At 47.6% G+C, this 113,528-nt stretch overlaps 1 protein-coding gene, 1 long non-coding RNA gene and 1 other non-coding gene across 4 annotated transcripts; 1 reads left to right on the top strand and 2 right to left on the bottom strand.

Annotated features, from left to right (window-relative positions):
* Positions 1-35,969: 35,969 nt before the first annotated feature.
* On the bottom strand, positions 35,970-87,700 carry TEKT5 (tektin 5). Of its 2 annotated transcripts, XM_077141823.1 has the most exons (8): positions 87,024-87,700; positions 85,840-85,962; positions 80,115-80,198; positions 79,431-79,501; positions 70,915-71,058; positions 66,517-66,739; positions 38,240-38,394; positions 35,970-36,354 (listed from the first exon to the last, which is right to left on the bottom strand). In XM_077141823.1, the coding sequence occupies exons 1-8, from the start codon at positions 87,597-87,599 to the stop codon at positions 36,138-36,140; spliced, it is 1,593 nt and encodes a 530-aa protein (XP_076997938.1). In that variant the 5' UTR covers positions 87,600-87,700; the 3' UTR covers positions 35,970-36,137. The 2 variants fall into 2 exon arrangements, with proteins under 2 accessions (XP_076997938.1, XP_076997939.1); XM_077141824.1 differs by lacking the exon at positions 85,840-85,962.
* Positions 46,443-62,398, top strand: LOC143666800 (uncharacterized). The gene is made up of 3 exons (XR_013167733.1): positions 46,443-46,546; positions 52,156-52,330; positions 61,999-62,398. It is a non-coding gene; the product is annotated as an uncharacterized LOC143666800 (long non-coding RNA).
* A 19,316-nt stretch (positions 87,701-107,016) lies between the features above and the next one.
* On the bottom strand, positions 107,017-107,119 carry LOC143667884 (U6 spliceosomal RNA). Its single transcript, XR_013168191.1, has one exon. It is a non-coding gene; the product is annotated as a U6 spliceosomal RNA (small nuclear RNA).
* Between the last annotated feature and the right edge of the window lie 6,409 nt (positions 107,120-113,528).

The raw sequence follows: 113,528 nt of genomic DNA, 5'->3' as shown, positions 1-113,528 counted from the left end.
TTTTAGGATAATAAGCACAATGGCTCCAGATGACATAATTAGCAGTGGTCTAATTATTGGGCAGGCTCTGATTGGTTACATGCTTAGTCACCGACCGTGTGTAAGAAAATGGCAGCCTTAATATGATGTGTGTGTGATTTTAGTATTATAACGAGATATAGGTGACTTATGAGTCAAATTCTAAACTACAGCACATGTCAGGCAGGCCCACTTTGGTTAGATCCAGCTTCGGTTATCAAGATAACTTTGGACTTGGGGTGGGTTAGGTCTGGGCTGATCCAAGGCCCTTCATTAATAAACATTAGGGGCTATCCTTAGTGATCATCAGACTCTAAAGTCGAAAAACCGGATCAATGGGTCCAAGTGAAGGTTGGTCACAAAGTTTTTATAATAACAAGGGCACAAGATAAAGGCTATACAATCATTATCAGAGATCGAGGCAGCTGGATTACAGCTCAGAGATTTTTGTTTCCTCAGTCTAACGATTTTAGTGGAGTAAAGTTGGGGGATAGAATCTAATATACTGAAAGTAAAAAGGAACATCTATATAATGATTCGGTAGCCATAAGCATCCCTTAAATTCTAACTTCTCAGTTACATGGTGATGGTAGCACAACATTACGAATGCATTAGCAGCACTGAAATATATAACTGAATATGATTAAAAGGGAAAATGTTAGCTTGTATATCTAGTAACCGAATAAAATAAAACAGAAAAAAAATCCATGGAATTACATTACACGAGAATGCTCAGATAAATCATAGACTGTAGTTACTAGTACAATTATAAAAATGTGCTATCATCTGTTGTAACAAATGTTCCACATCAATGCAAGTGTTGGTGGAGGGGTGGTGTATGGGAATCCGGTATTTTCCGCACGATTGTTTGTAAACCCACAACTTCTCTAATAAAGGGGAAAAGCTTATGACACCCACTGCATAGGGCAATGTGTGGGTTTAACAAGCTAACACACGTGAAGGGCTTAGACCAACAATTTGACACCAGGTAAGCAACAGCAGTTATCATCTACTGGGTGCCTGTGCCATGAAAACAGGGTTTTTTGCTCATCTGTCCGCAGTATACCCTGCTGTATGGCATATAGTAAGTAGTCAACAAATATTTGTCAAATGAATGAATGGAACATATCCCCTCTAAAGCAGGAGCACTCAGGCCTCACCGCAAATTTTTGGTTTGGTAAATCGCATCTAGCCAGATTTGAAACCCATTGTGTTGGGTTCATTGTATATATATTTTCCAGTTACCTTCCATTCATAGCTAGGAATTCTGCTTTGCTCTTTGTAGCGTTGATAAAAAGTCTCATTTTTAAATAAATCGATTTAAGTAAAAAAATGTGAGTTTTTTTTTTTTTTTAGTGAAGTAAAATCAGGGGTCAACAAACTTTTTCCGTAAAGGGACAGATAGTAAATAGTTTTGGCTTTGCTGGTCATGTGATCTCTGCCACAGCCACTCAAGTCTGGCAGCTGCAGGTGGTATGTAAATGAGTAGGCGTGGCTTGTGCCAACAAAACTTTGTTTACAAAAACAGACAGGGGATCGAATTTGGCTCATGGGCTGTAGTTTGCATGAAATAGAAATATAGGCAGGAGGTGCTGAAATAGCACGTAAGTGTAACACCAAATTCAGGAAATATAAGTCTGATGATCAAGAACAATGAAACAGCACAGAGGAGAGGGTAAATCTCCTGGCCTCTTCCTGATGCAGCCCCAAGACTGTTTCTGGGCCCCTCCGTTGACCCTGCCCCTTTGCAAGCCCCAAACAGGAAGTCAAAGGATCCCCAGGGAAAAGTTTGAGGCGGCTTTAAGGCTTGCCTTTCCTCTCCCCAGCTGTGTGTCCAGTGGCTGTCCATCAAATACCCCCACGATAGATATAAATGTCAGCAAGAGGCTGTAATATAACTCAGGAAGCCCCTTTGTGCCCCAAATTTCTGCATCCCTCACCCCTGCTCTGCACAGACCTTTTCTTTAGAGCATCTCAAGTCGCATCCATTTGAAATGTAAATATTCCTGGAGGGGAACATCCTGGAGCCATTATTGGTCATTATCCTGTTAGCTATAATCAGCCATTAACACCTAGCTGGGAAAGGGGAAAAAGCAAGTGTTAATGGATGTTGGTTATAGGAGGTCAGGACCTCCCCCCAAACTCGGGTTCCTTATGCTAATTTCATTAAGTACCTACTAAGTGCTGAGTCCTTTGCCTGGCCCAGCTCATTAATCCTCACCAGACTGAAGAAGGCTCCAGGAGCCCCTTTACAGATGAGCAAGGAGGGCTCAGACAGGCCCATTAAGTAGGTGGCAGAGCCAAGACTCAAGGGTCTACTGGGCTCCAACTTCTCACTGACCAGGCTCTGCTCCCTCCACCCACGCCCTATGCCCTGCCCCATCGGAGCTCCTCTCCTCACTGGCCTCAGGGCCATTTATTTTGACCCAGTCCCGGTGGTCCCTACCACCCCATTGCCAACCCCAGAAGGTTCCCCTCTGACCATGCACCCTGGGGCGAGACTCCCTCAGGACAGCCTCCGCAGGTGACCTGGCCCCTCCCTGGCTCCTGGAAGGAAGCCATTTCCTCTCTGGGTCTCATGAGTTGACTGTCCCGAACGCAGAGCCAATGTGGACGGGAGCAGGAGAGAGGGTGGGGGACCAGGTGTCTCCCGTGAGTGTCGGGGCGGGTGTCACAGTTCACTGGCCGGCACACTTGCCAGCCCCCACCCTTTACCTGGCCCAACCGGTCAGACCACGACACCCACACGCCAGCTGGGTCCGCTGGGACAGGCACACGGCATGACCCAGCTCGCCCGGCCTTGGCCGCAGGAGCCTCCCGTTCGCCCCCTCCTGGGTGTGCTGGCCCCAGGTGCTCAAAGGCAACTCTGTCCCCATGGGAGAGGGCTTTGGTCGCCTCCCAGGAGAAGGGTCCTGCCCGGACGCTGGGGCAGGGAGGAAGGGAGGGTCCCCGGGACCCCTGCCCTGGGGTGCCTTGGCTCACAGTCATGGGAAGTGGCTCCAAAGCCCCAAGTCAGCCGGAGCGGTGGGGGTGGGAGAGGTCCTGCCCCCCCCAGGAAGGAAGAGCAGGTGGAGTGAGCCCTGATGTGGCCTCTTCTCTCGCTGAGCCTCAGTTTCCCCACTTGAAGATGGACAAAGAACTCCCCCACTGTCTAACTCTTTACGAACCCCCTATATGCATTACCTGGGGTTAGATATAATCCACCATCCCATTCATTTATGCATGTATTCATCTATTCAAACATTATTTATTGAGCCCCAGCCGGGTGCCAGGGGCTCTGCCAGGCCCGGGGGTGGGGGTCAGTGGGAAGCAAGATGTTCAGAGTTCTGAGCTGGAGGAACCGACCTCTAGTGAGGAGAAGCAGACAAAAAAATAAAGTCAGCCAAGACCTCTCATTCACCCCTCCAGGGGATTCTGCCTTTTCATTTTAGGATTCCTGGGGGTGCATTTCCACCTCTTTACATCTCCGTGGGTGTGGCTACTACAGAATGAAATGGAATTTCTCTGCCTTGTGAAACCCAGTGAATCAATTTTCACCCGTCTCATGTTTGCCCATCATTAGACAACACAGCATAAGACCAGAAGCTCTGGGGCCAGATTGTGCCTGGGTTTGACCAGCTGTGTGGCCTTAGGTAGGTCGCTTAACCTCTCTGTGCCTTAGTGTTCTCATCTGTGAAATGGGAAGAATAATAACAGCACCTAGAAATAAGCGAGACACAGAGACATGTATTGTCATGATCTCATATACGAAAATAATTAGAATATGCAAATCCATAAAGTTGAAACCAGAACGCAGGTTACCTGGAGCTGGGGTGGGGGTGGGGAGTGGGAGTTAATGCTTAATCGGTACAGAGCTTTGGCATGGGCTGATGGAAGAGTTGTGGTGATGGATGGCGGTGATGATAGGACAATATTGGAATGTAATTAACACCACAGAATTGTATACTTGAAAGAGGCTAAAATGGGGATTTTTGTTTTTTGTATGCAGTATCCCGGGGCTCACATTTCATTCTTTTTTCATGTGAGTATTCCATTATTGCAATACCATTTGTTGAATTTTTGTTTGTTTTTTCTTTCTTTCTTTGTTTTTCAGGAAGTGCATGGGCCGGGAATCAAGCCTGGGTTTCCCACATGGCAGGCAAGAATTGTACCCCTGAACTAGCCTCACACTCCCTAAAATGGGAAGTTTTAAATTGCATATTTGTTACCAAAATAAAAATTTTAAAAACCATAGAATTGAACAACACAAAGAATGAACTTTACTGTAAACTATGGGCTATAGTTAATAATATAATAATATCGTTTCATCAGTTATAACAAAAGTATTACACTGTGTGAAATTTTAATAATAGGGAAAACTGTGTATGTGGGGGAGGTATATGGGCACTTTTTGCATGATTTTTCTGTAACCTACAACTGCTCTAATAAAAATAGAGAAATTATAATTTTTTTAAAAAAGACTGAAAGGAAAAGTAATAGCACCTATTATAATAATAGCACTATAACTCATAGGGTTATTGAGGATTAAGTGAGTTCATTTATACACAGCATTAAAAGAACCCTTGGCATGTGAGGGCTACACTAGGGATGGTGGTGGATGTATTTCCAAACCCCTACAGTGCCTGGCACACAACATGCTGTCAAACTGTGGGTTTCTTTTGTTTATTCATTCAACAAACACCTACTGGATATTTTCCAGGCCAGCTGCTCACAGTGAACAGGACAGACAAATTCTTGCCCTCGGGAGTTTACTTCCTAGGGGTGAAGACAGATCAGGAAGGGAAAAACATAAATCAGTAAATGGTCCACTTTTAATAGTGGTAAGTGTTGGGAAGAAATAAAACGGGGTGACAGGGAGAGTGGTGAGGAGGTGAGTCTTTCAGGCAGATCGTCCGGGAAGGTCTCTCTGAAGGGCGACATGGAGCTTAGACCAGACAAGTGACAGGCCTTGGGAAGACTAGTTCACATAGAGGAATAAACTGCAAGTGCAAAGGCCCTGGGGTGGGGAGTAGCAGGTGTATTTGAGGAAAAGGAGGAGGCTGTTGGGACTGGAATGAGCATGGAGAAGGGGAAGGAAGAGGGGCTGGAGAGCAAGAGGGAAGGAGGCGAGGTGGGGGAGGGAAGCGGAGTGGGGGAAAGGGGGTAGGGTTTGGGGGAGGGGAGGCCAAACCAAGCAGCCCTCAAGGGCCCATGTTAGGAGTTTGAATTTGATCCTAAGGACGCGAGGAAGCCCAGGAACAGTGGAAACAGGGGAATAACCAATCCAATCCATGCTTTCCAAAGGTAACATGAAGTAGATGGAGGGGACAAGATAAGGAGACACCAGTTAGGAGCTTCTCCTCTTAGGTTCCCGCTGCACCCAGGCCAGGAGGCTGGGCTGACACCGGACAAAAGTGGTGGGTTCTCTGTCCAGTGCGCATAACAGCCAACCCATGACACCCGGGTTTCAAAGACAGAAAGAGTTTATTGCTAGGAGGGAAGCAGGAGGCCAGATGGCCTTTGGCCGCCACATCTGTCTCTCTGCCACCCCGCCAGCTAGGCTAAGGGGTTCAAGGTTTTTATGAATTCAAACAGGGCGAGATGGCGTCATCCCCACTTCAATAAGAAGTATGAGCAGAAATGAGAGAAGACAGAGTTATCACATCTCAATAGCTCCATAGCGAGTATAGGCAGAAACAGTTTACACATGTGAGGAGTGGAACGGTGCCAGGACAAGTCAAAGGTTCGTTCTGAGCTGGTTCCCCCATTAGCATTGGGGGGCTGCCTTTGATTATAAGACTCTAAAGTTAGAAGAAAAAAAGAGGATAAAGAGGGTACAAGTGACAGATTTTCACAATCACAAAGGCACAAGATAAAAGCCACACAAACATTATCAGGGATCAAGGCAGCCGGATTTCAGTCCAGAGATTCCAGGTATTTCCCACTATCTACTCCAGTATACCAGAAAGTAAAAAGCAATGTCTATATAATGATTCAGGAGTCACAGTCATCTCCGAACTCCCACCTTCTCGGTGACAGGCCTTGTTTGCAAGGCTGCGTCAGCCCGAGAGGGAAAGGGGGGCTCCGGCGGTCCCCGGCGCCCTGGCAGGCAGAGGGCGGCCTCCCGCTGGGGTTGGGGTTGTGCTTGGGCGGCAGCTCGCGCTCGGCCAGCCCCGCCGGGCCCCCGCGTCTGCCCGTCTGCAGCTCCGGGGAGGACCGGGGCAGAAATCCGGCCCTGCCCACGCTGGGCTGTGCCCCATCACCTCTCCGAAGGGGAAGCCGATTGTTTAGAAGGAAATGGTGCAGAAAGAGGCAGCGGCCGCGCTGAAAATAGAGCCGGGGCCTGGTTTCCAGGCCAAGCCGGGGGGGCGCGAGGGCCGAGACCCTCCTGTGCGCGAGGAATCTTGAGGCCGCCCCCAGGCCCTGAAAGTCGAATTCAAGTGGGCAACTGCCCCGGCCTCAGAGGCCCGGATTGAATTGTCCGAGGTGAGGCCACTGGGGCCGCTGAGTTTTTAAAATTTCCCCAGGAGTCTCCAATGTGTGGCCCCACACATCGGGAATTGCAATTCCCAGTTCCTGCTTCTCTTCCATCCAGAGGGTGGGGGTGGGGTGCGGTGGGGGTTGGGGTGGGGTGGGGGTGGGGTGCAGTGGTGGTGGGGTGGGGGTGGGGTGGGGTGGGGTGCGGTGGGGGTTGGGGTGGGGTGGGGGTGGGGTGCGGTGGGAGTTGGGGTGGGGTGGGGGTTGGGGTGCGGTGGGGGTGGGGTGCGGTGTGAGTCGGGGTGGGGTGGGGATGGGGTGTGGTGTGAGTTGGGGTGGGGTGGGGGTGGGAGTAGGGGTGCAGTGGTGGGGGGGTGGGGGGCGGGGGGGGCGGCTTTAAGGTGCAGCCGGGGTTGCCGGCCACAGCTTTAGAAAGCTTCCCCTCCTGGTTCTCAGCCCCAGGAGATGCACCTTAATCACCTGGGCAGATTCTTCTGCCTAGCCATTCCCAGGCCCCAGCCATCTCTGAGGGACGGCAGCAGGGAGAGCTGCTGACCTCCTGTGTCCCAGGCCTATGTGTAGGGAGCGAGAGACCCAGGGAAAGCTGCTGGTTTAATTGAACGGTGACGACTTCTCCGAGGTCACGTGTCAAATCCAAGTCTCCAAGCCCCCAGGTGGGCGCAGTGGGCCCGGCGGGCAGCCCCCAGGTGAGGCCTGTGAGGCCAGCTGGGGTCCAGCCACTTTCCTTGATGGGCAGGATTGTAAGAATGGCCCCCAAGGCCCCGCACCCTTGGATAATCCTCTCTCCTTTTAGTGTGGGTGGGCCCTGAGTATCACTCCCACCTTACCTTATAAGGCAAAAGGGATTTTTCAGTTCATTTTGAGTTCATCAAAAGGGAGGTTATCCAGGTGGGCCCTAATTAAATCACATGAGCCCTTTAAAAGCAGTTTCCTCCACCCAGTGGCAGAAGGGGTCAGAGGGCTTCAGGGCAAGGGAAGGATGGGGTGACGATGTGAGTGCTGGCCTTGAAGGTGGGGGGCCACGTGGGAAGGAGAGCAGGCCTCAGCTGACAGCCGGCAAGGAAACGGAGACCTCACACCAACAGCTCCAATGAGCTGGATCCTGCCAGCAGCCTGGGCGAGCCTGGAAACAGATTCTCCTCCAGGTGAATGCTCAGCTGGCTGGCACCTTGCTGTCAGCCTTGTGAGACCCTGGGCGGGGCTGCCAGTCAGGCGGTGCCAAGACTTCTGACCTACAGAATGGTGAGCTGACAAACGCAGTGTTGTTCTGAGCCGGTTAAGCTTGGGCCGATTTGTTACGCGGCACTAGAAAACCAACATGTTTGCTGGAGCAGAAGCGGGAGCTGCAGCAGCGTCTCAAACCTCAGACCTCAAAACTGGGCTTTCCCCAAAGTACCTGGAGAAGAGAGAAGTTCCGAGAAGACACAATGAGAATGAAACTGGAGCCCTGTTGCCAAAGGGGCCAGGCAGACAGATCAGCCAGGTGGCAGGGAACCTGGCCAGGGCCTGCCGCCAAGACACGCCAGCCTTCCTGCAGCCTTGGCCCGTCTCAGAACTCACTTGGGCACATGGCGTGGAGCAAGAGTGTTTGAGTGACACGACCTGCAGGGAGGAGAAGATGGAGGAGGCAGGGGGCTGGGACCTGTGAGACAAACCACAACCATTCCTTAGTCCCACCCCACACGTGAGCCTCCTCCTTCTGCCTGGGTCTGGCACCCAGGACTGCACCTGGGCAGGGGCGTGAGGTCACGGGAGAAGCTGCCCCTGCCTGCTGGGTCCCTCAAAGCATACAGGCAGGTACGCAGGCCCCAGGGGCATTTGAATGAGCAGAGGGCCAGGCCGGCCTTCAATCAGGGCCAAGCAGAGCACCAGCTCCCCATGGCTTTGTCTCCTGCCTTTCCTCCTCTCTTTTTCCTTGAGGGTTGCTGACAAGACTCCCTATGCCTTGTTAAGGTTGTTTGAAACCCCAGCCCCTTGCCCAGTGGGTGACACAGCCACTGTCCCCCTGCCGTGGTCTGTAGGTATAGACAAACCGAGCAAACATCCCAAATAGGCATGAACCATTTCCAGGTGCCTTCTGGTGAAATGAGCACCTTGTCCATACGTTCCTCTTGATTCCCCCTCCCCCATTTAATGTACTGCACCCCTCAAGCCGTGTGTCTCTCCACTGTCTGCTGCTGTCCCCCACCCCCCATCCATGAGCACGTAAGATCCACGAGAATAGAGGTCTCATGCATCGGTGCGCCCCGTCTGGCCCACACCGAGCCCAGTGCCCGGCCGATGGTGGAGGGCGGAGGGGAAAGCCCCCCACCGAGGGCTCAGGAGGGAGGGAAGGGGTCACTGTGCCCCGGCACAGGCGCCTGTCCATGGGTGGGCAGAGGGGGGCCTGGGTACCCCAGACTTCAGCCAGGCCACACCCTGCCCCTCCGGGAAGCGCTGAGCTTGGAAGGATAAAGAGAAGGTAGGAGAGGCTGGGCGAGCCAGACGGCGTTCAATTTCATGTTCTGAAATTCCCCTAGATCTGTGATTGTCAAACTCTCTGTGGAGAAGGACCAGCTCGTTTGGTTTTGTAAACTGCCAGTTCATGGACCAACGCTTTCATAACCTAGAATAAAAGTTATCATGTGCTTGCATGCCTTTAGCAATGTTTAATTGGCGTAAAGTTTCTAAACCCTCGCTCCCTGTGTCTGCACTCAGCACTCCGTGGTTGGTAAGTTTGCAAACATTTGCAGACCACACTTTGCGAGGTCCAGCTCTGGGTATACCGGTGGCCAGGATGAGCTGGTGGGCGCTGGCTGCTACAAGGGGGGCACACCCACCCAGAGGCTGGGTGCTGGAGCCATTGCGGGGAAGCAGGGTGTGTCCCTAGGCAGAGAAAAGAAAATGCAGGAGACAGGTGGGGAGGATGGGGGCGGGAAGGGTGGGGTGTGACTCCATTAGCCCAATACCTGCATCTGAGTTCTTCCACCATTTTCTTTCTGGGGGAATCTTCTTTGGGGAAGGGAGGAAAGTTTTGCCCTAGTCCGTGTTTGTCATCGCCCTGGCACTTTGTCCTGGAGTCGATAAACTGCTCTTGAGATGCTTGTACCTGCTAGTGCAGGTTCCCGGTGCAGAGGAATGCACACTAACGACACAAGAGGGTGGGGGGGGGGCCTCGGATCTCCCACCCACCGGGGTGACAGCAGGCTCTGGGCGGCCAGGGGGTGCGGTGGCCATGCTGTCCCACCCACCGGGCACTCACGGAGATGGGTGCCCTGCCCGGCCCCTCCCCAGCTCTTAAGGAGCCCGAGATGGAGATGAGAGGTGCAAGTGAAACTCGCCCCACTTCTGCAAGAGTGGGCTGGTGGCCACACGGTTTCTGGGCAGGGAGCTCAGGAATGCCTCTCGGGAATGCCCACGTCCCGCACACAGGACACATTCAGAGTATCTGCCAGGGGCGTAGACCTTCTGCAGGGCTCCCTGGAGGCCCCTCCCCAGCTCACAGCTCGTGGCTGCATTGCTCCAGTTTTCCAGGTTTGGGGCATCTCTGCCTTGGGTGCCAACCTGGGGTCACCAGGCTCAGAAAGCCTGCGGGGGTCTGGCAGGGGCACCCAGGAAGAGGATGAGGCAGAGTGACAGGAAGCCCCCAGCCCCCTTCAGCATCTGCCACAGGGTGGCAGTCCCCAGGGGCTGAGCTCAGTTACCCATTGGCGCGCCAGGCCATAGGATCATGAAACCAGGTGGGTGTCACAGACAGCAGGAGTCCCAAGGGGCCTCCCTCCTCCCTCCGTGGCCCTCCAGCCCCTCCCTCCTTGCCTTTTCTGTAGCAAGATGCTGGGAACAATGGCTCCTCCTCCAAGGAGCTTCCTTCCCTCCTGCACCTTTGATGCCCCAAGTATCACCATCTGTGTCTTCTGCCACCTCCCATCTCCACTACTGAACCCTCGCATCCCAGATGAGAGCCCTGACTCTGTATCTACATTTGGGTTTGAATCTCACCTCCACCATTTGCCAGCTGGGTCACCTCAGGCAAGTTACTCAACCTCTCTGTGCCTCTGTCTCCTCCTCCGTAAAGTGGAGTGTTGGGGACATTTCTCATGTTTGTGGCTGCCCAACATCTTTGAACACCTTTTTGTATCTGGGGAAATACCCGTAGTATGAGTCCAAAATCATTAATGTAGAAGTCAGAACTCAATTTCCCATCCTCCCTTGGATCTAGGATCCAAGCATTTGACCGAGAATTAGATGCAACCAGGAGAACGGGAGGTAGTCAATTTGATGCCATTTTTTTCTTTTGATGAACATGGTTGCAACTGGATCTTTGGGGACAACAGTGGCTGAACTCCTGTGTCTGCTTGAGCTCCTGCATTAGGGCAGTTGTATTTTTGCTAAAGGATTCCCTACAATATGGCTGGGTGTTATCTCTAGCTGTATACCATATGCCAGTTCTGCCTCCCCATTGCAAATTCAGAGACCTACCTAATATTCTTTAAGAAATGTCTTACCTGATTAAATTAACCTAGGTGGACTCTTTATGGTGATGGTGTGGCTGGGCTATGGTGCCCAGCTGTTTGGTCAAACACTCGTCTAGGTGTTGCCATGAAGATATTTTGTAGACATGATTAGATAAAGGAGATGACCCTCCATAAAGTGGGTGGGCCTTACCCAATCAGGTGAAGGCCTTAAGATCAAAAACTGAGGGTTCCCAGGGAAGAAAAAAAATGCTGCCTCAAAACCTGCTGACCTGCCCTACAGATTTCAGATTTGCCAGTTCCCACAACTGAATGTGCTAACTCCTTAAAGTATATATCTTTATGTCTATCTATCTATCTATCTATCTCTATTGATCGATCTATTAATCTATCATCTGTCTATTTCCTGAAGTCTAAAACAAATACCACTGGATTGGTTTAAACAGCTAATTCATTGGCTCATGGTTTTGAGCTGGAAGAAGTCCAAAATCAAGGCACCAGCAAGAAGCTTTCTCCCTGAAGGCTGAGGCATCCTGCGGCTGACTGCTGGTCTGTTACGTGGCAATGCACATGGTGGCATCTTCTCCCATCTCCCTTGGGTTGTGGTGCCTTCGGGCTCCTCCCCGTGGCTGACTCTGTCTGTCTGAATTTCCTTCTGCTTATGGAGGATCCAGCGTCCATATTAAAGCCCAGCCCGATTCAGCCAGGCTGCCCCGTAACCGAGGTAACATCCTCTAGGACTCTATTTACAGAGGTGCCCACCCACCAGCATGCAGGCCAGAACCCAGACCACGTTCAAACGGGGAAACACAGTTTAATTGTATATGTATAATACATATATATAATAGATATAACGGCTCCATGGGGACAGGAATAAGATCTAGTAGGTTTGTTATGAGGATTAAATACCCCTACCGCCTTGATGAGAAATCAAGAGGGAACCGGGCCATATCTACCCAAACAAACTGAAAGCAGGAACTCTAACAGATTCAACATTTATGGTGGCAGTCTTCACACTGCCGAAAGGTGAAAGCTACCCATCAACAGAAGAATGGAAAAACAAAACGTGGTAATATAATGGAATATTATTTAACCGTAAAAAAGGAATAAATGTATGATGCATGTGACAACATGGGGGAACCCTGACTAAATCATTAGAGTCGGATGAGCCAGACACAAAAGGACAAATAGGGTATGATCTCACTGATGTGAAATAAACCGAGTGTGCAAATTCATAAAGTCAGAAACAAGGCTGAAGGGGCTGGGGAATGGGGAGCAAATGTTTAATCGGTACAGGGTTTCTGTGTGGATTGATGCTGGTAGGAGGTGAATGTAATCAGCACCACTGGATTGTATATTTGAAAGTGAATGAAAATGAAAATTTTAGATTCCCAGGAAAACGAACAAACAAATATAGAACTGTACCATGCAAAGAATGAGCCCTAATGTAAAGTATGGGCTATAATTAATAGTATGATTATAATAATGTTTCATCGATTGTAACAAAGGAGCCACACTAAAGCAAAAGGTTAATGATAGGGAAAACTGTGTGTGTTTGAGGGGAGATACATCAGAACTCTTGTGCTTTCTGCGTGATTTCTATAAAGCTACAACTACTCTAATAAAAAAAAAAAAAAAAAGGAAACCAGTCCAGCTCTTGAGTAACTTTCTTGTATCTCAGATATCCAGTTTCATGGTTTGCGGACAGCCTCCAATGCCAATGTCCCAAAGCACAGCCGCCCCCACTTATTAGTAAGCAGCTAAGTTTTCCCCTCTGGGCCTTCCCGCTCCCTTGAGAAGTCCGAGAACAGCAGGGGTACACTCTGTCCTAGAGATGAAACCAGTATGTGTGTGGCCCCCGTGTTAAAGGGCTCCAGCTCTGAGCCGAGCATCTGAAATAAGCCCCGTTTGCTGCAGGATGCTGTACAGGCTGCACTCATCTGCACTCACCCGCAGAGCCCAAGACTTGCCAAGCTGGGAAAACCTCACTCACACTCTCCCCTGTCCGTGGGAAGGGGGTGGAGACAGAGCTGCTTGGAGGCTCCTGACCCACAGGCAGCTCCCCAGCTCCATCAACCAGTCCCTGTAGAACACCTGGGCTCCCCAGGCCCCCTACTTGTGAGTGACTCAGCCAGCCCTTGCACGTGGCCCCGTGTCCTCGGTCACTTCCCCGGGGCAGTGAGCTCTGCCATGGGGCGCTGGATGGGGGCAGGTGTTGGAATTCCGTGCCTCGTAGCCTCAGAAGGATACCTCTCTTTAGCCCCCCAACTTTCCCTTCATCAGAAGGAGGTGCAGCCCCTGCCCCCTCACCAGCCACCCTGGGTGAGGACCGGCTGCCAGGAGTTCTGAGAGTGACCCAAGGAGACAGCCAGAGGCTACGCTGGCGACAGCTCCGTTTGCCTACCGTTCACAAAGACGGGTCACCGCGGAGAACCTCATGGTTACAAACAGCGAGGAGCGGGGGAGTGTGAGTGAGACTTTCCTGGCTGGCTAAGCCTTGGGCTCTGCAGGCAAATGCAAATGAGTCACCCCTCTTTTCTTCTCCCCCAGGTGGCTAGGTTTCAGTGGGAAATTCCACATAAGGAGCTCAGGAGCCTTCTGGGAGGGAGGGGAATGAGACCCTATCAGCCAGCGCCGTCCAACAGAAGTAAAGCGCGAGCCACATGTATAATTTTATGTTTTCTAGGAGCCACATTAAAGGAAGAGAAACAGGTGAAAATAATTTTACTGCCATATTCTCTTAAACGCAATATATCCCTTATCATTTCAGCATGTAATCAAGATGGAAAATTTCAATGAGATCTTTTCCATTCTTTTTATTTCTATTTTTGGGTACCAAGTCTTCAAAACACTGTGTATTTTACATGAGTTACCCATGGAACGCATCTCAGTTCGAACTTACCGCATTTGAAGGCTCAGTGGCCACGTGCGGCTGGTGGCTGCCACGTTGGAGAGTGCGGGCGCCACACTGAACAGCTAAGCCCACCCCCCACCCCCCCAAGTTCAAAGCCACCAAAAACTCCTGGGACACACAGGTTGACCTGACCAAGGCTGGGCACCGGGGGAGCACGGTGAGTCCCTGAAAAAAATACTCACTGAGACATGAAAAAGGTCTTTGTTCACTCAATTAAAAGCCCAGCAGCCGCCCTCTTTTGGACCCAGTTTTATGGTCTATAAAATGAGGATCAGCATAGCTTCTCCCTCAGGGCATTGCTGTGAGGATAAAACATGACGGGCAGGTGAACACTAAGAGCTGAACAGATGTCATTTATTTGACGTGGAATGTATGCCTGAAGGAGGGAAGGATTAAGGAGAGGTAGCCCCATGATGTCTTCAGTTCTTTTCCCAGCCTGTGGCCAAATCCCGCCCTTGGCTTTTCTTCTGATGACAACAGATGGGGTGCGGTCCCCTGGATGCCAAGGGCTAACCTGGGCCTTCAGGGAGCACCGCATGTGTGAGAGCCCTGCCCCACCCTTAGGGAGCTTGCAATCAGGGATGCCCCCTCTGCACACGCCCGATTTGACTCCTTATCATGAACTCAGTGGGTTTTGTCTGAGGTGAATGTGACAGTTCTCATTCCCTGTGTGTCTGTGCAGTCACTCCAGCCGCCAGCTTTGGCAGGCTGGTAAGTCCACCTGCTTATCTGCAAGTCCGTGAACATGATCACTAACCAGCACTTTGTGTAGTCAGGAGGTGGTGGAGGGTGGGAGTGGGCTGTACCCGGCTGAGATCTGGGGAAAAGTGAATGCCAAGTTCCCTCTTCTAAAGCGCATCTCACTCCTAAGTCTGTGTCATCCAATCCTGGGTGACAAGCAAGGAAACAGACCTGGCACCTTCAGCTGTTGGTGGGAAGTGGGACAGGTAGAGAGGGGGAGAGGGAAGGAGCTGAGGAGTTCTTGGAGCTCAGTGGTTCAGAAATCCAGGTGTGCAACCCCTGGGCTAGATGCTTGGGGAAGAAATATGAAGACATATGGTCTAGATGTTGGAAGATGTTTAAATTTTGAGGAAGTTGAAGGAGTTGTCCATGGCTACCATAGTGAGTTGAACTATGTCTTAAATCTATTCAAGTCCTAAAGCCTGGGGCCTGTGCCTGTGGCCTGCCCAGGAAATAGGGTCTTTGCAGATGTGATGAAGTTAAGATGAGGTCAGACTGGACTAGGGTGGGCCCTAAATCCAACGACTGGGTGTCCTAAGAAGAAGGAAAGGTGGACACACACAGACGCGGAGGGAAGCCGGCCACATGCGGTTGGAGGCAGAGACTGCAGGGGCGGCTGCTGCAGCCAAGCTATGCCAAGGGTGGCCAGCCACCACGAGAAGCTGGAAGAAGCAAAGAAGGCGTCTTCCCAGAGCCTTCAGGGAGAAGACGGCCCTGTTGACAACTTGATTTGGGATTTCTGCTTTCTTTCTGTAGCTTTGCGCCACCCAGTTTACGATCATTTACGGTAGCCCTGGGAAGCGAGTCAGGCCTTCAGAATAGAGGATAAATCCCGCCCTATCCTCTATTCTCCTGCTTTTTGCCGTTTGCTCCCGTACCACACGGGGCTTCCAGGAACTAAGATGAGATTTCTCAAAGTGTGGCCCAAGGGTCTCTGGCAAGAGAATCACCTGGGAGCAGGGAGGGAAGAACGTTTATTAGAGTACAGATTTCCGGGCCTCAGGGAAGACATACCGAATCAGAATCTCTGGGGAGCCGGCCTGGGAATCCGCATTTTAACCAGTTCCCTGAGTGAATTTTAGATACGCAGACATTTCACACACGAACACGCTCAGATTTTGTTTGCATCATCTGCTGATGTCCCCAGGCAGGTAACTTCTCAGGCCTCAGTTTCCCTGTCTGTAAACTAAAGGTATCCCGGGCCCATGCACTTCCCAAACAAACAAAGAAACCAAGGGGCCAACAAGCAAATTCAACAAACGGTGCTGCAATAACGGGACACTCACATGGGAAAGGAACGAAATGTGACCCCACCAGACAGCGTACAAAAATAAATAAATACATAACAAAAGTGTTGAAGTCCATTTCAAAAGGGCTTTTGAACCTTACTTTCGACATTTATCCAGGGGGGCTGGCAGCCACCACAAGCGGGGGACCCCAGCAGAGCGCAGCCAGCAGGGCAGGGGACACTTCTAAGTCTCCGAGGGGTGGGGGCGGCGTGGCAGAAAACAGACTTTTTACATCAAATCTCTTGATTTAGATACTAGCACCTAGTTTCTGGTTTTGATTTTAAGCTGTATATGGAAAAACGGTGGTTGTGCTCTAACTTAGACAGAGCGGCTGGCCCCAGAGGGACGGCCTAAGCCTCTCCAAGGCCCAGCCAGCCCTGGCTCTCTGCACTCACGAAGGCTCCCTTCGTCCTCTGTCCCAGTGGTCCAGCCAGCGACCTCGGGAGAGCTGTTCAGCCTCTTTGAGCCTCAGTTTCCTCATCGGTAAAACAGAGGTCACACTCGTGCCTCCGTCGTAGGGTTGCTGCGTAAAGTGTGCACCGAGTAAGGGCTTAGTAAATATTCGCTCCCTTGTTGTTGTTATTATTATCTTCCAAAGCAGCTTGAAGGGAAAGGCCCTGTGCCCCAGCAGGCTCCACGCGGGGGCCCTGCCGCCCCCCCACCCCCAACCCCCACCCTGCCGGCTGCATCCCTGGACTCAGGTCCCAGGTCTCCCAGCTCAGCCAGGAGAGACCCTTTCATCTGACCAGGAATCCCTGTGTGGTGGTTCCAAGTCTTCCCAGCCTCCGCGTGCCGAAGTTGTGTTTGCGAAGCAATTGTTCAGGACCGGTGGTTCGGGGTCCCGGCTGGACAGCTGACAAGAGGGGCCCCCGGCTTCCCAGAGGAAGGGGAAAAAAGGGCTGTGAGTGAGTGAGATGCGCGGCACGGAACGGGGGCTGGAGGGCAGCCCGTGGTTCCCAGGTCTGCTTTATAAAACGGAGATAATAATGGCCCATACCTTCTAGGAGGCTGAGGACTGAACAAGCGAATTGCCTGCCAAACCAAAGAGTATCTGCTGTTTCTTACTGCCGTCGGCACGGTCATCGGATGGGACAGATGCGACTTAGCAACAACCGACAGGATGGCCACCTGCCAGGGCGAGGGGCCGCGAAGTGGATGAATCAAATGACCCCTGAATTCCAGAACTGGAGAGTCCCCGACGGGCCGCTCAGAGCCCCCTCCCTTGTTTTACGCATGGGGAAGTTGAGGCCTGGAGAGAAGAAGGGACCTGCCCGTGGTCTCGCTGCAGCCACGGCACCGGCGGGGCCAGAGCAGGCCCCTGGCCCCCAGCCCCCCACGCCCATTCTGCTGCCTGTTGCTTTCAAGTATTAAAGCAAATACAGGTGCACATCCGTTCCCGGTTGCCTGAACCCCACCGGGCAGCAGAGGCTCTGCCGGCCCGGTCTCCTCTCTGGTGCTGGCGTTATCAGTCCCCGACGAGACACAGGCTGCGAGGAAGGAGCCGTCTGGCCTCTGCGGTGGGGGCCCGGCTGCTCCTGGCTGCACCTCTGCTGAGATGTTTACCCCATGCCCAGCAGCCAAGAGCATCCCTCACCCAGGGGCTGGGGCTGAGCAGAAAAGCGATGGAGGGGATGGGGGTCTCCCTCTGGACACAGCCTGGAAGCAGAAGGGACTGGGGACCCTGGGGGGCTGACCCCTGAGCTGGTCTAAGCCAGAGGAGACAGAGGCGGGCAGGGTCCAGGCCTCCTCGGGCCAGCCACCCCCCCCCCCCCCCCCGTGCGGCAGTAAGCCATGCCACGCCGGGCTCCTGGATGGAAGCGCTGAGGCCTGCTGTGGGGAGGGCAGGGCTGCTTACTAGGTCACCTGCGGGCGAACGGGCAGCTCCGTCAAGCCCTGTGCCTGTGGCATAGACCTCCAGGAGCTAAAGAAACCCACAGTTCCCCCACTTCGAAGCGATGACTTCCCCCTGCTGCTTGATCCCCAGCCTCTGTTTGAATCACCTCCACGACGGGGATCTCACTACTCCCTAAAACCTTCTTTGTCATACTGTTACAGGGTTCTAAGACAGTGCTATCCAATAGAAATATAAGGTGAGCCTGGAATGTAACTTTATAAAAGAAACTGGTGAAATTAATCTTCAAAATACATTTCCTTGGCGGGCCACGTGGCTCAGCAGGCAGAGTTCCTGCCTGCCATGCCGGAGACCGCGGGTTCATTTCCCGGTGCTTATCCATGAAAAAAAAACCCATTTTCTTTCATATCCAAAATACTTTAATGATGATTCATCCACAGAATCAGTATTTTAAAAAGTATTGGGATGTCTGATGTTCTACTTTCTGTGCAAAGTCTTGGAAGTCCAGTGTGTGCTTTTCCCACCAGCATTTTCAGTTCAGACTCACTACGTTAGTGCCCAAAGCCACGTATGGCTGGTGGTTACCATACTGGATGACCAACTCTACATGTTCAAGTGTTTTCTTCAGCTGAATGAAATTCTAAAGCCCTACCGCCTTTACATGCTTGTCCTTTTGTCCACTAGGCTCACAGAAAACACCTTTAACTCCGCTTCCCCCATCAGCCATTTGATAATGATTAATACCTACAAACAAACGTCCGTTGTAACTCCGGGTCAGACAGTGAGCTGTGTGCCTTATGTGGATTCCATTTAAAACTCACAACAGCCTTAGAGTCCCTTTGTTTTTTTTTGTAATGCAGAGATGGAAAATCAGAGCGGTCACAGCTAGCAAAGAGGAAACCCAAAACAAGACCCAAGTCTGGTATCCATGCTTTTGGCTTCTAACACTTTGCCAGGCAAGTTAGAGCCACTGGCCAACTATAATTATTAAGCACTCGAAGTATGGCTGGTCCCAATTAAGATGGACCGGAAGTGTAAACTGCACGCCAAGTTTCAAAGACATAACAGAGAAAATGATCATTTTTATGTTGCTTCCATGTTGAAAGCTTGGTTAAGTAAAATATATTATTTTTGCTTTTTTTTTTTAATGTGGCTATTAGAAACTTCAAAATTTCATCTGTGGTTAGCATTACATTCTTATTAGACAGCATGTTGCAGCATACTTCCTCTTGGTCTCTCCTTCCAGGCTAAATATTCTCCTTTCTTTCAATAGTTCCATGAACGACGTCATTGCTAATCCATTCTCCAGGTATTCCTTTTGATCAACATTTCCAGGAGTGAATGATATTCTGTCTGACTATTCTCCTGCAATTTGCTTGTTCATGTCCTCGACCCAGTTTGGACTGGAGTACTTTTCCCTTGGTCCTACTGATCATCTGACCCCTTTGTAATTAGAGGAATTTACATTTGTCAGTTTCAATGTTGCAAATATTTTCTCCCAGTCATTGTTGGTTTGTCAGCTCTTTCTGTGTTATCTTTGGCTATGCAGGTTTCTATAGCTCTGCAGTGGATCTGTGAATATTTTCCTTTTGTGGCATGCTAAGGAAGGGTTTGGCCACTTTCAGATTTATGAAAACACATGACCCTGAACTTTCTTCCACTATATTCGCTTTTTAATATTTACGTCATTCACCTAACTGGACTCTATTTCTGCTTATGGTGTGAGAAAGAGATCTGACTTAATTTTCCCCCAAAACGTATAACCAATTGCCTGATTTAGTGAATAATTCATTCTTTCCCCACTGATCTGAAATGTCATTTCTATCATCTTTGGGTTCTTTCTGTGGCAGGAAAGTCAGCCACTAGCAGCTCCAGGCTCGGCTGAAAAGAAGTCTCAATAGTCTCAGCAGAAGTCCCAGGGCTGACTCTCACTGGACAACGTGTGCCAACCCTGGGGTCCAGAGATTGGAATATGCTGATTACCCAGGTCTGGTCTACCTGTCTCCCTCTGAAGCAGAGAGGCAGGGTCAACTGACAAAGGAGAAAGGAGGGTTCCTCAAATGGAAATTGGGATGCTGCAGACAGAAGGAGGAACAGATACTGGTCAGACAAAAAGGATGCCTGGCACAAGGCATACCCCTTAGTTTGTTCCTGGGCGCCACACAGCCCCAGCGCTGGGGGCCTTTGGGGAGGGAGGGTGTCCCAGGTTCCCTGTGCTCTGACTTGGCTTCCCCTTCAAATCCAGCTAGGGTTGCATCTGCCCCAATACTGGGGATTGAATCTTGTGCCCCACAAAAGGGCACAAAAGACACATTCCTCTCTTAATCTGTGTTCCTGGGGGACTGCACCCATTTGTGCCTAGGCCCTTTGGAGATGTTGTTATCAGTTAAGGTGGCCTCATCTGTGGATAGGAGCTTCCAAGATCCTCTCTAGGTGGGGCCAAACTTAATCAGGGTGGGCCCTAACCCCTATCCCTGGAAGTCTTCTAAAGGGAGGACATTGGGGTGCAGTCAGCAGAAGCCAGAAGCTAGAAACCAGTAGAAGCGAGAAGAAGCTAGAGAGGAGAGAGTGATTACAATGTGACCAAGGAATGCCATTGCTAGGACGCCACCAAGACAGCGTGGTCTTGCCGACCCCTTGGTGTTGAACTTCTAGCCTCCAACATCGTGAGATAATGAATGCTTGTTATTTAAGGTTGGGGTTCTCTAGAGAAAAAGAAGCAACAGGAGAGATCTGTAAATGTGAGATTTATAAAGGTGTCTCCCACAACTGTGGGGATGGAAGAGTCCGAAATCCATACGGCAGATGGGAAGCTGGTGGCTTCGATGAAGGGTCTGGATGAACTTCCTAGGAGAGGCTCGCTGGCTGAAGAAAGTGAAAAGGTCTCTTTTCTTCCTGAAAAGCCTTCAACTGATTGGATTATCTCGTGGCGGGAGACATGCCTTAATTGATCGCAGATGTAATCGTCACAGATGCAATAATCAACTGACTGATGATTTAATCCACCAGCCTTCCGGTTTATCAACCAGCCATGAAATATTCTTGCAGCAACGCTCAGGCCGGTGCTTACCTGACCAGACAACTGGGCAGAGTCATGTGGCCAAGCTGACACCAGAACCTAGCCATCACATGAAGCCAACCTATGGTATTTGTCATAGCAGCTCTGGCAAAGCAGGACACCCAGGAATGCAGATCTGATTTCAGATGCCCTTTTGAGAGGATCCCCACTGACCTGGATAACCAGCCAGGGGAAGACCGTGCCCCCAACTCCCGCCCCCGGGAACCCTGCCCAGGTTGCTTCTCCCTGCCAAAGGCGGCAGAGGCTGGGGTAGGTGGGAGAAGGAAGGACGCCTGCAGGGGCTGGTGCTGCCGACAAACAGGAAGTGGCTCTTTCTGCCCATTTCCGAGAGTGTACTACTTCGGCTCGGGAACTGAGGTCTCCTGCGGGGACGATCCCCAGAATGCCTCTTCTGGCTTCCCTCCCAGGACCCGGGGCCAACCCCGGGACATCAGGGGACAGCCAGAGAACCCAGAGATGAGGCTCATCCAGTGAGAGGTTTTGCAACACAGGCTGGCTGCAGCTCCCGCATGATGACCTGGGAGAGCAGAGGCCTTTGTTTATACTCACGCCACACAGCGGGCACTGCCAGCTCTTCCCTTCTGCACTGAGCCTACGGAGGAGTGGGGCGTGTTTGGGGAGGAGTCAGTGCATGGAGCCAGGACTCAAATTCCTTCTTGGTGCTCCTCACCCCATCTCCATCAGCCCCTCCAAAGCTCCCATAAAGTAAGACACTGACAAAAAACGGTAGCAAGTGAAAAGAAAACACCACATAAGACAAAAATAGAAGCCCCTTCAAAAAACTTTGTGCCATCTAATGGCTTGCAACATATCCTCTAAAAAAAACAAGCTGCTTGCCATGAAGTGGGACAGATGCCTGGGTTCAAAGCTCCACTCTGCCGCTCACTGGCTGTGTGACTCGAGCCATTTGCTGAAACTTCCTGGGGCTTCGCTGACTCCCCTGTAAAATGAAGCCAATGACAGTATGCACCTGTAGGGTTGGTATGAGGATCAAGAAACTAATACCTGCCAGAAATGAACAGAAACAACAGCAGTGTATTAGTGACGACAGCATATGAATAGGTGAAACGCACGGTGGCAATGTTACAAGGGCTGCGTAGAAGGAATTCGGACTGCTCTGTAGAGCAGTATGTTATTATTTGAAAGTGGACTTAGATTTTTGTTGTAAATGTATATTGCAAGCTCTAGGGCAACCACTAAAAATAATTAAAACTATAATTGATACGCTGAGAGGAGAGAAAATAGAATCATATAAACACTTAATTTAAACCAGAGGCAGCAGCAAAAGAGGGGAAGATTTAAGGAGAAAAAAGAAAGAAACAAAGAACAAAGTGGACTTAGATTAGATGTAAATGTATATTGCAAACTTGAGGGCAACCACTAAAAAAAATTAGAAATTTAACAGATTTACTGAGAGGGGAGAAACCAGAATCATATAAACACTTAATTTAAACAAGAGGAAGCAGTAAAATTGGGGAAGATTAAAAAAAAGAAACAAAGAACAAATGCAATGACCAGAGAACAGTTTCAAATCTGGTAGGTATTAACCCAACTATACCCATAATCACTTTAAATGTGAATGGTCTAAATATACCAATTAAAAAGACAGAGACTGTTGGAGTGGATAAAAAACAAGAACCAATTATATGTCAACTACAAGAGACTGACCTTAAATATAAATGAAAAGGAACTCTAGCAGAATGGTGAAAGGCATCACTGGTGGAGCCAAGGTGCCTAAGACTGATCAGGCCACTTCTTTAACCTTGCTGAGCCTCAGTTTCCTCTTCTGTAAAATGGGGACAGTAATAGTTCCTAACCACATGGAGTTGTTGTGAGTATTCAAAGGGCTAATTCACACAAAGTTTTTAGAGCAATGCCTTGCTCAAAGTAAGCATTGTAAGGGTGTCCTGTTTTTATATTGTTACTATTATTATTAATTATCAAGATGCAGTTTCAGGGCAAATTTTCTAGCCTTCACTTTCACTTTTTCATTTCAAAGCTTTCCCTCAATAAAAACTCTAGACCCACCACTCCTTCCTTAAGATTTAAGACAAGGACCTTCTACATAATTTATGGGGTCCAGTGCAAAACGAACAGGCCGGACCTCTTGTTTGAAACTCATTAAGAATTTCACGATGGTGGCAGCAGAGCAGTCATATAAGCCCAGAGCCTTTCTGAGCTCAGGGTGTGGGTGACTGCATAGGACACACACCCCAGAAGCCATCTCTACTTAAAAGCCCTCTACCAACAGGACAAAAGTCAGAATCCAGGGATGCCAACCACCCGGCCCCTCCCCAGATGAGCTCTGTGCCAACGCACTGGTTCCACAAAACACCCCGGGGAGTCCCGGTGCCTGCATTCCTACCCCTGGAGCCCGCAGCAGAAGTGAATCCTGACCTGTCCAACCCGCTCGCCCACTCCTCCCTCACCCTCATTTCTCTCCGTTGCCCACAAACAGCTACTCCCTTCTCCCCCTCGCACTCCAGGGGGGGCTGGTGGGGCCCTCGGGAGCCTTTGGGGCCTCTCCCCTGTCTGCTTACCAGGCCTGACAAAGCCCAGAGGCTCCATTTAACGCTGGTCCCTCCCTGCCCTGGCCCAAAGGTCACCGCCCAGAGGCCCTTGGCCTTTGGGACACCCTCAGAGCTCGGTGCTGGCGCACTGTGGCTCCGCAGCAGGGGGACGCCTGGCAGGGAGCGCGTGGGCGCCAGGCAAACAAGCCTGCACTGTCCGCACAGCCCGCCCAGCTCTGACACACGTCCCCTCTGTCTCCGGGGAGGTGGGGCCTGCGCGTAACCCCTCGGGGTCCAGGCACAGGACAGGGGTCCGCCCCCATCCCCTCCGCTCCACCCCTATTTTCCACACTCGGCCTCCTCCAGGGGGAGGGACCAGGCCAGCCCCAGGGGCCCGGGTGTGGATTTTGATCCCAGAGATACGTCCATCCTGGCCTGGGCAGGGAGGGGATGGGGAAAGCCCGGTACGCCTCCCGCCCTCACTTTCCATGACCTGTCCCTCTCCACCCTACCCCTCCCCCAGAGAAATGAGCCTCTCAGGCGTCCTGCCAAGCTCAGAGTCTTGCAATGCAAGTGGCAGCCGCCTCGTGGGTGCTGGCTGCAGGGCGGGAGAAGGAGGGAGGAGAGCAGGGGTGGGGCTGGCTCTGGCTGCTGCTCCACCCCCCCCACCCAGCCCCATGCCTCTTTCCGTCATTCTTGCATCAATCAGAGAGGCCACCCCCCCCCCACCCCTACCCCAAGTCAGTTAACGATGTTTTCAGAATCCAAAACCAAGACACAGGGTGTGAAAGGCCCATGTGTTCTCATGGGGAGGTGGAGGCGGCAGGGCTGGAAGCCTAGAGCTGGGCTGCTTGAAATCCAGGCCACACGAGGGTGGAAGGAGAGATGCAACTGTTAGAATTCCCAGCTCAGCTTTTGGAGAGATGAGGGGCGGGGGGTAGTGACTAGAGGGAGATGGAGGGCAGGGCAGGAAATCAAGGCACTGCCTCGGCAGCTAGTAGCCTGTGAATGAACGCGTGTAAAGTGCTCCCGACAGCCCCTAGCAGCACAGGGGGCCGAAATGTTTCTTGTTACTTTTGCTGCCTGCTCCTCTCTGCCCGCTCCCTGCGGCCTCTGGTTTCCACAGGTGCAAAGGAACGCTGCTCCTTCTTCCCCACCGCCCCGTGTTACCCGACAGACACCTTCTCCGCGCAGGGGCTGCACTGAGCTCCTGCACTCCTCCAGGCACTTCTGTCCGCTTCTCGGGGCTCCCAGTGCAGGCAGCACCCTCACCCCTATTTCAGACCCCAGTTTGGGCTTTATTACTACCCGGATCAGGCTCCACTCAAATTTTCAGGTACCATGTTCAGCTATCTTTGGCTTTCTCCTGAGTCCTCATCTTGCAGTACAATAAATACACTCAACTCATTTCATTCATTCTCTAGTTAGCCATTCTTGTTAATTAAATTTTTTAAAATTTCATTACCATCTATACAATCTACCTCTTTTTTTTTGCATGGGCAGGCACTGGGAATCAAACCCAGCTTGGCAGGCGAGAATTCTGCCCCTGAGCCACTGTCGCCCCAATCTATCATTTTTTAAAATAAATATTTCGCGAGCTCCCTACCATATGTCAGATGCCATGCTGTAAACAGGGGTGCAAGGATAAAGGAAAAAGATGATCTCCTGGGGCTCAGGGCCACTGGTAGTCCTGGGGTGGGGAGGGGTGAAAACCATCAATCACCCACCCAGGGGGATGATGAAAATCACCTGCAGGAACTCATTAACCAAATGTCAGCTCCCTCTCCTGGAATCTCTGACCCTAGGCCTGGGCAAGGGTCTCAGAACCTGTATTTTAAACAAGTACTTCAATTGCTGCCCAATGTCAAGAGAGTTTGGGAAACACTGCCTTAAGAAGAGCTGGCACTGGGGAGAAAGGAAGCTGAGTGGATCCCTAATGAGGTCAGGGAAGACTTCCAAGGGGAACTGATCTAAAGCACAAGGTGGTTATCAGGGTGAGGAGGGAATACGGCAGGTGCAAAGGCCCTGAGGCAGGAAGAACCCGCTGGGCCATCTTGAAAATGCAAGCTAGTTTGGCTAGAGCTCAAGCAGGGGGTGGGGGGAACTTGAGATGTGGATCAAGTTTAAAACACAGGGGTGGGGGTGGGGGATGGGAGCCCTGGAAAGATTTTGTGCAAGAGAGATCGACAGGATAGGATGGGTGCTTGAAAAAAAAATTTATTCAACAGACCTGTGCACAAATCTCAGGCTTCTTTCCCAATGCCCTTCTTTCGAGTCTCCCCATCCCCACCCACCCACCAGAGCTAGCCCTGTCCCAGGGGGCCCTGGCAGAGGGAGGGGGCGGGGCCCAGGTGGCCCAGAGACCCAGGCCCACGCCCACGCCCCCTCCCACCTTTGGCAGACAAGGAATTCTGGACTTGGTCTTGGCCCCCATGCGGTGTCCACCTCATAATCGGGAGTGGGCAGCCCCGCGGGGATCTGTTTGCTGGCCCCAGCGCCAAGGCCCACTCAGCCTCCTTTGCTCCTTTGCCAGCACCACCTCCCCCAACATTCCCCTCACCTCCTCAGGCCCACATGGGGCTACCTGCCAAGTTCTAGCAGATGAGACAAGGGAAACTGGGAGAACCCTCCTCCTCGCCTCTGCACCAGACTGAGCCCTAGTTCCCACCACCTCATGTGCCTTGGGCGCGGGCCTCTGGCTGACTGGGGAGGGGACCCAGGTCCTCAGTCCTGCCTCAGTCCCACCTCAGTCCAGCAGAGGCTGGGGGAGGGGGAGGAAGCATTGGGGGGCGCTGCTGGGCCGCGCTGCCAAGCCTCTGTGCGCTGAGGTCTGCATCTGGCATGTGGCTCCCCCCACCCCACCGCGCCCACTCAGGGGCGGGGCCAGCCTCCCAGGGGGCGGGGCTAAATCCAGTCCCGTTCTCAGGCCATCTGGAGGGGCGGGGCCAGGTCAGCGGGCCTCTTTTTTTTTTTTTTTAATTAGAGAAGTAGGTTTACAGAAAAATCATGCATAAAACACAGAGTTCCCCTATACAACCCCATTATTATCAGCGTGTACCATGTGGGATATTTGTTACAACTGATAAAAGAGTATTTTTATAATTGTACATGAACTACAGTCCATGAATTTACATTAGGGTTCACTGAGTTGTACAGTCGTATGCTTTTTATTGTTTTTGGATTTTCATTCTAGTAACATAAGGACAACCTAAAACCTCCACTTTAACCACATATCTATAACTCAGGGCTGGTAATCACGTTTATAAGGTACCCTCCCCGCCACCCATCACCAAACTCTCCCACCCTGCAATCTCCTATCAACACAGTAGCCACCTTTTAATCGTGGGATCCCACACCTGCCCACCCAGCTCGCTTCCTTATTTTTTGACCAGATTTAAAGCTTCTGGACCAAATTCTCAGAATCTAGGGTAGGTGGGCTCGGGGGAGAATGACCCCCACCCTGTGAACGGATAAGATGCTCCTGGACCACTGCTAGGACCCAGCAGATGCCAGCGGCATTCTCTGCATCCTCCCATCCCAAGGGAGGGCTATCGCTTTCGTTACCCACCCGGGGACCTCGAACCCTCTCCCCCTCCTCTTATTCCAGGGGTAGCTGCCCAAAGCCCCGTACCCCAGGTCTGCTCTGCCATCTTGCTGAATCTGCATATGGCTCCGGGAATCCCCGCTCGGCAAGGCCTCTGAAGGGTGAGCTGGTAGTCCTGGTGCCCCCTGCCTTGGGGCGGGCTGCCTCTCACCTGGGTCCCAGGCTCCGCCTGGCTGCAGTCCCCAGCTGCATCATCAGACACAAGTTCTGTAGGTGTGGCGGCGAAGGTGTTTTGCAGTCGTGCTTAACATCTGCGCTCAGCTGACCTTAAGTCAAGTCGATTGCCCTGGAAAAGGCAGGTGACCTCGTCCACTCCGTCCAAGACCCTACGAGCAACGTCCGAAGTTTCCCAAAGGAAGAGAGGGCCCACCCCGGGACTGCAGCAGCAAATCCTGCCCTAGCCTCCAGCCGCTGGCCTCCCCTGCGATCTCAGACCAAGGCTGCTACGTCCACTCATGCCCGAACTTCTGCAGCTTCTGGACTCGCCAGCCCTGCAGTTGTGTCCCTGCAGAGCGGTGAGGGGTAGAGCCTGGGAATAGGGTCAGGCACCCTCGGCCCCATCTCAGCTCATCTCAGCCTTCCTGCCAGCAGTAGCTGTTCTTGTCGCCCCAACTTTACAGGGGAGGAAACCGAGGCTCAGAGCGTTTGAGGGAGTGGCTCTCCAGAGCCGGGATTTAAGTCCAGGCCGAGGGGCTTCAGAGATCATGCAGGGGCTGCCCTTAACCCTCCTGCTGACCCTCAGAGGAGGAGACGAGGCCCCTCACAGGGAAAAGGATAAAGGGTGACAAGGACAAAGGCTCACAGGAGGTAACAGGGGCAGGGCTGGGTCTAGGGCCAGGTATGAAATTTAAGGAGGTCCTGGAGGGGCTCCTGCCTGTGCTGACCAGGCACCTGGGGGCCCCCGAGCGTGAGTGCCTCCTTCACAGCGAGGTGACCCGAAAGCCACCACCACCTGGTGCTTTGGGCCCAGGTGTCCTGCTTGCTCTCACCTGCTGGGGAGGGGAAATGGGGAGAGAGTGGGGGTCCCTAGCCTGCGCTTGGTTCCAGAGTTCAGCACAACCCGTCTCTGGAGAGGGGACCCTCAGGAGCCCCAGTTCTCATCCTTGGCTGATGCATCTCCCTCATCTGAGGCCTCCGACAGCCTGGCTGAGCTGGGGCAGCTGTGGACACCCCTCCTCTCTTTCTGTCTCTCACACACACACACACACACACACACACACACACACTGCCCGGCCCCAACCCCCAGGCACGGGGCAGGGGAGCAGCCAGGCCAGCACCCTTCAGCCCTCTGAGCTGCCTTTGGGAGAGCACCCGGAATCTGGAGCAGCCCTGGGGGCTGGGGGGGAGGGGGCACCATCTCCGGGACACAGAGAATTCCGCCAGGGAGCACATCGGGGGTCCCACGGGACCCAGAGGGTGCAGCAGGAGGCTCAAAGCCCAGCCCCAGCCCCGTGTAGAGGCCAAGAATGGTCTCTGTGTGTCTGAGGGGGAATAGGACTCCCAACAGCCCCGGAGGAATTTTAATTGCGTGCTTTGAACCTGCCTCCCATTCCCGCTCCCTCCTGCCCCCTCCCACACCCCCAGATTGCATGTGGGGACACGTGTCAGGAGCCCCAGGAACCACGGGAGCAAACAGCCCGGACTTTGTGTGATGTTGATGCACTGACATTTCTGACAAAAAAACAGAGCCGCCTCCCAGCCAGTGCCTTGTCCCTGGAACTGGCTGGGAGTTTGTGTGTGTGTGTGTGCGTGTGCGTGTGTGTGTGTGTGTGCACGCGCGCGCTTGTGTGTGGAGGGAGCCATCTGGAATGGTGGGTGCTACAGAGCTGGACGCCAGCGCCAGCTCACTCCTTCTGTGTCACTGTGAGCAAGTGACCTAGCCTCCCTGTGCCTCAGTTTCCTTCTCTTTAAAATATGGGTAGGTGCAGTACCCACTTCAGAAGATAGGGTTTGGGGGTTACCTGAGACAGAGGGTGGAGCACTTGGCACCTTACATGCATTCATGCCATGCTGTCTCCAATGATTACACTTCTCTGTTAGCAAAAGATGCAGAATCGCCAGTCCCGGGTCAGCTGCTCAGTGACAAGGCCCAGCAGGCCACGATGGGGGACCGACTGTGCCAGTCTCCTTGCCAGACCCCTCTTGAAGCTTTGGGTCCACCCTAAACTATAGCTTTTCCTTTATTTGGAAGCTCTGATGAGCAATTCAGACTGAAGTTACACGGCAGGGCTTAAATCCTGGCCCAGCTCTTTATTCCTGTGCTCCTCAAGGCCAGTTCCTTAACCTCTCTGTGCCTCAATTTCCATTTCCATAAATGTTAATAGAACCTATATGCCCGAGCTGACGATTAAATGTGATAGGACTTTTTTTTTTTGCATGGGCAGGCACAGGAATTGAACCCGGGTCTCCAGCATGGGAGGTGAGAACTCTGCCTGCTGAACCACCGTGGCCCACCCTAGGACGGTACTTTTAAAATACCCTGGCAACGTGGGACAGAAACCACAGAATGAGCTGAGACTCAGCGTCAAGGGATTGAGAAAACCTTCTTGACCAAAAGGGGGAAGAGTGAAATGAGACAAAGTGTCAACGGCTGAGAGATTCCAAACAGAGTCCAGAGGTTATCCTGGAGGTTATTCTTAGGCATCAAGTAGATATCACCTTTTTAGCTAAAACGTAACAGAGAGGCTGGAAAGAACTGCCTGAAAATGTAGCGCTGTGTTCCAGTAGCCATGTTTCTTGATGATGATTGTATAATGATATAGCTTTCACAATGTGACTGTGTGATTGTGAAAAGCTTGTGTCTGATGCTCCTTTTATCTACCGTATGGACAGAGGAGTAAAACATATGGATCAAAAATAAATAAATAATAGGGGAAACAAATGTTAAAATAAATTTAGTAGATTGAAATGCTGGTGATCAACGAAAGGGAAGGGTAAGGGGTATGGTATGTATGAATTTTTTTCTTTTTATTTCTTTTTCTGAATTGATGCAAATGTTCTAAGAAATGATCATGATGAATATACAACTATGTGATGATATTGTGAATTACTGATTATATGTGCAAAATGGAATAATCATATGATAAAAATGTTTGTGTTTGTATGTTGGTATGTTTAATACATAAAACAAATTTTTAAAAAAGGGGGAGTGGTAGGGACTGTGGCAAAACAAATGCTTCAGGCTCAGTGTACCAGCTTTATGGGGGAATGCAGGCTCAAGGTAGCCAACTGAGCCTATTTTTAAGCGAATCCGAAAATATGTATTTTGATGCATAGTCTCTATTATTTAATTCAGTGCATTTAAAAAGGCATCTTACAAATTGAGACCTGGACATACCCTTCGACCTCGCCTACTTCGTCAGCATGTTCAGCTCCATCTCCCACTTCGCGGTTTCTCATTCTTCTCTGCCCACGAAACCTCCTGGACTTCTAGCATCAAGTGTCGTCTTCAGAAAAATGCTAAAATGCTGGATCAGGCCATGGAGGCAGGAGAAAACCAGAAATGTGTACATGCACACGCGTGGGCGTGCACACACACATACGCACATATGCACACGCACACCCTCCCGAGGGAGGGGCAGTGTTCCCCGGAGTCCGCTGGACAGCATCCCTTGGAACCAACAGGGAAAGCAGGTCAGCTGGGAAATCCTCCAAGGTCTCACAATTTGTTCTCAGGCCTGGCAGGGAGCCAGCTCTTGGGGTTGTCTCTAGGATTTCCTGGAGGCTCAGTGCATCGGCTACACAGGAGAATGTGGGCTCAGGGTAGCCTGAAATAAACAAACTAGAAATAATAGCCAGGAGGTGTGGATGTCAGCAGTGGCGGAGGCACCCCGCCGTCAGCAGGCAGCTCCTGAGAGCCACGGGGGGGATCCCGCATCGCTCAGCGCCTCCGCTGTAAGTAGCAGATGCCATTTGAAGGCTTGCCTACCCCACACCCAAATGCAACCAGGCTCCTTTTCCCCTAAAATTCAGAAGTAATGCACAGTCCAAGATGGACTTTCCCCATTTGTAAATACCTATTTGGTTGTTTGCTCTTCACCTAGTAAAGTGTTTATGGGACACCCACTGTGTGCAGGGAACAAGGGTACAGAGGTGGTTAAATCTCGGGGTGACCCCAGTACCTCCACTCTGCCTTGTGACCTCATCACCTGCCAAAATTTCCTCCCAAGCTCCCCCAAGACCTCCTGGGCACCAAACCCGTAGTTTCTTTCTTATTAAAAAGAACATTTCTTAACAACAAGCACACTCGGTGCCCAAATCTCAGTTTCTAAATGCCATTCTCCTAGAAGGCGCCAGGGCTCCTTGGAAAAATGGCTGGTTCTGGAGCTGAGGCTTGGAAAATGCACGAAGGGTCTGGAGCATTTGTAGTACCAGAAAGTAAGGAAGTGGTCAAAAACCAAAAGAGAAGGAGCATGTCAAAGGTGCACAGAAGCCCAAGATGGAGCAATTTGACAGCAAAATAAATAATCTTATATTGAATTATAACTCAAAGTATAAAAAATAAATACATATGAATCCATACAGAGAAATAAATCATGGAATGAACACATAAACAAAGGAGAAGGGATACATCCACCTTCAGAAGAATTGCAGATAATATATGCAGCTACTTCCTCCTCCGGAAGGCAGAGCCTTAATCCTTAACCCCACCCAGCTCAAGTGTGTGTTGGATTTAAGGACTCGCTTCCAAAGAAGCACACATGGAAAGGGAAGTGCGGTAATTTTAGGGTGAAGCCGCTTGACAGACATCAACTTACTCAGGTGGCCGGGTTAACATCTCCAGTGACATAGTGGGGGCGTAACGGACCCACGGGTGTGAAGAGAGAGACACCTTCACCCCAAACCCAGAACCCCAGACTCATCACAAGGAAAACGTCAGACAAGTCCAAGTTCAGGGACCTTCCTCAAGATACCTGCTGAGGCCGCTCAAAACAGGCAGGACTGTGAAAAAGGAGACTGAGACCCCGTCACAGCCAAGAGGAGGGAGGCCAGAGAAACACGACACCCGAACGCAGTGTGGTCTGCTGGATGGGGTCCTGGCACAGAGAAAGGACATCGGTGGAAAAACTGGTGAAATCTGAAAAAAAAAGCCTGGGGTTTAGTTAACAGGAGCATACCGACATTCATTTCTTAGTTTTGACAGACGCACACGTGCACGCATGGGGGGAAGCTGAGGGACGGGTACGACACTGATCAAAAGCAGTGGATTCTTTGCCTGATGTGCTCATATGACCAATACCGGGTTTCAAAGACAAAAAGGAGTTTATTGCTAGGCGTGAAGCCAGAGGTCAGATGGCCTAAAATCTGTCTCCTCGAACTACAGTAGTTTTATAGTATCAAAAGATGGGCAGGTTTTTAGGATAATGAGCACAACAGCTCTAGATGATGTAATTAGCGGTGATCTAATTATTGGGCATGCACAGACTGATTCCACGCTTAGTCACGGAATGTAAGAAACGGGTGGCCTTAATATGACGATGGGCACGGTTTTTAGCATTTTAATGAGTGGAGGTCATTTATAGGTTTAAGTCTAAGCTACTATACATGTCGGGCGGGCCCATTTTGGTTAGATTCAGTTTTGGTTATCAAGATAACTTTGGAATTAAGGTAGGTTAGGTCTGGGCTGACCCAAGGCCCTTCATTAGTAAACATTAGGGGCTGTCTTTAGTGATCACAGGACTCTACAGTTGAAAAACCGGATAAAAAGGATACTGGAGGGCGGGGGGAGGGATCAGTCACAAGGTTTTTACAATCACAAGGGCATTAGATAAAGGCTATATAATCATTATCAGAGATTGAGGCACTGGATTACAGTTCAGAGATTTCAGGTATTTCCCTCTGTCTACTCTAATATACCAGAAAGTAAAGACGGAATATCTATGTAATGATTCAGTCATCACAATCATTCCTCTAAGTCCTAACTTCTTGGTTACAGGTACCTGGGAACTCTCTGTACCATCTTTGGAACTTTTCTGTAAATCTAAAATCATTGCGAAATTCAGAGTTCATTTAAAGAAAAGTATCTCCTTCTGATTAAAGCATTTCCTTCTGATTGTCTATCGGTTCATAAAATACACAAATAAGAAACCAGCAGTTGCTTACTATTGACTCTTAATGTTTTTGTGTATTTCAATCTCTTTTCCCTGTGCAGATATGCAGTTTAGACACAGGTAAGGACAAGTTATAGCTACAATTTGCACCTTGTGCTTTCAGCCTTACAAGCACGTTTCTTCAATTCAAACATTTGTGCTGCAATTTCCTTAGCTGCTTTCTCTTGTCCAGTGGTTTCTTAGGATAAATTACTTTTTCTCAAACTCTTTTTTTTTATTGTATACCATAACATACGTACAAAGCAAAGAAAGAAAAAAGCAGTCGTTTTCAAACCACTCTTCAACAAGTAGTTACAGGACATATCCTAGAGTTTGTCGTGGGCTACCATACCATCCTCTCATATTTTTCCTTCTAGCTGCTCCAGAACATTGGAGGCTAGAAGGAATAAATATTTTTTTATCAATTGACTTTTTTTCTTTTTTGTGAAAAATAACAAATATACCAAAAAGCAATAAAGGACAAATTACTTTTAACATCGACATCTGGGTCCACATTGTTTTCTGATGATAGTCTTACGAAAGACATCTGTAAGTCAAAGGGTGGAGATATTTTTAAGGCTTTTGATGTAACTTTCCAATTTGCTTTCCCAAAAAGCACACCAATGGGTATCCTGGTCAATGCGTTTTGGGACCGCTCGTTTCAAAGAGCCTTCCTTTTGTTCATTGTCTGACTTACCTCACCCAGCCCTGACACCACTGAGCATCCCTGCTCTTTTAACTCTTTCTTCCCTCCCCTTGGCATTGCTGCTTCCGGTTCTGTCTGCCCCTCTCTGACTGTGCTTTCCCAGTCCCCACTTTGTCTTCCACCCACCTTTAAACTTCCCCGTTGCTCTTTGAGACCTGCCTGGGCCAGCTCCTGTGGCTTTAGATGTCCCCCCCACATGTCCGGGAGACCTGCACCCGCATTCCCGTGTGTCTTCTGGACTGACACCGGGATGTCCCTCGGGCCTTTTGGGCTCCCCAGGGAAAGGTGAAGTGGCCCACGCCTCTCCGTCCCTCTATCTGCCTCGAGGGCCCAGCATCCCTGCGCACCGGCGACCCGATCCTGGCATCTCTGCCCCATCCCCTCTCCCACTTGACCCTGCTGACCCCCACACCCAGGCTTCTGGACCTCATGAAGGTTCCACATGGGCCTGTCCTGACCCAGCCCTTCCTTGTCTCATGCCTGAATTTCTAGCAGCCTGGTCTCCCTACCTCCCTGGGCCTCCTCCGCTCTCTCCTCCTGAAGCATTACTTCTAAAACGCTAATCTGATCACTCACACCCCAACTTTGAAGATTCTGTGGGCTCCTTAGGTGCCAGGCATGCAGGGTCTTAAAGAACGTTGAATCCCATTTGTAAGAAAGTTGACTCTTCTGTTTTCTTCTAATCCCGCTTTTCTCAGAGACAGAGTCTCCATTAGGTGCTGATACCCTTTTTAATTTTAATTTTTTTTTTTTTTTGGTGGCGGTGCAGGGTCTGGGAATCTTTTTTGTTGCTTATTTATTTATCTTTAAAATGGTATTTATTCTTTTGCTAGGTCTCCTTTGACACCTAACCCATACTGACCTCTCTTGAAAAGAAGGCAAGAAGACCTCAGGCCTAAGGTCTTTGAGAGACAATATTGTCTAACTAGATGTCAAAAGCAAGGATCTTAGTCAACACCAGGCAAAGCAGTTTTCATATTTAAGTTTGTTTCCTTTCGGTGAAACGATTTAAAAGAAAATATTGATTAAATAACACAGATGGCACTTGGTTATGGCAAAAATTGTGGTGGTTATTTGAATTCTTGCTACTCAAAGTGTGGTTCCTGGACCAGCAGCATCAGCTGGGAGCAGAATCCCAGAAATGCAGATGCTCAGGCCCCATCCCAGACCTACTGTGTCAGAACTGCCTCTTAGGACCCCCGGGTGAGTCCATGTACTTTTAAAGTATGAGAAAGTGTGATGTGAACAATAAAGTCTGGGAAACATGGACTCAGAAAAAAGTCTGGACTGTTTTGTCTTTCATGATCTGGCCTCATGGGCCCTTCTGGGTTCTTCTCAAGCCTACCCAGGGCTTTTCCATATGGTATCACGGGCCCCCTGTTTTACCCACACTGCTCTCCCCCCTGGAAGTAGCACCTCTCTTCTGCCTTACCCCCTCAACTTTCAAGCCTCAGCTCCAATATTACTTCTTTCTTTACCTTCTTGTTTAAATTGAGGTAAGATTCATGTCGCAAAAAATTAGCCATCTGAAAGGGAACGATTCGGGCGCATTTAGAACACCCACAATGCTATTCCGAAATATTTTCATCCCTCCAAAATAGGACCGATTAAGCGGCCTCTCCCCACGTCCCCTGGTAACCACCAGTCTGCTCTCCGTTTCCGCGGATTTGCCTTTTCTGGATACTTCACATACATGGAGTCAGACGCTACGTGACCTTTCATGTCTGGCTTCTTCGCTGGAGCGTAACGTTTTTGAGGTTCATCCTGGTGGCTGCCTGGGCCTGACCCTCATTCCTTTATAAGGCTAAGGAGGACCCCACTAGGACTTCTTTATGGAGCTTCCCTCCTCCTCGCTTCTGCCTCCTCCCGCTCCACCCTCAGAACCGCCACGCCTCCTTTTCTCCCATGCAATTTCTAACACGTTCCTTTTAGAAATCTGACTCCAGATCTTCTATTTGTTCCACTGCCCCGCTCTGCTGACAGTCCCCTCTGCCTCTGACCAAGGTTGCTAAGGTGAGGCAATCTGCAAGTGACACAGCTGGGCTCTGGGCTCCAGCCTCCGGTGGCCCTTCCTGGACCCCGAGGTCTCCTCTTTACATTCCTGAATGACAAACGGGGTGAAAAGACAAGGCGTCCTGCGTCCCCGGGAGGGCCCACTGCCTCGGCGAGCTGAAGGGTCACCGTGTCCTCCCAGGGCCCACCGGGAAGTGGTCCTGCCAGCAAGGAATGAGCGCCATGATTTTTAGTTCTTGGCACAATTTATTTTGGCTCTTACTATATATACATTGTTTTTTCATCATAGGAGGAAAGGGAGAAAATGACACTTTCTTTTACTTTGTTTTAGCGATTTCTCAAACCCCATGCCCGGGTGACCAGGGCAAGGCGCGGGACAGGGCGCGGGGGCCGCTCAGATGTAGCCCGCCAGGCGCGGGGTGCTGGGGAAGGCCTTGCGCAGCCCCAGGCACTTCTCCTTGTCGATGCACAGGGTGTTGGCCTTGATGGCCAGCTCGTGCTCCAGCCGGGACTTGGTCATGACCAGCAGCTGCAGGGTGTCCTGCGTCTCCCGCAGCCTCAACTTGAGGGTCTGCAGCGTGTCGTCGATGGTGAAGACCTCGTTCACCAGCCTGGGGTGAGGGCAGAGGGGGAGGCGTGGGTCACCCACCCGTTCTGGGGCTGGGGACAGGGCCGGGCGCTGGGCAGACAGTGGCGAGCAAGACCCCCAAGGAGAAGCCAGGGGGTGGAGAGATGAGCAAGAAATGCAAAAGAACGTCACCGAGGGTGAAGAAATGAACAGGATGCTAAAAGGGAGGGTAAGAAAAGAGTCGGCCAGTTCCTCAATACATTAAACGTAGAATTAACACGTGGCCCGGCAACTCCTCTGCTGCCTGTAACGACCCCCAAATAATGGACAACAGGTCTGAAGCAAAAACCCCTGTGCCCCAATGTGCGGCAGCAGAAATCACAATAGTCAGAAGGAGGAAACAGCTCAAGTGACCATCAGCTGAGAAATGGAGAGACACAGTGCGGTCCACAGTACAATGGAGCACCAGGCAGCTCTAAAAAGGAATGGAGCACTCACCCCTGCTGCTTCGTGGATGAGAGGCTGATGTCGAGTGGAAGAAGCCAGAAACAAAAGACTATACACACACAGGCCGTGGCATGTTCCGCTTCTATGAAATACCCAGAGTTGGCAAATCCACAAAGACAAAATAGACTGGTGGTCGCCAGGGACAGCGGGTGGGGAGCACGGTGAGTGACTGCTAATGGATATGAGGTTTCCTTTCGGGGCGATGAAAATGTTCTGGAGCTCGATTTAGGTGATGGTTATACTACACTGTCAATGTACCTAATGTCACTTATGGTAACTTTTATGTTAGGTGTATTTTATGACAATTAAAACAAACAAACAAACCAACAAGACAGGCTCACAGGGCCAGCCTCGCTTTGATAAGATGGTCGGGTGTGGTGGCCCCTCTGGATGCCCTGTCCGGGTGCCCTGTACTGGCGGATTCACCCACCCCCCAGCTGCTAATGGCTCATGGCTCCCCCTTCTCAGGGGAACTACCGCTTTTGGCCCATGGAAGCCTTTCACCTGGGAGCATAGTCCCCGGCCAGCAACCACAGCCAATGGCATGGGGGAGACAAAAGGCTGGCTGTCTGCCTCCAGATGGGACTGACTCTGTTGTGCAGTCCGTGATCCCTGGGGGAGACGGCCGCCCCGCTAGGCTCCTTCCCCTCATGCCCAATTCCTCACCTGCAGAAACTGGGAGATAATACACGTGGTTCTTTAGAGCCATCAAGTTTTGGGGGTAACTTGATATTTATGCAGCGATAAGTAACTAATGCCACAGCTTAAAGGGAACAGAAGGCCTGAGACCTGTGCCAATCCCACAGCACATCCCCAGAGATAACCGTCCTCTCTGAGCGCCTGCTCCTTCTCCTGGTGCCAGCATTCCACTCTAGCCCCTACCCACACTCACAAACCCCTTCCTGGACGTGGATATGGGGTTCATGCAACTCAGGAACTGGATTTTAACTGTACTTGCTTAATAGGTGGCTTTTCAGCCCCTCTCCTGTGAGTAGGCCCTTTGCCAACAAAAGCAACCCCTCCTTAGCTGCCCTCCCCGCCCAGTGGGAAACATTCAGGCTACTTCAGGGTGAGAATGTTGCAAAGAGGGAGCTGGAAGGATGAGTGAGGTGAGAGCATCGAGGAGAGAGAGCAAAGCACTCAAGAGGCAAAGGCCGTGTCTGGGGCCTGGGAAGCTCCTTCTCCTCGACTTAGGAGAACGCTGTCAGGTATCCAGAGCACAAAAGAGCTACGAAGGCAGCTCAGGAAAAGCCCAGCTGGTCTGCCCAGTCTCACCCTCCCTGCCCAGCGCCCTGGGGGGTGTGGGACCAACATCCTTGTGGATGGAGGCCCGGTTTTCCAGCCCCGGGTACCCTGGGTGCTCCTGACCCCACCTTCCCTTCTCCGGCTCCCCCAGGAGCCCACAGGCCTCCGCCACTCACTTGAACTGCGGGATGTCCCGGCACAGCTCCACGTTGGGGCGCCGGGTCCGGCACTCCAGCCTCGTCTGCGCCACCTTCAGCGGGCACTCCTTGGCCATGATGGATCTTTCCAGCATGGCGATGATGTTCTCCGCCTGGAAGATCTCCTGCAGCGTCTGTGGGGTACACGCGGGGCCGTCACCACCAGCCCAGCCCCTCTGGCCTCAGTCTTTGTTCAACTTTCAACCAGGTGCTCAAACGACCCCTTTCCCAAGAGCCCCAAGAGGGAAGGGGCTCTGCCTAGGAAAACCACATGGGGAGCACGTCAGTCGCCTCTGATCGCCCACAAGGCTGTGAGCGCTGGGGACGGACAAGGACCAATGCCTTTTTTTTTTTTTTTTGCATGGGCAAGTTCTGGGAATCAAACCTGGGCGTGCGACAGGGCAGATGAGAATTCTACCCCTGAGCTACCACTGCACAGCCCTGCTTTGGTTTTTTCTTTCATCTCCAATGTCCACTGCCTCCCCAGCAGCTTGCCAATCAGTATTTGATGGGGAGGAAAGGAGGGAGAGAAGAAGACAGAGAGGGAGGGAGGAGCTTTAAAATTAACACAAATAACACAAAAGAATGGCTCATCTCTAACATCCACTTTAAACTGGATTTATCTGTCTTTTTAAAATCCAGAGTCTGCTTTCCTAATTGGAACAGTAAAGAGTTCAATAAAGAAGTGAAAGAAGAGAGAGAGAGGGAGGGAGGAAGGAAGACTCAAGTTTCTCTATTTATCTGTCCAAATATTTTTCCAATGCACCGCCGCCAAGTGTGCAATCATTTCTTCATTTCTTCGCTCATTAATTTGTGGATGCATCGAGTCGCTCGCTCGCTGATTTACCAGCGTTTACTGAGCAGCTGAGTGCCAAGCCCTCTTCTAGGCAGTGGGGAAGCAATGAACTGAAGATCTGGCCCTGTGGCGCTTCTTCATTCTAGTGGCGCATTCCCGCGCATTCCCTTCGCTGTGTGCTCGCTCACCAGCACCTCTGCGTGTCATGTGCCGGGCTCTGAGACAAGGCCTTTCTTTTCGCATCAGGGACGCTCAAGTTCCTTCCACCTCCTCCGGCTAGAGACAAACGTTTACCAGATGCCTTTAGTGCACCAGCTCATCTCCCTTTATTAACAAGAAGACAGCAGCCGGGGGCTCAGGGGGTTTCTCCAGGCAACAGTCTTGGGCTCTATTTCAGTATGTTTGCTCCCTTTTCCTTACATTGACCGCCTGACTACCCTCAACTTCTAGGAAGTGCGGTTGGTTTTCCATTTACACAAGTGACATGAAGTGTCTCTTTTAAATAAATGGATTTTTAAAAATTTTTAGGTGACTCTATTTAAAGAGAAATATAAAGTCAATATAGGTGGCATCTGGATCTGTCAGAGTTGAGAAGTGCCCAGGAACTTGGGAAGCCCTGCATCCCTGCATCCCTGCGTGTCTCCCAGATACTCAACGAATGGGGCAGGTGAGACGCCAGGCTGAGCCCCGCTGCTGGGTGGACAGCCAAGTGCTGAAGCGTGGATGCTGGAGGGGGTGGGGAGACTGGAACGAGGATGCTGGGGGAGGTGGGGGGGGGACAGAATGAGGAAGCTGGGGGAGGTGGGGGGGGGGACAGAACGAGGATGCTGGGGGAGGTGGGGGGCACTGGAACGAGGATGCTGGGGGAGGTGGGGGGCACTGGAATGAGGATGCTGGGGGAGGTGGGGGGCACTGGAACGAGGATGCTGGGGGAGGTGGGGGTCCGGGAACATGGCTGCTGGGGGAAGTAGTGGGCACGGGGAGGTGGATGCTGGGGGGTGGGGGAATGTGAAGTCTGTGGCCTCCTCCTCCACCTCCTCCTCCTTCCTCTCAGGGCTGCTGCCTGGGGTTGGGGTGGGGGCAGCGGGACTAGGAATTGACTGTTTTCCCACACTCCCCACTGGCATTTCTTGAGCAGACCTGCCTGTGGATTTTCCAGAACAGCAGGGATTTTCCAGAATTTGCAGCTCTAGGACCAGACTTGGCTGACTGGTGACTCACACCCGTGGGAAATCTAGCCAGGTGGGGGTGCATCCTTCCGAAAAACGCTCCCCCAAACCTCCTGTGGGGCCTGTCCCCTACAGACGGGACCATCTTCACTAAGCGAGAAAACCAGTGGGGCTATTCCCCTCTGGCTGCATGGGTTTGGGGCTGTGCCGGGCCACCCAGCGCTCAGGCTGTGCGCTGCACAGCTCCAGGGCCCCATCTGCATAGCTACGATGGGAACCGTGCCCTGGAGCCGGGCGCTGCCCACCCTGGCCTTATGGTGGCCTGGGGCGGGAGGGGGGGGGGCGGGAAGGGAGGGGCAGTTGCAAACACCTCTGGCCTGCCCTGAGCATTTAAATATCTGCAATTTGTCCGTTTCCCACTGTCAATTATTTACATGCTCCCCCCTTTACAATGTACTCTGTGGCTGCCCCACCCTATTGCGGAATCGTTTTTTTTTTTAATGGAATATGTTTGTTTAAAATAATGACAAAGTCATAATGATAACCTCCGGGTGCAGACGTGTCACCGCTCCCCAGCCACGCACACTCGTTCCTTTAAGACGTACCTTTCTCCCCCACCTCAGCCCCACTTGTGTGTCGGTCGAATTCTCAGGTGTTACTGTCGTGAACTCACTGAGTCTTCACAACAACCCGGGAAGTAGGAACATTTAATACTACCCTCATTTGACAGAGAAGGAAATAGGCACAGAGAAGCTGAAGACGGGGCCAAAATCATACAGCAACTAGGCAGCAGAGCTTGGGTGAAGAAAGGAGGCTGCGTGTCCCTACTCCACGTGGGAACCCAGAATCACTTGCCATTAAATAAACAGACAAAAAAAAGTGACTTTAAAATTCAAAACAATTAAAAAAGAACGATGGTATTAAATTTGGGCTGGAGCTTGCAGCTTGTTCCATTGTAACAAGAGGGATTAGCAAAGTTTAGTGTGGCTTTAAAAGCGCATTTAGGACCAAATTGCGACTTGCAGTGACGGTGTTTGTGTAACAATGATTCAGAGCCACTGGGCGGCCTGGATGAAAACATCTCAGCATCAGCCTGTGCCTCTACTGAAAAAACTGCTCTTCTCTGCACAAGCCCCAAACTCTGAGAAACATATAGTTCAAACCCCTCCTTCTTTTGCTGCAGTTTAGAGCGGACTGCCACCTTGCCCAGAGTCCCAGGGGCTGGGGACCCTGCAGTCCTGTCCAGATGTCCTGGGCATGATCATCCAAATGGCTCCCACCTGGCCCCCGCCACCTGCCTTTGAGGTGTGTGTGTAATTTTTTTTTTTTTTTAACATGGGCAGGCACCGGCAATCGAACCCGGGTCGTCTGGCATGGCAGGCAAGCATTCTTGCCTGCTGAGCCACCGTGGCCCACCCTCCCTGTTGTGTTTTAACTGTTGTCATATTCTACAGAACGGTGTGCCAGGGCTCACGTTACCCGTCCCCTACTGCTGGACATTTAGGTTATTTTAGACCCTTTTGCAACCAAAAAGCAGCACTACAACAGATAGGAGAAAGGGATGAGGGAAAGCCCCCTAGAGCAGGTAGTAAGATTTAAGCTGACTTTTAAAGGATGCGTAGGATTTGGCCCCACCCCAGGGGAGGCTGGGCTGCTGGCGCTGGGGCCGGCGGATGGTGTGCAGACCGTGGGTGCCGCAGGCCCCGGGGGGCACCTCGCCGCTGCCAGCTTCCCTGTGGGTGCAGCAGAGGCAGGAGCCTGAGTTATTCTTGGAAAGGTAAATGAGGCCAGATGTGTAAGGCCCTGAACTAATTTTGGATTTTTCTTATAAGTCAGTGTGTGGTAGGGTAGGGAACTCAAACTCAGAGTGGATTCGGAGTACCCGAGAGAAAATGTTATTCCAATTTTCTTTCGAACACTCAGTTTAAGAGAAGGTCTCAGTTGAATGCCAAAGGGTCTCCATAACGCATCTCTAACCCTCGCTGTTTTTATCCCCTAACTATTGGTTTTCTTTTCATTTTAGGAAAGGGAGAGCAGGCCTCAAGCTCAGTCTTCTGAGGCGGGTGCTTCTCAGTCTGCGCTTCGGCATCACCCGGGAAGAGGTTTAAAAACCCTGATGCCCAGAACACATCCCGGACCAACGAAATCGGAACCGCGGGGGCGGGACCCAGGCGACAGAATTTTTTGAAGTTCCCCAGGTGATTTCCATTTGTAGCCAAGGTCGAGAACCACCAGTAAAGAAGACACGGGTGTCTGGGTAGGCCTGGGTAGTACTGGTTTATCTCCGTGTATGTGCCTCTGTCCGTCTGTCGGTGTCTGTGTGCGGCATGTATTTTTACGGCTGCCTCCCATTCATGGTACCAACGTAAAGTTTCCTTTTCAGGGACTCGGGCAAATCACAAGAAAATAACAACCACCTCGGTATAAAAATAGGCAAACGATGTGGCCAAGACGAGGAAACACAATAAAAGGAGCCTGGGGAGGAGGCGAAGAGCAGCAGGGTGGCCGCAGCGTGGGGGTGGGGGTGGGGAGCTGGAGCGCGCCCAGGGCATCCGGGTGGGGGACACGGGGCCCCCCACCCCGGGCCGGAGGGTGCAGAGCCGTGCCACCGTTCTCCAGGGCAAGCCAGGACGGGGGGGATCCGATCAGGGACCCGCCTTTCCGGGCCATCCCCCTGCTGGGCGGGGACCGGTGGGGGATCGTGGCGCCGGGGCCGCAGGGGCCGGAGGACAGGAGACGAGCGGGGGGAGTAGAGGGGGGCTCGCGGCAGCCGATGGCCACGCAGGGCAGCTGGGGTCGTGTCCTAAGCAGGGCTCGGCCCACCTGTGAGCATTACAGAGCCGCCTCCACGCAGCAACCACACCCCGACTGTAAGGACACACTGAAACAGAGACCCCTGGTCCACAGTGAAAACCGGGGTCTATGGGGGAAAGGGAGGTGTGGGGGGACCCTGGGGGGTAAATGAAGAATTTGCACGAGGGGCTTTGCAAAGACCAGCCAGTACTGGGAACGGAATACTGTGCCATACTCATCTCTCTTCACCTGAGGTCAAAAAACTACCTACAATTTCAAGGGATTTAAAATTTCCTTTAAAAACAACCTCAAGTGTTTTGTTTTTTTTTTTTAAGGGAGAAATTAAATCTATGAAAAAATACTAAATATCTGATTGATTCTCAAAAGCAGCTGCATGTTTGAATCACCTGGAGAGTTTTAAAAAGTACTAAAGCCTGGGTCCTACCCCATGGATTCTGGTTTCATTGGTCTGAAGTGCAGCCTGCGTATTTCTAAGGGATTTTTTAGAAGCTCCCAGGTCATTCAAAGAGCAGCCAAGGTCAGGAAAACCTCGCCCAGAGGATACACGGATAGAGGGTAAAAAAAAAATTACAGTCTCTTGAGTGAAGGAGCTGGGTTAATGACTTCAGTTAGGGACGTGGGGGTTCAAGTTAAGGCTGCTCTGTCCTGGCAGGAAGCCCCAGATGGGGTAAGGTAATTTCATCTCCAGTACTGACGAGGGAGGCTGGAGGGCTTTTTGACCACCCACCACAGACCTGTGCTTCAGGAAGGGACGTGGGGAAGGGACTTCTGGGGGTATCTGATGTGGACAAAGTTTGGAAACCTGGAACTCCAGACCCAGAGCTGTGCCCTCCTTCCAGCATGGCCCAGAAAATCCAGACCCCTGCGCAGGCAGGGAGGGAGCTCAGAGCACAGGCTGCCTTCAGAGGTGGGAGGGCCCGAGCGGGTTTGTACATATTCCTGTGCTCAAGAGCCCCCAGACTCAAGGTGCCCGTGTGCGCACGCATTTATAAGATGAATCAACATCTGAAACACTTCCACCTTCCTTCACAGGCACCCCTCTCACTGCCCCAGCTACTCCCAGAGCTAGTGTGTCCGCATGTCTCCATCAAACCAGGGCCACTCCCACCACAGGGCCTTTGGCCCTGCTTTCCTCTCTTCTTCCTCAGACAGCTGCATGGCTCATTCCCTTGCCTCCTTTAGGCTAAAATATTGAAAATCACATTTTTACATTGCAGCTCTCAAAACAGACAGCATTCCCATTGCTTTATTTCGGCCAAAATCCTTGTACCGTTCTGATATACTGCATGTCTTATTTATTTTGTTGTTCATTTCCAGAACTTAAGTTCCACAAGGGGCGGGACCCTTGTTTATTTATTTATTTATTTTTGCTCACTGTTGAGTTCCCAGTGCCCACCCCAATCAATGCCTGGAACATAGTAACAATAATTAACAACAATAATGATAGTAGTATCTAACACTTAAAAGAGTGCTTACTGAGCGTCAGGCATTTTTCGAAGGGCTTTGCAAATATTGGCCAAGTCGCATCTGCTCCATGAGCGTTGGTTCCTTGGAGGGATGAAGACGCACTGTGGATGGTTGGTTAAGACGAGAGAGTAGACTTCGGCACCAGACTACCTGGGTCAGAACCCCAGCTCCAGCACATTCAAGCTGGTTGCCCTCCAGCAAGTGTCCTAAGCTCTCTGAACCTTGCCAGTAAAACGGGATCATCCTCATTTTCTCTGCACAGTGGGGAGGAGAGTCTTAATGAGAAGATCCAGCCGTGTGCCTAGCACCGGGCCTGGGCTTAGCAAGTGGTTTAAAGCCCTTTGCTGCTCCCCAGGCAGAGCTGGGGACACACAGATACCCCCCTTCTCACTCACACAAGGGTGCCACGCCTCCTCTTCCCAAAGCAAGTGTGTGTGTCTTGTGTGTGCGTGCATGTGCGTGCATGTGTGTGTGTGGTGCTTCTCCTACAAACACACCCTGGAGTGTGCCACAAAAAAAGTCGTCATGCCCCTCCCACCTTCCCCCGGCCAGGTAGAGTGCACCTCCTATACACACGGACACACAAACACACACAGTTGGCATCTCTATGTCCCTTTTCTGCGCTCTTATGGCTGTTCTGACCCCACAGACTTGTCACCCCAACCCCTTCCCAGGAATGTTAACCTTTCTGTTCTGACAAAGCCGAAGAATTGGGAGAAAGAGTCTTCTCCGGAGCACAGCCTGGCTCATGGTAGCTGCTGGGCAGGGCGGCTGGGGATTGGCCCAGCGGGTCACCCCATGGGAGGAGTCTCAGGCACCCTGGGCCTGGCAGCTAGCCCTGCCCACCTGCCTAGCCCTGGCCTGGAGCGCATACTTAATCGGAAAGAGGCCCCTAGCTCTGCTCTCTGCGTGCAGCTGCTGGCCTGCCATCGCTGGGAGACCGCGGAGGGCGAGTCCCAATCCTTCCATAGCCGTCCAGCCCGGGGCCAGGTCACTTCATCGTGCTGAGCCCCTCGGGAGTCAGGAGTCACAAAGATCCAGCTCTAAATTCTAGCTCTTCCCCACACCTGCAGTGCGCACCTTCTATGGAATGGGTCACTTAGCCTCTCTATGCTTTATGCATTCATGAACTCAACTTCTATCGAGCCCTTTCTAGCTGCCAGACCCTATGCTGGGCACTTGCTCTCTTGTCGGTAAAACAGCATAACCATGATAATAACTCAGCATCCGGGTTGCTGGGGGATTATGAGACAATGTAGGCAAAGTGCTTACACAGTGCCTGGCATCCCACGACAGATGCTCGGCCTGTTGGGAGATTTTCCCTTTGGAATCAACTGTCTTTTTTTAAATGCAAGGCAATGGGGAACTTAGAGTCATCAGACAGAATTGGCCTTTGCAGGCAATTTAGATTCCGTAAAGTGAGAGGGTTAAGTCATTTCTGGAGAAATAACTGCCTTTCCTAACAAACAAATTTATGAATAAATCTACCCTTAGAGAATCGGTCACACACACGGACCAGGTAACTCAGTCGCCTGTTATATAAGGAATGGTGTTTTTTTACAGCCTCCACATATAAATGTTCCTGTACATCCCACTACAGTAGCAATTCAGGACCCATCAGACCGGGCTCAGATCCCAGCTATAGCACCTCCCCAGGACTAGACCTTATATAAATCACCTAATCTCTTGAAACCTCAGGCTCTTCATCTATGAAACACAGTTGCTAATGCCTGCCGTGTAGTGTTACTGGGAGGGTGACATGATAAACCGGTGGAGCGGCAGCCTGATGCACTGCAGGGACTTGGTATCCATTGCCACGTACTCTGCAGAACACCATGAAAGACTACATTTCCCAGAGCCCCTTGTGGTCCCAGGCCACATGACTAATTCTAGCCAATGAGATAAAATAAAAAGTGTGGCCTGGGGCTCCTGGGAGGTCCTCTTTAAACGGCAGAGACTGCGCCCTTGTCTTTCTCAGACACCTCTTTGCTGGCTTGAACTTAAGACATAACGGCGGAGCTCCAGCAGCCTGCTTGGACGGTGAGGTCAGAGAGAGAGAGAGAGAGAGAGAGAGAGAGCCACATGGCAGGATGTTGAAGCGGAAAGCCTGGGCCTGTGCCTCTAGTGACGCCGCGCCCTCATCTTGCCAGCCCCGGACTCCTTTTACATGAGCGGAAAGTGAACTTCTGTCTTAATTTAAGCTGATGTTATTTGGGGTTTTCTATTAGATACAAGTGAACGTAATCCTCATTGACATGTATTAATGACTCAAGAGCAAGTCACTCTTATAAAAAGTGGTAACCCATAGATAGCGTCCCATTTCCCATTTAACCATTTTCAAGTACACAGTTCAGCAGTGCTGACGAGCCACAACGTTGTGCTACCATCACCACCATCTATTACTGAATGAAGCTCTTCCATCACCCCAAACAGAAATTATATATCATTAAGTAGTAATTCTCCATTCCCTACCCTCACCCCCGTAATCTCCTTTCTGTCTCAACGAATCTGAATGTTGTAGTTATTTCAGATAAGTGAGATCATACAATATTTGTCTTTTTGTGTCTGGGTTATTTCCCTCAGATAAGGTTTTCAAGGTTCAACCATGTTGTAACATGTAGCAGAACTTTATTTCTTTTTACTGCTGAATAATATTCCATTGTATGGCTAGTGCACATTTTATTATTCATTCATCCGTTAATGGGCACTTGTGTTGCTTCCACCTTCTGACTACTGTGAATAATTCTACGAATGTTAGTGTACTGTTCAAGTCTTTGCTTTCAATTGAACAGTAACACCAACTTTCACTTCTTTTGGTAATATAAGATTATACAAGTATAATTCTAACCCTGTCTTTCTGAGGGACCGCCAAATAGTTTTGCATAGTGGCTGTACCATTTTAAGTTCTCACCAGCAATGAATGAGTAATCGTATTTCTCTGCATCCTCCCTACTTGTTGTTTTCTATTTAAAGAATAATAGCCATTCTAGTGAGCGTAAGGTGGTTATCTCATTGTGGTTTTGATTTTCATTTCCCCAGCGGGAAAATGCAAATTCTTTGTTGGGGGGCCATCCTGTAGGTTTTAGGATATTTAGCAGGATCTCTGGCCTTCATCCACCACATGCCAGTAGCAATCGCCATTCCTAATGTGACAACCAAATATGCTCAGACACTGACAATGCCTTGGGGGTGCAAAGTCACCCCTGGTTGAGAACCACAGCTCTTGATGTATTTTTGAGAAATTTGGAAGGCAAAACGGTAAGGCCTGTAGAATTCAGATTCCCCATAGAAATGCATATAAGTACTCAAGATAAAATAACTGAAGTCAAAAGATGACCCAATTTCCAGACATTTTGTTGTTCAGAACTTCCTGAAAAGCATCCCCCTGGGAAAGTGGAAGTGCATGGCAGCCTTTTAGAGCTGTAAGCAGAGCCTACGCTCAGATTCATGGACAAGTACTTGTAGGTAAAATTAAAAATTTGGGATGCATTTAAATTGCCTGTATTTAGGGTGGGAATCAAAAAGATAAGAGGATAAAACAGTAAAGAAATAGGAGCAAGGTTCTCTTACCTCATAACCAATACTTCCAAAATAATTTTAAGTGGTAAGCAATAACATTAAATTACAATGTGAGAAAGTTATTCTTTATTCTTCCCCATTTAAAATGCACAATTTGATGAATTTTGGTGTATTTACAAAGATGTCCAACCATCGCTATCATCTAACTTTAGAAGATTTTCTTCACCACCAAAAGGAAAGCTTGTACCTACTGCCTCTTAATTACTGTCTTTTAATCTAAATGAAAAGACTGATACTCCTACGTGTTAGGTAGGTTCTGGAAGCCTCACACACTGCTGGTACAAGTCTACTTTTGTCAACCTCTTTGGAAAACCATTGACAGTATCTACTAAAGCTGAACATGCATCTCCTCTATAAACTAGCAATCTGCACCTAATAATCTGTCCAAGAGAAACAAGCACCTGTGTCTACCAAAAGACTTGAACTAGAATGCGCAGTAATGTCCAGAACCACCTAAATGTCCATCAATGGGAGAACGGACAAGTTGTGAAACAGGCAAACAACTACTCAGCAATAAGAAAGAACAAATTTCTAGTGTACCCACCACCAATGTATCTCACAGACACCACAGTGAGTGAAAGAAACTGGGGACAAAAAAAAGAACATAGCGTATGATTCCATGTATACGAATTCAAGGGAAGGCCCATCTAATGAATGGTGAGAGAAGTCAGGGCGATCGTTCCCTTTGGGGCGGGGGTGCTAGCTTGGAAGGGGGTATGAGGAGGGCTTCTGGGAGCTGGAAATATATCATAATCTAAGGAGGGTTTCCCCCATCAATCCTGGCAGTGTTATCTTTTGGGACTGGATAATTCTTTGCTGTGGGAGGCTGTCCTGTGCACTGTAGGATGGTTAGCAATGTTGCTGGTCTCCACCCATTTGACGCCAACAGCACCTTGCATCCAAGTTGTGCTAACCTCACTGTCATTTGTCTGCTGGAAGGTCAACATTCCTCACTGAAAACCAAGGAACTAGGTAGTGGCTGCAAAGTGGACACATAAAAATTCTTAAATTCTTCACACCACACCCTTAAGATTAATGGAGTCTTGTCCTTCCATGCAGGCTTATACATTTTCAGGAAGCAGCTGAGTAAATGAGGCAGAATTGCTGTAAAACAAGCTGCTAAATTTGTACAAAAACCCCAATCCTTTCAAGCAGCTGTAAAGTCAGGCTTAATCTCATGTGGCCTCCCAGCACCAACAAATGAGCTTTGTACAATCACTGGTGCCCAGTGGCAAATTTAAAGGCTAGCTCTGTTATACTTAAAATTGATTTTTTTCTATTAGCCACACCACAATTAAGAAGCTGCTGGTAACTCTCCTACTTCAAGAGAAATAAAAAATCCAATTTTTAAAGTAAAAAAAAAAAAGGCAGCTGTGTAGTAAACAAATCAGTGTATTCAGGTTCAAAATAAAACCATGGAATAAATGCTTGTTGTAGGTGTTATCAGAACATAAAGGTGAAAGATGAATGGCTGAAGCTTGGGAACATGGGCTAACAGATTTTCTTTGGGGAGACAAAAATATTTTGGAACTATCTAGAAGTCTGGTGGTACAACATTCTGGCCATCCTAAATGCCACCGAACTGTTCGCTTTAAAATGGGTAATTTTAGATTATGTGAATTTCATCTCAATAAAAAATAAAAGCCTTCACTTTTGCCTCTTCTACTCCCAACATCCATCGCTACGTTTTTTAAATCCCAAAGGGGTCTATCTTCAAAACTGTTTAATCAGCTCCCTGGGTATTGCAGCAATCTCCCGAGACATTGAGCAACATGATGAGGCCGCGCAGCTGGAAAGAGGCAGAACCTCAGATTCCCTCCTTCAAAGGTTTAACCCCCCTCGTTCAAGTGCAAGGGGTCAAGGCAAGGGGCGCCCTGCGATGGAGGGGAACGCCCTCTCTCTGAGCCTCTGGGGTCTGGCTTGGAGAGGGAGCTGATCTGGGGCAGACCCTGGTGGCTCTTGGGCCCAGGTCCCCAGGAGTGGAGCCAAGGCTTTCTGGTAACAACCCCCTCCGGGCAGAATTCCCAGCTGTTGGGCCTCCAGGGCTGGATGTACAGGAGGAAGGAGCCCAGGCAGGAAGTGAGGAGAGCCACGTTCCCATCCCAGCCCTAATACAGGCCAGCTGTGGACCCCACGCCCATGTGCAGGGCCCTCCCTGCTCCAAGCCTCAGTTTCCCCCTCCAGTAAATGGGGACTCCAGGCTTGCCCAGCCACAAATGCTCCTGGACCATGAAACGTGTTCTAAAAATGTGTCTCCACATCATTTCACACACGTGCCTGGAGCCACTTCCTCCCTGAGATCCACCTGAGATAGGTTAGCGGCAGGTACGGACAGCTTCCTGCTTATGTGTGTGTGTTTGATTTTGTTTTTAATCTTCAAGTTAACTCCTTACGATGGCTGGGAGTCCTAACACACGGTCTCAGGGGCATCCTGAAGGTGCTGTAGACTGGGGGTCAACAAACTTTTCTGTAAATGTTCAGATGGTCAATATTTTAGACCTTGTGGGACACAGGATCTCAGTTCTGCCTGGGAGTGGGAAAGCAGTCACAGGCAATACCTAAGCACATGGGTCTGGCTGCGTGCCAATAAAACCTTACTTTCAAAAATGGGTGAGGGGGCAGACTCAGTCCTGGGCCTGGTTTGAGATTCCTGCTTTTCCGTTACAATGGAAGCTGTGATCCCTTTATGGCACCCAGATCTCATTATACAAGGCTGTTTATTGCACCTCTGGAGTTCCTGGGGTTCAGAGAAAAGAATAGTTTCCCTAAATCCTTGCTACTTTAGGTGGGCTCCTTGAAGCTTGTTAGAAATGCAGAATATCAGGCCACTCCAGACCTATGAGCAGAATCTGCATTTTATATGCATATCAAGGTTTAGAGGCAGAATGATGTGGTCAGGTTTGTGGTTTTAGGCAGAGCCCCTTGGCTGCCCTTTGGGGGAGGAGGAGAGGAAGCTGCGGTTCATTGAACGTCCATGCCAGGAAGAAAGAACGAGGCCACAAGAGTACCTGAAAGGTTCAGCGGGGAGGATGTGATCACCCACAGACTGTGAGGAGTGAGCAGAGCCCAGGTTATTCACGGATTTCCATCTCCCCACCCCCTAAAATCAGGAGGGGTCTCCTCGAAGCAAAGATTGGGTGGCGTCAGCTTCAGTTCAGTTGCCAGCATCAGCCAGGTGGGGCCTCAACAAATCATGAACCCTTCTGAGCTTCAGATTCCCCAACTCTGATGCAGAGAATAATAGTACTTGTCTTAGAGATGACTTGAAGGATTACTTCAATCCACGTGACATGTTTAGGGCTGGCACAGGGCCGGCAAATCTACAGATCAGGATTTCTCGACCTCAGCACTTTTGATCCATTCACCTGTCCATGCATCATCCATTTATTCACCTATCTGCCTGTCTTTTTATATGTGTGTGTGTGTGTGTGTGTGTGTGTGTGTGTGTGTGTCAAAGCTGAAGCTGGGACTCTATAGACCAGGGTTTTTCAGCCTTGGCATTATTGACATCTGGGGCTGATCCCTCCTTGCACTGGGGTCTGTAGATGGTAGATCTACAGCAGCACCCTTTGCCTCTGTGCATTAGATGCCAGGGGGCTGCTCATGCCATTTGTGGCAATCAAAAAAAAAAAAGCTCCAGACATTGCCAAATATCCTGTGGGGGACAAAATTGCCCCCATCTGAGAGCCACTGCTCTAGGAGTTATCTGTTATCATTATTATGAGGCTGGGTATGTGTGCGTGAGGGGGTGGCGGTGGGGTCCTTATTACCCCAAAGCACAAACTCTGCTGCAAGACCACCTGGATGCAAATCCTGGCTCTGCCATTTTCTAGCTGTGGGGCAGTGGCAGTGAGGGTTGCTTTAGGCAAATCACTTGTCCTCGGTTTCCTCATCTGTAAAATGGGGAGAATACTGACCCTTCTTTATAGACTGTAGGAGGGAAAGCTGAGCCAGCCTAGGTAATGCTTAGAACACTTCACACTTTAGCCCTTAGAATGCTGGCTGCACACAGCAAGACTAATATGTCTGTGCTACTATGACGAGCTCCTTCTTTCTCCTGTCTCCAGCAGGATGGCAAACTAGCTGTGTTCATCCATCCGCATCCCTATGGGGAACCAGCTGAGGGGAGACATCCCCCATCCCGCACCCAGCACGTGGAAAGGGTGAGGTCAGCACTGGAGATGGTGTGAAAGGCAGTTGCCAGGTTTGCCTCGGATGAAACCAACCCTGAGACTCAGCGGAAAAGTGCATGGATATTCCTGGCGGGAATCGAAATCCCCCCAGAGGCTTTGAAAGGGGCATGTGTTTGGCAGGATTGTCTGCCATGTAAAATTATCTGCCTGTGCGTTGTCTTGTGACAGCAGAGAAAGCTCCTAGGGCCAGGAAATTATTTTTGATGTGGAGGGAAAAAGTGGATTTAGCAGTTCCAGCCCTCTCTAGCTCTCAGATGCTTTGTGCAACCTTGCAAATTTCTTGTTTTCCAAATTGCGTGAAGCCCAGAGGTTTCCAAGGAGATGCCTGGCTCAGTGCAGCTTCTGCAGCTCAGGGAAGGTGGAGAGCAGCTTGGAATCCTTTTTCAAAGGGTGGGACACTTCCAAGGGCAGCCAAACCCAGGAGCAAGGAGAGCTAGGGGAGGCATGCTCCCAAGGGACCTCACCAGGAAAGCTCCTGAGAGGGGTCCTCAACGTGGACACTTACTGACATTTGAGGCTGGATAATTCTCTTGGGGGCCTTGTCCTGTACCACATAGGAAGTTTAACAACATCCCTGGCCTCTACCCATTACATGCCAGTAGCATCCCCCAGAACCAAAACTGTCTAAACATTTCCAAATGTCGCCTGGAGAGCAAACTCACCCCCGGTCGGGAACCCCTCCTCTGGAGAGAACCCCGTTCACAATGACTCTGGTCCAGAGGTGGCCCAGCTACTTTCAGACAACGCCAGAGCAATACAAACACCAGCTGCTGAGAAGTAGCCCAGGGTCAGAGGTCCTGGAAGGGTCTGGAAACGGGCGCTGGGAGGGAATTTTTCCTAGAGAGGAGGCCGTATGCCAAATGACAATTCATCGTTATCCACTATTTCGGGCTTCAAGAGTCTCCTTCTTAACACTTATGTCAATTTTTCATTTTTACTGTGCTTACCTATTATTTTTTAATCTGTCTTCCTCACTAGAAAGTAAGCGCCCTGTGGGCAGGGATCTTGTCTCTCCTTCACAGCTATAGCCCTAGAACCTAACTCCGAGTCCCGAGCAGGATGCACTTGCCATCCATTCACCAGAGGGAGAGAGAGGAATTAACAAACATCTCTCGCATGCCTATACCTCGGAGATGCACCTGGCAAGCTTGTTAAAACCCAGATGGTTGGGTCCCATCCCCAGAGTTTCTGATTCAGGAGGTCTGGGATGCAGCCCCAAAAGTGACATTTCTAACAAATTCCCCGGTGATGCTTGGTGCTGTCGGTCCAGGGACCAGATTTTGAGAACCACTAGTCTGAACTCTGAACCTTTGCTCCTCAATGTTCGCTGCCCAGTTGAATCCCCGGGGAGCTTTGAAAAGGCCTGATGCGTAGGGCAGGGGGGAGCACCCTGACCAATTAAATCAGAATCCCTGGAAGTTGGACTCGGGCATCTGGGTGATTCCAGCTAAGGTTGGGAAGCACTCAGCTATGTGATTTCATGTGACACTCACAGCTGGTAGGATTATTCCTTTTTTATACAAAAGGAGAATGAGATTCGGAGGCTTAGTGCCTGGGTAAAAGAAAAACTTTTCATGCAGTTTAGAATCTCACAGCTTTATTGAGAGACCCATGAATCAGGCAGCATGTCATTCAGAAAACTAGAAGGGCACTCCGCCATGGGGCAGAAAGGGAGGCTCATATAGGGTGAAAGTGGAAGCAAGTGAGGAAATGTTCTACTGGGCTGACATTAAGTTTCCATTTTACATGGGCGGGGGTCCTGCAAAGCGGGGAGCAGACATACACTTAAAAGTATGGCATGCTTGTCCACTCTGGTAAGCTGTCTCTACAGAACTGTAACTAGTTTTATCACCAGGTTTGCTTATCAGTTAATCCTATAGGGTGTGCTCTGTTTTCTCAGAAAACCACTGCAAGTCAATTTCTTTTGTCTTCTGGACAAGCCCGTCTAGGAAAGGGGTCTTTTCTAGGCAACAATCAGTGCAGGTGGCATTTTTATTTTAACATAACTTTCCCAAGACCCCTCAGCTGTACAGAAATACATCCTTGGTCTTTTTCTTTTTTTTGTGGGGGTGGGGAGTTGGGGGGTGGCACCCTGTTCTAGTTTGCTAGCTGCCAGAATGCAATATACCAGAAACAGAATGGCTTTCAAAAGGGGGGATTTAATAAGTTGCTAGTTTACAGTTCTAAGGCCAAGAAAATGTCCCAATTAAAACAATCTATAGAAATGTCCAATCTAAGGCATTCAGGGAAAGATACCTTGGTTCAAGAAGGCCAATCAAACACAGTCAGAGTTTCTCTCTCATCTGGAAGGGCACATGGTGAACATGGCGTCATCTGCTAGCGTCTTCTCCTGGCTTCCTGTTTCATGAAGCTCCCCGGGAGGCATTTTGCTTCTTTATCTCCAAAGGTCACTGGCTGGTAGACTCTGTTTCTCATGGCTATGTCATTCTGCTCTGCTCTCTCTGAATCTCTCATTCTCCAAAATGTTTCCTCTTTAGGACTCCAGTAAACCAATCAAGACCCACTTAAATGGATGGAGCCGTATCTCCCCTAACCCAGTTTAACAACCACTGTTGATTGGGTTATATCTCCAGGGAAATGATCTAATTACAGATTCAAACATACAGTATTGAATAGAGATTATTTTGACTCTACAAAATGGGATTTTGATTAAAACATGGCTTTTCTAGGGTCCATACATCCTTTCAAACCAGCACATTCCACCCTCTAGACCCTAAAAAAGACATGTTTTCCCCATATACAAAATACATTAATTTCATAACAATATCAGAAATCCTTAAACCATTTCAGTAGCAATACAAATGAAATACAAAGTTAGAAACAGTACAAACTCCTATCAAAGTTAGTTACAGGCATGGTCTGTTCTAAGGCAAAGTTCTTCTCTGGCTCTGGACCTATAAAAACTCAAAACAAGTTATTTGCTGCCAACATACAAAGGAAGAACATTCATAGGATACATGTACCCGTTTCCATAGGGAGGAAGGAACACAGGGGTCACAGGATCCATACAGTTTGGAAAACCTGCAGGGCAAAGTCCATTACATTTCAAAGTCTGAGAGTCATTCATCCTCGGGGCTTTAGAAAGTGGCAGTCCCACCCTTTCCAAGGGCATACACAGAGGCCTGCCTCTCTCCGAACACAACCTTGGGGACACTGGGGAGACCACCTTTTTCTCGGCTCCACCCTCTCCAAGCATTGGGGCCACACCCGGGCTCTCTGCCTTCTCTGGGGCACACGCTCAACCCCTCCATGTGGTGGCAGCCAGGCTCTCCCCAAACCCCAAGGAATGTGCTTCACCCTCTCCAAGGCCTGAGGCGGCATGACTCTTCCACTGCAATGAGGTGGAAGGCCCATCCTCTGCCTTCGGGGTAAACTCACCCTCTCCATGGGCTTAGGTGGGTCCTCTCTCCTGGCCCTAGGCTTCTTGACTTCAGACCTCAGGCTCCATGGTTTTGCCTCTGAAGTTATTTTTCCTTCAATGTGTCCCTTTGCTGAACCCCCCAGTCCAGACTGGCAGCAGCTCTGTTTATACATGTCCCACAGCACTCTCGTTGGCTTTCTATGCAGTAGCCTCGGATCAAGCCCATCAGACATAAGGAGTTTCCACAAATCCTTCCTGGATAACTCTATGTCCAATCCTGGCTTTCTCTGAAATGGCCGACTGGTTCCACATTTGGTTAAATCCTCACACTGGGCGCTATACTCTGGGGTCTCCCTTTCTGGAGGCCCAGAATTTTCCAGGACCTCAATTTCTGATTTCTTTTTACTCAAAAGTTCTGTTTTCAGCTTATCTCTTTCCTGTCGCATTTCACTATAAGCTGTGAGGAGAAACCAGGCCGCACTTTCCACATTTAATTTGGAGATCTCTTCTGCTAAATATCCAGGTACATGGCTTTTAAACTCTGCCTTCCAGCCAAAGCCATTAGTCAACTTTGCCAGATTATCTGCAATTTCAAAACAAGGCTTGCCTTCCTTCCAGTCTGAAATAACACGTGCCTCACCACTGTTTAAAGCCTGGTCAGAGGTATCTTTAGAATCCATATTTCTACCGACAGTCTCTTCAAAGCATTCTAGGCCTTCTCTATCAAGCTTCTCACAACTCCTCCAAAATCTTCCCCTTATCCATTTGAAAAACCGTTCCAACATGTTTGGTATTTGCAAACTGTGGCAGCATCCCACTTCTCTGGTATAAAATCTGTTCTAGTTTGCTAGCTGCCAGAATGCAATATACCAGAAACAGAATGGCTTTTAAAAGGGGGAATTTAATAAGTTGCTAGTTTACAGTTCTAAGCCTAAGAAAATGTCCCAATTAAAACAATCTATAGAAATGTCCAATCAAAGGCATCTAGGGAAAGATACCTTGGTTCAAGAAGGCCGATCAAACACAGTCAAAGTTTCTCTCTCATCTGGGAAAGCACATGGTGAACAGTCAGGGTTCCTCTCTCATCTGGAAGGGCACATGGTGAGCAATCTGCTAGCTTTCTCTCCTGGCTTCTTATTTTAGGAAGCTCCCCGGGAGGCATTTTCCTTCCTCATCTCCAAAGTTCGCTGGCTAGTGGGCTCTCTGCTTCTCGTGGCTATGCGGTTCTGCTCTGCTCTCTCTGAATCTCTCATTCTCCGAAGTATTTCCTCTCTTACTTCAGAAACTAATCAAGACATACTCAAATGGGTGGAGATATATCTCCCCTAATCCAGTTTAACAACCACTGTTGATTGGGTTACATCTGCAGGGAGATGATCTAATTACAGATTCAAACATACAGTATTGAATTGGGATTGTTCTGCCTTTACGAAATGGGATTTTGATTAAAACATGGCTTTTCTAGTGTCCACACATCCTTTCAAACCAGCCCTGTTCTTTGGGCTTCAGCTATTGCCAGCGTCGTATCTCACCCTTGTCATCACCCTGGGCATTGACGCAGCACCCCCCACGCTGTTCCCTTCCCACCAGCTCTCCCCACTCCCCGGACTATTCACTTGAAATCCCATAATCTAAATGGACACAGGAAGCGACCAGAACACATGTTTAGTCTGATGTTTCTGAATCACTGGATCTCATTTGATCCTTAAACAACCCTACAAGGAAATATTATGTGCCCCATTTTACAGACGAGAAAACCAAGGACGCTGCTCTTTCCCCTCGAATGGCAGCAGGTCGGGATGGATGAAGAATGCAGACCTGAAGAAGCTGCAGGGGAATGCAACAGGCAGACCTCTGGACGGGCACTAATTTTCTTTTTATTTTATTAGAGCAGTTGTAGGTTTACAGAAAATTCATACAGAAAGTACACAGTTTCCCACACACCGCCCTCTCACACACACGATTTTCCCTGTTATTAACATTTTGCATTAAGGTGGAACATTTGTTTCATTTGATGACACAATGTCATTATAATTATGCTATTAATTTTAGCCCACTGTTCTTTGTGCTGGACAGTTCTGTAGGGTTTTTTAGTAGTAACATATAAATAAGCTAAAATTTCCCTTTTTATTCCTTTTCGAATATATAGTTATATTCACAAACACCTCCAACATCATCACCTTTTGCCAAAATTTTTCTGTCACCCACACAGGGAATGTGCCAGTTAAACACTCACTCCCCATTCACCAACCCCAGCTGGCCCCTGGTAATCTGTATTCTAGTTTCTGACTTTACGAATCTGCATATTCTACTTACTTCATATACGTAAGATCATATAGTATATGCCCATTTGTGTCTGGTCTGGCTTATTTCACCCAAATAACGTCTTAAAGGTTTATCCATGTTGTAGCATGCATTAGAATTTCATTCCCTTTTACAGCCAAATAATATTCCATTATATGTATATACCACATTTTGTTTACCCATTCAACTATCGATGGACACGGGTTGTTTCCACATTTTGGCGATTGTGAATAATGTCTCTATGAACATCGGAGTGCAAATATCCATTCAAGTCCCTGCTTTCAATTTTTTTTGGTATATACCTAGAGTGGGATTGTCAGGTCACCTGGTAATTCTATACTTAACTTTCTGAGGAATTGCCAGACTGTTTTTCACTTTGGTTGCACCATTTTACATTCCTACCAACAAAGTATGAGGGTTCTTATTTTTCCACATCCTCTCAAAAACTTGTTTTCCATTTTTTAAATAGTAGCCATTCTAGTGGGTATGAGATGGTATCTCATTGTGGTTTGCATTTGCATTTCTCTGATAGCTAATGATATTGAGCATCTTTTTATGTATTTATTATTGCCCATCTATATATCTTCTTTGGAGAAATATCAATCCAGATGTTTTTCCCACTTTTTTGAGTTGTCTTTTTGTTGTTGAGTTGTAGAGTTCTTTATATATTCTGGATATTAAAACCTTATCAGATATGTGGTTTTAAAATATTTTCCCCTATTCTGTAGGTTCTCTTTTTGCTTCCATGATAAAGAACTTTGATGTGCAAAAGTTTAAATTTTTTATTAAGACTTATTTACCAATTTTTCTTGGTGCTTTTGGTGTAAAGTCTAAGAAACTACTGCCTAAACATGAGTTCATGAGGATGCTTTCTTATAGGAGTTTTATAGTTTTAGTTCCTTTATTTACGTCTTTTGATACATTTTGAGTACATTTTTGAAAACCATGTGACATAGGGGTCCACCTTCATTCTTTTGCAGTTCTCCCAGCACCATTTGTTGAAGAGACTATCCTTTCGCCACTGAGTGGACTTGGGACCCTTGTCAAATGTAAATTGGCCAAAAGTATGAGGGTTTATCTCTGAACTTTTAATTCAATCTATTGGTCTATAGTCTGCTTTTGTACCAGTGCCACACTGGTTTGACTACTGTAGCTTTGTAATAAGTTTTAAAATTGGGAAATGTGAGTCCTCCAACTTAGTTATTGTTTTTCAAGATGGTTTTAGGTATTCAAGGCCATTTATCCTCCCATCTTCATTTGATGACTGGCTTTTCTGTTTCTGCAAAGGTTGTTGGAATGTCTTATTGGAATTGTGTTGAATCTGTAAATCGCTTTGGGTAGATTTGATATCTTAATATTTGGTCTTCCAATCCATGACCGTGGAATGTTCTTCCATTTATTTAGGTCTTCTTTGATGCCTTTTAGCAATGTTTTGTAATTTTCTATGAACAAGCCCTTTATATCTGCTTTGGCTTGCTAAAGCTTCTCTGAGGAAAGGCTGCTGGCATCTGGGGTTCCTCCGTCACATGGGAAGCCACGTGGTGACATCTGCTGTCCCTTCTCTCCTGGGCTCTGGTTTCAAAATGGTTTTCTCAGCTCCTGTGGGTCCTTCTGGCTTCTCCTAGCTTCTCTCTCTTGGCTTTTACTGTCTTTTTATCCTCTCACAAAAGACTCCAGTAAAGAGGAGTAAGTCCCACCTTGGATTGGGTGGGTCGCATCTCCATGGAAACAAGTTAATCAAAAGGTCCCGCCTACAATAGGTATGCCCCTACACGAATGGTTTAGAATAACATGGCTTTCTGGGGTACATAATAGTTTCAACAGTACAACATTTTTGGTTAAATTTATCCCTAGATATTTGATTTTTAGTTATTGTTGAAAATGGAATTGTTTTTTGATTTCCTCTTCAGACTGTTTATCACTTGGGTATAGAAACACTATTGATTTTTGCATGTTGATCTTGTACTTTGCAACCGTGGTAAATTCATTTATTAATTTCAGGAGTTTTGTTTTGGATATTTCAGGATGATGCCATTTGAAAATAGGGACAATTTTACTTCTTACTTTCCAATTTGGGTGCCTTTTTTTTCCTTCTCTTGCCTAATTGCTTTGGCTAGAACTTCCAGTACGATGTTGAATAACAGTGGTGACTGTGGCCATTCTTTTCTTGTTCCTGATCTTAGAGGGAAAGCTTTCAGTCTTTCACCATTAAGTAGATGTCAGCTGTGAAATTTTCTGATATGCCCTTTTTATTATGCTAACGACCATTCCTTCTATTCCTAGTTTTGAGTGTTTTTATCGGGAACTGGTGCTGAAATTTCTCAGATGCCCTTTCTGGGTCAATTTGGATGATTGTGTGCATGAGTTTTTTAAAAAAACTTGTGCTATTAAGGTGGTGTATTAATCTTATTGATTTGCTTGTCTTGAACCTCCCTATATATGTGAGATAAATCCCACCTGATCATGGTGAGGATGCCTGGTTTCAGTGGAGCATTAGAAGAGAGGTAGAGGGACATGGCAATCAGATTTGTGGTGGGCCTCAATCCTGGCTGAACATCAGCATCACCTGGGAAGCTCTTCCAAACTTGCTGATGCTGGGGGCCTCACCTCAGACAATTAAATCAGAATCTCTGGGGGTGGGATCCAGGGATCTGTATTTTTGAAAGCTCTCCAGGGGATGCTAATATACAGTCAGGGTTGAGAACCAATGGGCTGGAGATGGAAGGAGGTGGCTAGGTGCAGGAGAGGGCAATGAGGATCAGCAGTCCTACAGGCAGCCTGGCTCTGAGAACATCCCCGGCCCATAAAGACTTTGGCAGACAAGTGTAAGTGCAAACACGGTCACTCAGTAGATGAAGCTCCTAGTGATGCACTGTAGGTGCAAGGCCACAAGGTGTCCTTCATCTGTCCACTCAATGCACATGGATTAAGCATTGGGGAGGCAATAATAAGCAAAAGAAGACCTGGTCCTGAGTTCACAGAGAATGGAGTCTGGGGTGGAAGAATAGGGTGGCTGACAATCAAAGTCATATTCTAGAATGTTTGGTTACAAATGGAGAGAGGCACCATGACGGGAAAGTGCAGGAAGCTGATGGGGTGTAGGTTAGAAGGATGATGATGAGTGGTGACCTGGACCATGCTGTGAAATCAGGGAGGGCTTCTCTGAGGAAGAGGCCCTTGGGCTAACGGCTGAAGGATGAACTGGCATTAATTGCGTAATTACGTATCTTCTGCCCTGGAAGATGGAGGAGGAGTTAAGTAGAAAAACTTTCCAGGTAGTGCAAACAGCCTGAGCAAAAAATGCTGAGGCAAGAAGAGCTCCCCGAGAAGTGCAAGATTGCCAGAGGGGCAGGGCGGGAGGATTCAGTAGGAGACGAGGACAGGATGGTCTCAGGGGCCGTGCTCTGGAGGGTCCGGGAGGCCACAAGCAGAGATGCTGGACTCTCTGAGGAGCAACTGAAAAATGTTCAGCTGGATGATGACTTGGTTGGGTTTGGGTTTTGAAAGGTCCCTCTAGCTGCTGCTTTGAGGGGTGAGCTGTGGAGCCAGAAGACCAACGAGGAGAGAGGACAGTGGCTGCACTGAGCATGTGGCCATGCAGATGAAGAGGCAAGGGTGCAAATCTCTAGGACTTGGCGGTGGCTTCCATTTGGGAGTTTGAGGCAGAGGCAGTGTTTGGGGAATAATCCCTCTCCTTATAAAAAAGGAGATAGAAATACAATTTGCCATAGATTCAGGGGATTCGGCCGAGCATATGATAGGTCTCAGGTACATGCTTCGATACAACATAGGTTGGGGAGAAGAAGGAAAGAAGAAGTCAAAGGGGTTCTCACACATCAAACAGTTCATATATTCTAAGTTCTAAATCAAGTGCATTGGGCTGATCTGGAAGAATGAAAAATGTCAGCACAGAACTGTTAACCTATGAGAATTATGCCTCTTTTCTGTCACAAAACAAACCGGCAGCTGCGTGTGGTTGATCATTTGCAAAGATGGTCACAAGCCTCCCTCTTGTCCCTCATCATGCCCCTTAGCGATGTGAACTTGCCATCTTCGATCAAGAGGTAGAGTCTAGTTCCTCAGTCCCTGCATCTGGGCGGTCCTCTCGACCACACTGACCTATGAACTGTGGGGCAAGTGATACAATGTGGCTTCTGAGCCTGGGCCTCAAGGGGTGCTGCAGCTTCTACTTTTGGCTTCCTGGAATACTGCCCTGGTACCACCACAAACAGAAGTCAGTCAAGCCAACTGGAGGAGGTGAACCATGGCCCCCTGACCAACAGCCGGCACCAGTGGCCATGCAAGTGAGTGAGGCCAACTTGGACTTCTCCAGCCCAGCCATGAAGCCCCATGAGTGAGCAGAACTGGAATTCACCCCTGCCATGGTTTCTCAGAACCACGAGTAATAATAGGGTTGCTGTTTTAAGCCACTAAGTATTGGAGTCATTTGTCACGTATCAATAGCTAACTGATATACTGTTACAGCCAACATCCATTGAGTGCCTGGCATTATATGAGCTAAATTCCACAACCCGCAGAGGTTGGTACTTGTAATATGCTCATTTTACAGATGTAGAAACCAGAGTTCAGAGGGATTATGTAACTGGCCCAGGGGGCCGTACTGAGATTTGACTACAGAATTCAGGCCAACGTTAGAGTCCACATTCTTTGCCATTCTGCCAGTGATTCCCAAATTTTAGTCACTGGGTAGCATCTTCCTAAATTCTGCCATACCCACCTACCCTCTGCACAATTATTTAACATTTTTCTTTGAGTCAGCTCCCTTTTTAGCCTTTAACAAACATATTTGAAATAGAATCTTTATATTATAGCCACAAATGGAAAAGTAGCATCCCTTGTCCCTAAACAAAGGGTAGTATTCTAACAGACAGAAAGGAAAAAAGACATTATTATATCTAACTAGATTCTGTTGCCTTCCAAAAGCCCTAATCCTCAGGCTTGACACCTTTTTTGCTAAAAAAGGGCAATCAGCAAATGAAAGAGATGTTAGCTTCACACTGAGTTTTGCTCCCAGACATAGTCAGAAGGACCCACTGAGAAAACGTAAAAAGAGTAACTTCCTTGCTGGGATTCAGTGTTGGCTAAGGCCCGTCCCTCTCCAGACTGCCCCGAGCAGCCCAGCGGCAGGAAGGCCGGCCCCGCTTCCCCAGGACTGGACCAGTTTTAGAAACCACCTGGCAGCAGCTTGGCTGCAGACACAGGCCCTGGAACGGATCCGGCTGCTCGCAGAGCACAAAAGCATTTCCCACTCCAAAATGGGTTCCAGATCTCCTTGGCCAAACAGGGCCTGGTGGCCAGTGCTTGCGCTGGGGCCCCCAGCTGGGGGCCCTCACCCCTCCAACGCTCTGCCTTCCTAACTGGGGGGGCGGTGAGGGCAGAAGTGCGGCCTCCCTGGGAAGGGGTGCTTTTGCTGGTTCTAATGGCTGCTTGGAAGTCAAAAACCCAGAGAAACTTCAGGGTAAAGCAAAGCCTTTCAAGGTTAAAATTCACAGCCGCTTTGTGTGGGTGAAAACATTTTCCACCCCCAGCTGCTTTCTACGTCTGCTTCCTTGAATTTCTTCTGATGCTTAATGCAGAACTTGCAAACCCACAGGGCTACAGGAACCAGACCAGTAACATAATGAATAAGGTGGGCAGCGGGGGGGGGGGGGGGGGGGGGGGGGACTTAGCAAATTGGAGAGCCCCAGTCCTGTCCAAAGAGAGGCAGCTGCCTCTCGACTCCTCCCCATGGTTCCCCAGTAACATGTGAGCTCAGGGTTGCTAGCACTACCAATATTTTAAGAGGTGCTCGAAATTTGGACCTTTTTTTGGTGAACTCTCCATTTCTGACTAAAATATTTTAAAGCTCTATGAGAGTCCATACAAACATATGTACCCAAAGGTTCACAGCAGCTTTATGTGTAACAGCCCAAACTGGAAACAAACCAAATGTCCATTAGCAGTTGGATGGATAGATAAGTTGTGTTATATCAGACTATACTGACAAGGAGGTATATGCATACAGCACGTCAGCCACGCAATACACACTGCTGTGTAATAAAGGGTGTAACCGGTGATCCATGCAAAACGAATCTCCGTTTCTGTAAAATTCTAGAAAATGCCAGCTGATCTGTAGTGGGAGAAAGCAGGTCAGTGGCTGCCTGGCTGGAGTGGGGAGGAATGAGGGAAGCGGGAGAGGTGGCAAAGGGATGCGAGGAGACGTTTGGGAGCAAGGGATAGGTCCACGGCCTTGACTATGGTGATGGCTTCATAACATACATGTCACACTTTATCAAATTGTGCACTTTAAATAGCAGCAGTCTACTGAATGTCAATGAAAAATAAGGTTGTTAAAAGAAAAACCTCCATGACGGCCAAATCTTATGAGGGTCAGGTTCAACCCGCGGACACTGATGCCATTCCCTGTCTGATGTAAACCCCTCAATCACCATTTACTAGGGACCCCAGAGCCCCCTGCCGTGTGTAGGGCGTGGAGGTCACCAAGGTGAGGGGTCCTGGGCAAGTCCCGTTAGGGACATGGCAGGCATTTTCCAGAGAGAGCCTGTTGCATGAACTCCTGGCTAAACTCTCAGGTTTAAACCTAAAACCGCTCAGCTTTTCTTCTCAGGTCAACCTAGTGTGAATGTCCTAATGACCTGGCGGCTCATCATTTTACCCTGAAATTGGGAAGATGAGAGAGGGGCACAGCCAGAGGCAGAAGGACCGATTGCACATTTTGCTATCACTACAGGAGACTACAGAACAGCCTGCAAGGGGTGAGGGCTGCGGGCGGGCGTGGGAGGTGAGAGGTGAGGAGATTCTGAGGGTAGAACCGACCGGATTTGCCGGTGCGGATGGGGTGGGAATGAGAGGGAGGGCTCCAGGTGGGCACCGACGTTTGGGACCGAGTGTCTAGAAGGCAGATGAAGCTACTGAGTGCAATGGGAAAGTTCTGGGTGAAGCAGACGGGAGGGTGAAAGTTCTGGAGTTGGGGTTTGAGCACATTAAGTTCAAGGTGCCTCTTAGAAATGCAAGCGGAGGGTTGAGTAGGCAGCTGGATACGGGAGGATGGTTTAGAGGTTTCCGGTTGGAGGGAGTAGCTACTATTTAAGAAGCTCCTGTTGTGTTTGGCCATGACTCCCAGAAAGTCCAGCATGGAAGATGACCACGCAGTCCCTTCCCCAGCCTTCCCGTTACTCTGGTGACAGGCACCCACTCCATCTGTTTTGGGTCTCCTCTTCCTGCTCCTCCTATTTGTTGCCTCTGATTGCAACAGGGAGCTCAGCTTGTGCCAGGAGGTAGCTCTTAAACAGAGGAAGCAGAGAAATCCAACCTACCTCTCTGACAGCCTGATCCATGCTGGGCTTTGGGGATACCTGGTGCCTAGTGGGTATGTCCACCCAGGAGGTAAGCGACCCTAGCGCCTTCCCACGAGAAATCCTTTGAGGGCTCCCCGACTTTTCTCAGGCCCCGTGGGGACCCGTGTGACCTGGGCCTGCCCACATTCCGAACAGACCTTCATCCCAGATGGGTCTTACACTTGCTTTTTCTCCCCAAAAGACCCTTCCCACCATCTTATGCCTGCCTAAATCCTCATCCCCCATCTGCTGTGATGTAAATGTCACCTCCTCAAAGCAGCCCTCCTTGCCTGTTTTCAAACACTATTACACCTTGCTGTTCTTTTATAACAATGTGTTTGTCTGTGTCCTCCATACCCCAGGCCAGCAGAGGTGGGTGGGTTGAAGCGGTCCCTATAATTTCCATCAATCCCTGTGTGCAGCCCACTGAACCGCCAAATATATGCCAGATTGCCATCCTGAAGCCCTTCTGTGTAAGTCTCGGAGCCACCACTGCTTCACATCCAGAGCTAAGTCCCGTGAGGACCGGGGCCACATCTGTCTGGCTCCTCCTTTCATTCCCAGAGCCTGGCCCCAAGTGGGCCTACTTATTTCACTCACTGAGGGTAAATTCCAGGCAGAGAGGTCCCAGGAGGTGTGAAACAACGTGACGTGTGAACAAGAGAGTAGTGAAAAGGGCGAGTTAGTGTGGGGTAGCAGGAGCCAAGGACACAGCATGAGACGGGTCTTCCCCCACCGCTGTAAATATGAAAAGAACCCGGTCCTCAACAAGGGGTCACAGAGTTCTTGGAGCCTTTCAAAGCCAAAGGGTCACGTTTCCAAAGATGCTAATGCAAATGGAGATCTGCTTAGACCCAAGTGGCGGGGATGATGGATTCTGGGGCTCCGACATCAACACCCTCTCTGTTGGAGGGAGAGTGAAGGGGGCCGCGGGGCAGCCAGGCCAAGCTCTAAGCTCCATCATCCAGGGTGCAAGGGAAGATTTACCCCAGATGCGCAGGTCCCCCCAGGAAGCTCACCGCCGCTCGTGCCATTCGGGGTGGACAGGCTGTCAGACTGCGGGCTGGATGGGACAGCATCAGCACAGGGCTGGGCGGGCGGCATGGCCCGGCTGCTGCTGGACCCCGCAGGGGGAAGGCGAGGATTCGGCAGAGTGGCCCCAGGTCCTTGGGGCCCCGGGAGCATCTTCCTCACCTTAGCCAGCTGCATCTGCAGCTTGTTCTTCACATCCGTCACTTCGGAGATGCGCGCGTTGAAGGCCAGGTTGGTGTCGGTGAACTGCTTCCACATCTGATCCGACAAGGACTCGAAGAGGTTCTCGGCCTCCTCCCGCAGCCGGATGGAGGTGGCCCGCATGCTCTGGGAGTGCCTGATGTTTTCGTTACTGAACTTGGCCCAGGTCTCGGGCACGGAGATCCTGCAAGGGATACAAGGCAAAGGGAACCCAGGTGAGGAATCGGGGTGGGGTGGGGTGGGGTGGGCAGCAGGCCTTGGAGACCTCCCAATCTACTGTTTCTCAGCCTCAGCACTGTTGACATTTTGGGCCAAAGAGTTCTCTGTTGTCCTGTGCACTGTGGGATGTTAGCAGCATCCCCGTCTCTACCTGCTGGATGCCAGTAGCACCCCTCTCCTCCAGCTGAGTGACAATCAAAAATATCTCCAGACATTGTCACATGACCCCTGGGAGGCACAAGTCTCCTTGGGTAGGGAACCACAGACCTAGTTCCACCCCCTCATTTTATAGATGGGGCAACTTCAAGAGTAGCTGATGCTCCGAGAGGGTTCAGTGGGCTGGTGGCCGAGGAGGGATTCCATGCAGAGCTCTTTTCCATCACCCCCAAAACACAGAGCAGGCCACAAAGTGGGCACTGGGGCTCGATGCTGGCTGTGGTGTCCCTTCAATCTGTGCATGAGTGTGTGACCATGCCAATCTCACTGACTTCCTCTGTCAGTGAGTATTGTTTTGAAAACCTAGCGCATGCCAAGCATTGTTCTAGATAATTAGGAAAGAGCCATGAAGAAAAGGGCAAGGTTCCATTTCTAGCAGAAAACGATGAACAATGCATAAAGAAGGTATTTACACATTGCATTCCTACCCAGGAATCTGGAAGCGGGATGATGGAAGAGAGAGGAAGGGAGTGGGGTCAGTATGTGCTAGGCAGGCTATAAAAAACAGAGGGAATACTCAGAAGGGGTTTAATGAAGGGACTCTCCTCAGACGTGCGGGAAGGTTCAAGCAACTAACGAGGGAATCTGAGGGCTCAGCCATCCCAGGTCTGAAGGGGCAAGAGAGGGACCCAATGTAAGGATGGGCTGGGAACCACAGGGGAAGAATAAACTTCCGACATCTCTCTCCTCCAGCCCTACTCCCTTCTCCCAACGGGAGGATGGGTGTTGGGGGCAACAAATGGAGATGGTCATGGCCTGCTTTACAAAGGGCAGGCCAGGAAGGCTTCTCGGAGGCGGCAGAACCCAAAGGACTCAGCTTAGGCAATAGAAAGCTCTTCCTGGCAGTGTGTGTAAATCCCCAGAACCAGCAACCACAGAATGTCTGTGGTCTCCTCTGGGAAGCCTTCAAGAATGAGGGGCACACATTCCTTTGAGCTGGCTTCAGTTCCTGGGTAAACCAGATGAGGTGACTTTTCAAGGTCTTTTCTGGCCTGGATGTTTTTGGTTCTTAAATGAAGTAGATATTTATTCTCAGGTAGTAGGAAAAAGGGATTCAGTTTTCTGAAATAGAAGCACTGTAGAGATTTCAGAGCACACTTAGACTACACGGTGAATAGGACATTTAAAAAACATAGATTGTGGTTGTTCTGTCTGGCTTTTGCAGTTGTTGAAATCAAGCAACTAACAGGGGTCTCAGGCTTCGGGAGAGGGGAGGGATGACTGATTGTGCCTGGTCCAGAGCTTTCATTCAACAAAGACTTGAGGCACAGAGAGGGAACACTGATTGTCTAAGGTCACACAGCTGATCCCCAGCCTCTGGGGCAGATGGCTGAGCTCCCAGAAAATAACTTACTTAATTATATTCTCTGGGGGGTAGTATTCCAAAGGCAGCCTGTCTTCTCTGTAGGCGATGTGCCTCAATGGGACGGGGGTAAGCTTTCTAAAGTCTGTGTCCTCCAACGACAGAGGGGACAGCAGGCTTTGCTGGAGAGGCAGGAAGGCACCATGAAAGTTCACAGGCTCCGTATCCAGTATGGGCTAGGCTGCGGCTCTGCCACTTGCTGTGTGAGCTTGGGCTAGTCACTTCCCCTCTCTGAGCCTTCATTTCCTCACTGTAAAATGGGGATAATAATTGAGCCCATGCCACAGGGTTGTTGAAGTGACTAAATGAGATATGTGACGCCTCTTTCATGGCACCTGACACATAGGGAACACTCAATAAACAATTACTCGTGGGGCATTCATTTTAAAGCTGTTAGCACAGAAGCTGGTATATAGCAAACACCAGGCAGAAGGCATCTATTTATTATTTTTATTGTTGTTGGTTAAGCCATGGCAAGCAAACGGTGTTGGGTAGAGACCCTGCAAGATAGTCTTCAAACTTACCTTTTAACCTGCCCAGACATGACCCTGCTTTAAGGAAACCCTAAAAAACAAAGCCCCAAGAAGCATGTCTGGGGAGCAATGAGTCACCACACACAGTGGCTCACACTTTCCAGCCGCAGAGTTTAGATGGAAGACTTCAAAGAGTAGGCTCCTCCCCGCTACGGTCCCTGGAGCACCCACCAGCTGGCTCAGCCACCAGGTTTCTGGGGAGGCATCTGTTCAGGAAGGGAGGCCTCCAGACCCCATGTCCAGATGGGCAGTGACGGAAGATCTGAGGCCCAGAAGAGGAGGGGGCTCCCCAGGAGATGCCACTGCAGGAATCCCAAAGGGTCATCTCAGCTCTTAGATATTTACTAAGATCCAGACTGCGACCCCAGATTTGGACTAAGGAGACTGCCAAGGAACTCCCTCCCTCTCGCCCTGCCTCCCTCCCTCTGCTTTCACTCTATCCCTTCCACACTTCCCTGCCTTTCTCTTTGCATCCATTCCCTCATTCGACAAATGTTTATTGCACACATACTATGTTTCATGCAAAATCCTTTGTAGTAGAGAACTTTTTAATTTTATTTTTATTTTTGGAAAGGTGTAGGTTTACAGAAAAATCATGCAGAAGACACAGAGTTCCCACACACCCCCCTTAGAGAGCTTTTTTTAAATGACCGACACAGACCCTGCCCTCTGCCCACACCTAGCACGTGTCTCCAGCCCTCCCCACCCTGGGCTGTGCGCTGCTGACTAAGGAAATGTATCTTGGTGCTGTGTGAAATCTGATGACCTGTGACGTGCCCACCAGATGCCAGGAGCACAGAAGTCACCATAGGTACATATATAATAATGGCCACATTTAAAATAATGTAAAATTTACCCCCTTTTTTTAGTGTACAATTAAGTGGCATTCATGGCATTTACAGTCTTGTGTGCCTATCACCACCCTCCATTACCAAAACTTTTCCATCACCCCAAATAGAAACTCTGGGCCGGTTAAGCAATAGCTCCCCCATTCTATACCCCCAGCCTTTGGTAACATCTAATCTACTTTCTGTCTCTATGAATTTGTTTGTTTTAGATAGTTCACATAAATGGAATGATACGATATTTGTCCTTTTGTGGCTGCATGCTTTTGCTTATGTCTTCAGGGTTCATCCATGTTGTAGTATGATCAGAACTTCATTCCTTTTTATGGCTGAATAATATTCCATCACGTGGACAGACAATATTTTGTGTATCCACTCATCTGGGCACGTGGGTTGTTTCCACCTTTTGGCAATTGTGGATAATGCTGCTATGAGCATCGGTGTGCACCTATCTGAGGTTCCTACTTTCAATTCTTTGGGGTATATGCCTAGGAGGGGAATTCCCAGGTCCTATGGTAAGTGGCACTATTTTTTTCCAAAGGTAAAGATGAGGTAACTGAGGTCCAGAGAGATTAAGTAACTTGCCAAGAGTGCCTGTATGGAGACTGGGATTGGAAGCCAAGAAGCTCGAGCCCAGAGCCTTCTCTCTTCCAATGCTACTAGCACTGGCAGGCATAACTTGGCTTTCCCTGCTGAGCTTGAATTGCTCTGCCTTCTGGTTACAGCCATTTTGTTTTAGACCTTGTTTGGGGAAATTACCCATCAAGTGTCCCCATGCCTCGGCAAGTGGCAGTGGCCGTGGGATCCTCACCACACCAACTGAATGCTCTCTCTCGGATTCTGAACTTGAACAAAGGGGGGCAAGAAAGGAAGGTGGCAGTGCTCTGGCCAGATGCCTGATGAGTGCCTACACCCTGACACCCTCAAGAGGCCAGAGCCTGGGGCTCTGCAGCCTTCCCCTGGGGTCTTCAGGGGAAGAATTTACCCACAGACTTCCACTAAATTCCATCTTGCCCTGCTAGCCAGAATCTGATTCTGTTGCTTACAGCTGAGGTGCCTCACTCAACATATGGCCTCTCCCTTGACTGGTGCCCAGTGCCCCTTTACTCTCCTGGGCAGCAGACCCACAAACTCACCCCCACACTGGAGGGGGTGGGATGGGGGTGTAGGGCCCAGTACTTACGTGCCATCGACCTTCTCCATGCCATGGAAGAAAGTAATGCAGTCCGACGTATTCCTCAAGTTAAAGCACTTCTCATCAATAAACTGGGCTGAGGTTTTGTCCTCGAGGTCCCTCTCCAGGGCGTGCTGGGCATCTCGGTTATCCCTGTGGGGGGAAGGATTTGTCTCCGGAGAGTGCACCTCCCCAGGGTCCCCCACCCAGGATCGCTGAGAACCGGTGCTGGAAACCACATCTCTGCACTCACAGGAAAGTGCCCGTCTGCACGGGGCAGCTTCTCAGCCTTCTTCCCACCCTGACACCCCACCACGCATGTACCATAGACCCCCCACTCCCCCACCCTTCCTCCCAATTCAAGCAGGCCTGTCATTTAGAACAGGGGCTGGCAAAGTTTTTCTCTAAATAATGAGATGGTAAATAGTTTAGGCTTTTGGGTCTGTCCCACCTACTCAGCTCTGCATGAATGCAGACCCTGGTGAAATATAAATGAAAGGGATGGCTGTGTTCCAATAAAACTTTATTTACAAAAACAGGTGGCGGGCCGAATTAGACCCAAGGGCCAAAGTTTGCTGACTGCTGATTTAGAGGATATTCTCTGAATTTTCACTTTGGACAAAGCCTTGTATCAATTCCAATCAATTCACAAATGCTTGTTTCTGACCCTGTGCTGGGCACTGAAGGAATAAACACGAATGAGGCAGATTTATGTAAACAGAGTAAAAATAAATACAAGACAAAATGGTAAGGGCAAAGGCACAGGTTTGAAAAGTTTACACAAGTACACAGAGGAGGGAGTGATCAAGGCAGGGCAGGTCAGAGGGCTTCCCCAGGAAGGTATCTGAGCAGGGTTTTTCACAACAAATGGGGGGTGCACGGGTGGTTCGGTGGTAGAATGCTCGCCTTTCATGCGGGAGACCAGGGTTCGATTCTCGGACCAGGCACCCCGCGCCCCCCAACCCAAAGAAAGAACATAACAAATAGGAACAGACATTAATGACAAAGAGGGTGGGAGAAGGGAAGGACAAGCCGACGACAGCACCTGTACAGAAGCAAGAAGGCTGGAAACACCAGGGTGTTCAGGAACCTACAAGCAGCTCCTTAGGGCTGGGTGGTGTTGGTGGCTGGGTGGGGTCAGTGACTGGGCAGGGTCAGGGGGTCAGGTAGGCTTAAAGACTGGGCAGAGTGGCAGAAAGGACTATGCATCTGGCTAAGACTGGAGCCCAAGTACCTTATAGGCCAGTATTTCTCAAACTCTAGGTATTAGAAAGCCACTTTCTTAACTCCCGACATATTCCTGAAGCATCTGGACTGTGTTACCTAACATGTTTCTTTCCAAAAAAACTCACTTTTAAAGTGTAAATAAAAATAAAATTTGACTTCCGGGTCAAGATGGCGGCTTAACAACATGCTCATTTTAGCTCGTCCTCCAGAACAACTACTAAATAACCAGAAACAGTACAGAACAGCTCCTGGAGCCACGTCAGTGACCGGACACACAGCGTACCCCAGTCTGGACCAGCTGGATCAGCTGCGAGCACCCCCCTGAACCGTGAGTTCCCAAAGCTGCGGTGGCAGGTGTCCCCCCCTCCCACAGGCCGCTTCCCAGAGGGGAAAGGAAAGGACTTTACCAGCAGAAGGGACTGAGCACAATCAAACGCCAATTGTGGAACTAATTAACAAATTCTGACTACTAAAAATAGACCTCCAGCTTAGGTGAACCTGATCAAAGCAGAGGTTGCTCATTTTTGCCTGGTGCCAAGGGGGCAGGACTGACAGAAAAAGGGGGTAAAAAAAAGAAGGAAACAGAGGTTTTTGTGGCTGTGTATCTACAAAGACTTGACTGCCTCTGGATACAGCGGCAGGACTTTTCAGGCTGCAACTGCCCCAGGCATAGGCAGAAGTGAGCTCTTTTGGGGGCTTATCTGGAGCCTGTGCCTTCCCCAGGGGAGGGGTGAAGCCCCACCCAGGTGGAATCCCTCCATCAAGGAATTCAGACACCAGGGCTTGGTAATTTGAAGCCATTAAAACCAGCCCACAACCTCTCCTCTGTCTCCACCATGCCCCCAGCAGGGAGAGTCTGCCAAAGTTAAAGGTACCGCATCATCTTATGCTGGTGGGACCTGCAGTCAGACAAGCGCCACAAACAGGGCAGGATAAGAAAAACAGAGTCCAGAGACTTCACAGGAAAGTCTTTCAACCTGCTGGGTCTCACCCTCAGGGAAAACCGACGCAGGTGACTCTTTCCTCCTGATAGGAGGCCAGTTTGGTCTGGGAAAATCTGGCTGGGGTCTATAATATCTAAGTAGACCTGCCTAAGTGTGTGTGTGTGGGGGGAAGGCACCACACAAGCAGGGCAAGAAACAAGAAAACAAGAACTGAAAAATTCTCCTCTGTTAAACAAAACTTAAGCTAAAGGTCCAGATAAAGCTGAACTGAATGTCAAAGAACAGATAGACAACAAATTCATCCAGCAAGAAAACCCTAGATAAAAGAAGTGAAAGCAATCTCCAGAATAAACTAATTAAGGTAATTAAATGCCTAGACGCCAGCAAAAAATAACAAATCACACTAGGAAAATTGAAGATGTGGCCCAGTCAAAGGAACAAACCAACAATTCAAATGACATACAGGAGCTGAAACAATTAATTCAGAATGTATGAACAGACATGGAAAACCTCATCAAAAACCAAATCAACGAATTGAGGGAGGATATAAAGAAGGCAAGGAAAGAACAAAAAGAAGAAACTGAAAGTCTGAAAAAACAAATCACAGAACTTATGGGAATGAAAGACACAGTAGAAGAGATGAAAACAACAATGGAAACCTACAAGGGTAGATTTCGAGAGACAGAACATAGGATTTCTAAACTGGAGGACAGAACATCTGAAATCCGACAAGAAACAGAAACTATAGGAAAAAAAAAGGAAAAATATGATCAGGGACTCAGGGAATTGAAAGACAACATGAAGTGCATGAATATACGTGTTGTGGGTGTCCCAGAAGAAGAGAAGGGAAAAGAAGGAGAAAAACTAATGGAGGAAATTATCACTGAAAATTTCCCAACTCTTATGAAAGACTTAAAATTACAGATCCAAGAAGTGTAGTGTACCCCAAAGAGAATAGATCCAAATAGATGTACTCCAAGACATTTAATAATCAGAATGTTAGAGGTCAAAGGGAAAGAGAGGATCTTGAAAGCAGCAAGAGAAAAGCAATCCATCACATACAAGGGAAGCCCAATAAGACTATGCGCAGATCTCTCAGCAGAAACCATGGAGGCGAGAAGACAGTGGGATAATATATTTAAATTATTAAAAGAGAAAAACTGCCAACCAAGAATTCTATATCCAGCAAAATTGTCCTTCAAAAATGAGGGAGAAATTAAAACATTTTCAGACAAAAAAATCACTGAGAGAATTTGTGACCAAGAGACCAGCTCTGCAGGAAATACTAAAGGGAATGCTAGAGACAGATACGAAGACAGAAGAAAGAGGTGTGGAGAAGACTGTAAAAGGAAGACTATGAGTAAAGGTAAAAAGAAGGAAAATTAGATATGACATATAAAATCCAGAAGGCAAAATAGTAGAAGAAAGTATTACCCATGCAGTAATAACACTGAATGTTAATGGATTAAACTCTCCAATCAAAAGACATAGTCTGGCAGATGGATTAAAAAACAGGACCCATCTATATGCTGTCTCTACTCAAAGGACACGAGGCCAAGGACACAAATGGACATTTACACACCAATGTTTATAGCAGCATTATTAACAATTACCAAGAGATGGAAACAGCCAAAATGTCCATCAATAGACAGTTGGCTAAACAAACTGTGACATTTACATAAGATGGAATATTATGCAGCTGTAAGACAGAATAAAGTTATGAAGTATGTAACAACATGAATGGACCTTGAGAACATTATGCTGAGTGTGATTAGCCAGAAACTAAAGGACAAATACTGTATGGTCTCACTGATATGAACTGACATTAGTGAATAAACTTGGAATATCTCCTTGGTAGCAGAGACCATCAGGAGATAGAAATAGGGTAAGATATTGGGTAATTGGAGCTGAAGGGATACAGATTGTGCAACAGGACTGAATATAAAAACTCAGAAATGGACAGCACAATATTACCTAACTGTAATACAATTATGTTAAAACACTGAATGAAACTGCGTATGAGAATGATAGAGGGAGGAGGGCTGGGGCATAAATGAAATCACAAAGAAAGACGATAAAGATTGAGATGGTGTAATCTAGGAATACCTAGAGTGTATAATGATAGTGACTAAATGTACACATTTAAAAATGTTTTTGCATGAGGAAGAACAAAAGAATGCCATTACTGCAGTGTGCTGAAAATAGATGGTAATTAATATTTTAAAATTTCAACTAATGTGTGAGACTAACGCAAAAAATGTTTATTTGGTACAAATCTATACTTCGACTAGTGCATCTCCTAATATAACTTATGTAGATAGTTGATTGAACACCTTAAGTACATGGAACTTTGTGTAGGACATGAGATTTTGTTGGTTTGTCCAGGTGATGCCCTGATGAATCCCAGAGTGATTTGATCAGTGAGTGGAAAAGTATTTGCAAAGTCCCCTTCGGGGAATGGTGAGAATGGGGGAAAACTCAACTTCCTCAAGTTGAATTCTTGATATTCTCACAAGCAGTTGGACAACCAAAGCTATAGGCTGAGCCCCCAGTCTTGGGATTTGTTCATATGAAACTTAACCCCACAGGGGATGAGTCAAGCCTACTTAAAATTAAGCCTAAGAGTCACCCCCAAGAGAACCTCTTTTGTTGCTCAGATGTGGCCTCTCTCTCCAGCCAACACAGCAAGCAGACTCACCACCTTCCCCCTGTCTACGTGGAACATGATTACCAGGGGTGTGGATCTTCCTGGCAGCGTGGGACAGAAATCCCAGAATGAGCTGAGATTCAGCATCAAGGGATTGAGAAAAACCCTAGAATGAGCTGAGACCCAGTTATCAAGGGACTGAGAAAACCTTCTTGACCAAAAGGGGGAAGAGTGAAATGAGACAAAGTGTCAATGGCTGAGAGATTCCAAACAGAGTCGAGAGGTTATCCTGGAGGTTATTCTTATGCATTAAGTAGATATCACCTTGTTATCCAAGATGTAATGGAGAGGCTGGAGGGAACTACCTGAAAATGTAGAGCTGTGTTCCAGTAGCCATGTTTCTTGATGATGACTGTATAATGATATAGCTTTCACAATGTGACTGTGTGATTGTGAAAACCTTGTGTCTGATGCTCCTTTTATCTACCTTGTCAACAGATGAGAGGAACATATGGAATAAAAATAAATAATAGGGGGAACAAATGTTAAAATAGATTTAGTTTGAAATGCTAGTGATCAATGAAAGGGATCATAAGGGGTATGGCCTGTAAATTTTTTTTTTTTCTGTTTGTTATAGTTTTCTGTTGTCTTTTTATTTCTTTTTCTGAATTGATGCTAATATTCTGGGAAATTATCATGATGAATATGCAACTATGTGATGATATTGTGAATTGCTGAGTGTATGTCTTGGGAATGTTTGTGTTCTTGTAATTTTTTTTAATTAATAAAAAATTAAAAAAAAGAAAATTTACAACACTGTCTTTGCGGGAAAACCAGTAACACTTTCCATTTATAGGTCAGCTCAAACATCCAGACTAAGACAAGACTAAGGGAATCCTGGCTGGAATGTATTGTCTCCAGAAGGCGGCTCCAAGCCTGAGCCTGTGTCCTGGTCCCCATCGTGACCGTGCATGAGCACCAAGGGGGCTCTCCGTCAAGTGTGGAGAAGGCATGGGGGACAAGCGGGAGGGGAATGCCCTCACAGAGCCAGCTGATGCTCAGGCCCAACGATAATGGCACGGGCCCACCTCACAGCAGTGTCTCTCCTTTCTTGTCTGCGTCTTCTGTCTGTCTCCCTGCCTCTGTCCCTCTCATTGGACTCATCTCTCTTGGTTTCTCTGTGTCTCGGGGTCTCTGTATTGCTCTGTCCCTCTCCCGTGCATGCCTCCATCACCTTGTCTCCTCTTTCTGCTTTGGATGAGGGGGCTGCAGTGGCATTTTAAGCAGCCCAGGAGCAGGAAGCACAGTGCTGACGGTGGGTCTCACCTCCCGGGGTCGGAGGTGGCATTTTAAGCAGCCCAAGAGCAGGAAGCACAGCACTGACGGTGGGTCTCACCTCCTGGGGGCGGAGGGGGTCGTGCAGGGCAGGAGCACCACCCTGGGGCCCTTGAGGCCTCCCGGATGCAGAGCTCTGGAGAAAAGGGGGCCCATGCTGCGAGTGAGGTGGGGTTGCCCAGACTAGGAGGTGGAGGACAAGCCCAGCCCGGTGCTCCAGGGAGCCCGGGTCCTGTAGGCGCTGGTCGGCCGCCATCCTCAGCTCACACACGAGGGCCAGGCCAGGCCCAGGATCGGCCTGGGGTCAGCCCACCTGGAGCCAGTCAGGGCAGCCCTCCGCACCCGGCTGGGAGCTGCAGGGCGTCGCCCAGGGCACCTGTGCTTAAGGACTGGCCCTGCCCAGATGCGGGGCCCAGGCAGGGCTGGGCAGGGTGAGCACACCAAGCTCTGTCTGGTTACCAGGCCCGAGGCCTGGCAGTCCCAGGTTAACTGGGAAGCCCCCAGCTGCCTCCCTGTGAGATGGCAGGTGCCAAAGAGGCTAGTTCCGTCCCCACGGCCCGGCAAAGGGGAGCAGCGCCCCGCCACCCACTCCCACCTCCTCTCCGCACTCTGCCTCGGTGGCTTTCACCTCTCCCGGTCTCTCTCCCGTCACCTCTCTGGGTCACTATCCTGGCATCTCTCTTGGTCTCTATTCCAGCATCTCTTTCTTTCCTCTTTCTCTGCTTTTGTGCCTCTTTTGTTTTTCTCTTTGTCCCATCTCTGGATTTCTCTTTGTCCAGTGTCTGTCTGTCTCTGTCAGTGTGTCCCTCTGTTCCCAGATTCTGTTTATATCTCCACGTCTTTCTCTTTGTACCTGTCGGCCCCTCTGGGTGTCAGTGCCTCTCTCATTCTGTTTCTCTCCATGTCTCTCTCTGTCTCTCTGACAGCCTCTGTCTGCCTGCGTCTCTCCGGTTCTCCCCGCCCCTGGCTCCATCCCCTGGGGTGGCCCAAGCACCCCCACACTCAGATAGCTCTTCCAGGGCCCAGCCTCCCCCACCCAACTCCCCAGTTTCAATCTGGGCCTCTGCTGGCTCTGCCGGCTGAATCCATCCTGCCACATCCCCATCTCTACCACAAACAGAAACCCATTCTCTCTTGCCATAGAGAGGTGACCATAAAAATAAGTACGAGAAAAAGTAAAAAATAAGTAAATAAATATCTTCGCCTGCCCAAAGCTCTCACTTTGTTAAAAGTTTCCTCTTTAAATAAAAGCATTTAAGTTCTTTTTCAATTTTTTAAGTGAAACGATTTATAGACAAACCCTGCAAGGTTCAAGGATTGTCAGCAATCAGGACAGGGGCACGCACTGGCTGGTGCTCAGCCCTGCTTTGTCCACTTAACTAACAGTCACTCGAGTCCCTGCTCATATTTGAATCTCCTTCCTAAGCTCCCTGGGTCTCCCCAGTGTGCCAGTCCCTCGACCAGGCCCTCTGACCCGCAGGCAGCTTTCCTGCAATGCCTTTCTCCTCCACACAGCCCTGGATGCCATTTTATCCTAGGAGAGTCTCTCCCCACCACCCGGTTCACACCCCTCAGTAAGTGCTGTTTCTGGGACCAAACAAGTCAGGGTGTTAAGCCCTCGGAGCCCATTTACAAACTTCCTGAGCCCTGAGCATCTCACCCAGGCTGCCCAGGTCCCCCACGTGGCGGGAAGGGGCCCCCCTGCCCAGGCCGCCGGCCCCCCTCACTGTCTGTGTCCCTGTGGCCACGTGTAAATGCAGGGGGGAACCAGCAGAGCAGTGCACCCTGCAAGGGTTTAGGGGCCAGACGGAAAGCTGCCTTGAGGGAACTGGGTGCCAAGGGCTTAGCCCCATAAAACTCAAGCTTCCCTTTAATTATGAGAGGAGTCTCCTGGCCTGCCATGATGCTGGTTATGTAATCCTCCAAGAAAAACAACAAAAGAAAACCCGGATTCCTCCTGGCTCAAGGCACTCATCAGCAACTCTGCAGATGTCCCGGCCCCTCACCTTGCTGCCTGATGCCACCCGCCCTCGGCCATGTCCTGAGATTCATAATTTGCACAGGGGAGCCTCAACAAGGCCTATTTCCTTTTGCCCGGGTCCTTACTGCAAACAAGAACCGCCAGCGGTGTCCCAGCATCTCAGTAACATCGTGTCGGCAGCTGGCATCAGCCGTGGTGGGAGTATCTACTCTGCAGGAACTGGTACCTATCCGGGCTTGCACCTCTTCTTGGAGAGCTGGTTGTTAAACCCTTACCAGCATACCCCTGACCAGAAGGACTACCTAGGGACAGAGAGGCCCATCTGGCGTGTCCTCAGAAACCCGAAGTCCCAAAATAAACCCCAAGGAGGGAGGAGATGAAGAAGCCTTACTGTATCTGGATACCGATTCTCTGGGCTAGTTTTCTCATCTGTTCTTGGCAACATTTCAGCAAATCGACCTCCTGAAATGAAAAAGGGTAGAAAGAACACTGCACCTTCAAAACTTGCAACATCTGGTCTCTCGGGCCGGCACCCTCACCCCTCATCTCTTCCTGTCCACCCACCACCCCACAGGGTGAAATGTGAGAGCTGGGAGCATTTCTGGCTTCATCTCGTGACCCCAGGGCTGAGTGGCAAAAAATCCATTACCAAGGGTCCACATTTCTTTGCCCTATTTTCCTTTCTTTTTATCTACTCCAGAGTGAAAGAAAACTGAGCACTCCTTTGTGCCAAGTGTTCACGTACAGATTATTTTATTGTTAAATCAAGAAGTGCATATGAAGTAGTACAGTGTGAAATGCTCAATAAACACTAGCTTTTATTACTTTTATTTTTTGGTATTTGTATGACAATGATGACCCCCATTTTGGAGATGAAAAGACTGAAGGTCAAAGGTCACTGTTTCTCCCAGTCACCAAACTGTGGCCTAAGCACCCCACCCATGCTTTCTGAGCCCTAACTTTCCATGGGTGGTGCCTGTGGCTTGTGCGCCCGAGGGGCAGCCCCGAAACTTCTCTGAGCACCTGGGCCTCCCTTCTCCCTGGGTGAGCCGGTGAGATTGAGGAGATGCCTTACCCGGATGAGGTTTTTCTCCACATTGTCATGGACCAAATCAATCCCGATCCTTTTCTCTCGCTGGTATAGGCACTCCAGGGCCACCTGTGGGGAGGAAGGGGAGCAGTGTTTCTCCCCGCAGCTCTTGGTGGACCCTTAGTGGAGGCAACACATGACTGTGCCGCAGCCTGCTCTTTTCTCTGGAAACAAAGATGCTTTTGTGGCCTTACGGCCGGGCCCTGGGGTGGGCTTCTGCTCCCCCATCTCTCTCGGCGGGGACTGCGGGATGTCATGGCCAATGCGTTCAGGGATGCTGGGCCCATGTAGACAAAAGGGTAGGGTAAAGTCGTGTCCTCGGAGCTCTGTTCAAATTTTCTCTGAACAGTAGCACTGAGAAGTCATCGGGGTTGGGGGCTCACACCCCTCCCGTAAGCTTCCCCTAAGCCTTAGCAAATGATGACACAGTAAAAACTCCACTACGTTTTTACACCTCCTACCCCCACATCTGGCTAAAGTCCTTATCCGTGGGCAGGTCATTGGAGAGAGAGAGAGGGAGGGTGAAACTGGCCGGGGAAATGACAGACAACATCTCTCTGGACTATAAGAGGTGAAGGATGGATCCCTGAATCCACATCCTCCCGGCCCGACCTTCTCCAGTTGACCAAAAAGCACCAATCGCCTGGTGGGAAGTGCCAGCCCCACAGGGAACCCACGTGGTCCCGGGGATAGGGAGGCCGGAACAGACACCTGCCAGCAGGTGGCGGCAGAGGACGCGTGGTGGAGGCTGGAATTTGCAAGGTGCACAGGACCCTGGAGCCCCCAGCCCCCCACCCCCAAGTCCTGGCATCGGACTCAACTGAAATTTTTGTATCTTGCTTATCATGATAGTGAGGACTTGCTGTAATAAGTCCTTGTAATAAGCGATTGTGGACTGACATTTCCTCCATTTCATGTAAAATGTAAATAGAATGGTCTTTGGAATATTTTGCTTTACTGAACTTAATTAGACAAGCCAAGTAAAAAAACACAACTTCAAGAGACAGTCTCCCTACTCCTCCTGAGGATTGTCATCTCTCAGCTTATCAGGTGGAAACCGCTTCCCCTAAACCCCTCTTGTGTGGCAACTCTACAGCCGCTGGATCTCACCTCTTCTGAAAGACACCAGGACACAGGGAGTTTATGACCCCCCTCTAGACACTCATTCCAGGTCTTAATTCTTAATTCCAACCTGAAGCAACTCTACTGTCGGTCCTCCAACAGGCACTGGTCCTGAATCATTCACGCACAGACTGTCAGTGCCACGTCCTACGCTGTGTCTCCGGGCATCTGGGCCAGGTGAGTGACAGCACCATGCAGGTTTCTGGAGCTCCCCAGGGCCTTGAGGGACAGCAGTCTGGTGGTTTGCAAACTTGGTGCTCTCAGCAGCCCATGGGTTGCCATGCATGTGGGGGCTCTCGATGAAATAAAGGAGGCTTCCATCATTCCTTCTTGCAGCTCTGCTTATATCTGTCATGACACTGAGTCCATACTTGAAAAGAGAGTCTCATCTTTGAGGGGGAGAGGGCAAAAATCAGTGATATCTTCCAATTCTCCCATTTTATAGATAAAGAGGTTGAGGGTCAGAGGAATGAGAGGAATAGCTCTCCAAATGCACACAACCTTCCAGTTTTGGGTCAACTTTTGAGATAAGTTCTATACCCAGATGAGACAAGCAGGAGTAATGTAGCACTGCTAAAACAATGCTGAGAAGGCTCCAAAGTCTGAGTGTATGAGATAGAGTATAGATAGTTGAAATGGACTTAAGGGCCACCAGATTTTAAGATAAGAGCAGAGGTCTTGAATACACATTTTTCCAAAAGAAGATACACAAATGGCCAACAGGTACTTGAAAAGATGCTCAACTTCATTAATCACACAAGGAATTACAAATCAAAACCACAAAGAGAAAATCCTTCACACCCACCAGGATGAGTATAATATAAGAATAACGAAATATTGGTGAGGATGTGGAGAAATTGGAACCCTTGTCCACTGCTGGTGGGGATGTAGAATGATTCAGCCTCCGCGGCAAACAATTTAGTGGATCCTCAAAAAGTTAAACATAGCATTACCATATGAGCCAGCAGTTCCACTCTCAGGTATAGACATGTTTTAGTTTGCTAAAGCTGCTGGAATAAAATGTACCAGAAATGGAATGGCTTTTAAAAAGGGAATTTATTAAGTTCCAAGTTTATGGTTTTAAGATTATAAAAATATCCAAATTAAGGCATCCAGAGACAGACACCTTGGTTCAAGAAAGGCCAATGCGTCCGGACGGAACACCTCTGTCAGCTGGGAAGGCACCTGGCTGGCATCTGCTGGGGTCTTTGGCTTTTCATTTCATAAGGCTTCCCCGGGGCGTTCTCTTTCTGCATCTCCAAAGGTCTCTGGCTATGTGAGCGCTAAAGCTTTTTCCAAAATGGTCCCTTCTTAAAGGACTCCAGTTAAGCAACCCCACCTTGAATAGGTGGAGACACATCTCCATGGAAACTATCTAATAAAAAGGTCCCACCCACAATTGGGGGGGTGGAGTCACATCTCCATAGAACAACTTAATCAGAAAGATACCACCCAAAAACATTGACAAGGATTAAACAATAAGTCTTTTCTGGGGTACATGACAGTTTCAAACTGGCACAGACCTCAAAGAATTGAAAGCAGGGATTCAAACAGATAAGATTCATGCCAATGCAGCACTGCTCACAATAGCCAGAAGGTGGAAGTACCCCAAGCGTTCACTAACAAATGTCTGGATAAACAAAATGTGTAATATATTTATTTATGATGGAATATTTTCCAATCATAAAGAGGAATGCAGCACTGATACAGCTACAGAATGAATCCACCTTAAAAGCTTTATGCTAAGTGAACGAAACCAATCACAAAAGGCCACATATTGTAGGATACCATTTGGTAATTTTCATAATGATCAAATCCACTGAGACAAAAAGCAGATTAGTGGCGCCTGGGACTGCTGCAGGAGATTTCCTTCGGGGGTGGGTGATGAAAATGTTGTGGGACTAGCTAGAGGTAGTGGTTATACAACATTGAAAAATGTTAATGAACTATTCACTTTAAAGTGATTAATTTTGCTATGTGTGTTTTACCTCAATAAAAAATTTTTTCAGAAAAAACAAACACGACCACCCTACTTTCAGGGATGATCCAGTTATAGAAGTCCCACAGGAGAAACTGGACAGAAGGTATCTAGGCAACATTTACGTTCGCCCCTGCCATGTGGTTTACTGATGGTTAGGCTGGGCCTGGAAACCGAGGCCAGAATGAATGTAAAGTATGCCGATCTGAGGGGACTGCCTCATCTTCTCTCCCTCCTCACCCCTCAATCCTTGAGGGTAGGGCACCTCTATTAAGACAGGGCAAAGATGGAGAGACACTGCTGGCATAAGAAGGCATTGAAGGTATTTCATGAGACATGCTGGTCATGTAGATGCTATACACTGGGGGTCAGCCAACATTTTCTGTAAAGAGCCAGACAGTAAACATTTTCAGTTTGAAGGCCATTCATTCTCTGTTGCAAATACTAAGTTCGGTCACAGCAGCGTGAAACAGCCATAGACAGTGGGTGAACAAATGGGCATGGCTGTGCTCCAGTAAGACTTTAGTTACAAAAACAGATGGCGGGCTGGATTCAGCTCTTAGACAGCAGTTTGCCAACCTCTGCTCCACACTAACAAATCTGGAAGACCGAAAACACCTCTAAAGATGCAGAGTGAAAACGAGGCCTCCTCCAGGATGGAATGAAGGGTCCAGGGAGAGGAGTGGTAGGAAAGAACAAGAGAAATTCTGGGAGAGAAGGAAGGAACCAGAAAGAGAGGACTCTGTGGTTGCAGAAGCTCCATGAGATAAAGGAAGAAAATTTTATGGCTGCATCTACTGGGCTTTGTGTATATGCAATTAACTAATAGCTTATCTTCTTTCTGACAGTGGACTGTACTCCTACGTGCTCAGACCTTGTTACATAAACTAAGGGATTATAGGTGAGAAAACACCCTGGCTGATCTTGTTCCTTGCTGGTCAGGATGGACCCCTTCTCCAAATCTCTTTTAACCTAGGAAAGGGGAAAGCTTCTTGGATGAGAGGGGACCTAATTCTGGATACACACAATTTAGTGCTTATGAGCCTGGGTTCTCGTGCCAGAACAACTTGAGTTCAAATCCAAGCTTAGCCACTTCCTACTGTGTGTGCTTGGGCAAATTACCTAACCTCTCTGATCCTGTTTCCATCTCTGTAGCTGGGAACAATATTGATGCATGTCTCACAGGTTTGTTGTGCAGGTCAGATCAGCTTAACAAGTGTAAAATACCCAGAACTGTGTCAGTAAATATCACCATGACTGTATGTGAACCCCCTGTTTTGGAGATCCCCAAATGAAGGGAGAGCTCTGGAGAGTGAGTAGAGTCCAAGGAGGCCCAGCCCACCCTGCCATGTGCCTTGGGGCTCTCTCTCTCTGGCCCTCACCCTCACAGGCCCACTGTTGTGGGAGACACACAGCAGAGCAGAACGGAAAATAGAAGGGATAGCTCGAGCAGGTGTGTGTGTGTGTGTGTGTGTGTGTGTGTGTGTGTGTGATTGGGCCTCCACCTGTGACATCACAAAGAGCCGCAGGAGTGCACTGGCATCTCGATGTCGATGTCGGGATGCAGATGCACCCGGGGACTCAGAACAGAGCGGGATTCACTAACACATCCTCTAAGAGTGTCGTGAGCCACTACTATGGGCCAAGCTTGATTTTGAGGGGCTGTGGATGCCACAATGTGGGGTCCCTGCTCTTCTGGTGCCTACATTCTAGCGGATGAGAGGTCCACCCAACAAGTAAATATGTGAAGAGATGCTTCCATTTCTGGCTGTGATAAGGACTGTGAGGAAGATGATGGGGGTTGTAGAGGGGAGTGATGACAAGGTGGAAGGGGAGGAGACAGACTGAGGCCTGAACTATGAGCAGCAGCCATGCAGGGATGATGGGAAGAGCACATCCAGAGGAGGCATCAGCAGGGGCAAAGGCCCTGAGGTGGGAGGAAAGCAGACAGGAGGCCAGAACACACCAAGGCTGCAGCAGTGGGTGAGGGGTGGATCATGCAGAGGCCAGAGGTCGTGAGCAGGAATTTAGAGGTCAACAACGCAGCAATGGGAAGCCACTGCAGAGGGGTTTTAAGTAGGGGAGCCCTAAGATCCAGTTTAACACTTAAAAGCATTCCCTCTGGCTGCTATGTGGAAAATGAGTTGTGGGGGTACAGGAGTGGGGGACCTGGTAGGAGTTAGTCCCTGTTGTCCAGTGAGAGGCCGTCTGGACCAGGTGGCAACCCTGGAGATTAAGGGAAGCAAGTAGAATTGATATGTTTTGGGTCCCTGTGCCACTTCGTGGCTGAAGGGAGGAGGCCACGTGTGACCCGGCAGAGCTGGTTTTAGAGTTAGGGTGGGGTAGGCAGTGGACAATCAATTCTGGATGCTGCGAGAAGCAGCCCTGCCCACCCTCCTCCCAGGGGAGAAGCATTGGGGTGCGGGGAACAGTTGAGCTCCTGATGGGCTTGGGGATTCCTGAGCAGTGGGAAGTGGGGCCGGAGAACCCCAAGCCTAGACCTCCCTACAGAAGTCCCCACGGCCTGTGGAGCGCTGGGAGCAGGAGAACAGGGTCCTGCGTGACCAAGGTCACTCCCACAAGGTGAGGCCGATGCTGCTGGCTCCTTACCCGGCACCCACTCGCCCCGCTCCGGGATTCTCTCCAGGACCCACTGCCCCCACTCTTCTGCAGCCAGGGAGGCCTGGTGATTTCTGCCAAGTGCGCTAGAAATGGAAATGCATGTGGGACCTTCTGGAAAAACAAAGGGAGAGATGCAGTTGGCAGTCTGCCCTATCCTGGCCTGGAATGCAAGTATGATACTTTTTGCAAACCAGAGGACAGAAGCCACATGCTAAGGATGACAGAAAAGAAAAAAAACGGAGAGCTGCAAACATAGTAGAGAAACAATACAGAGAACTCTAAAACACCCCTCACCCAGACCTACCAATTTCTAACATTTACCACAATCGTTACATCATTCTATCCATATCATCTATTTTCTAAACATTTGAGACTATGTTGCACGCATCGTGCTGCTTGAGAACCTACTACTTACAAGAACATCTCCCGAGAACTGCGATATTCACCTTTGCAACCACCTTAAGTGCAAGTACCAAATTCGAGGGCTTTAATGTGGATATAAAGCTTATAGTTTATATTCCAATTTTTTCAATTGTCCCAATAATGTCCTTGTGGGCATTTTTCTCCATGTACTCATCTATTTACCCATTTAATCAACAAGTATTTGTTGTGGGCCTACTATGTGCCAGGCTCTGTGCTGGGCTGTGGATACATGTGAAATCCTGGGGGAGGCAATGGGCAATCACAATAAACCCTGGTCAGCGAGGACTGGCCCAGACATGCGGGGGCATTGCGGCATCGGAGACAAAGCAGACAGAAGTCCCTGCCCTCGTGGGGCCGAGTTTCCAGTCAGGGGAGAAAGACAACAAGCAAACAAGTAAATTACAGGGTGTGCCAGACAATGACAAGTTCTGAGGAGAGCAATAAGGCAGTTATTTTAACTAAGTAGTGAGAGGTCGGCTACACAAAAACACACATACACACCATGTTTCGATGTAACCCCAGCACATCAGATGCAACCCCACAGGGAAGAAGTTAATTCAGCCTGAGAAAACCAGATTAGACTGGGATCACCCTGTACTTGAAGATCAGGCTTTCTCTCTAACAGCTGAGCCTACGCCCTGGTGTAGCTCCAGCCAACGCGCCGTGGTCGTGCCCTTCCCTCGGGACAGTGGCGTGTGCGTGGTCGCACAGCCCTAGCTGGCCCAGACCCTTCCCCACCCAACCCTCACCTGCAGGGGGCAGTTGATCTCATCTGCTGCGCACTCCAGCCGCCTCTTGACTGCCTCCATGCTCTGATTCTCATTCAGGAGCCTCTCCAGCTCGTAGCTCAGCTCAGCCTTCCAGAAGCCGATGTCGGACAGCCTCTGGCCCAGGTGGCGGCAGGTGCCCTCCTGCATCTGCCGGGTCAGCTGGTCCTTGTCCTGCATGAGCCGCGTGGAGTCGCCCATGAGGCGGCCGGCCCACAGCCGGGAGGCCTCGGCCCCCCGCAGCTGCAGCTGGTTGGACTGGTCCCAGTCGTGGGGGCTGTAGCGGCAGAAGAGCGCCGAGCGGAGCGCGGGCAGGATGGTGGGTGGCCGCAGGGCGTGGCGGCCCATGGCCCCCTCATCCGGGCAGCTCTTGACGTTGGAGACCTTGTAGAAGAGGCTGGGTCTCCAGGAGTTGCGGTAACGGTACCCGGGCAGGTAGTAGGGCTGGTAGCATTCCTGCACCACGGGGGCCTGCACGGCGGCGGGCAGTGCGCTCAGGTCGCAGGCCTTCTTAGCGCCACAGTAACTGGCGGTCTGAGGGGTTCCAAGAAACTCCATCCTCCTCCACTGCCCCACACAGGGAAAACTCTGCCCCAGGCGAGCATCAGCAGGAAAGGGGAGAGGGCTTCTCTTGGGGACTGGCAGAACCTCTATGACTCAGCACTGGTGTCACAAAGCCTTTTAGCAGGACCCTGCTCGCTTGCAGGCAGCCTGGGGCCACACTGTCTGAATCAAAAAAAAACCCCCAAAAACCAACAAATTACAACAAAGTCACATCAGTTTCTCAACCCACAGAGTTGGGGATACAAGAAACAGTCTGTTTTTATTTCTGTACTAACAGCTTCATCTTGTCGCCCAGACCCACCTCTGCCCCATGAGAGGAACTTTTGTGTAGTCCTCTCTAGTGAATGTGATCAGTTCACAGTTGACCTGGTCAGGGTTTTTCCCTCTCTCTGTCCACAGGAGCCCACGACAGCAGGACACTTGTGGAGTACTACTCAGCAATGAAAAGGAACGAACCTTTGGTGCACATAGGACAGAAAGAAGTCTCCGGTGTATTAAGCTAAGGGAAACCAACTAGACTCGAAAGGCTGCATCCCCTGTGATCCCACGTGTGCAACTGTTACGGGCTGATCTGTGCCCCCTACCCCATCCCCACCAGAAGGCACGTTCATGTCCTAACCCTGTTCCCTGAATGTGACCCTATTTGGAAGTAGGATCTTTGAAGATGTTATTAGTTTGGATGACGCCCAACTGGATTATGGTGGACCCTTCATCCAGTATGACTGGGGTCCTCATAAAAAGAAATTTGGACACAGACAGACAGAGGGAACACCACCATGACTACGAGCAAACTTCCAGGAGCCAGAAGAGGCTGCCCTAGAGCCTTCAGAGGGAGCTCGGTCCTGCCAAGCCCTTGACTGCTCTTCTGGCTTTCAGTACTGCGAGACCATAAGCTCCTACTGTTTTCAGTCAGCAACTAGTTTGTGGTCCTTTGTTAGGGCAGCTATGGGAAACTGACACCATGACATTATGGAAAAGGAGAAGCCATGTGGAGGGGAGAATATGGGAACTCCTTCTGTAAACCTACAACTGCTTTAAAAAACAAATAAACAAGCCAACCAATTAACTGTCAGCGGTTGTGCAGGTTGGGCTGGGGAAGGGATTGACTGCAAAAGGGCATGAAAAAATTCTGGGGGGGTGATAGTATTGGTCTATATCTTGATTGTGGTGGTGGCGGCTACACGACAGTGTATATCAAAACTCATAGAACTGTACGGCAAGAAGAGTGACTCGTACGTGCAGAAACTGCACGTCAATGAACCGGGCTTTAAAGGGTGGGGTGGTTAGGGTCCTTCTGAGGACAAGCACTTTGCTCTTCATTAAATGCCCAGCATCCAGCACACGGATGACTGAATAAATGAATGGGCCTCTAAAATGAGTTTTATTATTTCTGGATAAATTATCTTAGTAATTCATTTCAGGTAATTATTTCAACAACGATCTTATTGTCGTGGCTTAAACGATGTCCCTCACACAGGCGTGTTCTTGCTCTAACCCCCAGCCCTATGGATGTGAACTCATCTGCACAGAGAATCTGCAAAGATCCTGTTACTTAAGATGAAGCCAAACTGCGTCAGGAAGGCCCTTCACCCACTGGGACTGGAGGCCTTATGAGCAGACTGCTTTGGACATGGGATGAGGAAAGAGATGGGGAGGGAGACAGCTGTGGGACAGAGGCAGAGACTGAGTTACGGGTGGCGGGCAAGCTGCCCCCAGAACACTAGACTTCAGGAGAGCATGATCCTGCTGAAACCATGGTTTTGGACTTCTGGGTTTTAAAACTGTGAGTCTGTAAATTCCTGTTGTTTAAGCTGGCGAGGCTGTGGATTTGCTATAGCAGCCTGGGCAAATGGAGACACACTCTAAGTCAATTAATTTTATCTCACCAAGAAACAACACCTTCTTTGGTTGAGAGGAGTAGCAACAAAATCCCAAAATATAGAACCAGAGGAGTGCTTGATTTGTAGTTTTCCCCCAATGAAATGGGAAGGAAAAGAATTTGACTCTCAAATTGCCTTTATTAATTGAGGGAGAATGTTCAATGGCAATTTCTCCCTAGGTCAAAGACAATTGCCAGAAAGGACTAAAACTGAGTGGCATGAGGACTAAGGTGGAGAGAGAGTGAAGAGAAATAACATTTATTGAGCACCATCTGTGTACCGATGCCAATTTATGTCCACAGTGAACCTCTAAGGCGGACCTTGTCTCTCACTTCTTCCACAACGGGGTAGGAAAAGTACATGGGCCCTCGACCCCCTCGGCACCTACAAGTTGTCTTGCAGGATCCTGTAAGAATGGGATGTCACGTCTGGAAAGTGGCTGGCACAAAGATGGCAACCAAGAAACGGAGCAAAGAGATTTGGGTATTTTTAAGCACTAAAGGCTTATGGTAAAACCATAAGAATCTGAGCACTATTAAAGGATTTCAGATGAAATTTAGGTTTTCCTGTCACCCCTCGCTACTTCCAGTCTCCCAAGATGAACTACTATTATCAGACTTTGGTGTTTTTCTAGAGCGATTCTATACATATACAAGCATACACAAATGTAAATACCGCACACACCACTTCCCACTTAATAGCTCTTGGAGATTATGTCACTTTGGTTCATAAACATCTCTCTTCATTTGAGCAGCTGCTTAGCACTTTGTTAAATGAATTACCATTATTTATTTGACCACTCCTCTTTGTGAGCATTTAAGTTGTTCCTGCCTTTAGCTATTATAAACTTTGCTGTGATCAATGTCCTCTAAGTGCATCTCCTTAAGTCAGGTTCAGCAAGGTACAGTTTTCAGAGGGAAACTCACACTCCTCAGTGTACTGTTCAATGAGTCCCAACAAAGATGGGGGGCATCAACTACCACCATGGAGACAGGAAACATTCCCATCACCCAGGAAATTCCCGTGTGCCCTTCCACCTACCCTTTGTCCTGGCAACCACCAATTGGCCCTCTGGCCCCAAAGAGTGCCACGTAGCCGGGTCACAGACTGTGCAGCCCTTTGAGCCAGGTTTCTTATTTAGCCATGATGGGTTTTTTTTGGTATGTTGTATGTCAGGGTCACATTTCATTATTTTTCCATGTAAGTATCCCGTTATTACAGCACCATTTGTTGAATTTTTGTTTGTTTTCTGGAGAAGTGCATGGCCCAGGAATCAAATCCCGTTCTCCCAAGCATGATATTAAATGCAATAAATATTTTTCCACATACCTTTCTGGGAATGTGTGAGCATAACTCTTAGGAGTTGCAGGATCAATGCACACATGTAACTTTTATTTGTATACATGTTGTCTTGAAGGTTGTCCCCCTCAAGTGAGCCTCTAGATTTGTATTATTTGACTATATATTTCTTATGTGCACATACACTGCCCTGAAGGTTGTTCCCTTCTCTGTGGAATTCCAGAGAACAAGGGTCAGGGTTTTCCTTGAGCCCAGGCACTTCCCCAGATTCAGACGCCAGTGGATCCTGGTCAGGCCTGATAGCTTCTGTCAATTTGCCTTGGCAGGACCCATGTGCCTAAGTATTCAGGAGCTCACACACGGAGCTCAAGGGCAGAAAGGGGCTCCGCAAGGCCGTCGGGCACCAGATGCAGGGCTGCTGTGTAAGGGATGGGAGGTAGAGCCTCAGAAAAGCCCAGAGGGGCCAAAAAGAGTACTCTGGAGGCTTCCAGGGTAGACAGCTTTCTGCAGGCTGGAATAACGCCCAATGATGGGTCGACTGGAGGATCTGTGCAGGCAAAACCCTCCAAAAGCCCAACATCCGTGAAGTGGAACTAAGTCACCAGAGCAATAGATGTGTCCGTCTTTTGGCCATTTGGGGTCCTGGTTTGATTTTCCTCAGCAAGGCTCCTTGAAGAAAGGGGTTGATCTGAAAGTCCTGCTATTGACCCACGTGCATTTTATTCCTGCTTTTAAGGAGAAAAATGGACATTAGGAGGGAAAAATGGGAGAAAGCCTTGATACGAAGCCTTTGGACCCAAGCAAATGCATACATTTCAGACTCTTAAATACTTGCCTTGGCCTTCTCCTCCAGCAGTCGGTCAATCAACACAGCGAACTGAGGTAGGAATCCAGCACTCAGGGAAACCCTCTTAAAGCAGGTCGAGGTCAAGGCCCATTTGGTCTGCCAAGTCTGATGGCATGGGTTCGAATCCTAGCTCAGCACCCTCTCCCAGCCTGGAAAGTGACAACCATTGTGCCTCCCCCAGGCCAGAGCTGTGCGAATGGAATAAGGGCACAGCAAGGACCTTGGCACGTTGTGGGTGTTCAGCAATTGGCAATTGCATTACTATTATTTTACCACGCTTGGCTGGGAGTAAAGAGCTCTGTGCATCTCATTTCATGCTCTCTGTAGCTCTGGGAAGTGAGCACTGTCTATACCTCATTTTACGTGGGCAAACGAAGGCTCAGAGGGGTGAATCTGTCCTACTGAGGACACATAGTCTTGGTATGGCTCAGGGAATGTTTTGTTTCCTGCGGAAAACTAGAAGCAGGTAAAAATAATTGACTTGCTTCTGCTGGGGCTGGCAGAGAGCTCAGAGAGTATCTCAGCAGAGTCTCTAGTTTTTCTCCAACATTTATTATGAAAATGTTCAAAAACGCAATTTCAAATGCATTCTCTGATGTAGAAGGTTGTTTTCAAACCAAGTCCAGCATGGGAGACAAAGTACTAGGAATGCCCTGGCTGGGGAGGGTGAGGCTTCATTTCCTAGCCCATTCCGGCTTCTAGAGGCCGCCCCTGGCCCCTTCATTTTCAAAGCCAGCAGAGCAGCACCTTCAAGTCTCTTGCCGACCACTTCCATAGTCACAGCTCCTTCTCGGACTCTTTTAAGCACCTCTGTCATTGCGTTGGGCCCACCCAGAAAATCCGGGTTAATCTCCCCAATTAAGGTCCTTAATTCAATCATATCTGCAGAGTCCCTTCTGCCATGTAAGGAAACATGTTCACAGGTTCCAGGCATTAGAACACAGACACCTTTGGGACTGCTATCCTGCTTTCTGCCATGGGCAGTGTAAAATAATACTGGGCAATGGCGAGGTCAGGAAAAAGAACCGTGGATTATCCAAAATATGGAGACACTCAGGGGGAGGAGGGACAACTCAGGGCATTTCCCAAGGTCTTGTTTTATTTACAATGCTGTTCTTTTTTTAGGTTCTAAAATGCAGTACTCTGTGTTTCCTACCCAGATCTAAGCCCTTATCTGCTCCTCTACATCTGTGCTTCTCACACTCGAATGCACCCACAGATCATCTGGGGACAGTGTTGAAATGCAGATTCTGGTTGAGGAGACACGGAAGGTATAAAAAAGAACAACCAAATTGAACTAGAGTTGAAAAGTACAGTGTCTGAGATGACAAAAACAGCACTAAGGCTAGGAGAGGAAGAAATGGAAGTGCTCTTGGAATGTACTTATTCTAAATGTGAAATACTAAACCATTACTTGGAGCCGGACTGTGACAGGTTAAAGATGTATGTTACATACTATAAAGGAACTACTGAAATAACGCAACGCAGACTGAGAGCTAATAAGGCAACAAAGAGATAAAATGGAATCATTAAAAAGATTCAATAAATCCAAAAGAAGGCAAAACAATAAATTCAATGACACCAAAAGCTGGTTGTTTGAGAAAGCTGATAACACTGATAAATATTTTGTCAAACTGTTTCAGTTTCCTTGGCTATTCGAGCCAATACCATCAATGGGCTGGCTTGAATAATGGGAATTTATGAGCTCATGGTTTTGAGGCTTAAGAAAAAGGCCAAATCAAGATGTCCTTACACAATGCCTCTTCCCGAAGACTGGCAATCCGGGTCCTGCTGACCTTCAGCTTCTTGCCTCCCTGAGCTTTTGCTCGACCTGTCTGAATTTCATTCTGCTTATTTATAAAGGATTACAGTAATAGGAGCAAGGCCCGTCCCTACCGAATTGGGCCACATTCCAAACTGAAGGAACCCCATCAATAATAGGTCCTACTTATAATAGGTTCACAGCCACAGGAATGGATTAAAGCGTATGGTTTTCTTGGGTACACCACTCCAAACTACCATACAAAGTAATCAGGAGAACAAGAGAAAAGGTACAAATAACCAAAATCAGGATTGACAGAGGTGACATCACTACAGAGTCTATAAACAGTAAAAAGATAATAAAGGAATATTATGAATATTTTAAGGCAATAATTGCAGGAACTTAGATTAAATGGACAGATTCATGGAGAAACAGAAACTACCAAAGCTCACTCCAGAAGAAATGGATGGGCTAATAAGCCCCATATCTTTTACAGACATTGAATTTGTAATAAAAAACCTGACAACAAAGAAAACTCCAGATTTCATTGGTGAAATCTACCAAACACTTAACGAAGAAATACAATCCAGTTCTACACAAAAGCTTCAGAAACCTGATGAGAAATATTTCACAACTCATTTTATAGGGCCAAGATTACCTAAGCACCAAAACCAGATAAAGGCATTACTTTACAATAAAAGAAAGTGACATACTAATATCTCTCATGAATATAGATGTAAAAATTAGTGAAACTTTAGCAAATTGAATCCATCATATTAAAAGGATAATACAGAGGGTGCGAGGGTAGTTCAGTGGTATAATTCTCGTCTGCTACGTGGGAGACCCGGTTTCGATTCCCGGCCCATGCACTTCCCAAACAAGCAAACGAAAAACCAAACAAAGAAATAAATTCAACAAATGGTGCTGCAATAAGGGGATACCCGCATGGAAAAATAATGAAATGTGACCCCACCATACAGCATACAAGAAAAAAAGAACATGAAAAAGGATAACACATCATGACCAAGAAGGGTTTATTCCAATAATGCAGTTTGGTCAACTCTCAAAAAACAGTCAGTGTAATTCATCGTATTAACAGAATAAAAAGAAAAACCACATGGTCATCTCAAAAGATGCAATGTCTGACAAAATCCAACAGATACTCATGATTTTAAAAATTTTATAAATTACATGCTACAACATGGATGAACCTTGAAAATGTTAAGTGACATAAGGCAGACACAAAAGGTCAAATATTATATCATACCACTTGCATGAAATATCTAGAATAGGTAAATTCACAGAGACAGAAAGTAGATTAGAGGTTCCCAAGTGCTGGAGAACCCAGAATAGCCAAAACAACTTTGAAAAGAAAAACAAAGCTGGAGGACTTAAATACTTTATTATAAAACTACAGTATGGTATCGACATAAAGACAGACAAAGAGATCAATGGATCAGAATAAGGAGTCCAGAAACAAACCTGCACTGTCACAGTCAACTGATTTTTTTTTTTTTTACATGGGCAGGCACCGGGAATTGAACCCGGGTCCTCTGGCATGGCAGGCGAGCATTCTTGCCTGCTGAGCCACCATGGCCCGCCCAGTCAACTGATTTTTAACAAAGGTGCAAAGACAATCACGTGGAGAAGAGACAGCCTTTTCGGAAACAATCGGATATTCATATATAAACAACTTCAATCCACACTCTGCACCATGTACAAAAATTGCATACAAAATTTAACTCCAATGAATCACAGACATAAACATAAAATCTAAAATTATGAGACTTCTAGAAAAACACAGGAGAAAACCTGTGATACTGGATTAAACGATGATATGGATTAAATGATGATATGATACCAAAACAATGTATAAAAGAGAAAAACTGATAAATTTGACTCATCAAAATTCATTCTTAAGAGAATGAAAAGACACATCTCGGAATAAAAGAAAATATCTGCCAAGTGCATATCTGATAAAGGGCTTGTATCCACCATGAATACTGTGCTCTCAAAACTCAGTGTTTTAGTTTGTTAAGCTGCTGGAATGCAATATACCAGAAATGGAACGGACTTTAGCAACGGGAATTTATTACATATCAGTTGCCAGTTTACAGTCCGAAGGCTGAGAAAATGTCCAAACTCAGGCACCATCGAGAGGTTAGGTTCACTCAGGAAAGGGTGATGCCATCAGAAACACCTCTGCCAGCTGGGAGGGCCCGTGGCTGGCATCTGCTTGTCCCTTGTTGCTGGGCTCCGGTGCGTTCAGCCTGTCTCCTGTGGAGGCTCCTCACTTGGTGTCCGTGGGCCTTTCCTCAGCTCCTCTGGGGCACAGCTCTCGGTTCTGGCTCGCTTAATACCTCATGGAAGGCCCACGGCAATGCCTGCTGGGTCCTGGGTCTTGTGTCGGCTCTGTTGCTTCTGCCTTCTCTGAAGCTTTCTCAAAACGTTTCCCCTTTTAAAGGACTCCAGTAAACTAATCAAGACCCAGTTTTGAATGGGTGGCGCCACATCTCCATCTAATCAAAAGGTCACACCCACAATTGGAAATGCCACATCTTCATGGAGATAATCTAAATTTCCACTCCACAGTACTGAATCAGGATTACAAGAAACGGCTGCCCCCACAAGACTGGATCTGGATTAAAACATGGTTTTTCTGGGGTACGTAATAGCTTCAAACCAGCATATTTGTAATAAGAAAAAAGTATACCAATTTAAGAAAATAGGTGTGTTAGTTAGATTCAGTTGTCAACTTGGCCAGGTGAGCATGCCTAGTTCTGTTGCTGCGGACACAAGCTAATTACTCCAAGCTAATTACATCTGCAGTCGGCTAGGAGGCGTGTCTGCTGCAATGAGTGACGTTTGACTTAATTGGCTGGTGCTTAAATGAGAGAACGCAATGTAGCACAATCTAGCAGCTCAGCCCAGGCCTTTGGAGATGGACAAAGAAATCACCCCGGGGAAAGTTGTGGAACCCAAGGGCCTGGAGAGAAGACCAGCAGAGACCATCTTATGCCTTCCACGTAAGAAGGAACCTCAGTGGAAAGTAAGCTGCCTTTCCTCTGAAGAACCAACGAAATAAATCCCCTTTTATTAAAAGCCAATACGTCTCTGGTGTGTTGCAATCTGGCAGCTAGCAAACTAGAACAACAGGGTTAAAAATAGGCTTAAAAGTTTGAAGACACTTAACCAAAGAAAATATGTGGATGGTAATTGAGCACATGAAAAAATGCTCAACACAAGTTCTTAGAAAAATGCAAGTTAAAATCACAAGACACCACTACACACCCATTAGAATGTAAAAAATCATAAGCGTTGATAAGAATACAGGGTAACAAAGTCTTACCCACTACTAGTTAGAATGTATGACCACTTTGGAAAGCAGTTGAAAAAGTTAAATGAACACTGATGATACTATCCAACCATTTCATTCCCAGGTATTGACCCAAGAGCAAGGAAAGTATAGGTGATGCAAAAACTTGCACATAAATGTTCAGAGCTTTCTTTGTTATAGCCCCAAACTGGGACAATCCAAATGCCCATCAAAAGGTGAATGGAAAACCAAATTGTGATATAATCATATAATGGAATACTATACAGCAAGAGAAATAAATGAACTAGTGATACATGAAACAACAGCAATGGATCTAAAATAATTAATGCTGAAAGATGCCAGATGGAAAAGTGCATTCTGTATGATTCCATTTACACAAAATTATAGAAAATTCAAGCTAATCTATAATGACAGAAAGCGTATCAGTGTAATGGGAGGGCATAGAACTTTTGGGATGATGGATTTGTTTTTATGTTCTCTATTGTGGTGATGTTTCATGGGTGTATCCATGTGTCAAAACCTGCCAAATTGTACATCTTAAGTATGTGCAGTGGGTTGTATATCAGCAAAACCTCAATAAAGCTGTTTTAAAAAATAAACCAATAATCATTAATACTTATAAAGAGGGCTTACACACACAAGACACTTTTTAAAAATGGTTTTATTCATATTAACTGATTTAATCTTCCCAAAAATAGCCCTTTGAGATAGTTAACCTTGTTTTCATCATTTTACAGAGGACAAAACTGAAGTATGAAAAGGAGATGTGAAGCTGGTAAATGGGAGCTGGGATTTGAATGCAGAGGGTCTGGCTGGGGTAATCCATGTACTTTTCAAAAAATATTTTTATTGTAAACAACAAAAAAACATACATTCTATACATGGTGTATAATCAGTGGCTCACAATATCATCATATAGTTTTGAATTCATCACCATGATCATTTTCTTGAACATTTGCATCTCTCCAGCAAAAGAAATAAAAAAGAAAAAGAAAAAACTCATCCCAACCATACACCTTACCCCTTTCTCTTGTTGACCACCAGTATTTCAATTTACTCAATTTATTTTAACCTTTGTTCCCCCTATTATTTGTTAATTTTTATCCATATTTTTTACTCATCTGTCCATACCATAGATAAAAAGGAGCATCAGACCCAAGGTTTTCACAATCACACAGTCACACTGTAAAAGCTATATTGTTATACAATCATCTTCAAGAAACACAGCTACTGGGCGGGCCGCGGTGGCTCAGCGGGCAAGAGTGCTTGCCTGCCGTGCCGGAGGACCCCGGTTCGATTCCCGGCCCCAGCCCATGTAAAAAACAAACAAAATATAATAAAACAAGAAAATGTTTAAAAATGTTTCCCTTTCTTCCTCCCATCCTTCCTTCCTTCTCTGTCTTTCCTTCCCTTCCTCCCTCTCTAAAAAAAAAAAAAAAAAAAAAAAAAAAAAAAAAAAAAAAAAGAAACACAGCTACTGCAACACAGCTCTACAGTTTCAAGTACTTCCCTCCAGCCACCCCTACAACACCATAAACTAAAAAGGGATCTCTATATAATGCATTGAGAATAACCTCCAGGATAACTCTCTCAGCCACTGACACTATTTTTCTCTCTTCCCTTCTTGGTTGAGAAGGTTTTCTCAACCCCTTGATGCCGAGTCCCAGCTCATCCCAGGATTTCTGTCCCATGTTGCCAGGGAGGTTTATACTACCCTGGGGTAATCTGTGTTCTTAACCACATTTGACAGCCTCTCTATATAATGAATCTGAACAGGGTTTTTCAACTCAATTAAAAGTTCCACCTACTGTGCATACAGTACCTTGTTAGGCATTTTGCAGGATCCAGGGAAGAGGTAGAAAATTCTCTCCTAAATCCTACCCTCCCCCCATTCCTTGCTACCTTTAACACGGGTGGGGGCGCCACCTACTGGTTCAAGATTGGAACTGCAGGTACCTCCTGTGCACTACAAATGTTTTGTTTCCAAGGCTCACAGAACACCCGCAAGGGGTCACCAGGGCCACCTGTTTAAAATGCAGATTCCCTGACTCCGCCCCAGCCCTGCAGAATCAACATCTGAATTTTTACCCAGTGTGACAAGTTCTTTTCCCACTTCAGCAGCAGTGGGAAACAGTGAACAGGGAAACGGGGTGATCCAGTTTCTAGGACCGTTTCATCCACTAATCCTCTGTGCAGTGTAGAGCACCTCTGCCTATCTCGGTCTCAGTTCACCCATGTGTAACCAAGACCGCAGGATCAGACTTCTGTGACTCTGATCTACAATCCTACATTTACACAAACACACGTTGGACTTCACTCTGTACTTTGAGCTTTGCGTGCTTAAATTGTTTTATCCCGCCAGGGAAGGTACTTCTATTATCTCCATTTTGCAGAGGGGATACAGCCTTACAGAGGTGACGTAACTTGCCCAGTGTTATTCACCTCATAAAGGTCAGAGTCAGGATTTGAATGTGTGCTATCTGACATCAGAGCCTGAGTTGCAAACTTCGGTGTAATCTGTCCTGACCTTCTCCCTCATCTGCAACCGGAAGTCCGGTGCAGTGTTGTAAACCGTGAAAGGTTTTAAAAACATGCCCAGGCTCCACTCCCATGATTCTCACTTAACTGGTGTGTTTGTGTGTACAGGGGGTGAAGAGAGGGGTGGTGCTCAGGCATAGGTATTTCAAAAAATCTCCCCAGATAATCCTAATGGTTGTAAACCCTGCTACAGAGAGTATACACAAGTACCCAAAAAATCTTAACAAAAATTTAAGCTTCAATAATTTCAAGAGACATGAAAAGATGCTCAACTTCACTCCCTATAAGGGAAATGCAAATCAAAACCACAGTGAGATTTCATCTCATGCCCATTAGAATGGCCATTATCAAAAAAACAGAAAACGACAAGTGCTGGAGAGGACTTGGAGAAAGAGGCACACTAATCCACTCTTGGTGGGAATGTCAAATGGTACATCTGCTCTCCAAGGCAGTTTGGCAGTTCCTCAGGATTTCCTTAGGATGACCATATGATCCAGCAATCCCATTACTAGGTATATGGTCAGAGGAACTGAAGGTAAGTACACAAACGGATATTTGCACACCAATGTTTATAATAGCATTATTTTGATTGCCAAGAAATGGAACAGCCCAAATGTCCATCAACAGACAAGTGCCTAAACAAGCAGTGGTATATACATACGATAGAATACTACACAACTGTAAAACAGAATAAAGTCCTAAAGCATGAAACAACATGGATGGACCTTGAGGACATTATGCTGAGATCAGCTAGAAACAAGAGGACAAATACTGTATGCTCTCTCACTAATGTGAACTAACAGTAATGAGTGAACTTTGAGAGTTAAAGTTAAGAGCACAGATTATTAGGAGATAGAAAGAGGTTTGAGATTGGGCATCTGGTGCAGAAGGAATATAGACTGTGCAACGGGACTGTAAAATTTCAGAAATGAACAGCACAATATTATCTGACAGTAGCAAATAACATAAGTACATTGAATGAAGCTGAATGCGAGTATGATTGAGGGAAAAGGGCTGGGGGCATGTATGAAACCAGAAGGAAAGACAACATAAAACCAGAAGGAAAGACAGAACATAAAGACTGAGACGGTATAACATAGGAATGCCTAGAGTGGACAACGATGGTGATTATATGTACAAATACAAACATTTTTGCATGAGGGAGAACAAATGAATGTCAACATTGCAAGGCACTGAAAATGGATGGTATACAGGAAAAGGTACAATCAATACAAGCTAGGGCCTATAGTCAACAGTAGTAGCATTATAATATACTTCCAGTGAATGTTATAAAGGCATTAAGCCAAACTAAATGTCAAGAAGCGGGGGGTGGGGGAGTGGGTATGGATTTTATGTGGAAGAAAAGGAAATGACTTCATATAGATTATGCTGGTGAAGGCATGTCTATTTAACTAGGTTGGATTGTATGATCTGTGAGTAAAATTGTTTAAAAATGAACAGAGAGAAACAATTGCTAGAGAAAATGTGGACAAAGAGATGTATTCACTGTTGGTAGGAAGCTGAGAGGGGCAGGTCCTCCAGACACAGTGTGGTGATTCCACAGGAGGCTAGGGATGGGGTTGCCATATGATCCTGCAACCCCTTTGCAGGATCCTGCAACCTGGAGAAACTGAGAGTGGGGACTGAGCAATGGATGGAGGTAGCCTAAGGGTACAAGATGGAGGAATGGAAGGCGGAGCTGTGGTGCTTACATACAATGAACTACTGAGCAGCTACAAGCAGAGCGTCTTCTCTACTTCTACAAGCAGAAGTGAAGTTGTGAGGCACGCAACTAGGTAAAGGAATCTTAAGGACAGTGTGTTGAAAAAAGGTTACAGAAACAAAAAGACAATCATGCCTCATTCATATGGATTAACTGCAATATACAAACTCGGAGAATTTAAGTGGAGAGCATGGGTTATCAGTTTGGGTGTTTAGGAGTTGTAACTGGTATTTCTAAATTCTGAGATACTGGGCTTTTCGTACATAACCTAGTCATTCCCTGAAACTTTGGGTATTTATGTGACACCTAAGACTCAGAGTTAGAGCTCTGAAGCTGTGAAAGTCAGCATTACCCCATTAAGCAACTGTTTAAAAGCCGAGGAAGCGACCAGACTTTGTCTAGAGATATGAATGAAGCTGACCTGGATAGGACTAAGGTAATCAGAATACTGGGTAAAGGACGATAGGGCCCATAATTTCACACTTCAACCTCCGTGCAAGACCAAAGGGAGAGATGTTTATTTGGTGCAAAATTTACATTTTGGGTAGCACAATATCTAATTTAATGTGCATGGCCAATTTACTTGAATACCATAATTACATGGAATCTTGAATAGGGTGTGAGATATTATTGGTTTGTACAGGTTGGTGTGATACCCCCATATATCCCAGATTAATTTGGGCAGAGGATAAAAAAAAGTATTTACAAAGTGCCCTTGCAGGGTTTTCTAGTTTGCTAGCTGCCGAAATGAAATATACCAGAACCGGAATGGCTTTTAAAAAGGGGAATTTAATAAGTTGCTAGTTTACAGTTCTAAGGCCAAGAAAATGTCCCAATTAGAACAAGTCTATAGAAATGTCCAATCAAAGGCATCCAGGGAAAGATACCTTGGTTCAAGAAGGCTGATGAAGTTCAGGGTTTCTCTTTCATCTGGAAAGGCACATGGTGAACACAGCGTCATCTGCTAGCTTCTTCTCCTGGATTCCTGTCTCATGAAGCTCCCAGGGAGGCATTTTCCTTCTTCATCTCCAAAGGTCGCCGGCTGTTGGACTCTGCTTGGTGTGGCTATGTCGTCCTGCTCTGCTCTCTCTGAATCTCATTCTCCAAAATGTTTCCTCTTTTATAGGACTTCTGAAACTAATCAAGACCCACCCAAATGGGTAGAGACATGTCATCACCTAATCCAGCTTAACAACCACTCTTGATTAAATCACATCTCCAGGGAGATGACCTAACTACAGATTCAAACATACAGTATTGAATACGAATTATTCTGCCTTTATGAAATAGGATTTAGATTAAAACATGGCTTTTCTAGGATACATACTTTCAAATCAGCACACGGGGGCTAGGGAGAAAGGAGGAAATATTCAACTTACCTGAGAAATTTCTGATATTCTCACAAGCAGTGGGGACAACCAGTTCAATAGGCTGAGCCCTCAATTTGGGGTTTGCCCCTATGAAGTTTATTCCTGCAAAGGAGAACCTAAATCTACTGATAATTATGCCTAAGAATCATCTCCATAGAACCTTTTTGGTTATTCAGATGTGGCCTCTCTCTAAAACAACACGGCAGGTGAACTCACTGCCCTTCCTGCTCAGTGGGACATGACTCTTAGGGGTATAAATCTCCCTGGCAACGTGAGACCTGATTTCTGGGGGTGAGCCCGGATCCAACATCATAGGAATGAAAAAGCCTTCTGGACCAAAAGGGGGAAGAGAGAAATGAGGCAAAACATAGTCTCAGCGGCTGAGAGATTTCAAACAGTATCAAGAGGTTATCCTGGAGGTCATTCTTATATGTTATATAGATATCCATTTCTAGTTTATGGTGTATTGGAGTGTCTAGAGGGAAGTACCTGAAACTGTTGAACTGTGTTCCAGTAGCCTTGATTCTTGAAGATGATTGTATAACTATAGAGCTTTTACAATGTGACTATATGACTGTGAAAACCTTGTGTCTGATGCTCCTTTTGTCCAGGGTATAGAGAGATGAGTAAAAAAATATGGATAAAAATAATAATAGGGGGAGATAAAAGGTAAAAATTGGGTAGATTAAAATACTGTGGGTCAATGAGAGAGAGGAGGAAGTGGTATGGGATGTGTTCTTTTTTTTTCTTCTTTTTCTGGAGTGATGCAAATGTTCTAAAAATGATCATGGTGAAGAATAAAAAACTATGTGACAATATTGTGAGTCACTGGTTGTATAAGATTTTTTGGACTGTACATGTGTGGATATTTCTCAATAAAATATTTTAGAAAGTAATTTCAAAAGCATAAATTCTACAAATTATTTTTATTTCATTTTTTAACATTTTTTTTATTGTGAAATATAATGTAGTAGCTAGGTTCAGGTCAGCAGTATTGTTAAATCCTATCTTCTCTGTTATAACTCCTCCTTCTCCCTTTGATCCTTCTCCCAATCTTTAAGGGTATTGGGGCTATGCCTAAACTTTTCCATATGGAATAGGGGGATGGAATTAATTGATGTTCTTGGAGAGGCTGGCCCCTCTGGGTTTTAGGACTTATCTGGCCTAGGAACCATCTGGGGGTTGTAGATTTCTGGAAAGTAATCTTAGTGTGTTAAACTTCTGTAGAATCTCAGATAGAGCCCTAGGTATTCTCTAGGGTTAACAGGAACGGTTTTGGATGGGGCACAAACTTATTTTTTAAACCATTTTTTAAACCATTTTTTACTGTGAAATATATATACAAAGCAAAGAGAGAAAAAGCAATAATTTTCAAAGTACACATCACCAAGTATAGGGCTTGCCTATTTTCTTAAGAGTCCCCAACGGTTAAGTGGGTACCTGGGGTTTCCCAGATGGGAAAGTTTAACAGTTCCTGTTTTTGCCCCCTTTGGACCCTCAAGGGACTCTACCAATACTTTCAAATTATCAGCTCACAGTAGTCTAAGATGTATCCGGGTATAAATTAAGCCATACACAGAATTACAAGGCTCATTCCCATTGCAGTCTCCATGTGTTTGGGCTGTTTAAATGAGCTATCCAGACAGGGTGATTAAGACTGTGTTACAGAAAATTTAGGTTCTAGACAGAATAAATTTCTTTGCCTTTGGTCTCATACCACAGATGAAGGTCTAGAGTAATACACTGCCATCTTTTACACTGTATTCTGATTTACCTTAGTCCCAGTCATATTGGCTTTATTTTTATCTCTAATTGAGACCTGATCTCTTCTTTTGTAACTTTTAACTGTTATTATTTGTAGCTATGCTAACTATCAGGGTTGCAGCACTCCTTCTGGGTCTTAGGTGTCAGAGAGTTACCCAAAGTTTCAGGGAAATACCAGCTGATAAACATACAGCTCAGTGTCTCAGCATCCAGAAATACACTTACAACTTCAGACTAAATGTGGCTGCTATAGGACTTACAATCTAGGCTCCAATTTTCTTATAATTTTTCTAAAAGAGACCTTAGAATATTTGGTCTTTTGTTTCTGTTTATTTTGTATAACACGTCCTGAAAGTTTAATCAGTTTTTTGCATGCCTCTCAATGTCCTTTTTGTAACTGCACCATATTCTATCATATAAATGTATCACAGTTCATCATTTTGCTTCTCAATCATTGTACCCATTGGCTCCCTCCATCTATTGAGCATCATGGACAATATCCAAAATAAACAAACCATGTCTTACAGTATCCTCACTTGGTTGTACACTCAGCAGCACTCTCAATTTTAGACAATTTTTCATTGGTTCATAGAGACAAAGAAACCACAAACACAGCCTCATCAAATAGCAAATCAAAACTACTTCTTACTGGGCGGTTGCAAAGGTGGCTCAGTGGCAGAATTCTCACCTGCCATGCCGGATACCTGGGTTCAAATCCGGGTGCCTGCCCAAGCCAAAACAAACAAACAAAAAACTACCCCTTGCCACTTGTCCCTCCCCACCCAATTAGTTGTCCCTGGTAGTGCTGTGGTACTGCTGACGTCTTCCTGTTGACTACTGGCTATAGCATGCATTTTTGGTCTCCCCCCATACTCCTCTACTACTGACTTTGTCCAATATCAATTTTTTGAAATAGTTCATCCAAAAACTTATTTATAATTGTAGATTTAATCAGTGGGATACATAACACTATACATTCCCTTTCAATCATATTTACCTTCAATATAGCAATTTACTTATAACCCACTAATTCATTATCATCACTTCTATCCATTCCCTTGCATTTAAATTCAGCCTCTTTGGGCAGCCTTTTCCCCATCTCTAGCTTCTGTGTACCTCTACGTCTCTATTTTCTACAGTGAACCTCTGAGATTATCTTTACTAAAGTCATAACAGCAAAATCATACAGTATCTGTCCTTTTATGTCTGAGTTATTTCACTCTGCATTATGTCTTCAAGGTTCATCCACATTGTCATGTTTTGGGACCTCATTTTGTCTTACTGTCGCATAATATTCCATTGTATGTATATAATACATTTTGTTTATGCACTTGTCTGTTGATGGGCACCTGGATTGTTTCCATCTTTTGGCAATTGTGAAGAGTGCTACCATGAACATCAGCATGCAAATGTCTGTTCATGTCACTGCCCTCACCCCTTCTGGGTATATTCCGAGTATTGGTATTGCCAGGTCATAGGGTAACTCAGTATCTAGTTTTCTGAGGAATTACCAAACTGTTTTCCATAGTGGCTGTACCATTATAAACTCCCACCAAGTTAATAAGTGTTCCAATTTCTCCACGTCCTTTCCAACATTTGTAGTATCCTGTTTGTTTAATAACAGTCATTCTTACAGGTGTGAGGTGATATCCCATTGTCATACTGATTTGCATTTTCCCTATAGCTAATGAAAATGAGCATCTCTTCATGTGCTTTTTAGCCATCTGTATTTGCTTTTTGGAAAAGTGTTTATTCATATCCTCTGCCCATTTCATAACTGGGTTGTTTGTTCTTTTGTTGTTGAGCTGTATAATGTCTTTATGTACACAGGATATCAAGCCTTTAGCCGGTATGTGGTTTCCAAATATTTTCTCCCATTAAGTTGGCTGCCTCATCACCTTTTTGATAAAGTCCTTTGAGGAATAGAAGTTCTTGAACTTAAGGAGTTCCCATTTATCTATTTTTTCTTTTGCTGCTTGTGCTTTAAGTGTAAAGTTAAAGAAGCTACCTCGTTTTACTAGGTCTTGAAGATATTTCCCTACATTTTCTTCTAGAAGTTTTATGGTACTGGCTCTTACATTTAGGTCTTAAATCTATTTTGAATTAATTTTTGTATAGGGTGTAAGGTAGGGGTCCTCTTTCATTTTTTTGACTATTGATATCCAATTCTCCCATGTCCATTTGTTGAAAAGACCATTGTGCTGGTTTGAATCTGTGGTGGACCCCAGAAAAGCCATGCCCCTTAATCTCATTCAATATTGCTGGGTGGGAGCATTTTGATTGTTTCCATGGAGATATGACCCACCCAATTGTGGGTGGTAACTTTTGATTAGATGATTTCCATAGAGGTGTGTCTCCACCCATTGACGGTAGAGTTGCTTACTGGAATCCTTTAAAAGAGGAAACATTTTGGAAAGAGTCCCTTTTTTTTGGCAGAGCCACAAGAAAGTCAGCAGACACCACCATGTTTGCCATGTGCCCTTCCAGCTGAGAGAGAGACACTGAATGTCATTGGCCTTCTTGAACCAAGGTATCTTTCCCTGGATGCCTTAAATTGAACATTTCTATAGACTTGCTTTAACTGGGATATTTTCTCAGCGTTAGAACGTTAAACTAGCAACTTATTAAATTCCCCCTTTTAAAAGCCATTCTGTTTCTGGTATATTGCATTTTGGCAGCTAGCAAACTAAAACAGCCATTCTGTCCCAGTTCAGTGTATTGGGGGGCCTTACTGAAGATTGATTATCTCTGCACTCACAATTTGATTCCACTGATTGATTCTTTTATCTTGTACCAGTACCATGCTATTTTGACCACTGTGGCTTTATAGTAAGTTGTAAAATCAGGAAGTGTTAGCCCTCTCACTTTGCTCTCTCTCTTTTTTTTTTTTTTTTAATATGGAACACTTTACAAATTTGTGTGTCATCCTTGCGCAGGGGCCACGCTAATCTTCTCTGTATCGTTCCAATTTTAATACATGTGCTGGCAAAGCGAGGATTCACTCTTCTTTTTAAAGATTATCTTTAGCTATTTGGAGTTTCTCCCTTCCAAATACATTTGATATCTAGCTGTTTGTAGTTTGTTAAGCTGCTGGAATGCAAGACACCAGAAACAAAAAGGCTTTTAAAAAGAGAATTTTTTAAGTTGCAAGTTTACAGTTCTAAGGCCATGAAAATGTCCAAATTAAAGCACCACCAAGAGTTTACCTACATTCAAGAAAGTCTGATGCTGCCCAAAACAATTCTGTACAATATACAAAGTAGGGATAGTCATAAGATACATATTCCCATTTCCATAGAGAGGAACTGCAAGGAACACAGGGGACACGGAACTCAAATAGTTTTGAAAACCTGCAGGGCAAACTCCATTAGATTTCAAAGTCTGAGAGTCATTTATCCTTTGGGCAGGAGAAATTGGCAGTCCCACTCTTTCCAAGGGCATACACAGCGGCCCTGCTCTCTGCAAATGCAACCTTGGGGGACTTTGGGGAGACCATCTTTTTCTCGACTTCACCCTCTCCAAACATCTGGGATCTCTGCCATCTCTGGGGCACATGCTCAACCCCTCCAGAACAATGTGGTGGCAGCAATGCTCACCCCAATCCCCAAGGAATGTGCTCCACCTTCTCCAAGGCCTGGGACACAGAAACTGCTACCCTCTGCCTTCAGGGCAAATTCACCCTCTCCAAGTGCATGGGTGGGTCCACTCTCCAGGTCCAAGGTTTCTTGGCTTCAGACCTTAGCTTCCATGGCTCTGTCCTTGAAGTTATTTTTCCTTTAATTTGTCTCTTTTCTGTCCCTTTTAGTCCAGACGGGCAGTGGTTCAGTTTATACAGATCCCCCAGCACTCTTGCTGGCTTTCTATGTAGTAGGCCGGGATCATAACCATCCCACAACAGGATTTTCCACAAATCCTTCCTGGATAACTCCATTTCCAGTCCTGGCTTTTTCTAAAATGGCTGACCGGTTTCATGTTCAGTTAAATCCACATGTGGGGCACTATTCTCTGGGATCTCCCTTTCTGGAAGCCCAGAATTTTCCAGACTATCAATGTCTGGTTTCTTTGTACCAAGAGTTCAGTTCTTAGCTTATCTCTTTCCTGTCACATTTCACTATAAGCTGCAAGGAGAAAGCAGGCCACACTTTTCCACATTTAATTTGGCAGTCTGCTAAATATCCAAGTTCACGGCTTTTAAAATCTGCCTTCCATCCAAAACCAATGGTCAATTTTGCTAAATTTTCTGCCACTTTCAAAGAAGAATCAGGTGCCTCCCTTCCAGTTTGCAATAACACATTATTATTTCCATCTAAGGCCTTATCAGTTCTACCAACAGTCTCTTCAAAGCATTCTAGACCTTCTCTATCAAGCTCCTCATAACTCTTCCAGAATCTTACCCTTATCCACTTAAAAAGCTGTTCCAACATGTTTGGTATTTGCAAACTGCAGCAGCACCACACCTCTCTAGTATTAAAATCTGTTTTAGTTTGCTAAAGCTGCTGGAATGCAATATACCAGAAACAGAACAGCTTTTAAAAAGGGAATTTATTAAGTTGCAAGTTTACAGTTCTAAGGCGATTAAAATGTCCAAACTAAGGCATCCAGAGAAAAATACCTTGATTCAAGAAAGGCCAGTGGGTCTGGAACACCTCTGCCAGCTGAGAAGGCGCACGTAACATTTGCTAGCTTTCTCTCCTGGCTTCTTGTTTCATAAGGCTTTCCCAGGGGTGTTTTCATTCTTCATCTCCAGAGGTCCCTGGCTGTGTGGGCTCTGTTGGCTCTGAGCTTTTCCCAAAATGGTTCCCTCTTAAAGGGCTCCGGTAACCAACCCCACCTTGAATGGATGGAGACACATCTCCATGGAAAATACCTAATGAAAAGGTACCACTCACAACTAGGTGGATCACATCTTCATGGAAACGATGAAAAAGATCCCACCTAGCAATGCTGAATGAGGATGAAAAAGTTTGGCTCTTCTGGGGTATACAACAGTTTCAAACTGGCACACTGGATTTTCCAAGTCTTCAAAATATGTCATTGGGATTTTGATTGCTATTGCATTGAATTTGTTGATCAAATTGGGTAGAATCAACATTTTAATGACCTTCAACCTTCCTATTCATGAGCACGGAATGTCTTTCCATCTGTTTAGGTCATTTAAAAAATTTCTTTTAGCAGTTTTGTAGTTTTCTGTGTACAAGTCCTTGACATCCCTGGTTAGGCTTACTCCTAGAAACCTGATTCTTTTGGTGGCTATTTTGAATGGAATTTTTTCCTTAACTGTCACCTCAGATAGGTCACGACTTGTATGTATATAGAAAAATTACTGATTTTTATACTTAATCTTGTATCCCATCACTTTGCTGAATTTATTAGCTCAAGTAGCTCTACTGGGGATTTCTCAGGGTTTTCTATGTATAGGATCATGTCATTTGCAATTAATGAAAAATTTACTTCTTCCTTTCCTAATTGGATGCCTTTTCTTTCGCCTATCTAATCATTACAGCTAGGACTTTCAGTACAATGTTGAATAACAGTGGTTGACAATGAGCATCCTTGTCTCGTCCCATTCTTAGAGGGAACGTTTTTAATTTTTTACTGTTAGGTATGATGTTGGCTATGGATCTTTCATATATACCCTTTATGATATTGAGGAAGTTTCTTTTGAAGTGTTTTATCAGGATATGAGGCTGATATTTGTCAAATGCCTTTTTATCATCAATCAATATGATTATGTGATTTTTCCCTATCTATTTGTTAATGTGCTGGACTATGTTAATTGATTTTCTTGTGTTGCTCCACCCTTGCATTCCTGGTATAAACCCCATTTGGTCATGATATATAATTCTTTCAGTGTGTTGCTGGATTCAATTTGCTAGTATCTTGCTGAGAAATTTTGCATCTATGTTCACTAGGGACATTGGTCTGTAGTTTTCTTTTCTTGCAGTGTCTTTATCTGGTTCTGGTATCAGAGTGATGTTAGCTTCGTAAAATGAGTTAGGTAGCATTCCGTTTTCCCCAATTTTTTGGAATAGTTTGAGCAGGATTGGTGTTAGTTCTTTTTGGAATGTTTGATAAAATTCCCCTGTGAAGCTCTCTGGTTCTGGGCTTTTTTTGTGGGAAGATTTTTGACGACAGATTGAATCTCTTTACTTGTAACTGGTTTGCTGAGTTCTTCTATTTCTTCTCGAGTCAGTACAGGTAGTGCATGTGTTTTTGACACTGATTTGTTCTAACTGGAATAGACACATACTCCAGATATGGGTTGCCTTCCCTGTATGCAATGCTTCCACCAAAACTACCATCTGTGGACTTACGGAATGCCTTATCCACCATTATGGTATTCTACCACCATCATGGTATTCCACCCAGCATTGCTTCTGATCAAGGAACCCACTTCACAGGAAATGAAGTGCAGGAATGGGCACATACTCAGGGAATTCTCTGGTCTTACCAAATTGCCCATAATCCAGAGGCAGCTGGGTTGATGAAACGGTGGAATGGCCTTTTGAAGACTCAATTAAGGCATCAATTAGGTGGCAATACCTTGCAGGGCTGAGACAATGTTCTCCAGGAGGCTGTACATGCTCTGAATCAGCATCCACTCTATGGTGCTGTTTCTCCCATAGCCAGGATTCAAAGGTCTAGGAATCATGGTTGGAAATGGGAATGACATTACTCATTATCACCTCTAGTGATCCACTAGGAAACTTTTTGCTTCTTGCAACCTTAAGCTCTGCTGATGTACTAGTATTAGTTCCAAAAGGAAGAGTGCTCCTATGAGGAGCACACAACAATGATTCCATTGAACTGGAAGTTAAGACTGCCACCTGGTCACTTTGGGCTCCTCATGCTTCTGAATCAACAGATCAGGAATGGGAGTACTTTACTGGCTGGAGTGATTGATCCTGACTATCAAGGTGAAATAGGACTGCAACTACACAATGGAGGCTGTACTGGTTTGAATCTGTGGTGGACCCAGAAAAGCCATGTCCTTTAATCCTCATTCAATACTGCTGGCTGGGAGCTTTTTGTTTGTTCCCATGGAAATATGACCCATCCAACTGTGAGTGGTAACCTTTCATTAGATGATTTCTATGGAGGTGTATCTCCACCCATTCAAGGTGGGGTTGCTTACTAGAGACCTTTAAGAGGGAACCATTTTGGAAAGAGCTACAGAGCCCATGCAGCCAGGGATCTTTGGAGATGCAGAAGGAAAACGCCTCAGGGGGAGCTTCATGAACCAAGAAGCTGGGAGAGAAAGCTAGCAGATGCCGCCATGTTTTCCATGTGCCTCAACTACATGTGCAATGTAGTTGAGAGTGAAATCTTGAACACCACTGGCCTTCCTGAATCAAGGTATCTTTCCCTGGATATCTTAGATTGGACATTCCTATAGCCTTGCTTTAGTTGGGACATTTTCACAGCCTTAGAACTGTGGACTTGCAACTTAATAAATTCCCCATTTTAAAAGCCATTCTGTTTCTGGTATATTGCATTCCAGTAGCTAGCAAACTAGAACACAGGTAATGAAGAATTTTCCTAGAACAAAGGAGATCCTCTATGGCAGCTCTTAGTACTACTATGCCCTGAGATAAAGTCAATGGAAAACGGCAACAACCCAATCCACGCACGACTACCAATGGCCCTGAAACTTCAGGAATGAAGGTTTTATCATCCCACCAGGCAAAGAACTACGGCCAGCTGAAGTGCTTGCTGAGGGTAAAGGCAACATGGAATGGGTAGTGGAAGAAGATAGTGATAAATATGAACTATGACCATGTGACAAGTTACAGAAATGAGGACTGTGATGCTATGAATATTTCCTCCTTGTTGTTATGTTGTATTACGTTTATGTTTATGTACAAGCATATGTTTGTGCTTGTACATAAAGCAAATATCGTGTTTTCTTCTTATCATACAACATAAGTAGTATTGTTCATGTTATAGTACTTAATTTATAGGGTATCAAGTTTAAGTATGAATGTTGGAGGTACATGGGTAGTTCAATGGTAGAATTCTCGCCTGCCATGCAGGAAACCCAGGTTCAATTCCCGCCCATGCACACACACACACAGCCCTCCACCCCAACCCCTGCAGCAAAAAAAAAAAAAAAAAAGAGTGAATATTGCCTAAGGGTGTGTTTCTGGTTGAACACAGTAAAGTGGAGTATTGTTAGGTGAAACATATGTCTGCTATTGTGTTCTTTTTAGAGATTAAGTATGGTTTAAGGTGATATGTATAGCTGCAAAGTTGACAAGGAGTGGATTGTGAGGGTTATGTTCAGGTGTCAACTTAGTCAGGCAATGGTGCCCATCTGTTTGACCAGGTAAGCACTTGTCTGTTACTGCAAGGATATTTCGTGGCTGGTTAATCAACCAGAAGGCTGGTTTATTAAATCATTAGTGAACCGACTGCATCTGTGACTGACTATATCTAAGATCAACAAGAGTACATCTTCCATAAGGAGAATATCCAATCAGTTAGATTTAACCCAATCATTTGAAAACTTTAAGGTGAAAGAGATAATTTCCATTTTCTCTTCAGCCAGCCAGCCTCTATTGTAGAGTTTGTCAAGACCTTCATTGGAGTTGCCAGCTAGTGGTCTGCCCTGTGGATTTTGGACTCTTACATCCCCACGGTTACATGAAACACTTTTATAAATCTCATATTTACAGAAATCTCCTGTCAGTTCTGTTTCTCTAGAGAACCCTGACTAATACAAGTAGGATCTGTTTCCCTACCTCTCAAATGTAAGCTGCCCATGTGATTTGTTTTGACCGACAGAATGTGGTAGAAGTGACTGTGCTGGTTCCTAGCCTTACCCAGATGCCATCTAAAGGTGCTCAGGCTAGACCACTGAATGATGAAAGACCACATGGACAGACAGAGGACAAATGGAGGAAAACTGAGGCAGAAAGGAGAGTGATGCCATCTTGAAACTTCTAGTGAACTTGTTATTTAATGAAGCCACAAGAGTGAGGCCAAGTGAAAGCACAAGTGAAAACAATCACCCAGAGTCATGAGAGGGGTGGGATAGGGAATAGGGAGTTAATGCTTAAATTGTACAGCGTTTCTATTCGGGACAATGGGAAAAGTTCTGGTAATGGATGGTGGTGATGGTAGCACAACATTGTGAATGTAATTAACAGCAGTGAATTATACACTTGAATGTGGTTAAACGGGGAAATTTTTGGTTTCATATATATGTAAGTAGAGTAAAAACAAATCTGTGGAATTGTACAACACAGTGAACCCTAATATACCCCATAGACTTTAGTTAATAGTAAAATTATAAAAATGTGCTTTCCCACTTAGTGAAAGGATGATGGGGAACAGTATAGTCATAGGACCTCAAAGTACTGACCCAGAGAGCTCTTATTAATTACAAAAGGAACTGTCCCAT

This window comes from Tamandua tetradactyla, chromosome 23 (genome assembly GCF_023851605.1).
Source record: "Tamandua tetradactyla isolate mTamTet1 chromosome 23, mTamTet1.pri, whole genome shotgun sequence".
Lineage (NCBI taxonomy): Eukaryota > Metazoa > Chordata > Mammalia > Pilosa > Myrmecophagidae > Tamandua > Tamandua tetradactyla.
This window is presented reverse-complemented; position numbering and strand designations above follow the sequence as displayed.

Bases quoted from the DNA above. Each gene is read 5' to 3' on its own strand.
- TEKT5 (XM_077141823.1), bottom strand. From the start codon at position 87,599: ATGGAGTTTCTTGGAACCCCTCAGACCGCCAGTTACTGTGGCGCTAAG. The intron at 85,963-87,023 runs GTGAGGGTTGGG...TTGTTTTTCCAG, and splicing joins AGATCAACTGCCCCCTGCAG to AAGGTCCCACATGCATTTCC. The intron at 80,199-85,839 runs GTAAGGAGCCAG...TCCTCCCCACAG, and splicing joins GCGGGGCGAGTGGGTGCCGG to GTGGCCCTGGAGTGCCTATA.